This window comes from Gigantopelta aegis, chromosome 7, assembly GCF_016097555.1.
Source record: "Gigantopelta aegis isolate Gae_Host chromosome 7, Gae_host_genome, whole genome shotgun sequence".
NCBI classification, from domain to species: Eukaryota; Metazoa; Mollusca; class Gastropoda; order Neomphalida; family Peltospiridae; genus Gigantopelta; species Gigantopelta aegis.
In genome coordinates, this window is record NC_054705.1 from 13,624,808 (window position 1) to 13,733,491 (window position 108,684).

The following is a 108,684-nucleotide window of genomic DNA, read 5'->3' on the forward strand; positions in this document are numbered from 1 at the left end:
AAGGTCAAGGTCATCTGGAGTCAATACCGGGTGTGGCCTCCGCGTGTGTTGACAACTGCCTGGCACCGCCTGCCCATTGAAGCAACCAGAGTACGGATGACGTCCCGGGGGATGGTGGCCCACTCGGCCTGCAAGGCTGCTGCCAGCTCGGGCAGGGTCTGGGGCTGTGGTTGTCTGTCGGAGGCGTCGGTCCAACTCGTCCCATAGATGCTCAATTGGGTTCAAATCCGGTGATGTCGATGGCCAAGGAAGGACATTAATGTTGTTGTTCTGTAGGAAAGCCGTTGTGAGACGTGCTGTGTGAGGCCTGGCGTTGTCATGTTGGAACACTGCGTTGGCGTTGGCCATAACTGGAACGATGTGTGGCCGGAGGATCTGGTCAATGTAGCCCTGTGCATTCAGGTTGCCCTGCACGTGGACCAGGTCAGTTCTGCCAGTGTGTGAGATGGCTGCCCACACCATGACACTACCCCCGCCGAATCTGTCCACTTCCTGCACGCAGTTTGCCGCATAACGTTCACCACGACGCCTATACACGCGACATCTTCCATCATGACGTCGGAGCAGAAATCGGGACTCGTCACTGAACCACACCTGTCTCCATCGCAGTTGAGGCCATTGTCGATGAATCTGGCACCACTGCAGTCGGAGTCGACGGTGTTGTGGTGTTAAGATGACACCTCGAACTGGACGTCTGGCACGAATTCCTACCTCACGTAGGCGGTTCCGTACGGTCTGGTCGGATATCCTGCGCAAACCTGGTATTGCTGCGGCTGTGGAGGTGGCAGTAGTCAATCGTTCCCGAAGGTGGCGTACCCGGATGTAGCATCCTGCCCGGGGGTAGTGACCCGTGGTCGACCGGATCTAGGGAGGTCACGTGTTGATCCATGTTGCTGGTAACGGTCCCACAGTCTGGAGATGGTGCTTGGGGACACATGGAATGCCCTGGCAACGGCCGTTCTGGATTCGCCTGCATCTAGTCGGCATTGTTTCTCTGCGGTTCACTGAGACGTGGCATGTCCTGGATTGTCAACTGTCGGCCAGATACAGAGGCCAGGCAAGCGAACACCCTGCACTTTTATACTGTCGGTGTTCATGTTGCACGTGCAGACAACGCACGTGCAGTGGTGACATGGTTTGCACGTGGCTGCGTTTTTGCGAATATTCACATTTTGAAACTTTATTTTACAGTAGCTGCGTTTTATCGAATGTAACCGTGGGAATGTGTTTGGGACATGCAATGACCTTATATTCACAAAGCATGAACCGGTAGGAAACATAAAATCGGAGTTATAACCCATTTGTACCCTTTTGCGTTTCTTTTTTTGAAGAGTATATTTAATATCGACAATATATGTAATCGTATGGGTTACATACTGAATCTAACATTTATGAGGCGGGACGTTGTCCAGTGTAAAGGGTTCGCTCCGTGCGCGGTCGTTCTGGCATCGATACCCATCAGTGGACCCATTGGACTATTTCTCATTCCAGCCAGTGCACCACGACTGGTATAACAAAGGTATGTGTTATCCTGTCTGTGTGATGGTGCATATAAAATATCTCTTGCTACTAACTGAAACTAAATATAGCAGGTTTCCTCTCTAAGGCTACGAAATGTTTGACATCCAATAATATCCCATTCATAAATCAATGTGCTCTAGTGGTGTCGTTAAACGAAACAAACAACCTAACATTTATACACATTACTGTAGGCGCTGGAGATCAACCCACGTGACGCTTGGGCGACACACTCGATGTGTCACGTGCTGGAGACGACGGGCCGACAGGACGATGGGATTGCCTTCCTCACGGACACGGCTAAAGACTGGACAGTAAGTTCATAAAAAAACAATGATAAAAAAAACAACTATATATATATATATTTTTTTTAAATGATTACAGCAATAACAGGAGAATCCCTTTATATGGACTATCCAAAAAATAGCGTTGCACATTTTACTTGCGGCGCTGAACATGGATGCCAAATTATGCATTCCACACATTCGACGTTGGCATGCATAGAGCAAAATGACATAAAAATATAATTAAATGAGAGTGCTCTTCCTTGCACGGGTACTCGAGTCCTGTGAACGGACTCGAGTCTTGCAAGACTCGGCCCGCGCCCGAGTAGTCGAGTTCTCGTCGAGAGCCTATTAATGATTTTTCTTTTCAATTCATCAACCACCATATATCATGGGCAGGGGCGTAGGCTGAAGCAAATCGTCCAATTTCAGAACTAAAACATACAGGTTTATACATATGGAGTTTCTGGTGGTGCAAAAACAAAATAGAAAAGGTCCACTTGGTTCATATTCGAACCCCCTCCCCCCAGGTCCAGATTACGCTACGCCCCTGATGGGCGAACTAGTTTCGGCGAGCATAAGTATTCGGTTCTAAATCATATCAAAATTTGTAAACAGACAGTTATTCAAATAGCTACCTTTTTATTAGTATTTCTACGTTTCAAATGAGCACTAAACTGGCCACTACGTAGCAACATGTAGCATGCCTCACCGTGGTGCAGGGGTGTAACATTCTCTTTGAGAATGGCCAATACAGCACAAATTGAAGTTTAGAGTAAAATTCGGTGTCCGTAAAATTCGGTGATATTTGTATTTGTATTTTTGCACAGTTCTTTACACTGTTTTTGTTTAAACCTTGAATTTTTATATTGATGTTGATCATCACTTTATTTATTTGCATTACCATAGTTTGACACCCAATAGCCGATGTATTTTTCGTGCTGGGGTGTCGTTAAACATTCATTCATTCATTCATTCATTCATGTAGCATGCATCGGCCGTAAATATTGTTAACTACGTTTCCTGTTTCGGTAAGTGAAATGTTTAACGGTATAGCTTACAACCAAAACGTTCCAACACAGAACATTTCAGATGTACTTATAATAATTAAAAAAAATTATTTTAAATATTTTTAAGCAAATTACAAAATGGAGTCCTCGAGAACCAATGTTAGCAGACAACATTTTTGGAAAAGATAGAACAATTCTGATGTTTTGCAGTCGTGTTATAAGTTGAGCAAATGAATGGTTATAATGGTAAAATTGTTTTAGTTAAAACATATAAGCTGCATTCTGTGTTTTAATAAATATATAAAACGAAATCCAGAAAGATATTTATGTTAAAACATATAAGGACCAGTATGTGTAAAAAGAGTTTTGCCAGTAGCAGAGTAGGCCTACTTTGACGCCGTGACAATGACGTGACTTCAATATCCAGATAGCAGTACAGCTGAGAACAGACAAACTAGTTTTTAAAATAAAGTTTTCTTTCATATGACAGTCTTTGAAAATCATAGAAAAAGGTATTAAGAAATGTGCCGTGTTTATGAGTGGGTTAAGTTCAGTCTTGCTTTCTTTGTTGTTTTAACTTTATTGTTATGAACAGTTTTGTGAACATGACAGACATTTGTTTACTTTCCACATGCAAATGTCCACGACGTCAGAAATATTCAAATGTACGTACTGTTGCGCACAAGCGACGCAACCACCGAAACATGTCATTCACCGAAACAGGTCCCTCACCGAAACAGGTCCACAGACGATACAACACTAAATTTCCTTGAAAATGCGTCTGAGCATTTTGCTTTTATTTTCCAGGGAGCCTACCTCGAATCCCCTATAGATCTCACTCCCATTGGGAGCTCGGCTGGTTTGCTTTAGCCAAATTCAAACTTTTCCTTTTTAGAATTCTGTGACACCCCCCCCCCCCCCCCCCCCCCACACCCCTTTACAAAATCCTGGAACCGATCTTTGTGAGTTAAGCATGGAGGTTCAGTGCGTGTTCACCTACACATTGTCCAATACTTCAAAAGAAATGTATATTGTCTTTCAAAAAGTGGGTGCGCACCTTTCTCACCACTCCTTTGAATCCGCCATGTTGGTGAAAGTAAATGATAAAAGGTAAATTTAAGACAGAATATCTACGACTACATGTCAAAATTAACAAATGTGTTACATGAATAAAGGGCTGGGGCCTAATTCACTAAACTCTCGCTTTGCGATCTCGCAGTGCAATGCTAAAAGACTTGCAAAGAGGATGCTTTGTTGTCTAACAGAACCTACGAGACCTTTGTTGTCTAACAGAGCCTACGAGACCTTTGTTGTCTAACAGAACCTACGAGACCTTTGTTGTCTAACAGAGCCTACGAGACCTTTGTTGTCTAACAGAACCTACGAGACCTTTGTTGTCTAACAGAGCCTACGAGACCTTTGTTGTCTAACAGAGCCTACGAGACCTTTGTTGTCTAACAGAACCTACGAGACCTTTGTTGTCTAACAGAGCCTAAGAGACCTTTGTTGTCTAACAGAGCCTACGAGACCTTTGTTGTCTAACAGAGCCTACGAGACCTTTGTTGTCTAACAGAACCTACGAGACCTTTGTTGTCTAACAGAACCTACGAGACCTTTGTTGTCTAACAGAGCCTACGAGACCTTTGTTGTCTAACAGAGCCTACGAGACCTTTGTTGTCTAACAGAGCCTACGAGACCTTTGTTGTCTAACAGAGCCTAAGAGACCTTTGTTGTCTAACAGAGCCTACGAGACCTTTGTTGTCTAACAGAGCCTACGAGACCTTTGTTGTCTAACAGAGCCTACAAGACCTTTGTTGTCTAACAGAACCTACGAGACCTTTGTTGTCTAACAGAGCCTACAAGACCTTTGTTGTCTAACAGAACCTACGAGACCTTTGTTGTCTAACAGAGCCTAAGAGACCTTTGTTGTCTAACAGAGCCTACAAGACCTTTGTTGTCTAACAGAACCTACGAGACCTTTGTTGTCTAACAGAGCCTACGAGACCTTTGTTGTCTAACAGAACCTACGAGACCTTTGTTGTCTAACAGAGCCTACGAGACCTTTGTTGTCTAACAGAGCCTAAGAGACCTTTGTTGTCTAACAGAGCCTACGAGACCTTTGTTGTCTAACAGAGCCTACGAGACCTTTGTTGTCTAACAGAGCCTACAAGACCTTTGTTGTCTAACAGAACCTACGAGACCTTTGTTGTCTAACAGAGCCTACAAGACCTTTGTTGTCTAACAGAACCTACGAGACCTTTGTTGTCTAACAGAGCCTAAGAGACCTTTGTTGTCTAACAGAGCCTACAAGACCTTTGTTGTCTAACAGAGCCTACAAGACCTTTGTTGTCTAACAGAGCCTACGAGACCTTTGTTGTCTAACAGAACCTACGAGACCTTTGTCTAACAGAGCCTAAGATACCTGTGTTGTCTAACAGAACCTAAGAGACCTTTGTTGTCTAGCAGAGCCTAAGAGACCTTTGTTGTGTAACAGAGCCTAAGATACCTGTGTTGTCTAACAGAGCCTAAGAGACCTTTGTTGTCTAACAGAGCCTAAGAGAGCTTTGTGAATTAGCCCCCTGATGATTAATAAATTAATGTGCTCAAATAGTGTCGTTAAACAAAACAAACTTTACCTTTTTTCATTGGTTCAAGCTAAATTTATCATCAAAGTGTTTGAATGTATGGTAAAATATAACATCATCTATTCCAGACTTGCGGAATGCTCGCATGCCACAACTACTGGCACTGGTCTCTCTATTACATTGAAAAGGTAGGTAACAATTGTTTATAAATGAACCCACGTACGCACACACTCACACACACACACACACATGTACACAGACATATGCACACACATGCACACATACGCACACATATGCACACACACATACACACACACACACATATACACATGCACACACACATGCACACCAACACATACACAGTCTGTGTACACAGACACAAATACACACACACACGCATACACACACATGCACATACACACACACATATGCACACACAGACATACACAGACACAAACACAAACACACATGCACGCACACACACACTTCGTCAAATCATTTCGACTGCAGCTGGAAGTTTGTTTAATTTCTTGGTGTTCACAACATTCATGCTGTATGGGGTTTTTTAAGTAATGAGACTGGACTATTTATACAAGTTTTAGTTTGTTCTAAAAATATATGTTTTTGCTTCTAAAGGGGCCCAGTGGTAAAGCGCTCGCTTGATGTCCGGTCGGTCTGGGATCGAATCCCGTCGGTAGGCACATTGTGCCATTTCTCGTTCCAGTCAGTGCACCACAACTGGTAAATCAAAGGCCACGGTATGTGATATCCTGTCTGTGAGCTGGTGCATGTAGCCATATATATTATAAAAGATCGCTTGCTACCAATGGAAAAATGTAGTGGGTTTCATCCAGTGCACAACGACGTGTATATCAAAGGACATGGTATTTGTTATCCTGTTTGTAAGATGGTGCATAAAACGATTCCTTGTTACTAATTGAAAAATGTAGCGGGTTTTCTCTCTAAGACTATATGTCGAAATTACCAAATGTTTGGCATCCAACAGCTGATAATAATGATTAATAAATCAATGTAATTCAGTGGTGTCATTAAACAAAACAAAACTTTAACATTCCTCTCTAAGACAACCGGGCTCGGTGGCGTCGTGGTTAGGCCATCGGTCTACAGGTTGGTAGGTACTGGGTTCGGAGCCCAGTCGAGGCATGGGAGTTTTAATCCAGATACCGACTGCAAACCCTGAGTGAGTGTTCCGCAAAGCTCAATGGGTAGGTGTAAACCACTTGCACCGACCAGTGATCCATAACTGGTTCAACAAAGGCCATGGTTTGTGCTATCCTGCCTGTGGGAAGCGCAAATAAAAGATCCTTTGCTGCTAATAGGAAAGAGTAGCCCATGTAGTGGCGACAGCGGGTTTCCTCTCAAAATGTGTGTGGTCCTTAACCATATGTCTGACGCCATATAACCGTAAATAAAATGTGTTGAGTGCATCGTTAAATAAAACATTTCTTTCTTTTCTCTCTAGGACTATATATCAAAATTACCAAATGTTTGACATTCAACAACTGATGATTAATAGATCAGTGTGCTCTAGTGGTGTCGTTAAACAAAACAAACTATAACTTTGACTTTGCTTCTATACAATCACTGGTTATGCTGCTCGTAGACAATGCACCTTTGGATACATTAAAGTTAAATTTAGATGTGTGAAACAAACACGTGTTTCTCTTGGCCTGTCTTTTGCGACTTTGCAACATTAGTAAATGATACATCATTGTCTTAATATTAATATTTATTTTCATATTTCTGGCATAAATGAACAACAATTGTTTCTTAACAAAGTTAACAGGTTGGAGTTTAACAATAACACTTTTTAATTTTTATTTCCAGGCTGATTACCAGAACGCGTTGAATATATATGATAACGAGGTAAGACAATGATAATTAAAGGGACATACCCGAGTTTTTAAACACTAAGGTATTTTGTTACTATTATAGCGGTTTTTGATAACTGAACTCATACTTTACGTAGATTTTATGGCTTAGATTATCAATTTCCGTACATTCAAAGTGTCTTTGGTCTTCCTGGTGTTTTTAATATCACAAAATGCATTTCTAATATTTTTAAAAACGCACGTGCGTCTGAGAATGAACAGTTATGGAATAGAGTTTTAGTCCGTTTTCAGAGGGTATTTCACCATTTCAAAGTCACAGACTCATGTTTCACTCAATTGTAACTTTATCTAAATGTGTTTCAGGTTTGTAGATTAACTAAACTTAGTGTTAATTTTCACGGGTTGAAACTAGGGTATGTCCCTTTAATTTATATTAGTTACACGAAATAGCATTAATATATTTGAAGATGGAGACCAGCCGAATTCGCTGAAATATATAGTCGAGTTTTAACATTATTATATGGGAATGCCGGCGGCTTTAAGATACGAACTGGGACTTCACTCCGAGAAATCTCGTTTTGATATATATAGATAACTGAGTGCTACGTCAAACATTGTATACTTCAGATATCGTTTTAAGATAATTAATTTTCTTTTGTGGGTGATGGCTATTTTTATTTGCGACACGCCTCACAAAACGTTTTATCTTCTTCTTTTACATGATGAATTAAAAATCTGTTATGGCGTATATTTGACACATAATAGTAGGCGAGTACTCTGGCATTTGAGAGAGATTATAACCGTCTAAATGTCCGCAGTACTCGGGGGAGTGGCGTAGGGAGGACAAGGTGTGGGGGGGGGGGGAGGACACGGGGGCCATGGACCCCCAATCATCCTTTTGTTTTTAAACTATTAAATTTCATAAAATCATACATACAAAGTGGGTACATAGCCATGTATTATAAAAAGATCCCTTGCTACTAATGGAAATATTTAACGGGTTTCCTGTCTAAGACTATGTCATCCAATAGACGCCCATTGGACTATTTCTCGTTCCACCCAGTGCACCACGACTGGTATAAAAAAGGCCGTGGTATGTACTACCCTGTCTGTGGGATGGTGCATATAAACGATCCCTTGCTGCTAATTGAAAAAGAGTAGCCCATGAAGTGGCGACAGCGGGTTTCCTCCCTCAATAACTGCATGCTCCTTAACCATATGTCTGACGCCATATAACAGTAAACAAAATGTGCTGAGTGTGTCGTTAAATATAGCATTTCCTTCCTTCCTTCCTTCCAATAGCCGACGATTAATAAATCAATGAGCTCTAGTGGTGTTGTTGAACAAAGAAACTAACTTCCAGTCACATTTTGCTCATGTTTGTTTGTTGCTCTCTCCAGGTGAAGATTCGATCTACAAACTCGGGCACATTGTTTGGTCTGATAGACTCGTGTTCTCTTCTATTTAGACTGGAGATGGAAGGTAATGGTTTTCTTTCAGGCACATGACCGTGACGAAAATAAATTAATAATAGTAAAAAAGAATACCTTTTTTTCAATGGGGGAGGGGTGTGGGTGTGTGTGTGTGTGTGTGTGTGTGTGCATGTGCAGGATTTAGCTCAGTTGGTTAAGTGCTTGCTTGAGGTGTTTCATTTGCAGGACTGAATCACCTCGGTGGATCAATACAGCTGATTGGGGTTTTTTCTCATTCCAACCAGTGCACCACAGATGGTCAAAGGCCGTGGTATGTGCTTTCCTGTCTGTGGGACAGTGCATATAAAAAATCCCTTGCTGCATTAGAAACAAATTATCAGGCTTCCTCTGATGACTATGAAAGGAAAAAGAAAAATGTTTTATTTAATGATGCACTCAACATATTTTATTTACAGTTATATGGCTTCAGACATATGGTTAAGGACCACATAGATATATAGAGAGGAAACCTGCGGTCACCACTTTATGAGTTACTCTTTTTGATTAGCAGCAAGGGATCTTTTATATGCACCAACCCACAGACAGGATAGCACATACCACGGCCTTTGTTACACCAGTTGTAGAGCACTGGTTGGAATGAAAAATAGCCCAATAGGGGTCTGTGGGGAAAGTGCATATAGAAGACCCGTTGCTGCATTAGGAAACATGTAGCGAGCTTCCTCTGATGACTACGAGTCAGAATTACCAAATGTTTGACATCCAATAGCCGATGATTAATTAACCAATGTGCTCCAGTGGTGTCGTTAAACAAAAACAAAAATCTTGATCCGTAGAATCTGTAGCCAGTGTTATTGTGTGTTTTCAGGGGTGGATGTCGGGGACAGATGGAACAAAGTGTTCGAGAGATGTCGACCTCATATTGATGACCACATCCTTGCCTTCAATGACCTTCACCTTCTGATGGGCTGTCTGGGCGCCAAGCAGAAAGACATAACGGCGAAGATGATGGAATCCATCGAACAATTTGTGAGGTACCAGTATGATATAATGCAATGGCACTCCTCTTGATATAGGTCACCAGACAGTTTGTGAGCTACTCCTCTTATGGGTCACCAGTTTGTGAGGTACTCTTATAGGTAGTTCATTAAACATTTTGTGAGCTACCCCTCTTCTTATAGGTCATCAATCAGTTTGTGAAGTACTCTTCTTGTAGGTCTTGAAACAGTTTATGGGCTACTCCACTTATTATAGGTCAATGAACAGTTTGTGAGATACTCCTCTTAGAGGTAGGTCAATGAACAGTTTGTGATCTCCTGCTCCGCTTCTTATAGGTCAATGAACATTTTGTGAGCTACTCTACTTCTCATAGGTCAATGAACAGTTTGTGAGCTACTCCTCTTCTTATAGGTCAATGAATAGTTTGTGATCTCCTGCTCCTCTTCTTATAGGTCAATGAACATTTTGTGAGCTACTCTACTTCTCATAGGTCAATGAACAGTTTGTGAGCTACTCCTCTTCTTATAGGTCAATGAATAGTTTGTGAGATACTCCTCTTAGAGGTAGGTCAATGAACAGTTTGTGAGCTACTCCTCTTCTTATAGGTCAATGAATAGTTTGTGAGATACTCCTCTTAGAGGTAGGTCTTGAAACAGTTTGTGAGCTACTCCTCTTCTTATAGGTCAATGAATAGTTTGTGAGATACTCCTCTTAGAGGTAGGTCTTGAAACAGTTTGTGAGCTACTCCTCTTCTTATAGGTCAATGAATAGTTTGTGAGATACTCCTCTTAGAGGTAGGTCAATGAACAGTTTGTGATCTCCTGCTCCGCTTCTTATAGGTCAATGAACATTTTGTGAGCTACTCTACTTCTCATAGGTCAATGAACAGTTTGTGAGCTACTCCTCTTCTTATAGGTCAATGAATAGTTTGTGAGATACTCCTCTTAGAGGTAGGTCAATGAACAGTTTGTGAGCTACTCCTCTTCTTATAGGTCAATGAATAGTTTGTGAGATACTCCTCTTCTTATAGGTCAATGAATAGTTTGTGATCTCCTGCTCCTCTTCTTATAGGTCAATGAACATTTTGTGAGCTACTCTACTTCTCATAGGTCAATGAACAGTTTGTGAGCTACTCCTCTTTTTATAGGTCATTGAACAGTTTGTTAGCTACTCCTCATCTTATAGGTCATAGAACAGTTGCGATTCCCCACCTAAAGCCCAACGTGTAGATATATCTGTCTATTGCAAATTCACAATCGTTAAAACCGTTTTACTATTGTTACTTGTAGAGAAGGGAAGGGTACAAACCAAGAAGTTACTCGAGTGGTTGGTCAAAAACTGTGTGAGAGTTTTGTCGCCTACAGTGACGGGGATTTCGCCAAGGCTGTGGACCTTCTCCATCCCATTAGGTACAACGTCATACGAATAGGCGGCAGCCACGCCCAGGTATATGTACTAATAACTAACACACTTTCAGCAGTTTAAAGAGATACTGGGTGGGTTTGTTGTTGTGGGGTTGTTGTTTTTTTCGTTGTGGGTTTTTTCTCTTTTTTGTGTGTGTGTGGGTGGGTATTATTTTCGTGAAGAAATAGTAATAAAATAAAGTAAATACATAACAGTAGTGTAGATAATGGTATAAATAAATAAATAAATAAGTAAATAAATAAACAATAGTAATAGTGTAAATTGTAGGTAGAAGTATTACATGACTAACAATAAATAAATTAATTAAATATTTTTCTTTTCAGCGAGACGTGTTCAACTTGTTTCTGATCCAGGCAGCTATCAAATCTCCATTGAAGAAGCATCACAAACTAGCCAGGTACATTCCGACTAAAAGGAAGTGTTGGATCTAGTTCAGTCGGTGGAACACTCGCCTATTCACAGGGTTCGATCTTGGCAGTAGCCTGCGTTGTTTTGGCTAGCAAAATTCACTTCAAGCCCAGAGCCGGTTTATCCTTTTAGCACATATAGCACCTGCTACGGTCCCCGCGCTTCAGGGAGCCCCATGGCGATGTGTACATTTATTTTCCCCAGGTCATGTTTCCCCTCTCCCTGAAGAGGTTGCAAAATATATATCCTGGAATGGGGGACCTGCTGTTATTTATGCTACAGGCCCCACAGATCCTTTGACTGGCTCAGTTCAGGCCACCAGATTAACAAAGCTGGTAGCACGACTGGCTAATAAAAAATGTTTTACCTGAACTAATCTTACACAGTCATAAGAGATGCTATGTGGTAACACGAGTTGGGGCATCACTGTCAATTGCTCTCCTCAGAAAGGTTGTTTTACTGGTGATAGAATCGAATCCCACCAGTAGACCCATTTTCATGTTGGGTTTTTTTATCCATCCCAACCAGTTTGATCCATCTCAACCAGTGCCCCACGACTGGTATATCAAACGTTATAGTGTGTATTATTGGCAAGTGTGCATTAATTTTGGAAAGATGGTCGCCCGTTACCCCTTATTATAGTAATACGTGTAAGGCCTCCACGAGTACAAAATATTGGACTCGAGTACTCGAGGATCAAACTCAACACGGACCCGAGTACCCGACATTGATACTAGATGATAATGAGATTAAAGAATAAAGTAAAATAGCATTATGCATCTTAATTCCAGCGCTGAACATGGATGCCATTTCATGCCATTGTATTGCATTCCACACATTCCCATAACCCTACAGGCCTAATGTAACCGGCTGCAAACAAAATGATATAATTAAATGAGTGCTTTTCCTTGCACGGGTATTGTCCTGTGAACGGACTCGAGTCTTGCTGGACTCGGCCCGTGCCCGAGTACTCGTGGAGACACTACATACATGTATAACAAGGGAACGTCACCCTAACCCAGAAACAAACTCTGATCTAATAGTGTGTGTGTGTGTATGTCTGTGTATGTGTGTGTCGTGTGTATGCGTGTATGTCTCTGTGTGTGTATGCTGTGTGTGTGTGTGTGTGTATGCTGTGTGTGTATGTATGTATGTGTCTGTATGTATGTGTGTGTGTTTATGTGTATGTGTGTGTGTATATATATGTGTGTGTGTATATGTGCGTGTGCGTGCGTGTGTGTGTGTGTGTGTGTGTGTGAGATGGTCGGATATTTTACCTCAGGATTACCAAATGCAGGCACGGCGAAAGCAAATAGACATGGGGGTGGGGGCTGATTGAGATCGAGAGCGCAAAGCAGTGTTACTAGGGGGGTTCGGAGGGGCAATGCTCCGCCATAAAATATGAAACTAGATGTCCTGAAATACAATTTCCTGAATTCTACAATACAATACATTTCTGCCTTGAGATTTACTATCAGTACTACTATTTTTATTCAGAATTATTGCCTGAAATGCATGACATCGGACACCGATGATTAGTTAATCGGTGTGCTCTAGTGACTCCAACCCTCCCCTGTATAACGGCCTGCAGCATGTAGGCTACTTTCAAACTTCAGGTGTTAATTAAAGGGACATTCCTGTTTGCTGCATTGTAAGATGTTTTCGACTAATAAAATATTTCTACGATTAAACTTACATATTAGATATATTTTCTTGTTTAGAATATTAGTGTCTGCATATTCAATGTGTTTCTGGTCGTCTTAATATGTGTAAAAAGCCCAAACTGGATTTTGTCTTCAGATAATTTCGTACGTACGAAAAAATTACATTTTAGAAAATAAAATGAAATTTAACCTAGTACAAATATTAGAACGATCAGAAACACGTTTAACATACAGCCACTAATATTTTATGCAGAAAAATATATTTGATATGTAATTACAGTCGTCAAAACGTCTCTGTTAGTCGATAACATCTTAAAAATTGCAGCAAACTCAGGAATGTCCCTTTAATTTGTGTTTTGTGTTTACAGGATGTTGCTGCTGGAACGGAAGTCGGTCAAAGAGAGCACACCAATGACGGACAGACTTATCGAGCGAGTGATGGCGCTACACGCGGATTAATACAATAAAATAGTCAACACCACATGAGAAAAAAGAACACCAATAAACTTATAATGGGGGGTGGCGGGGGGGGGGGGGAGGCGACAGGCTGGCTTTTGCCCGAATTAAAACAAAATGCCCGTATCTGAATAACATTTATTCATATTAGCATTACTACCAAGAAGCTATATAGGGTTACGAAAAGAATCACTGCGTATTCACATTGGATATTTTGCATGGTTTCCCCCTGCAATTTTTGTTTTAGAAATTGATTTTATGTATGAAAAGAATGTGAAATTTACAATTTGAACGTTTACTCTTCCGGCAGGAATTTTTTATTTTACTTTTTATTTACAGCTAAAATTTCTCACTCACAATTTTACAGTGTAATCAGTGTGCTATGTTTACTGATGCAGCGATTGCTATAAATTACTTAAGAATTTTTCCCTTTTTCAAACAAGCTACAAACAATTCATTAGAACCTTGCGATATGGATGTTTTTTCAGATACACTTACGATTTTAGCAGCAAAAAACTATGAAAACAAACTTAAAATGAAACGTAAGTCACATTTAAGCAGTGGGCGTGGAGGAAATAATTTGACTGTTTGTGGATGTGTTGAGTCCAATCCAGGTCCAACTAGCATGAAACCATTCCCCGAAGCTTTCTATGACAATGAAACATCAGAAACTGACAAATGTCGAATGCGTAAATGCGTGACCTGTCCTAATTTCAAGCAAATCAGCCGCCAGAAATGGCTTTCTGTTACAGGAAGTTTTGCATTTGCCAGATAATCCAGATGCACTTTCTGCAACCAAAAGACTCTTTCCTATGTACAACATACATGTTCTTGCTTTTCCAACATCAGTCTGTCCATCTTGTCTAAGAAATCTGGTCAATCCAGACTCCAAACACAACTTCTCAGAAAAACGGAAGTCCCAGATTAAAGAACAGCTGGAAAGAGCATTAGATATTCGAAAAACGAGATCTGAACAAACAGATCCCAGTTTAATTAACAGTCCTTCATGCATTATCAAGAAGAAAGATGCACCTTCAAACATCAACAAACTAATATCTCCGCATCGAAGAAAACGCACTGTAATAAAAACAAAGTCTTCAGCAAGTATTAATCTTGATGATGCATTTGCAATGAGTTCTGCAATGAGGTCCACAGGAAGAAGTTTAGCCCGTGGTTTGGAATCACTTGGTCTTCGTGGTCTCAGTGTTCCATCAGGAGCGAACTATAGAAAACATAAATCAAAACTCAATCAAATTTTTGCCAGCAACTTTGAATCAGTGGACTGTAATCTTTCACCAGATGATGGTGCTGCCATAATGTGTAAACATGTTGCAGGTTTTTTGGAAAAAAGTACTGCAATTAAAGGCAAGCAAAAGAAAGACGTTGCCTTAATAAAGTTTAATGTTGATGGGGGTCGTGGTTCACTAAAATTGTGTGCCCAGGTTATCTATGCTGATGATCCTGTTCTGAGGAAAAATGCTACTGAAACAGAACGAGCTGCATATGCCAAAGAAAATGGTGGTGTATTTGATACAAGTGTTCGTCGGGTGTTCATTCTGGGACTGATCAGTGGAGCGAAGGAAACTTTTGAATCAACAAAATTCCTTTGTGATTCGCTAATTGATTTGGATAATCTGAAGTCCTACTTTGTAAATGCTGAGATTGTTGTGCCAGTAGACATAAAACAAGCTAATAAAATGGCTGGAATTGGAGAACACGGATCTCTTCGACCCTTGTCTGGTGTTCTCACCCTGGAAAAAACATTCCAAACCAGAAGTTGCTCGTACAGCACTCGCAATCATTGCTGATAATGAAGCACGAATCAAAGAGGAACAAAAATGTGGCCATGCTGATCCAAAAAACTACAACAGCGTTCATACAGCTCCTGTGAATTTTATCAGACAACATGGAGATCGTCCACTTCTTGATATATTTCCACCACCACAACTTCATTTTAATCTTGGAGTTGTAACAGCCCATGTTGAATTTTTGGAGAAGCTTGACACTGAATTGACCAACAAATGGCTTGCTGCTGTTGGTGTGAACAGAGATGTGAAACGTGGTGGAAAAACTTCTTTTGCAGGGAATGCATGTCACAAATTGGCCAAGTCTACAGACCAGCTTACAGCTCTGCTTCCAAAGCACCATCAGAACTTGTCAAGTTCAACTTCTAAACAACTATCTGTAAAATCAGAAGAATATCGGTATGAAATTATTCGGCGACTTATTGCATCACTTTCTAATCACAAATTAGTGGCATTTCCTGGTATATTAATGACGGAAACAAACCAATGAACTAAAATACTTCAAATAGCAATTAAAAACAACTCCCAGAAATGTAAACAATAATATTTTGAATTTCATAGTATTTAACATTTAGAATCCATATCTAAAAAGAAAACTGCAGGGGGAAACCATCTGAAATATCCGATGTGTATTGTTTACATGAATTCCTAATTTTGAGGGTAGAATGATTGAAATACATGGTAAAAAGGTCTCAGGTTAGCACATTTTGCCCGAATCTCTATAATTTTGCCCGAATTTGAGATGTTACTCCAGCACAAGCAACTGTCCCCTTATCTCGTACGCTTATGTTGCTACACAACAGAAAATTCTAGTTGGTAGTGCGGAACAGATGTTTAAAAGTTATAAAATACAGTATGTGTAGGCCTATGTGACATTAAAGGAATGCTAAAGCAAGGCTTTTGGCCTGGTATGCATATTCAACGATACATAATGCACATTGTTGCTTAATATCAACAAGTATAATCGTATAGTTAATTAATAAAACGGTTAAATGTGACGGCTATCATATATAACGGGCGCAGCCATTTTGTACCATCCCAGTGAATTCGCCCTCTGGCGAGCAGGGGCCGTATGCATGAGGGGCGGATAAGTCCACTATCCGGGAATAGTGCCTATCCGCCGGATAAGTGGGGAAATTTGGTATGCATAACGGCAGGATAGAGCTCCCCGAATAGCCTAAACGCGAATAACGCTATTCGCTACATTTTCTCCGTATAAAGGCCTATCCGCCGGATAAGTCTGAAAGGAAAATGGCCGCGCTGGTGTGTTGCGATTCAGAAACAGGCAAATATGTGGACAAAACTGGTTATTTCTTGATCGAACAAAGCAATTTGACACGTTTTATAATGTGGAAAAACATGAAGAATTTAAATTTGAACAACAAGATATTCTGAAGATCACAGATGAAATATCAGTCGGCTGGGCGTGTTAACATCGCTGTCAAAAATCTACAGAAGTACAAGTTTGCAACACTTTCAATATGTCTACGGTAAATCATCGGTGAGGAACTTGTTTTTATGTAATAATTATTACATATTAAATAATACATGTATGTTGTTCATGAAAACACGTCGACAACTTATCCAAAAATGGGAAGGTTATTTGGGGAACATACAAAAATGGAAATATAGAATTTAATCTGTATGTCTTTATTGGGGTGGGTATGCCTGGGAATATAAACAACGGCTTGTCAAACAACTAGCCTAAGGTAAGCAAATAAAGTTTTAGATTTTCACTAAATTGTCAGCGTAAATAATATTAAACCACCGGATGATTGAAATGGCCATGCACAGTACTGTAGTGTAGGCTACCCTTTTAGTGGAACATAGTTTTCGTAACTGAAACAAATAGTTTAATTTTATTTTTTATTGAAAACGTGCAAGATATATAATAATTATATAAGCTACTTTCATTGATTCGTTGACTCACTTATTTATGTATTGGTTCATTTTATGTTATAGACATGCATCAGTCAACATTTTGGTGAGATGGACTGACAACACTCTTCAGCAGGTGCCAAACCACAAAACGAATATGGATGTATCAAATGTCATTCTGTCAATGTGCAAACAGTGTGTGTGTGTGTGTGTGTGTGTGTGTGTGTGTGTGTGTGTGTGTGTGTGTGTGTGTGTGTGTGTGTGTAAAACTGTGTGTGTGTGTGTAAAACTGTGTGTGTATATAGATAGCAGAGAGAGAGAGAGAGAGAGAGAGAGAGAGAGAGAGAGAGAGAGAGAGAGCGCGCGAGCAGGGCGTAGGCTGGGGCGGGAGGAATTCGGGGGCTTCGGACGAACACACACCCCCCCCAAACAAATGGTCCGCTTTCAGTACTAAAACACACAGGTTTATAAATATGGAGCTTCGGGTGGTGCAAAAACAAAATAGAAAAAGGTCCACTTGGTTCATATTCGAAACCACCACCACCACCCCCCCCCCCCCCCCAGGTCCAGATCATGCTACGCCCCTGGAGAGAGAGAGACAGAGACAGAGACACACACACACACACACACACAGAGAGAGAGAACTAGCTGAAGTAATTATTTTAAAGCATAAAATATGGCGTTGGTAAGATAAATTGATCACTAAACATAAGATACAATTTTTCGCCATTATTAAAGCATAGATTTGATAAAAGTAAAACTATGTAGCTACCTAACAAGTTCTATCATTGTGCTCTATAAACATATATTGTGACATGCTGTCAAATTCTTTTCTTTCTTTTTTTACCTTAAAGCCGCACACCCTAGTTCCATCCAGCGAAAATAAATTATAATTTGGTTAATCTACAAACCTGTAACACACTTAGATCACGTTTTTATCAAATGGAGTGAAAAAGCAGGTTTTATATCGATAAATACCATGGGAATCCCCATGTCCCAATTGCTTGAAATAATTTTGAAAGTTAGTATTCTGATGTCACCGGTAGATGTCCCTCGAAGCACAACAATGCCTACGTCACGACAAATTTCACAGACTTGGGGTGCGTTCGTTTCACCTCTCCTGGACATGTTCCAACTGTTCTGTCCTGGTTGTATCCCCTCTCCAGATATCGTAAGACTTAGCAAAATTATTGGTTTTAAGGGTTTGTAACGTTTTGTATTGAGACACTTACTTGTCTGAACTTTATTGTTACTGAAAATGTTCACGAACTGCAGGGCCGTACCCTCCGGGGGGGGCAGGGGGGGCAGGGGGGGCAGCCGCCCCCCCCCCCCCCTGAGAATCTTGTCCTTTTTTTTTTTTTATATATATCTCCAGTAATAGCATAGAAATGTTTAATCTTTATAGTATGTTAAAAATTATTTATAAAATTTAGTGCCGCCCCATGGATTTTGGTCAGGGTACGGCCCTGAACTGTGAAGAAAAATCTCACAAATGAACAACAACAAATCGGATGTTGATTGCACGAACCGTGCACGAGAAAACAAACCGTATCAAAATGATAACGGTCACGTGATATACCAACGTATGTGACATTGAAATGGAAATATCCCCTCTAAAAATAGATTGGACCTCGCTTGCTTAACGGTTTTTTCTCCAGAGCACGTCTTGTGAAAAAATGCAAAAAATGCATTTCGTGGTTTTACAAACATCAGGATTACCAAAAAGCACTTCAGGTGAATGGAAATGTGTATTCTAAATAATAAAATGTAAGTAAAGTGGAATTTTATTTGTGAAAAATGGGGTTTAAAGCGAAAAACGCCGTAATGGTTAACAAATAGCCGTAACTAGGGTGTGTCCCTTTAATGAAGCAGATGATTTGTTCTTTTTCTTAAAAACAACAACCCCCCCCCCCCCCCAAAAAAAAAAAAAAAAAAAAAAAACCCACAAAAAAACAAACAACAACAACAACAAAAAAAAACAAAAAAAAACCCCACCTGTTATTACCCAGATATCTTATTATCATAAATGTCATATTTGTAACATTTTGTTCCAGGTACATAGCACATACGTTGCTGTACACTCTGGTTGTGAACCCAAGTACATCTGAAGTGAAGATATACAGCTGGACAAAGTTCAAGCAAGTTGAATGTGTGCCTTTTGGAACATTCTAAGATTCATAAAGTTATTACGGTTTGTGTAATGCTGCATAACTGCTAAAAGCCTCCATCTGATTCAGAGAAATACATTGACAGTGATCCAGGTTTGGTTTTGTTACAAGATGATAACTTTGGTATGAAAGAGATTTCAACCCAAGTGGTTCATGATGTTGATAGCAGAGCTGTTATGTACTAATATACATTTACTCTTAAAGACAGCTGTAGATGACAAAGTAATAAGTAAATGTGAACTTTCTGATTTACATGCTCTGTTAACACAAAATGATATTCATATTTTACATTTTTCATACATCTTTATTTTGAATTTTAAAATTAAATCAATACGCAACAGGAAAATAACGTTACAGTTAGATGATCATAATTGAGAAGTACAATGCAAAACGATCAATAAAGTAACGACAAATTAACAAAATAATTATGAAAATTACATGAAATTGTTTTAAAATCTGATAAAGAATAAAAAATAATTTTAAGTAATAATTTTGTTCATGTACAATATTGAGTAAGTATTTAATTGCATGTTCCCTCTGACATGTCATCCAATTTAATTAACAATTTAAGATGGGTTTATCTTAAGTTATCTACACTTGGTTTATTTACTTCTACACTATACTTGCTTCACTCTTTGCAATTTGTAAGGTGAAATAAACTATAAATATTACTTTGACTTGTTGTTTGTTGTGTATTACAGTGTATGCTCTGTTTGGCAATATGTACCGATTGAAAGAAATAAGGGATCACCCCCAACACTTACAGGAGATAGTGACTGCAACAAAAACTCTCATCTATTGTGTTAGGAAGTTAAGTGTTACTGTCACCCAGTCTCACATTACTGTCACCCAGTCTTACATTACTGTCATTCAGTAACTCCGACAGTACATCTTCGTACTTTATACAGACATTAAGACGATAATAGTATTCAATACTAAGTGTTCCCTTATTTTCTTTCTCTGTATATTTTGTATATCATGTACAAAACGTCATTTATTTTTATGGTATTTTAAGTTTCAACATGGAATAGAGTATATATACGTGTAACATGGAATTAAGTCCCTATGTATTAAAAGTGTAAAAAAAATATATACTAATAGTTAACATTACTAGTTATTTAAGATACAGTTGGTTTGACGGATTAATGTTATTACACTCGGTATAGTAATGGAAATCAAATCTTTGTAGAGCTTATTGAAAGCAATGACAAATTAATGAAAAACTGAAATTACAAGTTCCATTCTCGTGGTGTCCATAATTGAGCATTTAATGTCTTGGATATGCCTCTAAAAGTTGTTTATGTGTGTTAAAACTATTATTCCAGATTATAAATTGTATACATGTATTTGCATTTGGATTTTAAAAATATTATTTCGTTTTTTATTATTATTACTTTTATATGGCTATTAAATAATAATAACGAAACATTGCCCCTGTATTAAAAACAGTTTCCCTTTCTCTTTTGGGGGTTCTGCCAATATATTTTAGACTATGAGTGTGTGTCCCATAATTCATTTGAACAAAACCCCAAGTGAGTTTCACTGGGTGTTTATTTTCATAAATGTTAAGTCCATTTCGTATACTGAACCAAAAGAAGACTCTTGTTGCGGTGGTGGTAGGGTTGAGGGTGTGGGTAGGTGTGGGGCTCATAATCCACATGAAAAACCCCCAGTTCTTTATTTGTATAAATTCCGATAAAAAGTACATTATCGTCGTCAAAGAAAGAAATGTTTTATTTAACGTCGCACTCAACACATTTTATTTATGGTTATATAGCGTCAGACATATGGTTAAGGACCACACAGATTTTGAGAGGAAACCCGCTGTCGCCACTACATGGGCTACTCTTCCGATTAGCAGCAAGGGATTTTTTATTTGCGCTTCCCACAGGCAGGATAGCACAAACCATGGCCTTTGTTGAACCAGTTATGGATCACTGGTCGGTGCAAGTGGTTTACACATACCCATTGAGCCTTGCGGAGCACTCACTCATGGTTTGGAGTCGGTATCTGGATTAAAAATCCCATGCCTCGACTGGGATCCGAACCCAGTACCTACCAGCCTGTAGACCGATGGCCTACCACGACGCTACCGAAGCCGGTCTTATCGTCGTCAAGTGCAGGTAATCAGGTTGAGTAAAGGATTTACCTGTAGCATATTTCTTTGTTATTTCTCTCTCCCTCTCCCTCTATCCCTCCCCTCCCTCCATATCCCCCTCTCTGGGACTCTCTCTCTCTCTCTCTCTCTCTCTCTCTCTCTCTCTCTCTCTCTCTCTCTCTCTCTCTCTCTCTCTCTCTCTCTCTCTCTCTCTCTCGGACGTAACCCAGTGGTAAAGTGCTTGCGCGGTCGGTTTGGGGTCAATCCCTGTCAGTAGACCCATTGGGCTATTTCTCGCTCCAGCCAGTACACCACGACTGGTATATCAAAGGCTGTAATATGTGCTATCCTCTGTATGGAATGGTACATATAAAAGAACCTTTGCTGCTAATCGAAAAGAGTAGCCCGTGAAGTGGCGACAGTGGGTTTCCTCCCTCAATATCTTTGTGGTCCTTCCCCGTATGTCCGACGCCATATAACCGTAAATAAAATGTCTTGAGTGCGTCGTTAATAAAACAGTTCCTTCCTTCCTTTCACATGGGTTACGTTAAAAACAATACTGTCAGTAGAATGATAGAAATACATAGAGAAACGTTTTGCCCTAATGTTTATTCGTTTTTACCCGAATTTGAAGATTTCCTCCCCCCACCCCCAATCGCTCATGGTTGGTGTTCGACCTATTTTCCAGTTCTCTCCCTCTCAATCTGCATTTCTATATTTTATTAGTATGCTGGGTGTTATATCTTGGTCCCCATTATTTATTTATTTATTTATTTATTTGGCAAGACTATTTGCCTCTATTTTATTAGTATTTGTTTTTAATTTGCACCCCTTCCTAAATATATACTGCACTTTTAATGACTGTTAATAACTGGATTGCTATATATATTTTTTCTTCTTATAACTATGTATTTCATTTTATTTATTTTCATTATTATTTTTGTATTAGGCCTATTATTTTTTAATTTAATTTTATTTAATTTTATTTTATTTCATACATTTATACATTTATTTATATATTTTATTTATTTATAAATATTAAACGAAACACGTTCTTTTTGTTTACAAAAGTACATTGTAAGCTCAACGTTCGGTTCCAGAATGCCATGCGCGCGCGGCGAGGAGTTCCCCCAATCTAAAAATAACGCCGCCGGACAGCTATTCGCGACGTCATTTACGTTTATGCATACCAAAAAGCGAATAAATTTAAACGCGATTAGCAATCCGCGTTTAGCCGCTATACGCGTTTAGTTTTATCCGCTCATGCATACGGCCCCTGGTGGTTACGTAATACCTAACGTGTCACGTCAGGAATTGGTCTTCGAAATGAAGAAACAAAACACACCTGATGCATCGTAATGTTCTGTAATAATATCCATCCCAGTAACATAGCATCATGTACATGTGGTTTATCTTTCAATGCAAAATAAACCACCATTGTCAAAGTGTTGAAATAACTGCATTATGTTTTGTATATAAATATTATTAACCCACGTTATTCTGAAATAATAGTCGGAGTGTTTTCTTGGTTAATTGGTATTTTCTTTCCGTGGCCTGTATCTGTGGTTCTTGATTGGCAGGTGTATATTTAGACAGTCCCCAGACACTGTGTCTAGACACACTAAAAAGACATGCTTCTTTTATGAAGATCACAGGGTATTGTGTGATAACCTCAAATCGTAATGGACCTTACCAGCCGTCCTGCTGCTTTATTACTGTAAGTCATTCTGTAAAACCCTTGATTAAGTAGATTTCCCCATCTAAAATCACAAAACTGACCAATTACGTAGCCCTAAAAAAAGAGAGACAATTATCACTTGGGTATCGTGAGTGGTCGTTTTTGCTCGAACGTTTCCTACCAATAGGCCTAATAATATGCATTTTTTCTTTGGGTTTTTTTAAAAGAAAAAAATACTGTAACTATTTCTTTATATTGATGCAAATTGAAATATATTTAGTTAAATAGTTTATTATACTATCAAGTCATTTGTGTTGTTTTACAAGTCAGGTTGATGAAAGCGAAGCGCTTTGTCGTAAATTAGAGCGTTTGTTTACACTGTGCATAATAGAGAAGTTAGACGGAGCTGACGTCACTTCGCCCCAAGCTATACCACCGGACGTCACAAAAACGAAACAAAATGGCTGCCCCCAGTTAGCAGGAATAATCATGGGTTTTTTTTATTAAATCTAAAATTACGCGTTTTTCATTTGTTAAAGTGTCAGTATGCGCTGGTGGTCCGGGTATGCATCTTTCCAACACAAAAGGCTCTTTTTGGAGTTTAGTCTACCTTTAACACAACTACATGTATTCGTATATTGATAACCAGATTTTTCACAATGAGGTGGAGGGGGTCGGCTTCGGCCCCTTTCAAGAATATTTTTAGGTAATAACTATGTACTTATCCAAACCAATGAACCGTTGCTTCTGGGATTTATGTAGACTTGTCTGGAGTATTTAATCTGATTTTATTTTCAAGCTAATTCTGAATAATGTTCAGATACACTGTTTTGTTGCCCGAGAGTGGTGAAGTGGATACCCCATCGGACAATAGGCTGGAAGGTACTGGGTTCTCTTCTGGTAACAACTCGCACACATAGCAATTTCAAGAGCTTAATGGGTGGGTAAGTGTAAAGCAGTCGCTACGTAGACTTTTTACCTCACTAACCCAGTCCTAGTACGGTACTGATTTCCGAAGCCGTCTTAGCGCTACGATATTGTAAAACCATAGTTAATTTTTGGAGCACTTTTGGGCCATCTCCAGCACGCCTATAGCCTAAGCCATGACGTCACGATGCGTGTCGTAGCCTACTACGGTTTTACGATATCGTAGCGCTAACATTGATTTGAAAATATGGGCACTGGACAGACATCCCAGATGTGTACCCAGATCAGTGTGCTTTAACCTTTTGTCACGGATTTAAGAACCTGATTTCTCACTACAGTTCCCTTATTTCTTTCATATATTTTTTTCAGGTAATACTTTGTTGATACATTAAATAGCTCAATGGTCTGTGACAGTATACCTTTAATTGGATATAAGCACGAATATATGTATAAACATAACTATAAATGAAGTGTGTAAAACTTAGCCAAGTTGTACAACCAAATGGTTGCAAACTACCGGGTCGAAAATACACATTTACCCCTAATGTGGGCTATTTCTCGTTCCAGCCAGTACACCACGACTGGTGTATTAAAGGCCGTGGTATGTACTATCCTGTCTGTGGGATGGTGCATATAAAAGATCCCTTGCTGCTAATCGGAAAGAGTAGCCCATGAAGTGGAGAAAGCGGGTTTCCTCTCTCAATACTCCGGGTTTCCTCTCTCAATATCTACTGGCGTCGTTTTTAGGCCATCGGTCTACAGACGGGTAGGTACTGGGTTCGGATCCCAGTCGAGGCATGGGATTTTTAATCCAGATACCGACTCCAAACCCTGAGTGAGTGCTCCACAAGGTTCCATAACTGGTTCAACAAAGGCCATGGTTTGTGCTATCCTGCCTGTGGGAAGCGCAAATAAAAGATTCCTTGCTGCTAATCGGAAAGAGTAGCCCATGTAGTGGCGACAGCGGGTTTCCTCTCAAAAATCTGTTTGGTCCTTAACCATATGTTTGACGCTATATAACCATAAATAAAATGTGTCGAGTGCGTCGTTAAATAAAACATTTCTTTCTTTTTTTCTCTCAATATCCGTGTGGTCCTTAACCATATGTTTGACGAAATATAACCGTATGTGTTGAGTGTGTCGTTAAATAAAATGTGTTGAGTGCATCATTAAATAAAACATATCTTTCTTTCCCTAATGTGATGTAACAGAACCAGGGCTCCGAGAAGTGAAAATGTATGAGTTTGATCAAAAATAGATTCAGCAAATAATTTCCTAGCCTGAATAATTTCCTATCTGCATAACCCGTTATCGTCCATGTAAATTACGTCCTAAGCTTAATCTGAATAAAAAACAGGCAATGCATCTTTCAGAGACCCCGAGAACTTTACTTTGATTATTATGGATAAATGGAGTGGGACGAAGCCCAGGTGTCAAGCACCTGTTTGATAAGCACCGGCCTCGGTGGTGTAGTGGTTAAGCCATTGGTCTACAGGCTGGTAGGTACTGGGTTCGGATCCCAGTCGAGGCATGGGTTTTTTAATCCAGATACAGACTCCAAACCCTGAGCCAGTGCTCCGCAAGGCTCAATGGGTAGGTGTAAACCACTTGCACCGACCAGTGATCCATAACTTGTTCAACAAAGGCCATGGTTTGTGCTATCCTGCCTGTGGGAAGCGCAAATAACGGAGCCCTTGCTGCTAATCGGAAAGAGTAGCCCATGTAGTGGCGACAGCTGGTTTCCTCTCAAAATCTGTGTGGTCCTTAACCATATGTCCGACGCCATATAACCATAAATAAAACGTGTTGAATGCATCGTTAAATAAAACATTTCTTTCTTTTTTCGTTTGATAAGCAGTCAGTTATATAGTATCAATCCCAGTCAATGGGTCAGTTTCTCAGTCCACCATGATTGATATATCAAAGGGTGTGGTATGTGCTATCCTGTCTGTGTGAAGGTGCATATGAATTATTCATTGCCACTGATGGAAAAATAGATTCAGGCAAATCATTTCCTTTCTGCATAACCCGTTATTATCCATGTAAATTACGTTCTGTCTGTGGTAAAGTATATATAAATGAGCCATTGCTACTGATGGAAAAATGTAGCGCGTTTCCTCTCTAAGACTATTATGTCAAAATTACCAAATGTCAAATATCTGTCATGCAATAGCTGATGATTAATAAATCAATGTGCTCTAGTGGTGTTGTTAAACAAAACAAACTTTATACATTTTATACAGGCTTATTCAAAGAATAAAAATTCAAACTCATCAATATGTATTTATTTAAATTCATTATATAACAAAACACTGTACAAAATTAATTTCTTCTACTTTTTCTTCATTCTTTGTATGCACATACCATATTCTTCCAACCAAAACACAATTCCACTTTTTACATCTCATGTTTTGTTTTATCATACAAAGAGCGCCAAAACTGACAAACCAGTATCATGAAAACTATCCTTCATGATACCAGGTCTATAATGCAATATCAAAAGTTAACCAAGATACACGATGCATACGTTTTAGCTAGGATAAAAATACTTTGCTATGATGTCATTTCTAAAAGAAAATATTCAGGGTTTTCTGGGAAATACCCAATGTATTATTCATGGCTCTTGGTATAGTAATTTAATTTTTTTTTTTTTTTAATCCAAATATATTGGTATACCAATAATCATACACATCTCTACTAAACAGAAAGGGCCGAATTTACAAAGCTTGTTTATTGCTTAAATACCTGTGTTTGTGAGAAACAGGCTTCATAAATTCGTCCCCAAGTGTTTTTTTTTTTTTTAGTGTAGAATCTCAAGTTTTATCCTATCCAGGGAAGATAATATTTCACGTGAGCATTGTTCTGTTTGAGTGTCTATTACACAAGTTTTAAATTCATGCAAACTACAAACCAATTATGTTATGCACCGTTACACACTCTGAAATAAAAAATCGAAAAAGATAACTAATTCCAATGGTAGATGACTGATTAGGTTATAAAAATTTTGGGAACAATCTTCCAGTTATTTAACATTTTCAAATATTGTTCCCTGCTATCCTCACTTATCCAATGTTTTACAGGGCTTCAACCTAACGATGGCAAATGTCATCATCGACATATAAATTGCTGAAGGTAGGGAGCATCACCAACAGCATTTTTATGCTGTCAAAGCTCCTCAACAATGGCAAATTATATACACCAGGCCTGGTGCTTATAAAACATTTTTTTAAGTCTTAAGACTCGAGACTCTAATACAGTCTGTGACACTAACGTCATGACAACGCCACATACAAATTGTATGGTGTACATTATCGGCCAATATTTAACATTTGCACATTTGAAATATGTCTACATACAGCAAAATAACCTTTCATTCATGTTTATTTGCTGCAAATGTAACTTTAAAACAATTGCAATAGGCAGGATCAAAATTGCCTTTGTTGGACTATTACACCTATGACAATTCTTTAAAAAATTGAAGGGGGAGACAAATCTTTAAGTTCAAGCCCTAGTTTTAGTTATCCAATATTGTCCCCTGCCATTACGACGTATCAAATGTTTTACAAGCACAGAGCAGACCCGAGTTAGATGAGGAACACGATGTCGTCCGATAGCATCACTTGGTTGACATCCATCATACTTTCGATTGCGAGAATGATTTCATCATCGTCAAACTCCTTCTCAGGTTGTTCTTTGTTCACGAATGGTTTGATCTTGCTGAGCTGTACAGACTGAGCGTGCTCTGCTTTGAAGAGATTGAACAACGATGCTCGGAAAACTTTCAGCCTAAAAAAAAATGGAAATAAAATTTAAACAACATCTTCAAATACTTATAGTGTGTCCCATAGGTAACGCTTGTTTTCATACTATGGAATTTACTACAAGTTATTTATTTCTGAGCAGACTAATTTGTAAATTGCACACAAAACTAGAAATTTTCATTTATTTCCAAAACACTTTTACTTTTCTTTTATATCAAACCAAACTTAAATTAATTACAAAATTAGAATGATGGGATGGACTGTGAGAGTTCATTCATCACGGTCCATTATAGTTCCTAATTGTGACACATGTTATGGTTCACATATTCACTTCTAGGAAACGGTGAAGAATTAAAACAATATGTATGTTTAATGGTAAGCCTTCTGGCTGTATTTTGCCCATGTTATTTTGTATTATTGTGCATCGACCTTTTGGGACATGGGTATACAGCGCAAGATACGGTCATATAGCAAAAAACAGACAGAAATGTTCTCAATTTTGGAGTGAAAATAAATGCTTATATAATGTATGTTCGCAGTTTAACATGGGTTTCAATGGCAGATGACAACTGTGTAATGAGACCTTATACAAGAGGATGTGTGGTCTTAGTAGCGTACAGCAGCAAAAATGTAATAGTTCCGCAGCCAATATTTTAGCACTACAGTATAAAGGGCTCTCTTCAGTTTGTTGACATTAAGATGCTGCAAAATAACAGACTTTATTATGAACTGATATTACATAGTAGATATCAGGAATGGGAATTGGTGAACTGTAAAAAAAAAAGAGGAAATCTAGAGGGGTCCCAGAAATTCTTGAAATCCTAGGTTAAAATCTGTGCAATCTGACACATTTTGGAGGAAAGGACAATTAAAATGCAGGGAAACACAATGTTACATGAGAGGAAAACAGCTGATCCAAGGAGAATTCCCACCCCTGATATATATTTTGTCTGCACAAAATATCAGTGTCTGTATATTAAATGTGTTTCCAATCATTTTATTTCCTAATATATATTTTTTTTGCACATAAAAATTACCGGTTGACTATTTACAAACACTAGGACAACTGGAAATATCCTCAATTATATACAGACACTGACAAGACAGTTGAACTGTAAAGCGATTTCATTAGCTGAGAGCTTATGATTGGTAATGAGAAATGGGACACATTCTAATGGATATGACTCAAACTCTAAAACAAACTGCCAAAGAAAAGACGTCCGAACCTGACAGCGAAGAGAAAAAGAAGGAAGTTACAGTCACATTACCGGAACCACAGGGATCATAAAGTAGAAGAATTTTAGGCCATCCCATTGGCTGTTTGGATTTTCCGACCAGACCACTTGCGTGGGAAAATGTTTCAGAATTTTCCTTTCTTCCTTTTAAAAACGATCCCTTTGCTAGTAATGGAAAAAATAATGTGGGCTTCCTCTAAACACTACCTCTAAACACTACATGTCAGAATGACCAAACATTTAACATCCAGTAGTGATGTTTAATCTATGTGCTTTAGTGGCATTGTGAAACAAAGCTTTACAAATTTTGAAATAAAATCCCATTCAAAATTAGTTTTCAATATGTATGTTCACCTGTCTTCAGAAATTGATGTAGAATCTTCGGTTTCCATGGCAGCAGTTTTATCAGCAGCCTGGCGAGATGTACGCTTTGTCTTTTCTGGTTTTTCGGTGGATTCTGAATAAAAATAGGAAGGTACAAGTAATAACTAGGTATGTCATGATACTGCTGGTGACATTAAGATATATCAGGGCATAAAATTTTTCAGACCACCAGTTTGTCGTTCATGTGGTTTTAGTGTTTACAAGAACGATTTTCTTTAGTAGTTCAGATACAAATGAAAAAATTAATGGGCAAAGATATTCTGAGAATCTAAGAAGAGTGGTTTTTATAGCTTTTCTCCTTTCATAAATACAAAAATATACTTTTTGCCTACTAGGACCAAAATCTGTTTTGACCTATTGGGAATATTTTTTATTTTTATTATTTTATTATAATTTTTTAAAATTTAACATATAATTTTTGTAACATATTTTGTTTTCATCAGTTTCATTAAATTGCATCAGTATATATTTCTTACACACCTGTTGGTGAGAACACCATGCAATATTTTTGATAACACATGGTTGTTTACACATGTATGTGTGTTAACAATTTCAAGACATATAACTGGCTGCACCTAGGTGATGACCAGGGGCCTAATTCACAAAGATCTCTTAGGCTTTACTAGACAACAAAGCATCCTCTTTGCAAGTCTCTTTGCATTGCACTGCGAGATCGCAAAGTTGTGAGAGTTTAGTTAATTAGGTTCCAGGTCACCACTGCCATACATTCAATGAAAACTACATGTTGGAAATCGATTAGACTCATGTATAGTTAATCTGACAATCATGGGTCTGTGACACATAATTTAGCTACACGTGCAACAGCTCTAAATAACTTTTAGTCTAAAAAGATGTTAAAATTTGCTTAAAACCTGTTTTTTTAGGATATAGAAGAAATAGAATAATACATTTGTGTCCGTTAGATACCATTTATCTCACAACTCGTTTAAAAACATAAAACTTGCTTTCGCTGATTAGATCTGTTTTAAAACAACTAACGGCCATTCATGTATTATTCTCTATATAATTCTAAGGAACTACCCATAAAGGTTCTGTGATGTGCTTCAAACACCGAATATATTGACGTCAGGACTGAGAATTTCATCAAACTGCCATAAATTGTAAGTATGTCAGTGGCTGCTGGCTAACACAGGTTGAATTTTATAATGAAAGTAGACTGTGGTCGTGAGGGAAATAGCTGGACATCTTGAACGATGGAGGAAAAGCTGGTTAGAACATTACCATCAGATCTAGGTCAGGGATTTTCCACTGCACGCAGTTTTCCTTTTACTTCATAAAGGCAAGACAAAAAGTGCCTCCACTCCCCATTTGATTGCACCACATAATGGCATAATCCCATCCCACTGCAGTCTCTGTGTACTTCCCTGCACCCACCTGGCATCCTCGTCCTCTGCCGCTAATAAAGCTGGTCTGACCCATGGCACTAACTAATGACATCCGGTATTAGGGGAGCACGGTAGGTGGTTACAAGTGCCTCTTAACAATGCCAGAAGTAACTACTGAACACTCTACAAAGTGGTCCGACTAAGCTCACAATTAAAAGCTTATGGGGAATGACAGGTGTGTGGCACAGACAGCCACAAGAGACAAGCACCTGTTGCAGTTGGAGAAACAAGGACTGGGATGTGGACAGTGAAAGAAGTTGAAAGATAGGAGCAGCTGCCAGATCGAAAAGAAATGAGATGGAAGTCAAAGGAAAGAAAGGAAAGGGGGCAATGGTATATTGAAAAAAAACCCCACAAAAACAACAACCCACCAACCCGCCGCGTGAAGTGATTGTTTAAATTTACCTTCTTCACTCTGACTGGCCTCGTCCTCGGAGAAGTCGTACGGGTCGTAACCTTCCTCTCCTTCCTTCTTGGCCGGACGACGCTCGCGCGCTTTACGAACCTTCTTCCTGCAAACATAAAATAAGGCCCATCACCATGTTATCATTATGTACAAAAACAAAGATATACTCAAAATCTCGTGGCAATATAAGGGCAGTAAGGTCTCGCCAAAAAATGTGTGTGTTTCCAGTTTCCCAACCTACCCTAATTTTATGTAGCGACCCTGAAATTTTTTGAAGCAAAAAAAACAAAAAAAGTTCGGCTGATTACGGTTTCTCGGTTTAATTAGGTTTAAAAAAAAAAAAAATATATATTCCTACCTACCTATCCACCTTATTTTTTTCAAGGATAAAACCTGAAACACACACATTTTTCACACCGTATTATGATTTGTAGGAAACTTGGATTGTTTTCTTTTTTCATGTATACTTAACCTGACCTCAAACAAATGGTATTCCCCCCCCCCCCAATAGGTGACTGGTCTGAACAGCAAATGGAATGGCTATACAAATTTCCAACAAGTCCTCTGGGGTATAATAACAAATAAGGAGGGCAACGACAGCACTTGCTGTGTGGTGTGGTAAAATTTGAACCCTGCTACGATACACGTAACATTAAAGACAACTGTTAAACCGTCAGTAATAATAGGATATTAAACAAGCTTCCATTTCGTATCATGTTTCTATCCTGAGTGAAATAATTAGCAGTTATCACAAGCTTTAGCGAGTGACACTGAAAATTATTTCATGAGGGATGAAAATGGTAGCAAGTTTAATATCCTATTTATTACCCATAATCGATCTTAATTTATATCACTCAACTCTTTTGGTTGACATTCCTGTAAGGTTGTTGTGCACCAGTTGATGACTTCACTTGTCGTTCTAGTGGGACGTATCACTTTGATATGTACCAAGATATTTTTAACTATATGGGTAATAACTGACCTACCACATGGGTGGGTGCAGAAACGATAACACTCGGGAATGAGGGAGGAGTCAATTTAGAAAGCAGCAGACCTACCATCCAATAATAAATTATAGTGCATCATTCACCACCATCCATGATTCAATTTTGGAACAGCCCTTATTGTTAAATATTTCATTAGTAAAATCCATGTACATACGCTTTCTTCTTTGGAGATTTTTCCTCAGCCTGACTGCATCATTCACCATCCCCATGATCAACTTTGGGACATCCCTTATTGTTCCTTAATAAAAACAAATATACGTACGTTTTCTTCTTTGCCGATTTTTCCTCGGCTTCCTCCCCCTGACTACTCTCCTCACCACTGTCAACATCCTGCTTCTTTCGCTTCCGTTCCTTCTCTAGCACCTGGAACAAGCAGTAAAATACAGAGACGACTTACAACTTGGGCCTAAAACACAATGAAGCTGGGTCTGTATCAGTCGAGTCTGGCATTGTTGAAGTTTGTTTTGTTTAACGACACGACTAGAACCAGGGATGGGAATTGGTGAACTGTAAAAAAAAAAAGGAAATCTGGAGGGGTCCCAGAAATTCTTGAAATCCTAGGTTAAAATCTGTGCCATATTTTGGAGGAAAGGACGATTAAAATGCGACACGCAATGTTCCATGAGAGGAAAACACATTGATTTTTAATTATCGACTATTGGATGTCAAACATTTGGTAATTTTTACAAATAGTTTTAGAGAGGAAACTCACTACATTTTTCCATTAGTAGCAAGGAATCTTTTATATGCACCATCCCATAGACAGGATAGCATATGCCACGGCCTTTGATATACCAGCCGTGGTGCACTGGCATGAACGGGAAATAGTTCAATGGGCCCACCGACGGGGATTGATCCCAGACCAACCACGCATCAAGTAAATGCTTTAACACTGACCTACATCCCGCCCAGTTCTACACAAAATTTCAGGTCAGTATCTCAAGGCCATCTGGAAAACAGTCCGGAAAACTAATTTTTATATTTTCAAGTTCAAGGGCCATAACCCTGTCAAAAATATAACGGTACATGATAAAGGTATACACAAAATTTCAGCTCAATATATCTCAAGGTATTCTCAAAAGAAAAACTTTGGAAAACTATGTGGGACAGACGGATGGACTGACAGACAAACAGACAGATAGAAGGACGGAGATGAAACCTATAATCCCCTCCGGTTGGACTGGCAACGGATTAGTAATCAACTGAATTGACTGAAACTGAATTGTTGACAAGGTGAAGTGACCGATACTAACTTTCTTAAAGTAGGCAAACTGGATGAGCTCCACTGCAGCCTGTGCGTCCTGTAGTTCGACAGTCTTCGACAGCCTCGCCTTCGCATGGGACGTTGACAGACGGATCATGGTCTCCAGTGTTCGCGCTGTCACAGGTTGTGTCTGCAAGAAATACGTTTTAACTTGACAACACATCTTTCACTAGGAATAGTAGCACAAAACAAGAGGAATGAAGAAGGCCTTCAAAGATCCCCTGATTTCAGAGATGTGAATGAATGTTAAGACTTTGCTTTGTTTAACACCATCACTAGAACACAATGAATGTTAAGACTTTGCTTTGTTTAACACCATCACTCGATCACAATGAATGTTAAGACTTTGCTTTGTTTAACACCATCACTCCACCACAATGAATGTTAAAACGTCGCTTTGTTTAACACCATCACTCCACCACAATGAATGTTAAGACTTTGCTTTGTTTAACACCATCACTCGACCACAATGAATGTTAAGACTGCTTTGTTTAACACCATCACTCCACCACATTGAATGTTAAGACTGCTTTGTTTAACACCATCACTAGAACACAATGAATGTTAAGACTGCTTTGTTAACACCATCACTAGAACACAATGAATGTTAAGACTGCTTTGTTTAACACCATCACTCCACCACAATGAATGTTAAGACTTTGCTTTGTTTAACACCATCACTAGAACACAATGAATGTTAAGACTTTGCTTTGTTTAACACCATCACTCCACCACAATGAATGTTAAGACTGCTTTGTTTAACACCATCACTAGAACACAATGAATGTTAAGACGTTGCTTTGTTTAACACCATCACTCGACCACAATGAATGTTAAGACGTTGCTTTGTTTAACACCATCACTAGACCACAATGAATGTTAAGACTGCTTTGTTTAACACCATCACTAGAACACAATGAATGTTAAGACTGCTTTGTTTAACACCATCACTCGACCACAATGAATGTTAAGACGTTGCTTTGTTTAACACCATCACTAGACCACAATGAATGTTAAGACTGCTTTGTTTAACACCATCACTCCACCACAATGAATGTTAAGACTTTGCTTTGTTTAACACCATCACTAGAACACAATGAATGTTAAGACTGCTTTGTTTAACACCATCACTCCACCACAATGAATGTTAAGACTTTGCTTTGTTTAACACCATCACTAGAACACAATGAATGTTAAGACTGCTTTGTTTAACACCATCACTAGAACACAATGAATGTTAAGACTTTGCTTTGTTTAACACCATCACTAGACCACAATGAATGTTAAGACTGCTTTGTTTAACACCATCACTAGAACACAATGAATGTTAAGACTTTGCTTTGTTTAACACCATCACTCGACCACAATGAATGTTAAGACTGCTTTGTTTAACACCATCACTCCACCACAATGAATGTTAAGACTGCTTTGTTTAACACCATCACTCCACCACAATGAATGTTAAGACTGCTTTGTTTAACACCATCACTCGACCACAATGAATGTTAAGACTTTGCTTTGTTTAACACCATCACTCCACCACAATGAATGTTAAGACTGCTTTGTTTAACACCATCACTAGAACACAATGAATGTTAAGACTTTGCTTTGTTTGACACCATCACTCGACCACAATGAATGTTAAGACTTTGCTTTGTTTAACACCATCACTCGACCACAATGAATGTTAAGACTGCTTTGTTTAACACCATCACTCGACCACAATGAATGTTAAGACTGCTTTGTTTAACACCATCACTAGAACACAATGAATGTTAAGACGTTGCTTTGTTTAACACCATCACTCGACCACAATGAATGTTAAGACGTTGCTTTGTTTAACACCATCACTAGACCACAATGAATGTTAAGACTGCTTTGTTTAACACCATCACTAGAACACAATGAATGTTAAGACTGCTTTGTTTAACACCATCACTCGACCACAATGAATGTTAAGACGTTGCTTTGTTTAACACCATCACTAGACCACAATGAATGTTAAGACTGCTTTGTTTAACACCATCACTCCACCACAATGAATGTTAAGACTTTGCTTTGTTTAACACCATCACTAGAACACAATGAATGTTAAGACTGCTTTGTTTAACACCATCACTCCACCACAATGAATGTTAAGACTTTGCTTTGTTTAACACCATCACTAGAACACAATGAATGTTAAGACTGCTTTGTTTAACACCATCACTAGAACACAATGAATGTTAAGACTTTGCTTTGTTTAACACCATCACTCGACCACAATGAATGTTAAGACTGCTTTGTTTAACACCATCACTCCACCACAATGAATGTTAAGACTGCTTTGTTTAACACCATCACTCCACCACAATGAATGTTAAGACTGCTTTGTTTAACACCATCACTCCACCACAATGAATGTTAAGACTGCTTTGTTTAACACCATCACTCGACCACAATGAATGTTAAGACTTTGCTTTGTTTAACACCATCACTCGACCACAATGAATGTTAAGACTGCTTTGTTTAACACCATCACTCGACCACAATGAATGTTAAGACTGCTTTGTTTAACACCATCACTAGAACACAATGAATGTTAAGACGTTGCTTTGTTTAACACCATCACTCGACCACAATGAATGTTAAGACGTTGCTTTGTTTAACACCATCACTAGACCACAATGAATGTTAAGACTGCTTTGTTTAACACCATCACTAGAACACAATGAATGTTAAGACTGCTTTGTTTAACACCATCACTCGACCACAATGAATGTTAAGACGTTGCTTTGTTTAACACCATCACTAGACCACAATGAATGTTAAGACTGCTTTGTTTAACACCATCACTCCACCACAATGAATGTTAAGACTTTGCTTTGTTTAACACCATCACTAGAACACAATGAATGTTAAGACTGCTTTGTTTAACACCATCACTCCACCACAATGAATGTTAAGACTTTGCTTTGTTTAACACCATCACTAGAACACAATGAATGTTAAGACTGCTTTGTTTAACACCATCACTAGAACACAATGAATGTTAAGACTTTGCTTTGTTTAACACCATCACTCGACCACAATGAATGTTAAGACTGCTTTGTTTAACACCATCACTCCACCACAATGAATGTTAAGACTGCTTTGTTTAACACCATCACTCCACCACAATGAATGTTAAGACTGCTTTGTTTAACACCATCACTCCACCACAATGAATGTTAACACTGCTTTGTTTAACACCATCACTCGACCACAATGAATGTTAAGACTTTGCTTTGTTTAACACCATCACTCGACCACAATGAATGTTAAGACTGCTTTGTTTAACACCATCACTCCACCACAATGAATGTTAAGACTTTGCTTTGTTTAACACCATCACTCCACCACAATGAATGTTAAGACTTTGCTTTGTTTAACACCATCACCCCACCACAATGAATGTTAAGACTTTGCTTTGTTTAACACCATCACTCGACCACAATGAATGTTAAGACTGCTTTGTTTAACACCATCACTCGACCACAATGAATGTTAACACTGCTTTGTTTAACACCATCACTCCACCACAATGAATGTTAAGACTTTGCTTTGTTTAACACCATCACTCCACCACAATGAATGTTAAGACTGCTTTGTTTAACACCATCACTCGACCACAATGAATGTTAACACTGCTTTGTTTAACACCATCACTCCACCACAATGAATGTTAAGACTTTGCTTTGTTTAACACCATCACTCCACCACAATGAATGTTAAGACTGCTTTGTTTAACACCATCACTCGACCACAATGAATGTTAAGACTTTGCTTTGTTTAACACCATCACTCGACCACAATGAATGTTAAGACTTTGCTTTGTTTAACACCATCACTCCACCACAATGAATGTTAACACTGCTTTGTTTAACACCATCACTCCACCACAATGAATGTTAAGACTTTGCTTTGTTTAACACCATCACTCCACCACAATGAATGTTAAGACTGCTTTGTTTAACACCATCACTCGACCACAATGAATGTTAAGACTTTGCTTTGTTTAACACCATCACTCCACCACAATGAATGTTAAGACTTTGCTTTGTTTAACACCATCACTCGACCACAATGAATGTTAAGACTTTGCTTTGTTTAACACCATCACTCCACCACAATGAATGTTAAGACTGCTTTGTTTAACACCATCACTCCACCACAATGAATGTTAAGACTTTGCTTTGTTTAACACCATCACTCCACCACAATGAATGTTAAGACTGCTTTGTTTAACACCATCACTCGACCACAATGAATGTTAAGACTTTGCTTTGTTTAACACCATCACTCGACCACAATGAATGTTAACACTGCTTTGTTTAACACCATCACTTGACCACAATGAATGTTAAGACTTTGCTTTGTTTAACACCATCACTAGAACACAATGAATGTTAAGACTGCTTTGTTTAACACCATCACTCCACCACAATGAATGTTAAGACTTTGCTTTGTTTAACACCATCACTCCACCACAATGAATGTTAAGACTTTGCTTTGTTTAACACCATCACTCGACCACAATGAATGTTAAGACTTTGCTTTGTTTAACACCATGACTCGACCACAATGAATGTTAAGACTGCTTTGTTTGACACCATCACTCGACCACAATGAATGTTAAGACTTTGCTTTGTTTAACACCATCACTCGACCACAATGAATGTTAAGACTTTGCTTTGTTTAACACCATCACTAGAACACAATGAATGTTAAGACTTTGCTTTGTTTAACACCATCACTCGACCACAATGAATGTTAAGACTGCTTTGTTTAACACCATCACTCGACCACAATGAATGTTAAGACTTTGCTTTGTTTAACACCATCACTCCACCACAATGAATGTTAAGACTTTGCTTTGTTTAACACCATCACTCGACCACAATGAATGTTAAGACTTTGCTTTGTTTAACACCATCACTCCACCACAATGAATGTTAAGACTTTGCTTTGTTTAACACCATCACTCCACCACAATGAATGTTAAGACTTTGCTTTGTTTAACACCATCACTCGACCACAATGAATGTTAAGACTGCTTTGTTTAACACCATCACTCGACCACAATGAATGTTAACACTGCTTTGTTTAACACCATCACTCCACCACAATGAATGTTAAGACTTTGCTTTGTTTAACACCATCACTCGACCACAATGAATGTTAAGACTGCTTTGTTTAACACCATCACTCGACCACAATGAATGTTAAGACTGCTTTGTTTAACACCATCACTCCACCACAATGAATGTTAAGACTTTGCTTTGTTTAACACCATCACTAGAACACAATGAATGTTAAGACTGCTTTGTTTAACACCATCACTCCACCACAATGAATGTTAAGACTGCTTTGTTTAACACCATCACTCGACCACAATGAATGTTAAGACTTTGCTTTGTTTAACACCATCACTCCACCACAATGAATGTTAAGACTGCTTTGTTTAACACCATCACTCCACCACAATGAATGTTAAGACTTTGCTTTGTTTAACACCATCACTCCACCACAATGAATGTTAAGACTTTGCTTTGTTTAACACCATCACTCGACCACAATGAATGTTAAGACTTTGCTTTGTTTAACACCATCACTCCACCACAATGAATGTTAAGACTGCTTTGTTTAACACCATCACTCCACCACAATGAATGTTAAGACTTTGCTTTGTTTAACACCATCACTCCACCACAATGAATGTTAAGACTGCTTTGTTTAACACCATCACTCGACCACAATGAATGTTAAGACTTTGCTTTGTTTAACACCATCACTCGACCACAATGAATGTTAAGACTGCTTTGTTTAACACCATCACTCGACCACAATGAATGTTAAGACTTTGCTTTGTTTAACACCATCACTAGAACACAATGAATGTTAAGACTGCTTTGTTTAACACCATCACTCCACCACAATGAATGTTAAGACTTTGCTTTGTTTAACACCATCACTCCACCACAATGAATGTTAAGACTTTGCTTTGTTTAACACCATCACTCGACCACAATGAATGTTAAGACTTTGCTTTGTTTAACACCATCACTCCACCACAATGAATGTTAAGACTTTGCTTTGTTTAACACCATCACTCGACCACAATGAATGTTAAGACTTTGCTTTGTTTAACACCATCACTCCACCACAATGAATGTTAAGACTGCTTTGTTTAACACCATCACTCGACCACAATGAATGTTAAGACTTTGCTTTGTTTAACACCATCACTCGACCACAATGAATGTTAAGACTGCTTTGTTTAACACCATCACTCCACCACAATGAATGTTAAGACTGCTTTGTTTAACACCATCACTCCACCACAATGAATGTTAAGACTGCTTTGTTTAACACCATCACTCGACCACAATGAATGTTAAGACTTTGCTTTGTTTAACACCATCACTCGACCACAATGAATGTTATATAATTTATGTTTCCATTAGAAGACAGGGATCTTTCACATGTACCTTCACATGTACTTTCATGACAGCATATGTGAATGAACGAATGTTTAACAACTCCCCGGCATAAAAGGTAAATTGGCTCCCGGGAATCAAGCAAAGATAAGTATTAAAAAGTGTGTTTTTGTTTAACGAAACCACTAGAGCACATTGATTTACTAACCATCGGCTATTGGATGTCAAACATACGGTCATTTTTGTCAGTCATAGAGAGGAAACCTGCTACATTTATTCATTAGTAGCAAGGGATCTTTTATATGCACCATCCCACAGACAGGATAGTACCTACCACGGCCTTTGACCTTTGTTATACCAGACGTGGTGCACTGGGTGGAATAAGAAATAGTCCAATGGGCCCACCGATGGGGGTCAAACCCAAACTGACCGTGCATCAAGCGAGCGCTTTACCACTGGGGTACATCCCACCCCTAGGTAAATATATTAAAAAGATATCATACTATTAAAAAAAAAATAAAAAACCTATACCAAACTTTTTATTCGCTAGAAAAAAAAAATGCTATACCAAACTGTCTATTCGGTAGAAAAAAAAATGCTATACCAAACTGTCTATTCGGTAGAAAAAGAAAAAAAATGCTATACCAAATTGTCTATTCGGTAGGAAAAACAAAAATGGGTCATGCAAAACTAGACAGGCAAAAATATTGCTTTTGTAAATTTTCAAAGGCCTGTAGCTAATACTGGAAACTAAACACGAGGAACAAAGGTTGTGTGTCTACCCTGAACATGTTGTCCTGCTGTAAGATATCCTGACTGCGCAACTTTGCGTATTCCTCCGCCAGCACGTCGGATGCTTCACGCGTCAGGGTCGGTTTGAGAGCCTTCGCCACATGGATGTACTTCCTCATAAACTGCATACTCACGATCTTATCTCTGAAAACAACAAATACTCGTGTTGTCAACCAATGTAACTTGCATCAGAAATACAACACATAATCATGGCTCGAAATTAAGAATTTGATACCTAGCTACACCAATTTTGAAAAGTTTTTGTCATAGGTAAAATGCTCATATCTGGTAATTTTGAGTCAGCCTACAGCAATTTTAAACCAGTAATTCTGAAATATACTGAAAGTTAGAAAGCAAAAATTACCCCTTTAACTGATGGCAATCCTTCTGATCTGATGGCAACAAACTGCCATATTGCCATCTGTAAAGCCCCTGGCCTACAGCAATTCATATTGCAGTGATTGTCGTCAGTGCCACAGTTAAATTCGAACCCTGCCTGATCACATGGCAGTTGACTTATTAAAATGAGTTACACAATTCACGTCTTGAAACAAAGGCTCAATATTTTCAATTTGTGGACAGGAAGCAAATCTTTGCCTCTCAGAATTCAAGACGAAAGCAAATACTAGAAATTGAGAGGCACTAGTAGGTCTAGACCTTTTTCAATTTACTTCTCGATTTAAATAATTAAAAGAAATCTACATTTCCGGCGAGTACTTATTCTTTATGTATGATCAATGTAATTTTCTAAGTGACTACTTACTTCTCATTAAAAACCTTGAATACTTGTACATTTTGGCACATAAACATTACAAAAGTCAAACATATTATACTAGTTTTTACTTCTTGATGCTCTACGTAACATTAAAGAGACAAACTCTAAATTCAACCCGTGAAAATTAACACTAAGTTTAGTTCATCTACAAACCTGTAACACATTTGAATAAAGTTACAATTCAGTGAAACAGGAGTCTGTGACTTTGAAATGGTGAAATACCCTCTAAAACAGACTAAAACTCGACTCCATAACTGTTACTTCTCGGACAAACATGTTTTTAAAAATATAACAAAGGTACTTTGTGATGTTAAAAACACCATGATGACCAAAACCACTTCAAATGTACGAAAATTGATAATCTAAACCATAAAATAAAGTATGATTTCACTTATCTAAAATGGCTATAATAGTAAAAAATATTCCTTAGTGTTTGAAAACTAGGGTATGTCCCTTTAACAACTGATCATCTCTCTTGTAAATTGTAAAAGTAATTTTCTTAGTGATCACCCACTCATCACTCTCATTACTTAAATATTTTCAAAAATAAATGTTTTAAAAGTCAAACACTAGCTATGAAACATTAACAAATCATTATATACTACTCAAAAGAATTTAAGGGTCAAAAATTTATAACCAAATAAGTTTCAGAGTGTATTAGATTGATGATGTAAACTACACCAAAAATTGTTCCATATTTACAAAAAAAAACAAATAAACGTCACTGTATACAAGAAAGTCACATGACATGCTGTCAAAGTTCAAGGTTGTCAAACGTGGATTTTACACATTAGAACATTCGTTTAATAGTGTGTGAATCCACCCCTGGCGCGAATACACTCGACACATCGTTGCCTCATGCTGTTGATCAGACGTCTGAAGAACTCTTGGGGAATGGCCTGCCACTCTGCCATAAGAAGTTGACCCAGATCATGAAGGTTGGCCGGAGGGGCATGGTTATCCCGAACTCTCCTGCCTAATTCGTCCCAGGCATGCTCTATTGGGGCCAAGTCAGGCGAATATGCTGGCCAATCCATCCTGGCGATACCTTGTTGTCTGAGAAAGTCCGTTACCACCCTGGCGCGGTGGGGTCTGGCATTGTCATCCTGCAGAACTGCCCCACCGCCAATCTGCTGAAGGCCTGGGAGAACCAACGGCCGGATAATCTCATTCAGATAGCGGATTCCATTCCGATTGCTATCCACCACATAGAGGGGGGTCCTGTGGTGGATAGAGATGCCGCCCCACACCATGACGCTGCCACCACCGAACCGGTGACGTTGTCTAACGTTAACGTCAGCGAAGCGCTCCCCAGGACGTCTGTAGACACGAACCCGACCGTCGTTGAACTGGAGACTAAACCTGGACTCGTCAGTGAACATCACTCGACCCCACTGAACATGTTGCCACCGCAGATGAAGTGTGCACCAGTGACGTCTGGCCATTCTGTGACCTGGTAGGAGTGGTGGTCGAACAGCCTGGCCGACGGCAGCGTAGATTGTTGGCTCTCAGACGATTGCGTATGGTTTGATCAGACACTCGAGTTCCAGTCGCAGTCCGCAGATTGTCACGTAATCGGTGTGCAGTGGTTGTGCATTGACGTAGAGCCGTATTGGTGATGTAGCGGTCCTCTCTATTTGTAGTGCTTTAGGGTCTTCCCGAACGCGGACGATTTTGAACAGAATTCGTTGCTTGGTACCGTTGCCACAGTCGGCCAACGACACTCTGACTGACACCAAGTCTCAGAGCAACATTTCTTTGCGTATTGCCATCCTGAAGCCAAGCAATAGCCCTTCCTCGATCTTCGATAGTCAGTTGACGTCGTACCATTGTCGAATTTGGAGTGTGCACCGTACACGAACGCAAGCTCCAATTATACGGAAATTCAGCATTGGGAACATGGAATACACATGTAAAGCGTGCAAATGAAGCGCTTTGTGAAAAAGCAAGTTATGGGCACTTAGCAGACCTTTCTCTTTCGCCCTAATTTACGTGCAAATGTAAGCATGTTTTCGCCATTAGAACTAGTCGACAGTGTCAATGACAATGGATTTTAATTCATTTATGGGTTGCTTAGACCCACTTTCGTCAAAATGGAACAATACCATGCGTGACATTATGGTCTAGCTAATATAATTGACATTCAGAAAATAATGTCGAAAATATCGTCTGACCCTGAAATTCTTTTGAGTAGTATATATTTATCAAATATGGTAAAAAATTATTTTCTTAGAAACCGATAATTTCTTTCTTCTCATTGAGACCCCCCCCCCCCCCCCCAACCCATCCACTACTTGAATATTTTGGAAAATAAACATTTCAAAAGACAAACTTACTTTTTGCTTCTCGACGAGCCGTGCAACAAGTGGTCATATTTCTCGTACATGGGCGTCTCCTCGTTTTCATCTTGTTCTTTATCTGGGTCTTGTGTCGCCAGCATGTTAACAGAACTTCCCATTGGCAACACTGACAGAGAGGACATAACATAGATTGTTAACATTTTTCAGGGGTGACATACTACCTACTTCGAGTTAGAGCTTAGGGGACAATATTTCAAAATCTTAGGTAACCGGAAGGCAGTTCATGTGAGTTTTACTTAGGTAACTGGTGTTTGGTTATGTGAATATAGTTCTCGTAACTGATGAGTTACTGAATTCTAAAACACGATTTACGGTTCTACGCTACATTGGTGGTTCAAAAACATAAACTGATGTTTACTTTCATTACTGATATATGGTACTTTTAATTTTAATTGTACACCATGCAACCGACTGGCAATTCCCGTTATTTTCAAGTCGCGTAACCGACACGCTAACAGAACAACGGTTCTCGTGAAATATTGTGCCCTGAAGCTGGTTATATAATATTTTTAGAAATTTGAGGAACTGTTAGAAAGGTGTATACAAATTTATTTCATGTAAGCCAAACCATATACAATACCCCCAACCCCCTAAAATATATATTTTTAAAAATTACCATCTCCATCCTCCTCCTTGTTGCTGCGGTAACGGTGCATCCTCAACACATGGTCGGAAATTTGACGGTCACTGTCGGGATCAACCTGAAAAACAAAACCCCCAAACATTTCATGTATTAAATAGAATTTTCCACAATTCCATCAGATATAGGACTTCGGTGCCAAGAGTACTGGTGAGGTACATGATATGATCCTCAGGAGTTTGTTGGAAAACCATAAATATTAATGAATATGTTATGGGTATGATTCAATTCTAATTATGTGAATATTGACAAATTATTTGATTTATTTTGACCACAGTGACCTAGTAACTGTATGTGACACACTAGTGTAGTCAAATTAGCCCTAAAATAGGCTCAACCTAGAAAAAATTGGTATAAAAGGTTTTTTGGTATCAAAAGAAGCAGAATTTTGTCCTCTATAACATATCCAAAATCCGCAAAAATCGGCTTTGGGTAAAACGTTTTATATGCAAATTACCTCATTAGCATATTTTAGCATTTTTTAGGAGCAAGTCAAACTAATGCCAAACAAGCTGAACCCACCACATAATTTAATAAAAAGTTTTTCTTTGGATTTGTTGTCAGAAAGGTCTCCAGATTAACATACTAAAAGTCTAGAAAAATTACCACAGGAGAAGATAACTGGTTTTTGCATAAATCCAAGATGGCCACCCTAAAAACTTCCACTGACCATAACTACACTTTTAATTATTATTTTTTTTACTGATTTTAAAGGCTAAACTATAGTTTTCAGTATCAACAAAACCCTTCAAATATATTGTTATGGTATTGGTTGTATCTTTATATAAATAAGTTTAAAATGGCCACTAAAGTAATCCAATTGTGATAATTTTCACTTCTTAAAAACAGTTTTTGACTAGCTGATGTATTGATAACTAATTTAAATGATACCAAAAATTGTTGAACTATCTGATTTAATTACATAAATATTTTGTTAAAATAAATTTAAAATAAATAGATATGTGAAATAATGACTATGTGAATTGCCATATTTAACAACATAAAATGGGGGACAACCTCTACATGAATGTGTTTATATGGTGAAATAAATATTAATTGTATTTACATTGTGTTTTTTTAATAAATATTCATGTTAAAGATGAAGATAGATTGTGAATCATTTTCATTATGCTTATTTTATTTATATTCCAGTTTAAGGGTATTACTTTTACTTTTGTATGTGGAACTAGTTGTCTAACTAGTAGTATAGGAAATGCCAAAGCAAAACATTAAAAATGGTGCTTAAAGAAATTTCACAGCAAATAGGTAAGTAATATATTTTAATTTAACACAGTGTATTCTCACAATATTTTTCTATCAATATTACACTATTTTAGAAGTTTTAAACAACACTACGGTTATAAAATAAATGTTAAAAATGTATAATTTAAAATTGGTGCCATAAAACTTAGTTTGTTTAGATATACTATTTTCTAAGCAGTTATTTCATTAATCTATCAACTTTAGATGACTTATTTAGTAAAACCATATTTTCATACCTAGATTGACATTCAGCAAACACATTTAGAGAACATCAATTTCTATACTGAAATTGCTAATCATAGATATATCGTATGCTGTGTATGATATTATTTAAGCACAATTTATTTGAGACACTGTCAATGTCAATGGATATGTTTACCTTATATACTATACCAAATTTTATATTTTGTACTTTCAGATGATGATAGGAATCAATTATGTCTGAATCACTGACGGCCTCGGTGGCGTCGTGGCAGGCCATCGGTCTACAGGCTGGTAGGTACTGGGTTCGGATCCCAGTCGAGGCATGGGATTTTTAATCGAGATACCGACTCCAAACCCTGAGTGAGTGCTCCGCAAGGCTCAATGGGTAGGTGTAAACCATTTGCACCGACCAGTGATCCATAACTGGTTCAACAAAGGCCATGGTTTGTGCTATCCTGCCTGTGGGAAGCGCAAATAAAAGATCCCTTGCTGCCTGTCGTAAAAAGAGTAGCCTATGTGGCGACAGCGGGTTTCCTCTAAAAACAGTGTCAGAATGACCATATGTTTGACGTCCAATAGCCGATGATAAGATAAAAAATCAATGTGCTCTAGCGGCGTCGTTAAATAAAACAAACTTTACTTTACTTTACTTGAATCACTGATAAAAAGTGATGAAAGAGAATGTGTGATTTGCCAAAAAGGGTTCAGTGATATCATTCCTAACAGAAGAGGTATTTTACTCACAGAAAAAGGGTTAATGACATTGGAAAGATTTTGTTCTCAGCGTGAGGATGTGGAACTTATTGAATGCATACATAAATGCGCTGTTTCTAATTTGAGAGTTGCTGTGCACCCACAATGTCGAAGAAACTATACAGATCCGAAACGGTTAAAACGAAGTTTGTTATGTAAAACACCTGTTCCACAAAAGAAACTAAGATCTTCAGGTTCAAATGTAGGTTATATGTTCGACTGGAAAAATGCATGTTTTATGTGTGGAGTCAGTTGTTCAGTTGATGAAAAACATCCTGAGAGAAATATAATATGTGCAGTAAGAACTTTGCCATCCCGAGATTCCATAATAACTGCGTGTGATAAAAGAGATGATCAATGGAGTCATGAAATAAAACAAAGAGTGGCCAACTGCATAGATCTTGTGGCAAAAGAAGCCATTTATCATAAGTCATGCTACACCCGATTAATGCTAGGAAAGTCTGCTCCATCAGAATCAGCAATGCCTATATCAACAGCTGGTCGACATGTGGACAGTAATTTGATGGTTCACTTCAACAGTCTGTGTGGCGGGATGGAGAATGAAGCAGATGCAGAACTTTACTCTGTAAATGAATTGCATGCCAAAATGATCGAATTATCAAATGGTCATGAAGTGTACTGTAAAAAGACACTGAAAAATAAGTTGATTGAACACTATGGAGAATTTATACACATAGCAGATGTTGGTGGTAGAAGTGATATAGTGTGCTTTAGGAATATGGCAGATTTCATTTTAAATGGTAAGTGGTACACTAATAAGAAAGAAAACATCAATGATGAAAGTGAGCGTGTTATCACTGCTGCAGCTAAACTGATCATGGCAGAGATTAGAGAGTGTGAATATAGCAATGAAGAATACCCATTAAACGATGACATAAGTAAATGTAATAGTGATGTTCTTCCACGTCTCTTGCAGATTCTGTTGAAAGGGTTGATTCCTTCACAGTTAAAACAGAATAGCATTGGCCAATGTGTATTACGTGCTGCCAGGCCACGTTCTGTGATACCACCACTTCTTTTTGGTCTTGGTATAGAACTCGATCATGTATTTGGTTCTAAGTGGCTAATTAACGAACTCTACAACTTGGGATTCTCAATATCGTACAGTGAGGTTCAGAGATATAAACAGTCTGTTGTTCATAGTGACGATGATAACCTCATATCACAATACTTACCAGGACGTTTTACGCAGTGGGTTGCTGATAATGTTGATCATAACATAGCAACACTGGATGGTCGAGGTACCTTTCATGGAATGGGGATAATAGCAGCATCCACTTCAATTGATGGCAAAAATAGAATTGTTTCTCGTCAAGTTGCTGTAAAACGCCGAGATGTGATTCTTGCAAATGCACTAATCAAAGATCGTGGATTTCCAATAGTGGAGTACATACTTTCAGGAAAGCCTGGCATATCACAAATAAAATTCAGACCAATAACTGAACTACAGATGCCTTATGTTCTGCCATCAATGTATTCAGAATCATTGTGGCAGTCAGGATGGTTGTTCCGTGATTCCACAAAGCCAAGACCAAACTGGTCTGGTTTCATGCAGGCTGTAACTGTCGGTAAACATTCACCAGCTGCTGATATCTTGTTCTTACCAATTATAAATCTGAATCCGACAGATTTAACATGCATTTACTCTACTTTACTTTTTATCGAGTCCCATGCTGCAAAGTTGAATGTGGTAACACCATGTATAACGTTCGACCAAGCCTTGTGGATCAAAGCCATTCCCGGAGATTTGTGAAGGCAGCAGCTGATGTACACATTATCGAAAGTAGCACTGCACATAGTAACTGCAGCTTTTTCTCGCAAATGACAGAAATAAATCTAATTTTATTTCATTACTAAGCCAAGAACTTGAATCAGTTGGATACCATGTGGAGACAGCCAAAGACGATGCGGACACGTTAATTGTAAAACATGCACTGGATCAAGCTGTTGATGGAACTGTGACAGTTGTTGCAGATGACACAGACATCCTAGTGCTTCTGGTCTACCATTTTAAACCAGAAATGCATGATGTATACATGAGATCAGAGGCTAAGACAGGTCGGCAAAAAGGCCTCAAGCTTTGTAACATACGAGACTTAACAAAAACCTTGAAAAATATTGTTCAGCATATTCTATTTATCCATGCATGGACTGGCTGCGATACAACATCAGCCACGTATGGCCATGGAAAGACTACTATTATCAACAAGCTTAAACAGTCCAAATATGCTACGAATTTGAGCACGATTATCAGCAACACTGAATCAACTCAGGAACAAGTATCTAGAGCTGTCTGTGGAGTATTTAAGATAATGTATGCAGGAACACCAACTGACAGTCTTAACCAAATGAGATACAACATTTTTATGAAATATTCAGCTGGTGGATCTAAATTTGTACCAGAGAAGCTTCCACCAACAGAAAGTGCTGCAATTCAGCATTCACTTAGGGTCCATTTTCAAATAATACAGTAGAAAACATTAATGAATAACAGTTTATGCCCAACAGAATGGGGATGGAAGCTAGATGGTACAGCGCTGATACCCGTTATGACCGACAAAGAAGCAGGTCCACCGGATATACTGAATGTAGTTCACTGTAAATGCAAATCAACAAATAAGAACCAATGTTCATCAGCGGCATGTTCCTGTCGAAAAAATGGCTTAAAATGTGTTGCAGCTTGTGGAAATTGTCATGGCATGGACTGTTATAATTCAGAAGAAATGATTTTAGCGCACAGTGATGACGAGCATGACAACATCTTGTAATTTTGAGAGACAAATACTCATATATAAGTTCTTGGCATGTGTTGAGGTAATTATTATATATAGAAAAAACATCAAAGATACATTTTATGGATTTTGATTGATGTAGACAAGATAACATAATTATGCATTATACCAATGTTGGTTACATCCACCAATATGTAACACCATACAAACATTCATAATATATTACTTTGATGGCCATTTATTTATTTATATGAAACAACAACCAAATAACATTAGAATATGATTTAATGGCTTTGTTGATAGCGATAACTATAGTTTAGCCTTTAAAATCAGGGGAAAATATTAATTAGAAGTGAAGTTATGGTCAGAGGAACTTTTTAGGGTGGCCATCTTGGATTTATGCGAAAAACAGTTATCTTCCCCTGTAGTAATTCTTTTTTAGACTTTTAATATGTTAATCTGGAGACCTTTCTGACAACAAATCCAAAGAAAAACCTTTTATTAAAGAGTGTGGTGGGTTCAGCTGTTTTGACATTACATGGACTTGCTCCAAAAAGGCTAAAATATGCTAATGAGGTAATTTGCATATAAATTTTTTCCCCAAGGCGGATTTTTGCGGATTTTGGATATGTTATAGAGGACAAAATTCCGCTTCTTATGGTACCAAGAAACCTTTTATACCAATTTTTTCTAGGTTAAAAGCTATTTTGACTACACTACACCACCATCCCAAGGTGTTCCTACACATGAGGTTTGATGGTCCTGTATGCAAGATGTGGTCCAGACATGAAAAAGTTAACAGACAGACGTACAATGCCAAACCATAATACGACCCATCATAGAAGAGCATATAAAATATATTCTTGATAAATGCCTGCGTTTTCCACATTGCTTTTAAAACATTACACTACAAGTTTTATTTTAAGGCTAATTTGTAAACTGCTTCGCAATTGCTTGGATTTGCTTTCATTTTGAAATCTAAGAAGATTGCTTCTTACTCCTCAATGTATTTCAGGCAGGGCTTCTAGAATTTTATAAACATCCACTAGCCAAGGGATCAGTGATTTTAAAAATGTACTAGCCATGATTAAAAATTCACTAGCCCTACTTTAAATAAATACAATTTTACTAATAGTAATAATCAGATATATCACCTAAAGAGGGAGATACAGCTTAAAAATTCTTAGATTGGGGGTGGAAAGAGGGGGCAGGATATTCATATTTACAAAATGTGTAAATGCCGCATTTGACAAGGTTTTTTTTCCACTAGCCGTTGGGCTAGTTACAGTAGTTATTTACTAGCCCAACATTGAATATCACTAGCCATGGGAGTGGGGCTACCATAATCTAGCATCTCCGATTTCAGGCCTCAAGATGAATGAATGGATTGATTAGTGAATGGATGGATGGCCCAAGTGTTTACTGTGTATAGGTTGATTGAAAAAGATACACGACATTGCTTCGGCTATTGTTAACTTAAATACCACGACTTACTGTGTCTAAAACGATAAAGAGAAGATCGAAACGGGAAAGCAGGGAATCTTGTAGACCAATGTTTTCCATCGGAGTCTTGTACTGGTCATACTGTAAGAATTTTTTTTAAAGTAAATAAACAAGCAAGCAATACACAGCAGGCAATAAAACTGTAAAATTAGTTTGATCCACTGTCCTGGACAAACACACAAATAAACTGAAATGAATGAAATATTGAGTGGCCCCACCAAGAAAAGAAAAAATCTTACTGGATATGGAATTATTTAAAATGTATAGTGACTGTAACCTTTATATTTCACATCCATTATTATATGGATATTTGCAACATTCAGGGAAAAGTTTTAGGCCCATAGGTCAAATATTTTTAAAATAGGAACAGATTCCAAAATTGTAAGTAAAAAAAAAATGTGATACCAGACAGAGGGGCTGTAAGTGTAATGAGTGTGTCACTGCTTTTTCTTACAATTTTGAATCAGTTGCTATTTTAACAAACATACGAATTCACTGAAGGTGGCAAATGTCCATATAGTAATTGTTATGAAGTATAAAAGTTACAGTTCCTATACGTTTTAATACAATTCCATATTCAGTAGGGTTTATATATACTTTTAAAAATAGTAGCGGAACCTGAAATATTAATTAATGTTAATATCAACTATTAGACCGAACATACGTTTTGACCACAGACATCCTAGTAAAGAATGTTCAGGTCTGTTTATCAACACACTGAAACATATGCCATAGTTTGCACATGCATTACGCAGTTGGTCCGTACATGTGTGTGCAGTGTCATTCTCGATTTTGACAATTTCCAGGAAGGTCCATTAATCACTGTGGAACATTATTTCTGTTAATCTTTGTTTTTAGTCATTTTTATTGTTTGAATTTGTGATTTACAGATAAAAATGTTCAACTTTCAAATTTCACTTCGGACTCCAATCGTCCTTCAAGATCTTTGGCGAACATAAAACCTGCTTAATACTGAACTACCATTGTAATGTTTGCCCAATTAATTCACTATTATCATATAACCATTCCCCACAGCTAATATACCATACAATTTTGGCAACTGTAAATTCTTATTAGAATTCCCCTACTTTTTTTAAAGAGTATATTTGTTTTTGGTGTTGTGGGGGGCACCCGATATATAGGTCTTAAAACCAATTTCCATTAAATTCTAATCCCTTTTAGAATCATAGAGTTTAAAATGTCAACATTATGACAAATTGTTTAACAACATATAAGCTAAAAACTTGATATTATATACATGTGTTACATACCCGACCGTATACAGGATTGGCAGCAGCCAACACACAGCATCTGGCATTCAACTTGGCATGGATTCCCGCTTTAGCGATAGTTACCCGCCCCTGTTCCATGACCTCATGTATAGCGGTCCTGTCCATGTCAGACATCTTGTCGAACTCGTCGATACACACGATGCCGCGATCAGCCAGAACCATGGCTCCCGCTTCCAGTCTCCGTTCACCTGCAAACAGTTCAATTGTGTTACATGAATGAATGAATGAATGACTGTTTTACGGCACTCCAACATAAAAATACACATTGGCTACTGGGGGTCATAAATGGTAAGTATACGAAAATATTATTTATATATATTTATGTAAAACGAGTGTAAGGATTCAGTTAAAATAAAATGCATTTCTGTTTTGATGGTTTAAGCATGATGACCCCTCTGCAAGCCAAAACATATCACAAAACAAAACAACACTAGAGCACATTGATTTATTAATCATCGGCTACTGGATGTCAAACATTTAGTAATTTTGACTCATAGTCATAAGAGAGGAAACCCGCTATATTTTTCCATTTGTAGCAAGTGATCTTTTATATGCATTTTTCTACAGACAGGATAGCACATACCATGGCCTTTGATATACCAGTCGTGGTGCACTGGCCGGAATGAGAAATATCCCAATGGGCCCAACAACGGGGATCGATCCCAACTGACCATGCATCAAGCAATCATTTTACTACTTGGCTACGTCTCGCCCCTTTAAAGTGTAGTAATCCATGAAAAAGTAGGTCACAGTGACCTAGTAATGGTATGTGACACAACCCACATCCCAAGTTGTTCTTGCATGCATCTTTATCTACAATATGGTCTGGACAAGGCAACAGATGGATGGACAACACCATATCATAATATAACCTGTTAAAGACTCGCATATAAAACTCGTAAACAGGAAAAAAGATTTAAGAGAAAAAGATAAAGAGAGAAACAAAACAGAAAAAAGAGTTCAATATAATGACTCACAATACATCAAGCGAACCTATGCTACCAAGAGACATAGGTGAAGGTCAATACAAACCTGTTTCTTGGTCAGTTGTGACAGCCGCAGTGAGACCGACCCCAGATGACCCTCGACCGGTGGTTGCGATCGCCCTCGGCGCAGTGTGGAGAACATACCTTAAAACAATCACAAAATGTTGTTTTTGTTCACCAAGGGGCCATTCACGATTTGGTATAATATAAAATATTGTTTGTTCCCAATTACCTGACAGACCCTAATCTTAACCTGCCTATGCTAATTTTAAAAGAAACAATTCCTAAAAAATTAAACAAAGTTGGTGTAATTAATTTATAATAAAACAATTTGTTTCTGTACCTAGTAAGTTGTATAACTTGTGGCTAATCCATTTTTTTGTAAAGCAATAAAATCTTTCAAATCAAATTTTTGTAATCATACAAACTGCATTTTGGGGAGGAAGTGGGTTAATGCCAGGTTTAAAAAACAAACCCATATTAATTAATATCTCTTATAAAACTTAGTTGGGGGATGCAGTGCACAATATTTCACGAGAACCGTCGTTCTGTTTGCGTGTCAGTTATGCAACTTTAAAATCACGAGAACCGCCAATAGGTTACGTGGTGAACAATTACATTCTAAAATTAAAAGTACCATGTATTAGCAATGAAAGAGAAAATCAGTTTATGTTTTTAAATATATTTTAACCAACAATGTAGCACAGAACAATAGTTCAAATGTTTTAGGATTAGGTAGGCCTAACTCATCGGTCACGAGAACAATATTCACATGTTCGGTTATCAAAGTAAAATTCACGTGAACCGACTTCTGGTTACCTAAGATTTTGAAATATTGTCCACTGGGAATGGAGTAGCAAAAAAATAATAATTACTTACTCATAGTACACAAGTCTAAATATTGAGGGGAGCAACAAACTGATCGCCTTGCTCTAAATATTTTGATAAAGTTTATTTGAAACTTCCTGTGTTTGCTCAACTAGCGCCATTTCAGGACAGTGTATTCAGCTCATCTTCATTATGCTCATGACAAAGAGCCATAAGCGTACGAGACAGGAGGGCATGGGGCAAAACCTCAAATTCGGGCAAAACTGATAGATATTTGTGCAAAATGTGCTAACCCGAGACCTTTTTACCATGTATTTCCATCATTCTACCCTCAAAATTAAGTTGTAATTCGTGTAAAAATGTGTAGTGATTCGTTTGCAACCCTACATAGCCAACTGGCAGTAACACTAATATGAATAAATGTTGTTATCCGGATTCTGGCATTTTAGATTAATTCGGGCAAAAGTCAGCCTGACCTCTCCCTCCCCCCAATGGGAGCCTGTTCGCCTATGCAAAAAGTTAGTTCGTTTAATGACACTACTAGAGCACATTTGTTTATTAATCATTAGCTATTGGATGTCAAACATTTGGTACTTTGACATATAGTCATCTGTGAAAAACCTATATTTGACATATAGTCATCTGTGAAAAACCTATATTTTTTCATTAGTAGCAAGGGATCTTTTATATAGACGTTCCCACAGACAGGATAGCACATATAACAGCCTTTGACCAGTTGTGGTTAACTGGTTGGAACGAGAAAACAAACCCAAATCAGTTGAATGGATCGACCAAGATGGTTGAATCAAGCGATGCAAGCGTATCAGGCGAGTGCCCAGCTTGTGACAAAGACTTTCACATTTCCTTCTTTTATGTAACATCTTAACATTTTAATATGTAATATCTTACCGTAACATCTGAGACTTTGCTACTGACGGGTCTCCAATCAGCAAAATATTGATATCACTGGAAAAATAACAAAACACAAATCTTTTTGATGCCTAACAAACATCCAATTTTATATTTAATTATCCAACGGTTAGCAAATACTAAATACTTAAATTTTTGCATTAGATATACAGATATAGATCATATAAAACTATTGAATAAAAACTTAAACTTGACTTTAAGACTGAAGTTATGAGTGCATAAAGTGTTAGTAGGATGTGTTTCTTACCAAAAAGGTGGTGTATGGACACTCCACCCCTCCACAATTGTCCCTGCTAGGGGTTAACATATATTCCTATATACTATCCTAAAAAATTAGCCTCATAAAAAAACCCTAATATTTCCACTATTTTGTATTTAAATGTTTGGGTATTTACTTAATGTAGTTTGGTGAGAACATATTATATAATAGGTGTGTTGTAGAACTACATAATTTGAACACATACAGTTCAAGTTCATTGGAACTTTCAGGATTAAAAAAACAATGGTAAAAAGTTATCAGCAGTTACTGTGCAGTAAATATGCGATTGACAATTCGTTACTATGGTAGGCCTACACTGAATGTATCATAACATATACATAAAATTGCTTTTTTTTTTTTTAATAATCAGAATTTTGTTATGTTAAAACTTGTTTTTCTAAAAAAAAAACCACATTTGTAAATGTCAGTTCTCCATATACCTTTTCTCACCACTTAAAGGGACATTCCTGAGTTTGCTGCATTGTAAGACGTTTCCGACCAATAAAATATTTCTACGATTAAACTTACATATTATATGTATTTTCTTGTTTAGAATATCAGTGTCTGTATATTCAAAGTGTTTCTGGTCATCTTAATATTTGTAAGAAGTCGAAACTGAATTTTGTCTTCAAATAATTGTGTACATACGAAAAAATAATATTTTAGGAAATAAAATGAAATTTAATCTAGTACAAATATTAGAACGATCAGAAACATGTTTAATATACAGCCACTAATATTTTATGCAGAAAAATATATTTGATATGTAATTACAATTGTTAAAAAGTCTCCGTTAGTCGATAACATCTTAAAAATTGCAGCAAACTCAGGAATGTCCCTTTAATGGCAGAGTAATAGTAACCACGTGAATAAACCCACCCTCTAAGTCTGGTTCCATTCGGCAGCACCTTCTCATTGCCTCCCAGGAGCATACAGAGTATAGCTTTCTTGATGTAATGGTGGCCGTGGATAGAGGGCGCTAGTGACCGGCTCAAGGCTTCAAACACATCCTGTAACACACAAAAAACGTTTAACTCTTTCAATTTAGCATTATACAGGTTACAGTAGGCTAGTCACAATATTGTTTTCCTCATTATACAAAGTAGATTTTTGACTACATGGCTTACTCACTGCTTATTTGTACTATTTACTCACAACACAAGGATACAGGATACAGGACTTGAAATAGAGAGGCTTGTGAAAAACAAAAATCAGTGAGTCTTTTTACATCTAGCAGAAGTGGGACATAGCCCAGTCACAGCTAGCTCTGGCAGTCGCCAAATCTGCCAATTTTAAAAACATGTGGCAAATTTTATAATTGATATTACAAAATAACTGGGTTTCTGCCATTTTTACAAATTTATCACCTGACCCACAGCTAGTGGTGAAGTGTCGCTTGATAGGCAGATGGTCTGGGATCAATCCCCGTCGGTGGACCCATTGGGCCATTTCTCATTACAGCCAGTGCACCATGACTGGTATGTCAAAGACCGTGGTATGTACTATCCTGTCTATGGGATGGTGCATATAAAAAGATACCTTGCTACTAATGAAAATTTTTACTGGGTTTCTGTCTAAGACTGTCAGAATTACAAAAAATTTGACATCCACTAGCTGATGATTAATAAATCAATGTGCTCTAGTGGCATTGTTAAATAAAAAAAACTAACTTTTACATCTAGCATGTGCAACAGAAAACAAAAGCCAACCATTTATCCTCAGTATGGTTTTCATCAGTTTTACTCACTTTGTTTTTCTGTTTTCCAAAGTTCTTTATTTTGGTGATGTCATCAGCAGAAAACATGGGTGCCATTTCCTTACTCAGCAGCTGAATATTGTTTGATATCATGATTGTTCTGAGAAAAAACAAAAAGACAAATAATTGATATCTATGAGAGCGCAAGACAGACAGACAGACACACAGACAGACACACACACAGACAGACAGACACAGAGAGAGAGAGAGAGAGAGAGAGAGAGAGAGAGAGAGAGAGAGAGAGAGAGAGAGAGAGAGACACACAGAGAATGTTCTTCATTCATATACGAGATATTATGTCCTACATTAAAACATATAAACATTTCTGCTGTGTAACCATTTTACTTTATTGGGGAATCGATGAATGTTTTAACGACACCCCAGCACTACTGGGCGTCACAAAAGGTGAGTATGTGGAAATATTATGTATATAATTACGTAAACCCAGAGTGTATACCAAGGAAGGAGAACTAACATAGTCTCACCTAAACGTTCCTGTTGTGTAACCGTTTTTCTTGCCAGGCAGACACCGAAACATACCGATCACCTGAATTCTGTCACCGGGCTGGAAACAAAAAAAAAATAAAATAGATCAAGTTAATTAATCATATAACACTTTAAGACTTTTCTTTATCTTTGCTTATATCCAATTAAGGTTGAAGCACGCTGTCCTGGGCACACACCTCAGCTATCTGGGCTGTCAGTCCAAAACAGTGGGTTAGTTGTTAGTGGTTATTGAGAGAGAAGAGGGTGTAGTGATCTTACACCTACCAACTGAGCCTTTAAGAACTCACTCTGGGTTGCGAACCCTATACCTACCAGCCTGTATTCCGATGATTAAACCACTGTGCCGCCAAGACCGGTTGATACTTTAATAAATTCACTGGAATCTACATGTAGGTCATTTGGTAGTGCACTCATTTAATTCTCCCCCCCCCCCCCCCCATCTCAACCAGTGCCTCATGACTAATATATCGAAGGCTGTGGTATGTGTTGTCCTGTGTGAAGAAATGCTAAGCCTTGTAAATACCTTGCTGCCAAATGAAATCTCTCTCAGATTTATCAAATACTTGAAATCTCAAGCCTCTGGCATAAACCACTTAGGAGTTATGCAAAAACAACTTGGGTAACTTATTTTATTTTTACGTAACTTGTCATGACCATGCAAATGCTGCCCTAATTTTAATGTGGAAGAAAAAAATGGGTTGCAGAACCTTCTGTTGGAAAACCGTGCCATTGGAAAATCATATTTTATGCAACCATTTTATTAGGTATATACAGGGCCGTAGCTAGGATATTTTGTTTTGGGGACGGGGGGTGGGGGGGGGGGGGGGGGGGGGGGGGGGGGGGGGCAACTGAGTAGTTAATAGTCTAAAACGGTTAAGAGGAGAATTTTCTTTAAGTTTCTATAATATTTTCCAGATATTTTTTCTGGAACGGGGGCAACTGTCCCCCTGTCCCCGCTAGCTACGGCCCGGATATAAAAGACCATTTGCTAACCAAATCTAATAAAAATGTTAGTTTAGTGGGAAATTAATTTAGTTACAGACGTGTCAAATTTAGTTTTGTTTAATGTTGTTAATCATCGGCTACTGAATCTCAAACATTTAAGGGACGGGATGTAGCCCGATGGTAAAACGCTCGCACGATCGGGTTTGGGATCGATCCCCGTCTGTGGGCCAATTGGGTTATTTCTCGTCCCAGCCAGTGCACCACGACTGGTATATCAAAGGCTGTGGTATGTACTATCCTGTCTGTGGGATGGTGCATATAAAGATCCCTTGCCGCTAATTGAAAAGAGTACCCCATGAAGTGGCGACAGTGGGTTTCCTCTCCCATTATCTGTGTGGTCTGTAACCATATGTCTGATGCCATATAACCGTAAATAAAATGTGTTGAGTGCATTGTTAAATAAGAGATTTCTTTCTAACTTTCTCAAACATTTGTACTTCTGACACACTAACATGTTAAATGCTAACTAGTGTATAACTTTGTAGTTTGAGTTACAGACCTATAGATTTCTTGGAAATATTTTCAGTAGCATTTTCTTAGCAAAATTAGGAAACCGAAAAGACCTTTATCCATTTCGATTCGTAATGCAAGTTTCAGTGATCACTCAACAATTTTCTAAAACATTAAACAGTAGTTGCTAATAATTTTTCACTTAACTAGATATATCACTCATCAAGATTTTGTAAATAAAACTTTCTCTGTAATAGTGAAAAATTGTTTCCGATGTGATTTGATCATCACAGCACCGAAAATGTATTTCCCTGAAAATCCTGAGGCTGGAATTAAAAACAAAATGTTTTAAATTTTGCTAATTATATAAAATATATCCATTGAAAATTGAATACCCACAAACCTTGCATTTGTCCACAAGGTCGTTATCAGCGACAATATCTACAGATCGTGGAAGCTGACCAGGAGGCGCTTTCTCCGGCATTTCCTGTATAGAAAATGTCTGATGGTCTTTGTAGATGGACAGGCCGTATTCTGTTTCCAACAAGTTACCATCTTCATCCTGTAACAGAGAATAGGATTATTATTATTATGCATATATATATATATATATATATATATATATACATATACATATATACATATATACATACACAGAGAGAGAGAGAGAGAGAGAGAGAGAGAGAGAGAGAGAGAGAGAGAGAGAGAGAGAGAGAGAGAGAGAGAGAGAGAAAAGCCTTCTACAAATGGAATATTTATATATAATGTTTTGTTATTTGCAGGATTGTTGTGAAGTAGGCACGTTAAAGAATCAGAATCACAAAGTTGTACATAATTTTGTGAATATCTTGGATAGTCTATGCAAAATGAACAAATATCAACACCGATTCATCTCTGAAATGTGTTTACATACATACCAGTGGCCCAGATTTTATAAATACATAAATTAAAGTTCATATTTGAATCGGTAAGTATTATATTTGTGGGTTTTTTTTTATTTTAGACCAGTTAATATTGATTAAAATTTGAATTAATTTTTTTTAAAGTGGCATTTATTTATGGGCATTTGTGGCCAGCTATCCAGTATTTATGTCCATTATTCCTGATAACTGGTTTTCTGAACAGTATTTATGTCCATTATTCCTGATAACAGTGGTTTTCTGAACAGTATTTATGTCCATTATTCCTGATAACAGTGGTTTTCTGAACAGTATTTATGTCCATTATTCCTGATAACAGTGGTTTTCTGAACAGTATTTATGTCCATTATTCCTGATAACAGTGGTTTTCTGACACAGAATTTTGTTTTAACGAAAACTCCTATTTATATCCCAGTATTTGGTGATTTTTGTTGCTGGAAAAACTATCAAATTTATTGTCAAATTAGTTGTCACAATCAGCTATCGATCCCTGAAATTACCACAACATGCTGCCATTGTTGTCAAGCAAAAATACTTTCTGAAAACCACTTCTTAAACTCAAAATTCCACGGTATTTTCCATTGAAAATTAAAAAAAAAAACCAACCACCATCTGTTTTCTGTATTGTATTTCCATTTCCAGTGAGTGCCGTGTGCAAAATGGTGGGAAATATGAATTGGGGAATGCACTGTATAGTGTTGTCAAGCAAAAATACTTTCTGAAAACCACTTCTTAAACTCAAAATTCCACGGTATTTTCCATTGAAAATTAAAAAAAAAAACCAACCACCATCTGTTTTCTGTATTGTATTTCCATTTCCAGTGAGTGCCGTGTGCAAAATGGTGGGAAATATGAATTGGGGAATGCACTGTATAGTGTTGTCAAGCAAAAATACTTTCTGAAAACCACTTCTTAAACTCAAAATTCCAAGGTATTTTCCATTGAAAAAAACAAGAAGAAAAAAAGCCACCATCTGTTTTCTGTAGGCTATTGTATTTCCATTTCCAGTGAGTGCCGTGTGCAAAATGGCGGGAAATATGAATTGGGGAATGCACTGTATAGTGTACAGTATGTAGATCTGCATGACGTCGGGCAAGATATCTCACCTGCAGCAGTCAGAAGGTTAAGAAAAAATCTATGCATTTTCAGACTCACTTTTAAAATAAGGTCAATTTATTTTATCACACAATTAAAATCAAAAGGTATGAGCTGATCAGATGTAGGCCAACAATACAGAGTGGCATCCAAGTTAAAGTATGTGTTGTTTAACAACACCACTAGAGCACATTGATTTATTAATCATCGGCTATTGGATGTCAAACATTTGGTAATTCTGACTCGGTCATCAGAGGAAACCTGCTACATTTTTCCTCATGCAGCAAGGGATCTTTTCCACAGACAGGAAAGCACATACCACAGCCTCTAACCAGATGTGATGCAACAAGAAACAAACCAATCAGTTGTATAAATCCACCAAGGTGGTTCGCAAGCACTTCAGGTGAGCACTTAACCGACTGAGCTAAATCCTGCCCCGACCGAAATGAACGTTGGAATCACCTTTGTGGGGTACACAGCCGACGTCGGAAATGCTTCTAGTGATGTCATGTCACTGTATTTTCTCTCAATCGTCTTTTTCGTTTCTGGACAATAATGAACACTGCGAACAACTTTGGGTCGAATTAAAGAACCTAAATTAAAAGATTAAATTCCTAAATTTACACGTATAAAAAATATAATATTGGAAACAAATATGGCTTACTGATTAGTGAACACTGCAAACAACGTTTGGTCAAATCAAAGAAGCTCAAATTAAAAATTCTAAATTTACACTTACAAAAATCTAATTTTGGAAAAAAATATGGCTTATTGATAAGTGACCCTTAACGGGAAGTTATTAATAATTTCAAAACTTTAATAATTATTTTCTCTATGCGCTAGAAAGTTTTGTCATTCCGAGAGAACCAATAAATAGATTAAATTCCTAAATTTACACTTATAAAAATATAATATTGGAAACAAATATGGCTCATTGTTTAATGAACAGAGATGAAACAAGTGATCCCTTCCGGTTGGACTGGTAAAAGAATAATAACAACCATGGCAAATTAAACATAGCAATTGCCCCACCCGACCAAAACCTGAATGAATAATCAAATCCATGACTTACACTTGGTCACAATGCCTTCCACACACACCATGTTACCAAGGAAACAAGATGTCAGTGATCTTGGAGTGACATGCTTTGCTCCAAAACTGAAAACACAAGTAAACACAATGAAATTGACCAAGGCATATTATTATTATTATATATGAAACAACTGTACTTCAGCATATTTTAAATTCCGGCTATTCGGTATTAGAAATTGGGTTATTTTGAAAATCAACCTCAAGGAAGAAACGATCAATGCCCTAATTTTTGTTCAGTGTGGTCCGAAACCTTTCCATTTTCGTTTTAAAGGAAACATGTCACGTAAACCATATTTGGCACCAACCATGTACAATTAATTATAAATTGAATCACCTAAAAAAAATTTTTATAAAAAAATTAATTACTTAAAATATCTCCATAAAAGAACCCCAGATACGAGCTCTTAGCGGAAATTGCCGATCTTTAATGAGCAGGGCAATCACGAGGTCCGTGACATCAGAGATGCGTCGCTTGATCTGACGCCTTACACTTAAAAGCATTAGTCCGTACCACGCATAAAGAATCAAAGACTTGCACAGCTTACCAAAACAATGAGTGTTCGTTCGCAAAACGTTTTGCCGTATCAATATGAGCTGTTAGTAAATGAAGAAAGACACACATTTACTTACAACAGTGATACTGAAGAAAAAACGGATAGCGAGTCGGAGGGTGGAGAAACTGATGGTGCCAGACCAGACCGGTCGACCAATTTACAGCCCGGAGCCCGAAAGTAACCCGGAGACAAAACCAAAACTCGGATGCTAATGCCGAGGTGTATACTGTTCATATTTAGCATAAAGATACACCTCGATATGATGTATTTAAATATGTTAAAAATATAAATGTAGGACAAACATTTTTGGGTGGGTTTTTTTTTAGAAAATATCGCATTTTTTATGTTCGGGCTGTACATAATGAAATCTGTATGCACAGTGTAAACAAACGCTGTAATTTACGACAAGGCGCTTCACTTTAATTAACCTGGCTTGTAAAACAACATAAATGACTTGAGAGTATAATCAACTTTTAAACTAAATATATTTCTATTTGCATCAATAGAACGAAATGGGGTTATAGTATTTTTCTCTCATAAAAAAAAGTAGCATATTATTAGGCCTATTGGTTGGGTGCGTTAGAGTAAAAACGACCACTCACGATACCCAAGTGATAATTTTCTTTTCTTTGGTACTACGTAAATGGTCAATTTTGTAATTTTAGATGGGAAAGTCTACTTAATCAAGGGTTTTACAGCATTATTTACAGTAATGAAGCAGGGCGGCTGATAATGTCCATTAACATTGTACTATAGTCGCGACAGGTTACGCCACAATACCCTGTGATCTTAAAAAAACTGGCACGTATGTCTAGACCGTGGTAATCACTTACCTGGTCGATACCCTGCAATATACACCTGCCAATCAGGAATCACATGTGCAGGCCACGGAAAGAAAGGACCAATTAACTAAAACAACACTCCGATTCTCAAGTCAGCCCGTGGATGAAACATAATAGTTATTTCGACACCGACAGTAGTGGTTTATTTTGTATTGAACTTCGTGTTGCTTTGGGGCTTCGGGCGATGAGGAACGTTTTTGTGACGTATTCTGCCCGAAGATTAAAAACATTATTTAAAATTATTATTGTTTTCTACACGTTTTTTAAAAACATATTTAAATACATCGTACTGAGATGTATCCTCATGCCAAATCCCATGTTTGTATATGCCATATTTAATTACTTATTGACGTTTCCTTCTTCGGACGGTGAATACAGATTTTGTTATGTAGGCCTACAGCCCTAACATGAAAAATCTGTTTTTTTCCAAAAAAATAAATAAATAAAAAATTCTACATTTTTGTTTTAACATATATAAATACATCATGCTGAGGTGTATCTTTGTGCCAAATATGTACAATGTACACCTCGGCATTCGCAACCGAGTACTATATTTGTCTCCGGGTAACGTTCGGGCTCCGGGCTGTAAATAGGCTGACACCAAAGTACTATGCGGTGTTTGTGTCCAATCTTTTCTTTTGCGATAAAATACACGCGTCTTTCTTCGGATACAATCCTTTGGAAAACCATAAAAAGACAATCCCGATCGTTTAAAGTGTTTATTTTTACACCCAAAGGCCGCGCAGTACGGCACTGTTGGACTGAAAAGATCGTAAGCCCCTTACTCCATATATAAACAGTTAACAACAATGGAAGAGTACAGCGGCTCTGACGTCACTTCCCTTTTTTTCCGAACGCTCACGAAGAAATATGCATAAATCGTACTTTGATACTGATTAGCGTAATTTCTTCATTTTAAGTTAACTACACATATTTTATTGTTATAAAGTTATTTGTATATTATTTTTTATATCATTTTTCTTTTAAAATGAGCTATAATATGGTCTCGTGTCATGTTTCCTTTAAGCTTATACCCAATTATGGTTCAAACGTCCAAATAAGGTGTAATCACATAGCCCATGGCATATATCTCATTCAAGAGGCAGGATGTAACTCGGTGATTCTGATGTGCATCTATGATCAATACCCTCGCCAGAGCTAGCTCTGGGTAAGCAAAACATTTCACAACATTGTCTATTAAACTTCAAAAATTGCAGAATTCAAGTTATTTTCTAAAAAATGTCAATTATTGTATTATTTTTTTTTTTACCAAATTAAAATAAAATTCGCAATTGACAAATGCCAGAGTTAGCCATGCTTCCCCCTCCTCACACACACACACACACCCACCCCCACCCACACACAAACAAACACCCATCGGTTGGCCCACTGCAGTGATAGAAATAAGCAGAAATTATCACCAGTTCACCGGACAAGTACATTTAGAAATCTACTTGTCTGCCAATATTTTCACTTGTCCAAATTAGTGGTTTGTTTTATTCAAGTACAAGGATGATGCTTTTGATTGCTCAAAATAAAACTGCATTGAACATTTTGATGTGTTTACTGGCCATCCATTCACATGTTGCTAGTCCAAACAGATTTTCACTTGTCAGGACCAACGGACAAGAGCTTATTTCTAACACTGCATTGAGCTATTTTTTTTTTTAGCCAGTGATCCACAACTGATGTTACAAAGGCTGTGGTACATGCACAGTGTTCTCGCTGCTCCATTTAAAGGGGGCAGCGCACCCCGCTATTGCATTTTGCCACTTTCCTTTATTTCTGTGCCCCCCTTTGTTTTCCCACACCCTACTATATTTTCAGCACCCATCCAATGGCTGATTAGGCGGGGGGGGGAAATTAAAATTGTGTTTCCGGTTTCCCGACCGACCCTAATTTTACGCTGTGACCCTAAAAAAATTTGACTACCAAAAAAAGAACCCCCCCCCCCCCCCCAAAAAAAAAGAAACCCCAACATCTACCGCAATTTTTGCAGTACGCAAACTAGGTTCGTAACACTTCGGTTTATATATATAAAAAAAATATATATAAAAAAAAAAGGTTCTACCTACCTACCCTATTTTTTCCAGAGATGAAACCTGAAACACACATATTATTTTTTTGGGCCTTATTAATTAATCAATGTGCTCCTGTGTATTTAAAATGTATTGAGTGTGTCATTAAATAAAACATTTCTTTCTGGCATATCTCAGTTATCTGGACTGTCTGTCCACGATTTGGGGTTAATACTTAGTTGCCAGTAGCCTCATATTTGAAATAAAATATTTACGCACCTTCCTTCGAAGCCAACAAAGAAATCTTCATGTTGTTTACAGTAAACTGGATCTGCAGACGCGACCAGTTCCTTCAGTGCCCGCTGTAACGCCACCAGCTCTTCGAACGAGTCATTCAGCAATCTGCACAACATAAATGGAAAACAAATATACATATATAATAATTAATTATATGTAAACTGTACTTGATACAATGCAGTTCATCTGGTGGATTTTAATTAACCTCAGAACTGGGAGTTGACTTGATTATTACCGTACTATATACAAAAATCTTGCAATTCAAAAAATTGCCTCAGAACAAGCACAAAATGCTGAGGAAAAGTAATTTCCTACACCTAAAATACATTTTGCTGTTGTCTTCTAACAGACCTTGGGGAGACAGGGGCACAGTGGGCCACGGGGAACAGTGGGCCTTTTGCAGTTTACTACTTCCTAATTAAAGAGAATTCCAAGATGACATCATCATGGAATTCCCCTAGGTATTCCCCAAGTTTGCCTGCACACAGCATGGCTTTGTTTTAATTTTCTTTCTTTTTATCAGCAGAAACGTATTTTCAACAGTCCAAAGTAAAAATCAGGTAGGCCTAAGTTGCATAAAATCGTTTTGTGTCCAAACACTCAAAGATGTACAAGATTGGTTATTTACATGTATAAGTGTAATAAATAAACTACCTTTAAACATAATTGTCATAAGTAATCTTCTTGTTCTTTGGAGGCCATATTGGATTTGCTGTTTCAAGTCTAATCGGGGCACAGTGGGCCACCAGCCATAGGGCATAGTGGACCAGTGGACCACTGCCCCAATGCTTAATTTTTTTTTTAAACATATGGACTCGAGAATAGAGTATCAATAAAAGACATTAATGACTCAGTAGGCAATATTATATGGTAGGATTCTTCAAACTCAAAATGTTTGTTTTAATTTCAGGGTTGTAGCAGCCACCATCATAAGAAAACTGGTAGCCATTCAGCTGAAATTAAAATGGTTCGCTTCAGACCAACAGGCCGTAAGATTGGGACGACGCCAGAAGATGAAATGAGAGCTGCTGTACACAAAGTCGTCATGGAGGGTCACAGCCTGCGTTCCGTGGCAAAGGACTTTTAACATTAAGAGGACAACACTCCAACGTTACGTGAATAAAGCAAAAGATTCTCTTCTAACTATGCAGTGAACAGAGTTCTCACTGAAGAACAAGAAGCCATGATGGAAGAATACTTAGTTAAAGCCTCAGTCATGTGCTATGGTTTGGAACCTGTACAGACGAGGTGTCTTGCGTACGAATTTGCTGTGGCAAATACAATCAAAGTCCCAGAGTCTTGGAAAGTTAACAAGTGTGCGGGTGTAGACTGGTTCTCCCTCTTCATGAAACACCATTTAAGACTTCATTGCTGTCGGCCGGAAGCCACTAGCCTGTCCCGTGCTACGAGTTTTAATAAACACAACGTTGGCTTATTCTTTGATAATCTTGATTCGGTTATGAAAAAGTTCTAGTTTGCGGCTCCTGACATATAACCTAGATGAGACAGGTGTCAAAACTGTACAGGACATGGGGAAAATTAAAGTTATTGCTCAGAAAAAGGAAAAACAAGTGGGAAAGGTGACATCTGCCGAATGCGGAACACTCGTAACCATGCTGGCAGCTATTAATGCCTTTGGTAATTCTATTCCGCCCATACTCGTTTCCCCCCCCGAGTGCATTTCAAGGATGTCATGTTGAAAGGTGCTCCTCCAGGAACTATTGGAGTCACTCACCCAGTCTGGATGGATGACTACAGAAATTTTTTTAACCTTTCTGAAGTACTTCATCAGATTTACACGATGCTCGAAGGAACACTCTGTGCTCCTTCTGATGGACAATCACTATAGCCATATATCAGTCGAAATCATTGACCTTGCAAGGGAAAATGGAATAGTATTACTAATCTTCCCACCACACTGCAGCCACAAGCTGTAACCATTAGACTGCACGGTTTATGGGCCATTTAAGCATTATTTCAGCCAAGCAGCTAACGCATTTATGAACAACAACCCTGGAAAGACCATTACAATTCATGATATAGCAGGACTGGTTGGTGAAGCGTTTCCTCCTCAGAATATAACAGCAGGGTTTCGGGTGGCAGGCATCAGTCCATTCAATCGACATGTATTTCGTGATGATGAGTTTGCACCATCCAACGTCACTGATTGTGAAGAAGTGCTTCCTGCTGATGAGGTAGGCACCATCGGACCAGATGATGTTCCAGGATCTTTGCATGAACATTTGGTAGATGAAGCTGGACCTGGTAATGCACCAATACCTCGACCTGGGCTGTCCAGTCCAGCTGTCCCTGATGCTGAACTTATACCTTCGAGTTCCTCTTCTGATGTAGATGCAAGTCTGCATACATGTGCAGCCCAAACTGATTCATCCAGAGATGGTTTCACCTCTCCCAAAGGCACCACCTCTTAAAACTAAAGGAGGAAGAAAACGAGGTCAGACTCTTATCCTAACAGCAACTCCAGTCAAAGAAAAGATGTTGGAGGAACAAAACAAGAGGTTGGCCACTGAAAAGGGCAAAGGTAAGCCCAGAGGAAAAGCCAAGGCGAAAAGAAAGATCATCGATGACATTTCTGATGATGAAGAAGCTGTCAACTCGAAACGAAAAGTATGTGACATTAATGAAAAAACACCTACCTCAGACCAAGGAAGCGAAGTGGAACCGTGTGAGAAACTAGTCCTGGGAAATATCGCTAGTCTCAGGAAAGATGATGTTGCATTGGCTAGGTTTACGACAGCGAAGAAAAGAGAGATATGGTATGTTGGACAAATGCAGGACATAATTATCGTAGATGACGAAACTGAGTATGAGATGATGTTTCTCAGGCGGGCCTCACAGAAGTCCTATGCTTTCAGGTTTCCTCCTGTGGATGATATATCTGATGTGAAGTCAAAGGACATGGTGGCAAAGCTGCCAAATCCAACTGAGCAGGGAGGACGTTACTTACTATTTCCTGTTGATCTTTCCCCATATGGAAACATCCTGAGCTAGATTCACTTCAGAGATGTCAAGTTCCAACTTACGATTTACTGTGTGCTGGTCTTTTTTAATAAATTCAGAAACGTATGTTGCCTTTTTATTCATTTAATGCCTGACCCACTGTACCCCGCCATCTGGCCCATTGTACCCCGCACCTGGGGCACAGTGGGCCAATATTTTTATTATTTTTATTTGTCATTTGCCAAGAACTGGATTATACAAAATTAACCTCTTTCATGTTACACCTGACTCTGTAAACTGAGATAGAGACAATGGGTGAATGTTGCACCAGTCAGGTGTAATTGGCAAAACAACTAAAAATGGCCCACTATGCCCCTGTCTCCCCTACTTTTTAAGACGTGCAGGTGCGATCGCGCTCATACAGTGCACATAATTTCAATCTGATGAGTGTGAAAAACAGCGCATGATACACTTAACAAACATTGCACGTAAAATAGATGGGTATATTTATTTCCACCGTTTACAAAAATCAACAGTTTTCATAGCTCATTTTGCTGATAAGAAGGTCCTTTTATTAAAACAATAAACAATAAAAACATGGTAGTGATGCAGTTGTTAAACTGGTATTTCTCTTTGTTGAACAAATCAGGAAATATTGTTTTAATAGACCAGTCAAAATCCAATCGGAGCTACATTGCCTATTTTATTTATTTTGGAGAGTGATTTTTCACTCGCCATAGCATACTGAGGTGTGCAATTTTCCACTTGCCTATAATTTTCAAAAACCAAGAACTGTTCTAAAGATGAATAATTAAATAAAAAGTAAATATTAAGCTTTCATACACATTTACCTCAAACCTTCCACGTTGTTGCTAAAGTAGGCCTACATGTAGTTATGTTAAATATTACGATATCAGTTTGAGCAGTTAATTTTAAACTGCTTCTCAATTTCTAACACAGGCTTCGGAAACTGAAAGCATGATATCTTCATTTGTGAGTGACAAGTTTTGTAAAACCCATGAATCATACACGCATTAAATTAAACCCAGGGCTTGAACGTAAGAATTTCTCTCCCACGGCAATGTAAAAACAAATTTGCCGTGGGTGAAACTGTTCACCAATGGCATTTTAAAGACTACCCATGGTAATATTTGTAAAAATTATGTTTGCAACAAATAAACACAGCTGCAAGGTTATTTTGCTGTATGTAGACATATTTTAAATGCACTAATGTTATATATACTGGCAGATAATGCACACCAGATGTAAACATTTTACCATAATTGAGGAGCTTTACCGACGGCACTGTTGTGCCATCGATAATGCTCATGACCGATGGCAATTTATATCTCAATGACGGCAATTGCTGTCGATAAGTTCGAACTCTGTAAACATATTTCTTGAAGGTCTGCAACATTTTTCTTCTGGAATAAATTAACAGAAGCAAAGATGGTTTGAACGTAAGAATATGCCAACCATGACATATTAAATGGTCCACCAACTCCAATTCTGAACCTCCACTGAGGATCTTCACCGAAGGCATCAAAGTGACCAGGGTTTGAAACAGCCTGTGACCGAGTTGCCAAATGTGACCAATATCTCATTTGAGCGACTTAAATAAAAAATAAAAAATAAAGGTGTTATTCGCCCAAATAATATTATGTGGGTGATCTTCTTTAGAGCTATAACATATAAGCCACTATTAGTATTTGTATTCCACATTAAAATCATGCTCGTGATTCTCTTACCATGATTTGCCAACATCTATTATTATTTTTGGGGCCAGCATCTTTTTTTGCAAGTTTCGAGCCCTGAGTGACCCCGGTGATGCCCCTGACCTAAGGCAAATTACATGACAATAACAACAACTGATACATGTCAGTGTCATCATTAAGGCTCGAGCCCTGTAAAGATTGCATGAACCTGTTCCACAGTGGATTTTGAAACATGTGCAGGCCTTGACCCTTTTAGTGAAATCTGGTAGCCCTCAGTAAAAATTGGTATCCTCATAATTTCTATGAATGTTTTTTTACAAGACAGAAAAAAAAGCAAAATTGTTTAGTTTTATTAAAACATGTTGTTTTAGGTTTAGGTGTTTAAGCATCTTGTTGATTGCGTAGTAACTGGATGTGCCAAAAAATGTTTAGTATCCCATAGGAATAGTGTGTTTAGACATCTTGGGCCCAATTCACTAAACTCTTGCAACTTTGTGATCTCACAGTGCAATGCTAAAAGACATGCAATGAGGATGCTTTGTTGTCTAGCAGAGCCTAAGAGAGCTATGTGAATTAGGCCCCTGGTAGCCTAAGTGAGAAATTGGTAGCTAAAACAACCCAGGCTACCGCTAAGGTCAAGCCCTGGTGTGTACATGTATGATGTATGCATGATCACAATTTATTGAAAACATTCCAAGTTAATTATTATTCTTACGCCTGTGACCGCTTCAGATTCTTCCTCCGGAGGTCATTGATGTTCACTATGAGACGGATTTCATTGTTTGTTATCATGTCCCGCACTTTCTGCTGATAGATTCCCTGATCTTGCTGAAATTAATAAACAAGAAATATAATGTCAGATTGGGGAGATTCGGGTAATTGCTGACATAGGGAATCTTGACCATACTGCTGCTACATTCCATATTTGTACATTAAACTTTCCATTTTATTGTCTGCAAATTGCTAATGAGACCACAGATAGTTATTGGAAATCCATGTTTCAATTTTTATCCCTCCAATCCACCCTCTCTCGATCTTCCAAGTAAATCAGAAGAAAAAAAAATCCACTAAAAATATTTGAAAGCTTGGTTACTGTATATTGTTGTGTGTTAGTTGACTAGCGGCCTACTCCTTATTTAGCCCCTCAGTATCTGGTACAAAAGGATTGGTATGAATGTATTTTATGTAACTGAACAGGAGATAATGTTAGTCTGTCATTCACAGGCATTCATTTTGGTGAACCAATTAGTTTTTATATTATATTTTAATAAAAATTCCAAGTTATCTCAAACATCTAAAAAAAATGTTTAATGTTTTTAATATGATTTCCATATACATGTAGGATAATACTGTTCTGACCTTTTTATTTCTATTTTGTTCAAATGAATCGTTTGCTTTGGTAGCATAAAAGTTGTTTTGTTTTTATAAAGGGGTTGTAAATATTATTTGGCACCCAAGATATATAATTGTACTGCTAAACACAACTTTCTAATGTTTTTATTTTTTAAGCAGTCACATCCCCAACAAAGGTGTAAAACTTGCACCGTTGATCTAATGGTTTATGCTATCCTGCATGTACTGAAAGAAACGGAAAGACAGTAAGTAGCCAAATAATCAGTTACTGCAAATTAACTCTATAAATGACAAAATATCACGCGACAGTGAATGGGCGCAAAAGACAGAACGACCATATTCGCCAAAGTCTGTTTCCTTTGATGACATACACAGATCAATGTTTTCAGTGTGCGTGTTTTGGGAAGGTGGTGTCAGGACAGAAACGGTTGATTGACAACTTATTGCACTTTAAAAAAGTGCTACACAGATCGTTTATTCAGTTAAATAGTACAGATTATTCTTTCATTTGGCATCTTCTTTGATCAGTCTTGAAGTTGAACCTTGATTGTTCAGTAAGGGAATCCTGTTACGCTTAAGTGCCTTCCTGGAGGATTACAGGTCCCAGTAGATGTCTGGGAAAATTACCAAACACCAATTAACACAAGAATACGAGCTAAAGACTGGTCCATTGTTAGGCATTGATGAAGAGTTTTACCGATTATGGCGATTAGGTGTACTTTAGATACTGTTACACAGGTTGTTTGCAAGAACTAATTGACTGCCACACTTGTGGTAATTGTTTTCTAAAGCACTTGAAATCAAGGCATAGCACTATTACCAGCAATTGATTTAAAGTGCTTACTTTACGGACCAAGGCACGTCAGCCTGCTGCATGTTACGGCCCTGGGAAAATCCCCGTCTACCCAATGGCAGATTATGATATATAGTGACAAAAAAAACAAGAAGCCAATGAAGTACATTTAAATTTTAGGCAGGCGTCATCGTGTATAGCATTCTATTTCCATGTGGCAAATACAATGGAAGCTAGTGTGTCTGCAATTACCCGAATATCCCCTACCTTCAGGGCAAGACTTCTGAACATTCCAGCATTCAGGCTTCAGTTTAGGGTTAGTGATAGTATTAGCATGCATGCTGGAATGTTCGGGAGTCTCTCCCTTTTTTTTTTTTACATTGTATTTTAAATAATTAATTTGCTGGAGCACAAACTGACCCCACCCCATTAAAATGTTGTTCGTCAGTCATGACCACACCAACCCTCTGACCTTGTCACGCTTGTATAGCAAATGTAATTTCAATCTGGCGACTGTGGAAAAATAACCCACTTACATAACAAACAGCCCACATAATATAATTTTGCATGATTTACGTCGGTCACCCGAAATATGCCAAAAACCGGGTTTTTGGCATATTTACAATCAAAAAACCTTTTCGCAATAAAAAAACCTCACAAAAACCATAATTATTCCTAAATCGTATCCAATGAGGGTTTTTTATATACTTTATTGACAGTTTATCAATATTATATGATTTACAATTTACATGAAGCACAAATATTGTTGTCAGACCTAAACATATGCATACGTCCGTTTCCGCCTCGTTTGTAAAATGCGGAACAGGGCTGATTTTAGGGTCCGACTATTTACTCCCAAGATACCCAAAAATACACCCAAGACATCACAATTATTACACATATTGGATGAGCAGCTTTCGGGATTGTACTATACGAAATAATTAACACGTGTGTTTCGAACAATAGCTATTGCTTTAGTGACGTTTTTTCTTTGGATAAAGGTTTTTTGAGTGTAAATATACCAAAAACCCGCTTTACAATATTTACAATAAAAACCCCATTTCCCAATCAAAAAACCTCACAAATGCGGGACAGAACAGATTTTAGAGTTTATGAAGCTCCAATCACAATTAACACGTGTGTTTCGAACAATAGGTATTGCTTTAGTGATTTTTTTTCTTTGGGAAAAGGTTTTTTGAGTGTAAATATACCAAAAACCCGCTTTGCAATATTTACAATAAAAAAAATACATTTCCCAATCAAAAAACCTCCCAAAAGCGGGACAGAACAGATTTTAGAGTTTATGAAGCTCCAATCATAATTAACATGTGTGTTTCGAACAATAGCTATTGCTTTAGTGAGGTTTTTTCCTTGGGAAAAGGTTTTTTGAGTGTAAATATTGTAAAGCGGGTTTTTGGTATAATATAATATGTATCAATTACTTCATAAATTAGTATGCCTAATGGCATGTAATGCTTGGTTTTCACTCGCCGTAGCATTTTCATGATTGTGATTTTTCACTCCTAAAGCCTATAAGTAGGTTTTGTGGTGTGCAATTTTTCGTCATGAAGGACCCCCCCCCCCCCCACACACACACACACACACTGCACGCGTTTGAACAGTGTCAGTAAATGTATGCTCAGAATAACGAACATTTCTGAAACATTGCAGACACAATTTTCATATATATATATATATATATATATATATAAAAATTGTGTCTGCATTAGGTTTATAGGAGGAGAGATATGGCGAAATGAATAGTGATTAGGCAGACAATCACAAAAGTGTTACTCCGCTGCCTGGGCTTACAGTGACTAAGTACAGTCAAAATCGGGATGAAATAATCCAGAACAAACGTATATCTTAACTCACGTCATCATCGAGAAAATCGAGATATTCTCTCTGAATATCTCTTAGTCGTTGATCAATGTCTGTCGTCATTTTAAACAAAAATATAAAATCAATCAAGACACAACAGCAACAACAAAGATATTTCCCGCGAAAAATGCCATGTGATTTATTTCCCGCGGTTATATGATCACGTGACCTATAGATTTCCTCTAAAATGCGGACTATATTTTGAAGCATATTACCGTCCTCGGTGGTGTAGTGGCTAAACTATCGAACACAAGGGTGGTAGGCACTGGGCTCGCCTCCCAGTACCGGTTCCCACTCACACCCAGTTTAACGATTTCTCTTTTACTAACCACGAACCCTCTGTCCTGGACAGAGAGTCCAGATAGCTGAGGTGCGTATGCCCAGGACAGCATGAAAATGAACTGCAAATGCATACCGGCCTCGGTTGTGTCGTCGTAAAGCCATCGGGCATAAGGCTCGTAGGTACTGGGTTCGCAGCTCGGTACCGGCTCCCACCCAGAGCGAGTTTTGACAACTCAATGGGCAGGTGCAAGACCATTACACCTTCTTCTCTCTCACTAATCTCTAACAACTAACGCACTGTCCTGGACAGACAGCTCAGATAGCTGAGGTGTGTGCCCAGGACAGCGTGCTTTAACTTTAATAATAAGCACGAAAATAAGTTGAAATGAATGAATGAATGCAAATGAGTGAATGATTAAGCATATGCAATAGTCCCAACCTTAGTGTAGTGGTTAAGGCAGCGGATTTAGGGTGGGTAGACCTGTTGCATGGGTTCGCATCCCAGTAGGCCTATAGGCTCACACATGTATGTAGCGAGTTTTATCGACTCGGTGAGGAGGTGAACGGAGACAATTTTGGAATTATACTTGGTGGCTGGTTGATTAATTGCAGTGGAATGGCCAATCAGATTTCTTTGAATCGATTTATCATATGCGCAGTCGTACCATATAGTATTGGTAGTTGATTTGTAAAATGTTTAGGAACTTGTAAAAACATTTTTAAATAAAAGTCAAAATAGAAATTAAGTATGCAAAATTGGGGACTGATTATGTTTAACGACATCACTAGGCAATATTGATTGATTAATTAATTAACTAGTAGCTATATTGAATGTCAAACATTTGGTCATTCTGACACATCTAGTCTTCATAGGTAACCCACAATATTTTCCCATTAGCATTACCGACCCTGGTTGGGCTGCTTGTGTTCTCTTGCACATGCCAGCGCGGGCGACGCCCTCTCACACCCACCACCGCCAACCCTTCTCTTGTCCTGGACGGAGGAACCGGCCGAGGTCGACACAAGTTTGCGCCCATTAGGCCTACAGGCGTGTGCTACAACAGCTTGTTCTGAATGTACACGTTAAAAGCTTTGACCCGATTTGACCCATTAGCATCACAGACAGGACAACATATACCACATGCAAATTGCAATGATTTACCTGGTAATACCAGTTGTGGGTATAACTGGGTTGTGTGTGTGTGGGGGGGGGGGGGTCAAATAATGGGTCCATCGAGGGGATTCGATCCTCCGACCCAAACACTCCAGGCGAGTAGCAAGAAGAAAACATGGGTGTTCGCCTCCTGGTTGATCGCTGCATGGGTGCTGCATCAACTGGTACTTAATTAATTATCTTACACGGGTCTAGAACCTCCAACCAGGACCCAAAAACCCGTGGAAGAAAACACCACTGACAAAATAATTGTATTTTAGAAGATCCTTTTCGTTGTAGATCATGTGACTTTGTTACAAAATGGCAACCGCCTTACCCAAATTAGCTTTAGTTGAGCAGATTTCACAAAGGGTTATGAGAGTACTCGGCTGTAATCCCGGTGGTTTGAGACTGCAAGGAACAAACACATATTTAGTTGGCACAGGGAAACGGTAGCTGGCAGGGTCAACTTTTAGTGACTTTAAAGTATTACCTTGTTATGTTATGTTGTGTGTCATCAGTTATGAACTAGACCAGACAACTCGGACCGGAGGACAACTCGGCCCAGACATCTCGGCCCTGTGGCCGAGTTATTAGACTGATAGACGGGGCATGCTGTGACACATTATATGCGTGTTAAGTATAATAGTTGGCCATGTCGTAGTGTCGAAGTATTGTACTATAGTAATAATAATGCATTATACTGATAGATACCGCTAACTATATGGTCACCATTAACAATGACAATTGTGTATGTCGTAGGCGCATATCGTAGTGTCGGATGGGTTTCTAGAAGTATTGTACTATAGAAATAACGCAAAAAACATCATTTGTTAAATTCCCACATGTATTACATTAGATACATACACACATATGTACACAAAAAAACCAACAGAACACATATATATACATAAATAGTTATAATAAAGAAATAAAACACCAATCACCAAAAGAACATAGAAATCAAATGTCCAAAGTGATGTCCAATAATTCGGACGGTTATATACATTATTTGCTGAAAATGTCATCATGCTCACCAATTGGAATTACTTCTTAAAAGCAGGAAGTCAGGAGGCTATATCCGCGAGTGTTGTTACAACGATAAATAACTTTTGCATGTTTTTTCTGGGATCATCTCCAATGCTTAGGTCACCGACTGTAGAACAAAAACAAATTATTCGAACAGCGGAAACTATCATCAAAGATAAATGGATCAGCAATTTATCAATTTAACAAAAAACACATTCTTTTATTTCTGAGAGAATACTTTAATTTAAAAAACAACACTTGTTCAACAATATTGTTTAACAATAGACAAGATTGTCCATGTGCCGAGTTGTCTCTGGACTCCGGGCCGAGTTGTCTCATGGTGGGCCGGGTTGTCTCAGAACTCTGGGCCGAGCTGTCTCGACATGGACCGAGTTGTCTGGGCCGAGTTGTCCTCCAGGCCGAGTTGTCTGGCATTCATCAGTTATCCCAAATTTGTTTGTATTCTAATTTCGTGATGTTGATATATTTTTACATAAATTTATTTAAGACAATTTTTTTTTTTTAATTGTCAAATCACTTGATTATTGACTGTTGTTTAAACTCAATACAGCCTCAATATCTTTTCTGATTACCTTATATCACCATGTAATAGTCGACTTCTCAAGTCTTAGAAATGATTCCGTACCAGTATTCCCCAACCTTTTTGAGTATTGTATTAACATTATTAACTCAATGTTGCATTAAGCACTACAAACAATATAGTGCTAAGGACTAGTAAGGCATATACATGTAACATTAAATTTTGATTACATACATTACAATTTAACATCATCCCATTGGTCTAGTCTTAGCAATGCATGTTTGTTCATTTCTCTATAAACATGCATTAAACTAATGTTGTTGGGGAACATCATATCTGATTACGTCATTTTATGTTGGTTCTTTGTTTACTAATCATATTGTTTCAGAACTAAACAAAATAATTAAAAAAAAACACCCACATTATAAACTTTTAGTGTTATTATTAGTAAGTTTGATTCAAATTTAATTATAAGCATTAACTACCTTCTATTATTTCTTTTACGTTCATCTGGGTATGAAAACAAAAATCTGCAAACTTATGTGAGAATGACTTCACCAATTCACACAGTTTGCAGATTATTTTGTTCTGTTTTGTTCATACCCAGTTGAATGTTAAAGAAATAACAAACAAACCTTAAATGTAACTACATGCAACTCTAGCCTAATCCTAACAAATATTGTTTTAATTTGTTGGGGTTTGGTCGGGTGTATGATAAGGACGCTTTGTCCAAGTCTCTAATTACAGTCCTGGGAAGAGAGGATGGGCAGTACATATGGTCAATAAGCAAGTTGTAAGAATATATCATAATTTTTAGGCATGTACATGTATAGGAATCTGGATGATAGGTACCACAAGACTGTCAAAAAATAATATACACATATGTATGTTTACATTTATAATTAGTAGCAAGCGATCTTTTATATGCACCATCCCATAGACAAGATAACACATACCATAGCCTTTTATATACCAGTTCTGGTGCACTGGCTAGAACGGGAAATATTGTAATGTAAGGCTGATATTAAAGTTAGTAGGTAGAGTTCTATGTACTTAGGATATGAACTCACAGGTTTTGTTTTCACCCATTCCAAACATATTTGTTTTATTATTTATTGTTTACGTTTATAATTACTAGTATCCAAGCACATGTTCCATTATTTGAATTTTAGTAAAATTCTTATTGACACTGGCGATCCTGAGATTCCAGAGTACACACAGCTGTTGAAGACTGTCCTCGACTCCCACAATGCATCGGTACAAGAAATCATCATCACACATTTCCATGTGGACCATGTTGGAGGAGTTCCAAGTGTTTGCAGGGACGTCTTGAAAAGTAATTCATTAATGGGTTTCAATCTTATGTAATTTCTGCTCCCGTCTGTCTCTCTGTCCATCTCTGTGTATCCATGTACAGGACCATAGCGGGCAAGGGGGCAGTTGCTCCATCCCACCCACCCCCACTCCCTCATTCGTGTTTCAAGAATTCATCTTCCCCCTCCCCCACCACAAAAACAATTCCTAGCTATGGCCCTGGTCGAAATTATCGCCATTAGTGGTCTATCCATCCTTCACTGGCAATAGTATCTGTGTGTCTGTGTCTAACTATTTGTCTCTGTCTTTCTGTGCATATATTACTAGTATTATATATAGATTTTACACTTAGAACTGACAGCGACAACCAGTTTTGCATTTAGCTTTATTAAGATTTCAAAGTCAGCTCCATAGTGTAACAGGACAGAACAACAACACCTCAGCACATTTTAAAATACATCTGGTTTATGACATATGATTCAGTGCTTCTGGATTATGGTATTCCCACTCCCATGGCTAGTGATATTCAATGTTGAGCTAGTAAATAATTACTCTTGCTATGCCCGACAGCTAGTGAAAGTATTTGGTCAAATGTTACAGTTAAGTCTTAACTTGTAAATATGAATATCCTGTCCCCACCCCCACCCACCACCTCCAGTGTTAGTGTTTTTAAGCCCTATCTCCCTCTGTAGGTGACATATCCGATTATTACTGTTATTTAGTAAATTTTATCAACTTAAAGTAAAGATGGGCTAGCAAATTTTTAATCATGTCTAGTAAATTAAAAAAATCACTGATCCCATGGCTAGAGAATTTAATTAACATTCTAGAAGCCCTGCATGGTTATTTCAACACTTGGGCACTTAAGAGATGATGGACACCTGCTGGGCATCATATAGTGAACACCAGCTGAAAAGCAATGAGTGGTCGTTTATATGGAGTGCTCGCATTAAAATTTGTTTTGACATAGCAGGCCCGATTCTAGCAGGCGAAATGGAGGCTTTGTTCGCCGAAAGTCGACAAGTTATTAGAAGTAGTGAGATGTCGAAGTTGCCAGAATATTCAGAAGCTAATTATCCAATTTCAAAAACAGAATCTCACAACAGATGTCAAGACACCCGCTTGTTAAAGTGGGCGGGACATAGCCCATTGGTGCAGCACTTGCTTGATGAGTGGTCGGTTTACGATCGGTCCCCGTCCCTATTTCTCGTTCCTGCCAGTACTCCACAACTGGTGTAACAAAGGTCATGGTATACAAGTACTATCCTGTCTGTGGGATGGTGCATATAAAAGATCCCTTGCTGCTGATCAAAAAGAGTAGCCCATGAAGTGGCGACAGAAGGTTTCCTCTGTCAATATCTGTGTAGTCCTTAACAATATGTCTGACACCATATAATCTTTAATAATGTGTTGAGTGTTAAATTAATAAATGTAACAGCACACATAACACCTGGTCAGTCAGTTGTTTTACTTTGGTACCAGACTGTACATCAACATGTGTCACATCGTTTGCAGTGACCAGTCAAGCTTTGTTTAGTTCTTGGCCAAATTGATTTCAGTAATGCCCGATAATATTCATTAATACTTTAATTTTAACGTAATAATGACAAATAAATTATCATTTATATATTATCGAGTTTTAATGAAAATATTTTGTTGTTTGTTTAAATTTTATTACCGTAAGTAGTGGTATTTAATAACAAAATATACAGACCCCCTACCCCCCCCCCCCCAGCCGAATTTCCGACACACATACCTGTTGGGTTTGTTCCAAGAATATACATGTATATATGTCAGAATTATCAAATATTTGACATTCAGTAGCTGACAATTAATAAATTAATGTGCTCTAGTGATGTCATTAAACAAAAACAAACATTTTTAATTGTGCAAAATTCTTGTTTTATATTTTAGCCACATCTCTACCAGTGTCAAAAATGCATCGCGTGGAGGGACCAGAATTTGATTTGAGAGATATCAAGTACAGTTTTGTAGATCACCATCATACATTTAAAACAGATGGTGTGACACTTAGGTAATGCAGAACACTGGATTTTTTTAATAAATCTTCTTTCTTCTTGGAAAATACTGTAAACCGGGAACAAAAATGTGTGCGTTTAAATTTTCGGTCATTCGTATATGTAAGAATGAAGGTAAAATTTTAAAGGTGCAGACCCTAGTTTCAGTCTATGAAAATGTACACTAAGTTTGGTTATCTACAAACCTCTGACACATCTGGATAAACATCTGTGATGTTCAAACAGGGGAAATAATGTTTACAACTAAACTAACTGCTTCCTCGATTATTGGTACATGCGTTTCCGAATTATAAAAAAATGTACACTAAGTTTGGTTATGTACAAACCTCTGACACATCTGGATAAACATCTGTGATGTTCAAACAGGGGAAATACTGTTTACAACTAAACTAACTGCTTGCTCGATTATCGGTACATGCGTTTCCGAATTATAAAAAAAATGTATTTCAGAGGATTACATGAACCAGGTTGAGTAGAAACATTTCAAATGCACGGAAATGAATATTCTTAACAACAAAATCGAAGTAACTTCTAATTTAAATTATTAAAAAAAACACAGCATCTGCTCTGATAGTAACAAATATGTTGTAGTGTTAAAAAACTAGGATCCGTCACTTTAAAAAGTTGTACAGTAAAACCCCTCTAAACCAGACACCCTCGGGTGCAAGAAAAATGTCCGGTGTTAAGAGATATCCGGTTTTGGGGGAATTCCGGTTTTCATAGGGTCTAGTTTTGAGAGGTTTCACTGTATAATAATAACTTGAAAATCAACGCTTTCAGACATATATGCATTTTACATTTTGTACAGTCACCAATTTTGAAATATAGTGAACCCTATGTCCCAATAAAACTGGAAGGGCGGGACGTAGCCCAGTGGTAAAGGCTTCAATTTGAAGGGCAGTCTGTCTACGATGTATCCTTGTCTTTTTTTTTGTTCCAGCCAGTGCACCATAACTGGTATATATCAAAAGCTGTGGTATGTGCTATCCTGTCTGAGGTAGGGTGATTCTTTGCTAGTAATGGAAAAATGTTGGAGGATTTCCTATGACCACGTCATAATAACCAAATGGATGGCATCCAATAACCAATGATTAACATATGAATGTGCTCTAGTAATGCGATTATTCCCGTCAAACAGAATACTGGTGGGTTGAACTCGATCTCAGACCCGAGTACTCGAAACTTACTAGATGATAATGAGACTAATGAATGAAGTAAAATAGCATTATACATCATAATTCCAGTGCTGAACATGGATGCCAAATCATACCACTGTATTGCATTCCACACATTCAAGTTTGTTTTCTCTCCATGTCTCACAGCCCTATAATGTAACCAGCGGTAAGCATGTGACAAAGTGATGTAAGAAAATATAATTAAATGAGTGTGCTCTTCCTTGCATGGAAACTCGAGTTCTGTGAATGGACTCAAGTCTTGCTAGACTCGTCCCGTGCCCAAGTACTCGAGTACTCATGTCAACTCTACATCCAATAGCCAATGATTAATACATAATACATCAAAACAAACCAAACTTTAAATATTAACTGTGAAACCAGTGGGTTTTATTTATTCCCTTTTATATGATTGTTCACATGGTCTATCTTCCAGGGCTCATTTCAACCCTGGCCACTCGGACGACCACATGATTCTGTATATGGAGGAAGAAAACGCGGTGTTCTCAGGGGACACTATACTCGGAGGCCGAACAACAGTAAGATAATACATGTATGTCACCAGTGCACCACGACTGGTATATCAAAGGCCGTGGTATGTGCTATCCTGTCTGTGGGATGGTGCATATAAAAGATCCCTTGCTGCTAATCGGAAAGAGTAGCCCATGAAGTGGTGACAGTGGGTTTCCTCTCTCAATATCTGTGTAGTCCTTAACCATATGTGTGACGCCATATAACTGTAAATAAAATGTGTTGAGTGCATCATTAAATAAAACATGTCTTTCTTTCTTTCTTTCTTTCTAGAATTTTTTTGAAAATTCACTAGCCATGGGATCAGTAATTAAACAAACTTACTAGCCACGATTAAAAATTCATTAGCCCTACTATACTTTAAGTAAATACAATTTTACTTAGAACTGACAGCGACAACCAGTTTTACAATCAGATATGTCACCTAAAGTGGGAGATGAGCTTAAAAACCCTTAGATTGGGGTAGGATAGTCATATTTACAAAATATACTTAAATGCAGCAGCATTTGATAACCTTTTTTTCACTAGCCGTCAGGCATGGCAATAGTAGTTATTTACTAGCCCATCATTGAATATCACTAGCCACAGGAGTAGGGCTACCATAGTCTAGAAGCCCTGATGTCACACACAAAACTCACTAGAACTATTGTAACTTAATGTTTCATACTAGTGGCAGAATATAGCCCAGTGGTTGAGCTGTTGCATGAGGGACAGTGGACTGCAGGATCGGTAACTTTAAGTGGACTCTAGTTATTTTCTGTCTGTCCAATCGAGTCCTCCACAGCTGGTATACATACATCTTCATAAATCAAGGCTAATATTCGTTCCTCGTATTCAGCCTTGATACATGTCGTCAAGAAATCGTGCCACAAAATGCTTAAATTTCATTGGATGCGATGAGATCTGATTGCAACGAACCACAACGCTCCTTATAGATTCCCTTTTTATTGTAAACAAAGATGTCAGCGTCCGGCGGTTAATTTTTGATATTGCTTTCAAGATTGTCACATGTTACCGATGCTGTGATTGGTCAGCGATATCATCGTGTAAGGAACATAATCGGTGTTACAAATTTTCTTCCAATAGAGGGCGCTAGTAGTGGATATCAGTAATCTTGACTCCATGTATCAAGGCTGAATATGAGGAACGAATATTAGCCTTGATTTATGAAGATGGTATACATAATACAAAGGCTGTTTATGTACTTTCCTCTCTCCAGATTGATACAACAGACATTTGGCAGAGGTAGAGATCAGGATGGATGTGCCTGAACCTTCAATGGATATAGACACACGTAAATAGAGTTTTGGTTGGTTGGATGTACTTTCCTTTGACTGACCTCGGTGGTGTCGTGGTTAAGCCATTGGACATAAGGCTGGTAGACACAGGGTTTGCAGCCCGGTACCGGCTCCCTCCCAGAGCGAGTTTTAACAACTCAATGGATAGATGTATGACCACTACACCCTCTTCTCGCACACTAACCACTAACCACTAACAACTAACTCACTGTCCTGGACAGACAGCCCGGATAGCTGAGGTGTGTGCCCAGGACAGTGTGCTTGAACCTTAATTGGATATAAGCACGAAAATAAGTTGAAATGAAATGTACTTTCCCACCTGCATGTATAGAAAAGTACAACGAAATTCTGTGGAACACGTTACACATCATGAGGGAGGAAAGTCATTTTCATACGCCCGTCTATGATGGGTCGTATTATGGTGTGGCATTGTCTGTACATATGTCTGTCTGTTAACCTTTTCTTGTCCGGACCATATCTTGCTTACAGATGCATACAGGACCATCAAATCTCACATGTAGGAACAAATTGGGATGACAGTGTGTCACGTACTATTACTAGGTCACTGTGACCTACTATTCACGGTCTACTGCACATAACAGTAAATCCTTGTCCAGACCAAAACTTGCATACAGCTGCATACAGGACCATGAAACCTCACATGTAGGAACAACTTGGGATGGCGGTGTCGCATACTGTTACTAGGTCACTATGACCTACAATTCATGGTCTGTTGCACATAACAGTAAATCCTTGTCCGGACCATGTCTGGCATACAGATGCATACAGGACCATCAAACCTCAAATGTAGGAACAACTTGGGATGACGGTGTGTTTCGCCATACTATTGCTAGGTCATTGTGACCTACAGAGTACCCATGCTAAACAAAATTTCTCTTTCTAATAAAGAACAATAATTTGTTAATCAGACAGCACCTTCTCCAGTGGATACAGTATCATCAGTAGTTGGTCCAAAACAAACTGTTCATCCATCCCATTGCAAAAATTTCACATGATTAGAATTGAATCATACCCGTAACATATTAGTTAATTAATATCTATAGTTTTCCATCAAACTCCTGATGGGTATATCATGTACCTAGCTAGGGCCTCCACAAGTTCAAAATATTGGACTCGAATATGCGGGGGTCAAACTGAACCCGGACCCGAGTACCTGACACTTACACTAGATGATAATGAGATTAAGGAATAAAGTAAAATAGCATTATGCATCTTAATTCCAGCTCTGAACATGGAAGCCAAATCATGCCATTGTATTGCATTTAGAAACTGGTTGATATGTTCATTGTTGTGACGGACGGACAGCCAGTTTAAGAGAAACTAGCGCATGATTATATAATTATTGTGTAACTTACATCGTTGATTATCTACTGCTGAAATTATTGTCCTACATTGTCCAGTGTATTATAGTTGATCAATGTATTCCACCTTGTACGGGTACTTGAGTCCTGTGAACGGAATCGAATCTTGCTAGACTCGCCCCGTGCCCGAGTACTCGCGTACTTGTGGAGACCCTATACCTCACTGGTACTCTTGTTCTATTACAGATGTGGGGTGTTTTTGAGGTTTGTTTAATCAAGAGACAATAAAAAATATAAATAGAGAACAAATAATGGAGGAACTCCAAGAGTGTGTTTGTAATTGAAGAATGATGAATGTTCTGAGCATGCAGAATGGGGTGGGGGTGGGGATAGAATCTTTACAATAATGGCCTGCTAAAGCAGGGTCGTAGCTAGCAGTTGCCTCCCCCCCCCAATTTTTTTTTTTTAATTATAGAAATTTAAAGAAAATTATCTTCTTAACCATTTAAGGAGTTTTAGACTATTCAGTCGTGCCTCCACCCCCCAAACAAAAAATCCTAGCTACGGCCCTGTAAAGTTTGGGTGAATGAATATACAGGTACACATGTATCTATGCCACAATTTCATGTTTTATTTTCAGACTGTTGAAAATCTGTCTCAATACATGAAGTCACTGCAGGATATCCTAGATTTAAAACCCGCAGTTATCTACCCTGCACACGGAGCTGTGATAAATGACCCAGCTAGTACGATCAACTATTACATCACACACAGGCAGGAACGGGAAAAACAGATCACCCAGTTCCTAACAGACAGGAAGACAGAGGCACATGCTGTGATGACTATTGTTAAGCACATATATGTGGTAAGTTGGACGCATATGAAGAAAGGAAGGAAATGTTTTATTTAACGACACACTCAACACATTTTATTTATGTTTATTTGGCATCGGACATATGGTTAAGGACTACACAGATATTGAGAGAGAAAACCCGCTGTTGCCACTTCATGGGCTACTCTTTTTGATTAGCAGCAAGGGATCTTTTATATGCACCATCCCACAGACAGGATAGTACATACCACAGCCTCTATTACACCAGTTGTGGAGCACTGACTGGAACGAAAAATAGCCCAATGGGGCCACCGACAGGGATCGATCCTAAACCATCAAGCATGAAGCGAGTGCTTTACAACTGGGCTAAGTTCCGCCCCTCGGACACACATGAATGCTGAAAACCCCAGCACATTACTTAACCATTGGTGGTTAGAAAGAAAAGGAATGTTTGATAAATGAAAAGTTTGTTTTGTTTAAAGACACTACTGGAACACATTGATTTATTAATCATCGGCTATTGGATGTCAAACATTTGGTAATTGTGACATAGTCAAAGAGTGGAAACCCGCTACATTTTTCCATTAGTAGCAAGGGGTCTTTTATATGCACAATCCCACAGACAGGATATCACATACCACAGTCTTTGATATACCTGTTACGGTACACTGGCTGAAACGAGAATTAGCCCAATTGGCTCACAGGCGGGAATCGATCCAAGACAGCAAGTGTTTTACCCCACTGGGCTATGTCCCTCTCTTGGTGAATGACAGCCCACTGATTGAATTGTGAAAAATAGTCTTCTGAAGGTAGTCAGTTCTCCAACCAGTGAGCTACATTGTCTTACCTCCTCCACACCCACGCATTGACAGCCCACTGATTGAATTGTGAAAAATAGTCTTCTGAAGGTAGTCAGTTCTCCAACCAGTGAGCTACATTGTCTTACCTCCTCCACACCCACGCATTGACAGCCCACTGATTGAATTGTGAAAAATAGTCTTCTGAAGGTAGTCAGTTCTCCAACCAGTGAGCTACATTGTCTTACCTCCTCCACACCCACGCATTGACAGCCCACTGATTGAATTGTGAAAAATAGTCTTCTGAAGGTAGTCAGTTCTCCAAACAGTGAGCTACATTGTCTTACCTCCTCCACACCCACGCATTGACAGCCCACTGATTGAATTGTGAAAAATAGTCTTCTGAAGGTAGTCAGTTCTCCAACCAGTGAGCTACATTGTCTTACCTCCTCCACACCCACGCATTGACAGCCCACTGATTGAATTGTGAAAAATAGTCTTCTGAAGGTAGTCAGTTCTCCAACCAGTGAGCTACATTGTCTTACTTCCTCCACACCCAAGCATTGACAGAATGTTAAAAATGTCAAATTTATAAACATTTGTATTTATTTTAATGTTTTATTTATTCATTCATTCATTCATTCATTCATTCATTCTTTCATTCATATTCATCAGGGCTTCTAGATTATGGTAGCCCCACTCCCGTGGCTAGTGATATTCAATGTTGGGATAGTAAATAATTACTATTACCATGCCTAACGGCTAGTGAAAAAAAAGAGTTGTCAAATGCTGCAGTTAAGTCTATTTTGTAAATATGAATCTCCTAGCCCACCCCTAACTCACAATCTTAGTATTTTTAAACTCTATCTCCCTCTTTGGGTGACATATCTGATTTAAAAAAAAAGAAAGAAATATTTGATTTACCGATGCACTCAACACATTTTATTTACGGTTATATGGCATCAGACATTTTATTTACGGTTATATGGCATCAGACATATGCTTACTGCCACACATATATTGAGAGAGGAAACCCGCTGTCGCCACTTCATGGGCTACTCTTTTCGATTAGCAGCAAGGGATCTTTTATATGCACCATCCCACAGACAGGGTGGTACATACCATGGCCTTTTATATACCAGTCGTGGTGCACTGGCTGGAACATATCTGATTATTACCATTAGTAAAATTGTATTTACTTTAAAGTAAAGTAGGGCTAGTGGATTTTTAATCGTGGCTGGTAATTGTTTTAAATTGCTGATCCCATGGCTAGTGGATTTTTTAAACATTCTAGAAGCCTTGATTCATATTCATTCACATTCATTCGTTCATTTGTTCATTCATTCATACATACATTCATTCATTCATTCATACATTCATTCATACATACATTCATACATTCATTCATACATTCATTCATACATACATTCATTCATACATACATTCATACATTCATTCATACATTCATTCATTCATACATTCATTCATTCATTCATTCATACATTCATACATTCATTCATACATTCATTCATACATTCATTCATTCATACATTCATTCATACATTCATTCATACATTCATTCATTCATTCATACATTCATTCATACATTCATTCATTCATACATTCATTCATACATTCATACATTCATTCATTCATTCATTCATACATTCATTCATATTCATTCATTCATACATTCATTCATACATTCATTCATCATTCATTCATTCATTCATTCATTCATACATTCATTCATACATTCATACATTCATTCATACATTCATTCATACATTCATTCATTCATTCATTCATTCATTCATTCATACATACATTCATTCATATTCATTCATTCATTTGTACATTCATTCATACATACATTCATACATTCATTCATTCATACATTCATTCATTCATACATTCATACATTCATTCATATTCATTCATTCATTTGTACATTCATTCATACATTCATTCATACATTCATACATTCATTCATACATTCATTCATACATTCATACATTCATACATTCATTCATTCATTCATATATACATATATTCATTCATATTCATTCATTTAATTAACATTGTTTTTCAGGATGTACCCGAGGATCTACATAAGTCTGCTGCTAAGAACGTCCACCAACATCTACTTAAACTCAAAGACGAAGACATTGTCGGTAAGAACTTCATTACAGCCTCTTATAAGGGCTTGGGGTGGTGATGATAACACGAGTATGAATATATTTGTTTTGTTTGGATTCAGTTGCGTAGCCAGGTTAGGCCAAAGGGGTCATGCTGCTGTTCCCCGACCAATCGGTAAAGTGTTTGATCGATGCACGGTTGGTTTGGGATCGATCCCTGTCAATGGGGCCCATTGGGCTATTTCTCACTCCAGTCAGTGCACCACGACTGGTATATCATAGGCCGTGGTATGTGTTATCCTGTCTGTGGGATGGTGACTATAAAAGATACCTTGCTGCTAATCGAAAAGAGTAGCCCATGAAGTGTCAACAGCAGGTTTCCTCTCTCTATATCTGTGTGGTCCTTAACCATATGTCAGACACCATATAACCGTAATTAAAATGTGTTGAGTGCGTCGTTAAATAAACCATTTCCTTCCTTCCTTATAACGGTTTGGGTTTTGGGGTGGTGATAATAACACGAGTACCAATATATTTGTTTGAATTCAGTTGCGTAGTCAGGTTGGGCCACAGGGGCCATGCTGCCTCCTCCCACCCCCACCCCCCACCCACCCAATCAAACCTTTTAAAAAAAAATCCTGTATTAAATTATATAAAATCATACATACATACATAATGTAGATTGGCCACCCAGTATGCATTGCCCCCCCCCCCCCCCCAATATAAAATCCGTCTATACCCGATGTTTGGATTGCCGATCTTTTCACACACAAATACATTTCAATGCATATATATATATATATATATATATATATATAATATATATATAATGTGATAAAGCATTTGCCTGATGTGCAATTGGTCTACAATCTCGCTCTCTGTCGGGTGTCCTATTGGGCTGTTTCTTATTCCAGCCAGTGCTCCACAAATTGTGTAAAAAAGGCTGTGATATGTGCTATCCTGTCTGTGGGATGGTGCATATAAAAGATCCCTTGCTGCTAATCGAAAAGAGTAGCCCATGGTGTAGTGGTGGTGGGTTTACTCTCTAATTATCTCTGTGGTCGTTATCCATATTTATGAGGGGAGGGACGTCGAAATTCATGGGGGGTGGGGGGTGCATGCCCCCAGCACCCTCTCACTGGACCCATGCCTGTTTCATTTGTTTATTTTTCCATAAAACCTCATATAACACTTTGTGCATTCCTCCTTATGCAAGACCAGCCTTGGTGGCGTTGTGGTTAGGCCATCAGTCTACAGGCTGGTAGGTACTGGGTTCGGATCCCAGTCAAGGCATGGGATTTTTAATCCAGATACCGACTCCAAACCTTGAGTGAATGCTCCTCACGGCTCAATGGGTAGGTGTAAATTACTTGCACCAACCAGTGTTCCATAACTGGTTCAACAAAGGCCATGGTTTGTGCTATCCTGCCTGTGGGAAGCACAAATAAAAATATCCCTTGCTGCCTGTCGTAAAAGAGTAGCATATGTGGCAACAGCGGGTTTCCTCTGAAAAACAGTGTCAGAATGACCATATGTTTGACGTCCAGTAGCTGATGATAAGATAAAAAAATCAGTGTGCTCTTGATGCATCGTTAAATAAAACAAATTTTACTTTTCTTCCTTATGCAAATTCAGTGGGTACTGTTAACCTGTCGTTGGGCCCATTGTCTATTTCCTGTTCTAGCCAGTGCACCATGACTGGTATATCAAAGGTTGTGGTGTGTGCTATCCTGTCTGTGTGATGGTGTATATAAAAGATCCCTTGTTACTAGTTGAAAACTGAAGTGGGTTTCCTCTCTATGACTGGGTCAAAATAGCCATATGTTTGACATTCAATAGCCGATGATTAATAAGCAATCAATGTGCTCTAGTGGTGTCGTTAAACACAACAAACTTTTCCATATATATGATACCATTGTTGAATGCATTGTTAAACTGAGGGGCGGGATTTAGCTCAGTTGGTTGAGTGCTCGCTTGAAGTGCTTGTGTCACAGGATCGAACCATCTCGGTGGATCCATTCAGCTGACTGGGGTTTTTCTCGTTCCGACCAGTGCACCACAACTGGACAAAGGCCGTGGTATGTGCTTTCCTGTCTATGAGGAAGTGCATATAAAAGATCCCTTGCTGTATTAGGAAAAATGTAGCAGGTTTCCTTTGATGTGTGTAGCAGAATTACCAAATGTTTGACATCCAATAGCCGATGATTAATTAATCAATGAGTTTAATAAAATTGCAGTTTGTTTGTATTTTTCACTGGCAAATGATGCTATAATATAGTGAGATGGGATTGGGATTTTCATAAAGCCGTAGTGTGTTGTTAAATTTTGCATTAGTAAATGATCCTATAACATAGTGAGGCAAGATTTGTTTTTTGTTGTTTTTTTTTTTTTAAACTAGTGTTTGTATTTTGCCTTAGTAAAGGATGCTGTAATATGGTTAGGCAAGATCACGAGTTGTTTTAAAACTATAGTGTTTATATTTTACATTTAATTAGTAAATGATGTTGTTATATGATGAGTTAAGAGTTTAACTTTAATGCTGTTTTAATTTGTTTTCTTTTCCACAGAATGTTTCGACAACAAATGGAAGCTGAGAGAAGCCTCATAATCAAGATATCCTTTCTAGTTCACAATTACTCTTTTTAAAGGCATATTGTCACAGACCACTGACCAATTTAATGGTCTAACAAAGTATTACCTGAACAAAAATAATTTGATTTGTTCCTAAATGTACTTTATTCAACCATCATCATAACCACCATACTCCATTTATTAATGACATTTTGTAAAATTAATTGAATTATGGCAATGGTCCATAATTCAAAAACTAAAATTGCCGAGACGGATGACATGGATTTCACTCCATCGTGGTTCAGTTAAGGTGATGTGATAGCTAGATTTGGTTTCCAACAATTAATGTAAATTTGATTTATTATCCATTTTTAGAGAAATAAGATCCTTAAATCCGTGACAGTATGCCTTTAAAGTGCCATGTTCACAGTTGCCATAAATGCTTCCATAGTGTTAACAGACTTGTAGCCAAATACAATGTTGATGATGAAACCATCCCAGCAATGAAGAAAATGGCTACAGCAAAATATGTGATGTGAATTTTTTTTTTTTTTCACTGCAGTTAATGTGTAAACGATGAGTTTAATTAACTGAGGAAGGTGACAAAGACAATTGAAAAAAAAAGTTAATGGTTGCTTTGCTTTAATAACGATACCACTAAAGCACATTTCCGGAAGAACGTGACGCGACCCCGACCTAGAAACTTTGCTCGCCATAGTCTTGACCCACCCTACATAAATGTCTCTAAATTTTCCGGAGAGCATACCGCCAAACCCCCTACAGATCTCGATCCCTTTGGGAGTTTGACTCAGTTGCCTTGGAGGCCGACCAGTAGTAAGATAAATAGAGGTTATTACCAGAGTGTTATTCGGTATTGTCGATATCATATATTAGGAATAAAAATTGTATTATGCGAGCATAATACATTATTTTTATTCCTAATATGTGATATTGACGATACCGAAACACACGAGGGTAATAATCTCTATCATATAATCTCAAGCTTAATACGTGTTTTTGTAAACTGTACACGCAACTTTAATTCCAGTCCGCCATTACTAGATATTCAGATGACGTAAGAATATGTGGCGCGGTGTATTTTTGAATGGAAAAGACGTCAAACTCGAATGACGTCATTTTGGATGTCCTTACATCAAAATAAAGTTATGCCTAACGTTTTTTTTGTATTCTGAACGCTGGACAGCTTTCAGTGTCAAATTACCATTGAAATGTTTTTATTTGATGACTTTGAATGCATACGTCAATCATGGAGTGTCACCCAAGTACGTTTGCTTAAACGTCGATAAACCTAGTGCCGAGACCTCGACTAATTTACATCTAATTTGCAAAGTTATCAAATTCTTAAAGTATGTCATTTGAAAAATATCACATACTTTGATTGCACTTAAAATGTAAGATATTATATGATAAATACATTTATCATCCATTAAAAGGTTTTTGTACGAGATATCGCTGGCACTAAGAGATTATTATACGAGCTTGTGTGTCGTAGGCCTACAGATGTTTTACGAAATGAGTGTCAAGACTTTTGTATTAGCAGCAAGGGATCTTTTATATGCACCATCCCACAGACAGAATAATACATACCACGGCCTTTGTTACATCAGTTGTGGAGCACTGGCTGGAACGAGAAATAGCCCAATGGGTCCACTGACGGGGATCGATCCTAGACCGACCGCGCATCAAGCGAACGCCTTACCACTGAGCTTCGTCAAATAGTGATATTCAGCACACATTACTGACATTGTTTACAATTGTCGCTAATGAAAAGAATGATAATGAATGATAAAAAGAATACCCCCTCGTGTCTTGTGATATCATAATTTATCAGCACTCGTTGATAAAAGTATAAAAAATAGTTGGCAAGCCTCGGATTTCATAATTTTATCAACTCGTGCTGATAAATATAGATCGAGGGTACTCACCAAGTATCTTGTGATGTCATAATTTATCAGCACAGGCAGCTCAAATAGCTGAGGTGTTTGCCCAGGACATCATGCTTGAACCGTAATTGGATATACAGTTTTCATTAAGAATATTAGTGTCTTTAATATTATTAGTTTTTGTTTTGTTTATTTAGTTTTTGTTTGTTTTTTTGGAGGGGATGGGGCGGGGATATAATTGCCTTAGTTTATAATAGCTCATTGTTTCTCTCATTTCCAAATATATATTGTTTTCCTATCTACAAAATATAGACACGGTCAATGAAATATATCTCAGAAAGCATCAGCTGTCATCTTCAGGGTCAGCATGTTTCCAGCCACCGAAGTCTTTTATTAATACCCTACCGGTCCAAGGGGCGAGACGTAGCTCAGTGGTAAAGCGCTCGCTTGGTGCGTGGTCGGTTTGGGTTCGATCCCCGTCAGTGGGCCCATTAGGATATTACTCGTTCCAGCCAGTGCACCCGACTGGTACATCAAAGGCCGTGGTATGTGCTATCCTGTCTACGGGATGGTGCATATAAAAGATCCCTTGCTGCTAATCGAAAAGAGTAGCCCATGAAGTGGCGACAGCGGGTTTCCTTTCTCAATATCTGTGTGGTTGTTAACCATATGTCCGACGCCATGTAACCGTAAATAAAATGTGTTGAGTGCGTCATTAAATAAACCATTTCCTTTCTTCCCCTGCCAGTCCAACTGGAGGGGACTATAGGTTTCATCTCCGTCCTTCTGTCTGTCCCACATATAGTCTGTCCCACATATAGTTTTTTCCACAATGCCTTGAGGTTTTGACCTGACATTTTGTGTATAGCATTATTATGTATTGTTACATAGAGAATAATACACGATGGCCGTTTAATACCATTTATCTCAAAACGAGTTGTTTTAAAATGTATCTAAGGAGCGAAAGCGAGTTTGATACGTTTTAAAACAACGAGTAGTATGTAACGGACACGAATTTATTATTCTATTTCTTACATATCCTCAAAAACCAGGTTTAAAGCAACTTTTAACATATTTTTCTAGTAAAAGATATTTACAACTCTTAGCACTTGTAGCTGACTTACGCGTCACAGACACATGCTTGTCAGGTTAACTATACGTCACAAGGTAATCGATTTCCACCGTGTTATTTTTCAACAGGGTATCTGTTGTCATAAATAACGCAAGGTGTTCTTACCAACGGGTGTGTAAGTAAGATCAAGTTTGACTTTCCCCGACACTTTATTTATTTTTCACAGAGTTATGGCCCTTGAATTTAGGATTACTGATTTGTTGGGTGTCGTGGTTACGCCGTCGGACATATGGCTGGTAGGTACAGGGTTAGCAGCTGGGTACCGGCTCCCACCCCAGAGCGAGTTTAACGATTCAATGGGTAGGTGTAAGACCGCCACACCCTCTAACCTCTCACTAACAACTAACCACTATTCCACTGTCCTTGACAGACGTGTGCCCAGGACAGCGTGCTTGAACCTCAATTGGATTATAAGGACGGAAATAAGTTGAAATGCAGTGTTGGGTACAGTAGGAGACACGTATTGCTTTAGCAGTACTCTCAGAATGTTTGTTTTTAATGTGAATCATTTATAAATATTCCACCCAGTCCAATCCAGGCCGTAGGAATATCTGGAGTGTGTGTGTGTGGCTGTGTAGGCCTATGTGTGTTTGTGGCTGTGTAGGCCTATGTGTGTTTGTGGCTGTGTATGTGTGCCATAGTGTATGTATGTGCATGTTGGGCGTGGCAACACACACACACGATATTTTTAGCTTTATTTATACAGAGTAGGACCAAAAAACATACATTTTCAAGCTTGCGCATTACACGAAAATCTTGATTTAATTTATCTCGAATTGGGGTCTGTGCCATTATCCGCCCCCCCCCCCCCTCCCCCTCCCAAATTACCCATGGGCCTGTTTTCTCCGTTGGGTTAGTAAAATAGATGGTTGTATATTATTTAATTATCATTTTGTATCATGGATAATTATTTAGCTGTTTTTAATAATAAATGATTGAGTTACATTTGTTTTGTTGTTGTTTGTTGGGGGGGGGGGGGATAAGGGGGTTGGGGTTGTTTTTGGTGGCGGGGTGGGTGGGGCAAAAATGATGTGCACAAAAAATTAAATTATTATAATTTTTTAAGAAAAAAAAAATCCAGTCTCTTTGCAAAGGCCAGTAAGAGAAAAAAAGAAAGGAATGTTTTATTTAACGACGCACTCAACACATTTTATTTACGGTTATATGGCGTCAGACATATGGTTAAGGACCACACAGATTTTGAGAGGAAACACGCTGTCGCCACTATATGGGCTACTCTTCCGATTAGCAGCAAGGGATCTTTTATTTGCGCTTCCGACAGGCAGGATAGCACAAACCATGGCCTTTGTTGAACTAGTTATGGATCGCTGGTCAGTGCAAGTGGTTTACACCTACCCATTGAGCCTTGCGGAGCACTCACTCAGGGTTTGGAGTCGGTATCTGGATTAAAAATCCCATGCCTCGACTGGGATCCGAACCCAGTACCAACCAGCCTGTAGACCGATGGCCTACCACGACGCCACCGAGGCCGGTAGGCCAGTAAGAGAGACCAACAGGTTAATGTGCGATGCCACAGTTTGACTTGCATCACCATAGTAACCAAGAACTGACTGCTATTTTAATGGATGTCCAATGAATATTTTATATGTAAGCTTACTATATACATAGTGGCAACGCATTACAATATTGATATTCCAACAGTGAATTATTCAAAGATTGCATTTAAGATCGATTAATGTGTACAAGTGTACTTGCGACAAAATATGTGGTAAACAAATATGCCAACTTTGAATAATACAAACAAAAAACCTGTCGCATTGTATAAATATACATTCAGATTAAACCTTACAAATATTCATCCTATATCATTTCGTGCATGATTTTCCATATATATAAAACCATTCCTCACACACCGACGAGCGCAAGTGTTCACAAACGCGCACAAATTTACTGACATTCACGAAAAGCCACCTAAACCAAATGTAAGTTGTTTTGTGATTTTTTATGTTGTCATCAAAATATTTTGTTTATGGGTTTTTTTTTTTTTTCGAGTTTGTTTTATCTTGAAGAATGACGATTCCAGACGCGGATGCAGGATTTTGTAGGGGCGGGCCATAAGCGTACGAGGCAGGGGGCAACCCACCCCCACCCCCCATTCCCTCCAGTCCTGGAGAAAATCCTCAAACTCGGACAAAACCAACAGAGAAATTCACGCAAAATGAGCTGGCCTGAATACCTTTTACCATATTGTTTTTCACGCCACACGAAGAAACCCGACGCTCCCTATGCCAGTCGAAGCCAAACTGTTTTCGTGACATAGGAGAAAGCTTGTAACTCGGGGGTTTCTTCGTGAGACGTAGGTACTCGTGAACAACATGTAAGTTTAATGACTTGACTGGACTCCGGAGAATGATCAAACTAGAGGTCTGTGGTATGAGAGTTAGGGTGGGGGAAAAATATATTTTAGACACAGTAGCTGGCTAAAATTTGGTCGTCGACGATTGCCGAATTATTACACAGTCATCTCCAGCTCTCCCCTACAACATATAAACAAACGGGAGGGCTAGATGTTACTCGAGCTAGCAAAAGGAGTGAAATCTGTAGGTGGGTTTGATGGCATGTAGAGGCGGATCTGGGGGTGGGGGGTGGCGGGGCCCGCTCCCTAAACTTTGCGATAGTTATAATTTTATTATATATTAATTTAATTTTTTTTACGATCCCCCTTCAAACTTCCCTTAGCATTCCACCTCATACTCCCCCCCCCCCCCATAAATTTGATTTTCTGGATCCGCCACTGGCATGTTCCTCTGAACATTATGAGACGCGTGTTTGGTGGAATTTAATGTTGTGTATTGAGTATGATTGTCAATTTTAAGTCATTAGAAACAGGGCACTTCAAACGGGGAGGGGAAGGGGACACGGACCTCCCGAGACTCCGACTAGATCCGCCAGTGGATTCTAGTAAGTTTTCCGTGCATCTAGGATAAAGTCGGTTGTATCCACGAATGAATTCAAGCGCTGAAAACAAAAAGCAAGGGGAAAAAAAGCTGGTCCCACAAGGGCGGACCCAGGAAATATTTTAAGAGGGGACCCAGGTCACAAAGGTACATGGAACAACTTCCTGAAATCTCAGGGTACGTCAGTACAATTTGTAAACAAAGTGTTGAAAAAGGGGGTAATTTGGTTTTAGGGGGACGTGTCCTCCTGGTCCGCTCACTTTGATCCGTCCTTGACACCCCCCCCCCCCCTTCCCTTCACCACACAATCACATCTCTCCATTATCAGTCATGTCTTCGATACATACGTCTTTCACAATCCCTTCACAATCTTACTAGCAAACCTGGAATTTGGCCTCCTATCCTGTTCGTACCGTTTCTGCTGGCTAGCGTGTCGTGAAAAGTGAAAACCCTGTCCCCTACCAGTACCGTGTGGAACCCGTCCTTCCCCTGATACGTGGCCGACCCTTTGATCGACACCACCAGCGTGTACAGAACCGACGGTTGCAGCGTCACGGGAGTCGGGAACGGTATTTCGTAATAGACGTCTTCCGGATCTACATTCACTCGCACGCCGAACGTCGACGTGGGGACCACCTTCCCGCTGTTGTCCACCAGAATGGCCCGCACGACGTAATGACCCGAGTCCGGGTCTATGGGAGAGAACAGCACGAAGCCCGTCAGAGTTGTCACCTCGTTGCACTTGAAGGCGATGGCGTCATCCATGTTGCCGGGACACTTCCAGCCATAGAACTCATCCCTGCTGGGAAACCGGAGGACCAAAGTGTCTCTCTCAACCTCCTCCTCCTCTTCTTCCTTCCCGTCCTTGTTTTGTTTGGGCGGTTTCGGTTTCGGTCCGGTTTTCGCGACTGGATGTTTCAGGAGATCCGCTTTGGTTGGGTATCTCTGGCGGTGGAGAACTTTAAGAGGTTTCGGTTCTTCCTTTTTCGGTGTCTCCTTTGGAGTCTCTCCGCGTTTTGATGACGACGATCCTTCGCGTATAGCCGGTAAAACCGGTTTACGTTTTATAGCGTTGGGATCCGGCGGGTCCTGACCAATCCTTGGACGGGAGGAAAAGGGATCGGCGCCCTTTTCGGGACAAATGTAATACTCGAGGATTATATTAGTCTCCACGTCGTTAAGAATTCCAACGGGACTGACGTTCAACACGAAAAATCTCCTATCAAGCAACGGGAATCTAATATACTTTATAGACTCTCCCAGCACCTCTCTCTGATCGGCCGGAGTAATTTCCCTTTCTTCGCGTCTGCATTCGCTCTCGGACCAGAAGAGCGCGGCCATAAGAACTCGCTCCTCCGAGGCGTTCAGGTCGTCTGCCATGATGATCTTGTTGAAGCAGTCGTGACACAGCTCCTGGATGCCCTTGGACTTGAGCACGACCTCTCCGTTCCGCTTGACGAAATTGAGACAGCTCTCGTGCAGTGCGATCTCCTGAAAGCGGTGCGCCCTCTCCATGATGGGACACACGGTCTCCGGGGTTATGTTGGCCTGGAGGAAGCGCAGACACCGCTTCCGGAGGTTGCTCACTCGGTACCGCTTGGCGAGATGCAGCAGGCTGGACACGTTGTCGAACGTACAATCGATCATGTCCGTGTAGAGGAATCTGAAAGAGAAAACATTAATAGGTATATCGTGAGTCTTTTTAAATCGGATAAACAAATAAATAGATAGATATAGGTAGCAGCTTGGAGGTCTTAAAAACATGTTATAACATCAAAACACACACACACACACACACACAGACACACCACAGAACAGCTAGAGGACACATGAACCTATGCTCACATAGGCCTATAAACAACTGGGTTAGAGCAGGTCCGTAGGAACCGATGGGGAGGGGGAGGATTGACCGGGGTGGCACACACACACACACAGTGACACACACTTTAGAACGAAAATAATTAAACATTAAAATCTGGCTAGTTCCCCCCCCCCCCCCCCCCCCCCCCACAACACACACACGACGACTCTGGCCCCTCTACTAGAGATTGTGCCCCCACCCTATTCCAGATACCGTTCCTACAGGTCTGTAGAGGAAAGGAACTAATCTCACATACTAGTATTATGTCTGCAGAACAGAGCTATCTCAGGACATTGGATGCTGCTTTTCATTGGAAAACGTATCTGTTAAATATTCTCGACTCACTTTCGTGTCTCCAAGTTTTACGAAATATGGTGATACGAAAGTGTGTCTTTTTATATTGTATTTTGTAATGAAAAGGCAGATTCTGCTGCCAAGTGTGCTTTGGATTTGCCTCATGCCGGGGTTGGTGTGCCGTATACTGATTTTAAACATAGTATCAGCCAATTTATCTTTTCAACTTGGCAACATGATTGGGACGGTGCGGTTGCGAACAAGCTTCATGCTCTCAAGCCAGTCTTGCGAGAGTAGCAGTCCTTCTATAGGCAGTGCAAGAAGGATGCAATTGGCTCGTATCGTGCTCGCATCGGTCATACTTACTTGACCCATTCATTTATCTTGAAGAAAGATCCTCCACCTCAGTTTGAGCACTGTCAGTGTCTTCTGACGGTGCGCCACATTTTGGTGGAGTGTAAGCATCTCAAGGAAACTCGAAAAGATATATCTGGACAACGAACTTTTATTACAATTTTTACGTGATACTCACTTTTATTCTAAATTTTTATTTTATTTATCTGTGATATTTCTATTTTTTCACAGTTCTTTACACTGTGTTTTTATTTGACTCATCCCCTGCGTGTGCTGTAACCTCACCGTGGTGCAGGGGTGTAACATTCTCTTTGAGAATGGCCAATACAGCACAAATGGAAGTTTAGAGTAAAATTCGGTGTCCGTAAAATTCTGTGATATTTGTATTTGTATTTTTGGCACAGTTCTTTACACTGTTTTTGTTTAAACATTGAATTTTTATATTGATGTTGATCATCACTTTATTTATTTGAATTATCATAGTTTGACACCCAATAGCCGATGTATTTTTCGTGCTGGGGTGTCGTTAAACATTCATTCATTCATTCATTTATTTGACTCATATTGATGTTGATCATCACTTCATGTTTTGACTTTACCATAGTTTGACACCCAATAGCCGATGTATTTTTTTGTGCTGGGGTGTCGTTAAACATTCATTAATTCATTCATTCATTAGGGGGCGGGACGTAGCCCAATGGTACAGCGTTCGCATGATGCACGGTCGGTTTGGGATCGATCTCCGTCAGTGGGCCCATTGGCCTATTTCTCGTTCTAGCCAGTGCACCACGACTGGTACATCAAAGGGTAACGACGCACTCAACTCATTTTATTTACGGTTATATGGCGTCAGACATATGGTTAAGGACCACACAGATATCGAGAGAGGAAACCCGCTGTCGCCACTTCATTGGCTACTCTTTCGATTAGCAACAAGGGATCTTTTATATGCACCATCCCACAGACAGGATAGTACATACCACGGCCTTTGTTACACCAGTTGTGGAGCACTGGCTGGAACGAGAAATAGCCCAATAGGTCCACCGACAGGGATCGATCCTGGACCGACCGATAGTCTCAGAGAGAAAAGCAGCTACATGTTCTCATTGTATAATTAGTAGCATCCAACAGACAAGATATCACATACCACGGCTTTTGACACACCAGTCGTGGCGCACTGGCTACAGTATCAACAAAGCCTTATATCACCATCTGTGTAGTTGGAATCGTGATAGTCACAAAATGCAAGACAGCCAGGATAGAGGCTTTTAACACAAAAACATGGGTGGGTTTTTTTTTACTCACCTTAGAAATAGCTTGAATATTTGTATTTCGACATCGTGTATCTCGAAGTCTGTGATCTCTTCGTTACTGAAGATGTGGTAGAAGACGCAACTTCGGCTTATCAGAACATACTTGTGGGCGGGAATTGCCTCCGATGATTCGTCGAACCTAAATGTGACGTCACAGGCGATCTGGTTGACCAGCATGTGCATATTGCAGTCGGCTAACCACTTCCCAGACTGCCAGTCGTCATACTGCACAGGCGCAGACGATTCTTCGTCTGTTTCCGGTTCAGTGCTCCTACGTGACGTCATCTAAATGGATATTGGTTAAAGAACCATTCAGTTGAGATATATCTAGTGGTAACCACTAGTATTTAGTAATATACCAGGGATTCTAGAATATTTATAAAATCCACTAGCCATGGGATCAGTGATGTTTAATATTTACTTGCCACGATTAAAAATTCACTAGCCCTACTTTACTTTAAGTTAATACAATTTTACTAATAGTAATATTGTCACCTAAAGAGGGAGCTAGAGCTTAAACAGACTAAGATCGAGGAATGGGGGTGGGGGCAGGATATTCATTTTACAAAATATACTTAAATGCAGCATTTATTTCACTAGCCGTCGGGCATGGCAATAGTAGTTATTTACTAACACAACATTGAATGTCACTAGCCATGGGAGTGGGGCTTCCATAATCTAGAAGCCCCGAATACACGTAACAGAAGTGTGCGTGCGTGCGTGTGTGTGTGTGGTAGGCCTATGTATGTATCTGTGTATAGATGTATGAATATCTATATATTGTATGCATGTAAATGTATGTATGTCGGGTTTGACTATTACATACAAATAATTATATAAACGCACTGTCTTAGGGGATAAAAATCTTTGTTTGGCCTCAAAAATTGTTTCTTATGCCGTTGCTGGGACTCGAACCTTAGTCCCGTAGTCCCAAGACCATCACTAACCATTCGGCCATGTATATACATGTATGTTTGTGTGTGTACGTGCGTATGTACATATCTCTCTCTCTCTCTCTCTCTCTCTCTCTCTCTCTCTCTCTCTCTCTCTCTCTCTCTCTCTCTCTCTCTCTCTCTCTCTCTCTCTCTCTCTCTCTCTCTCTCTCTCTGTCTCGTGTGTGTGTGTGTGTGTGAGTGTGTGTGTGTGCTTGTGTGTATATATATGGTTGTGTGCTTGTGTGTATATATATGGCTGTGTGCGTGTGTGTATATATATGGCTGTGTGCGTTTGTGTGCAGAATTTACGTATGTCCGTGTAAAAGAATTTAAATCACATTATAAAACACATAACTATATATGTTGTCCTCCTTAATGTTGATCGAATACTTCCGCTCTTAAAACAAGATCTGATTATGAAATTACTTACAGTTTTTAATCTTCTTATGTACAAATACACTGAACACTCTAGGAAAACACCGCGTCTTGTTTACCGGGTGTTGTGTTATGAACAGCCAGATAATAACAGATCACCGATCTATTTTGTAAACCAAGCCGTTTTCCTTTCTTACTCATTGAATGGACATTTGTTTGGGCGATAAAGCGCTCTCCGTTTTCTCTTTGACAATACTGTTTGTTTGTGTATGGTATCTTAGCGGGTATAGAATTAAAGAAAGGTTTATTGACGGATTCGCTTAGCGGCGGGTCCAGAGGGGTAGGGGGTAGGCCTACATGGTATGCACCTCCTATTGTGTTCTACGAAGGAAGGAAGGAAATATTGTATTTAACGACGCACTCAACACATTTTATTTACGGTTATATGGCGACAGACATGGTTAAGTACTACACAGATATTGAGAAAGGAAACCCGCTGTCGCCATTTCATGGCCTACACTATTTCGATTAGCAGCAAGGGATCTTTTATATGCACCATCCTATAGACAGGGTAGTACATACCACGGCCTTTGATTTGCCAGTCGTGGTGCACTGGCTGGGACGAGAAATAGCCAATGGGCCCCACCGACGGGGATCGATCCCAGACCGACCGCGCATGGAGCGAGCGCTTTACCTCTGGGCTATGTACTGCCCCCTTGTGTTCTACGAGTGTCCTATAATAAAACCCTCGTGGGTTCTTGGATCTTTATATTATATGGCTTAAGTTCAACACGCACAAAAATCCCAAACAAAACAATCGTTGAAAATATAACATTTGAACAGGGAACTTCCTCCGCTGTAATTGTGCGCGCGAGACGTACAGTAGCCCAGTGGTAAAGCGTTCGCTTGATGCGTGGTCGGTTTGGGATCGATCCCTGTTAGTGGGTCCATTGAGCTATTTCTCGCTCCAGCCAGTGCACCATGACTAATATGTCAAAGGCCGTTGTATGTGCTATCATGTTTATCGGGATGGTGCATATTATAAAAGATCCCTTGCTGCTAATCGAAAAGAGTAGCCCATGAAGTGGCGTCAACGGGTTTCCTCTCTCAATATCTGTGTGGTCCTTAACCATTTGTCCGACGCCATATAACCGTAAATAAAATGTGTTGAGTGCGTCGTTAACTAAAACATTCCCTTTCTTCCGTTATTGTGAGCAATTCTGGATGCGTTTAAAAGTTTTGGAGGGGTAGATACGCAGTTTTACCAGGGAAATACTGTGTAAGATTAACATTTATCGATATTTGTGCTTTATCAATATTACCCCAAAAACCTATTTATATTATTGTTTAGTATTTCTAACTTTATATAAACAAACGTTTCATTTAAAGGGGTTATATCACTGGCATAGCCAAGATTTTATATTGGGGGCCACCTAAACTGTCTTTTACCTGTGTTGTGGGAGGATAGGCAAATATGAAAGGTGTAACGGAAAAATGAGATATAATTTTGGTGGGGTTGGCTGTTGTACTATGTCATCCCGCATACGTACCAACCCACCCGTCTATCCCAGTGATTATTATTAATTTATAGCCATTGAAATATGTCTCCGATCCAAGTCATTTTTTTCAATTACAATTCAATACAGATTTCTGCTTACAATATGTTCCTACTTATTACACATGATGTAAAGTAATTGGGTTAAAAGTTATTTCCGAACGCAATTCTCTAAGTAAAGCAGCTAGAGGTGATTAAAAATCGATCATAGATTTTAGCTTCGTGAAATCCTTCTTTAATACCACCTGCAAGGCCACCAGGCAACCAATCGATCCCTTGAAACTGCATTGAACAGTGTCTATAACAGATATATCCAAAATAGGCCTACTATGATTTGTGAATAATAATTGCTTTGTTAGTTTAATATTTGTATTAAAGAAAGAAAGAAATGGTTTATTTAACGACGCACTCAGCACATTGCATTTACGGTTATATGGCGTCAGACATATGGTTAAGGACCACACAGATATTGAGAGGGGAAACCCGCTGTCGGCACTTCATGGACTACTCTTTTTCGATTAGCAGCAAGGGATCTTCTATATGCACCATTCCACAGACATGGTAGTACATACCACGGCCTTTGATGTACTAGTCGTGGTGCACTAGTTGGAACGAGAAATAGCCCAATGGGCCCACCGACGGGCATCGATCCCAGACCGACTGCATTGAAGAGTGTCTATAACTGATATATCCAAAATACTATGATTTGTGAATGAGAATTGATCAGCTAGTTGTATTAAAGCGACATTCCTGAGTTTGCTGCAATTTTTAAGATGTTATCGACTAACAAAGACTTTTTAACGATTGTAATTATATATCAAATATATGTCCTCGTAAAATATCAGTGGATGTATATTAAACGTATTTCTGATCGTTCTAATATTTGTACTAGGTTAAATTTCATTTTGTTTCCTAATGTTTTATTTTGTTTTCGTACGTACGAAATTATTGGAAGACAAAATCCAGTTTGGCCTTCTTACAAATATTAAAACGACCATAAACACATTGAATATACAGACACTAATATTCTAAACAACAAAATATACATTAAAATATTTTATTAGTCGGACACATCTTACAATGCAGTAAACTCATGAATGCCCCTTTAATATTTGTATTATCTGAACCAAACATAGACATTTAAAGATAATTAATTACAAACGAATTATCTTGAGTTTGTTTCCATTGTAACAAAAACGACTAAAGCCCAAAACACACCTAAGCCGTATCGGGGTCTGGATCTGGCAAGTATGGCAAAGTCTGGTGTGTTTTGACGTCTGAGTCTGTATCTGTAACAGGCCCGTACGTAGAGGGGTGGGGGTGGGGTGGGGTGGGGTGGGGTGGGGGGGTGGGGGTGAGGGGCTGATGAGGGTAGGGGTGGACGACGGGCTGGGGGTGCGAAGGGTCCGTACGCACCCCGCCCCAAGTCTGCCGAGGTCCGTCCGTGGATGTGTAAAAAAATAAAAATAGTCAAGACGATGTGAACTGTATGAAGAAACATTTCAAATTTACTTCCCAGAATGCAGGAAAATGCATCTCCTGCATTCTAGATTTAAAAATGTTTCGGGGGGCAAGCCCCTGGACTCCCCTAGCAACTCCGGCGAATATCAGTGTTTGTACAAACAAGGGATCGAATTTACAGTCTGTTTATGTCTAGCTCTAAAATTCGTGGACGTGCCTGTTATTGACAACATGGCGAAATATATAGCCTATAGGCCTATGCTATAGCCTATTTAATGATCCTGTCGCAGGTAATATGTAAAACAAAAATATTGGCACATGTGCATTTGTCTTTGAATTCCGTTTGTCACTGAAACTTTAAAATGCAAAAATAGAACTTCGAACAACACTTCGATCGTTTTCATATATTACGGACGTTGACGGAAACATAACGATGACGTCAACAATACGATGATGTTTCAATATGGTCATGGGCGCCAAAGTTTCCATACGTACATTCTTCTAAATTTCAGCTTAAATTAAAAAAAATATGTGATCAGTATCGCGATTTGACGTCTATGAGCATATTTAACGTGTAGAGGCAAACATCAAATTACTTGGTTTGGGATGAATCCCTGTCGGTGGGACCATTATTTCCCATTCCATCCAGTGCACCAGACTGCAGAGTTTCTGCCAGAGGGTAAAACGGGTATGGCGCCATACCCATTTGTTTTGTAGATTTTTGTCTCTTTTTTTTAGTGAACCTTTTTGACAAAATTAATTACTCTTATCAATAATGCATGATTTTCTTTATCCTAACCCTAAATTTAACCCATACTGTTGACTGTGGTTGCATTCAATTCCATAGCGCCATACCCAAAAATTTCTTTCCGGCATAAACAAAGGTCGTGGTATGCGCTAACCTGTCTGTGAGATAGTGCATATAAAAGATCTCTTGCTACTAATGGTTTGTTTGTTTGTTTTGTTTAACGACACCACTAGAGCACATTGATTTATTAATCATCGGCTATTGGATGGTAAACATTTGGTCTCAGAGAGGAAACTCCTCTATGTTTCCATTAGTAGCATTGCGGGGCCTGTCCATAGCACCACCTGTCGATGTTTGCGTTGCTAAATATAGTATCATTGCAGGGCCTGTCCACAGCACCAAATGTCGATATTTGTGTTGCTAAATATAGTATCATTACAGGGTCTGTCCACATCGGCAAATGTCGATGTTTGCATTACTACATATAGTATCATTACAGGGTCTGTCAACAGCACCAAATGTCGATATTTGTGTTACTAAATATAGTATCATTACAGGGTCTGTCCACATCGGCAAATGTCGATGTTTGCATTACTACATATAGTATCATTACAGGGCCTGCCCACATCGACAAATGTCGATATTTGTTGCTAAATATAGTATCATTACAGGGTCTGTCCACATCGGCAAATGTCGAGCTTTGCATTACTAAATATAGTATCATTATAGGGCCTGTCCACAGCGCCAAATGGCGATATTTGTGTTGCTAAATATAGTATCATTACAGGGCCTGCCCACATCGACAAATGTCGATATTTGTGTTGCTAAATATAGTATTATTACAGGGCCTGCCCACATCGACAAATATCGATATTTGTGTTGCTAAATATAGTATCATCACACTGGGGCGGGACGTAGCCCAGTGATACAGCGCTCGCTTGATGCGCGGTCAGTTTGGGATCGATTCCCGTCAGTGGGCCCATTGGGTTACTTCTCGTTCCAGCCAGTTCGCCATGACTTGTATATCAAAGGCCGTGGTATGTGCTATCCTGCCTGGGATGGTGCATATAAAAGATATCTTGCTAATAATGGAACAATGTAGCAGGCTTCCTCTATGACTGTCAAAATTACTAAATGTTTGACATCCAATAGCCGATGATTAATAAATCAATGTGCTCTAATGGTGTCATTAAACAAAACAAACTCTGTTTTTTTTTTATCTCGAAAATGAATACATGTAACAGTTTTGTAAATTAATGTGCACTTGTGGTGTTGTTCGAAAAAAACATATGTTAACTTTGACAACACATGGACGTAAGTGTGATTGGCGGGATGTAGCTCAATCGATGGAACACTCCATTGGGGTGAGTTGGGTCGCAGGATCGATCGTCCTTTACGGAATAAATGTTTCCTCCATCCCAAGCAGTACACCGTGGAACATCAAAGTCCCTGGTATGTACTGTCCTGTCTGTGGGAGCGTGAATATGAAAATCTTACTGCCTGGATTGGTAATAGCCTATATGGCTGAAACTAATTTTCCCCCCCCTCTCTCTCTTCTCTCTTTTCTCCTCCCTCTCTCTATTTCCCTCCCCCTCTCTTTCCCTCCCCTTCTCTCTCTTTTCCCCCCCCCCTCTCTTTTCCTCCCCCCCCTCTCTCTCTCTCTCTCTCTCTCTCTCTCTCTCTCTCTCTCTCTCTCTCTCTCTCTCTCTCTCTCTCTCTCTCTCTCTCTCTCCCTCCAGTGACAGCGTACTTGAACCATGGTTGGATACAATAACAACAAAATACATATTTATTCTATATACACTACTTTATTTACGAGAGAAACATACAATCTGTAGGCATTACAAAAATATGTACACAATTATATTAGCCGAACAATGAATCGAAAACGAGGGCGAATCCACATCTTCAGCCATGGGTGGGGGAGATGTATGTCAATATATGTCACCAATGCCTGTATCCAACCAGAGACATCTTACAATGGCTGCAAAATCAGGACAGTCACTTTAAGCACGCACTTTATTTGTTAAATCTTACAATGAATACAATGAGAGATCTGCACCAGTATAATGATTAACTAGACTTTGTTCCCTGTTTGAGAATCTCGGGGGGGGGGGGGGGGGGGGGGGGG

At 38.6% G+C, this 108,684-nt stretch overlaps 5 protein-coding genes across 5 annotated transcripts in view; 3 read left to right on the forward strand and 2 right to left on the reverse strand.

Moving 5' to 3' along the window:
• LOC121377333 (tetratricopeptide repeat protein 38-like) overlaps positions 1 to 13,657 on the forward strand; it is a 27,167-nt gene extending 13,510 nt beyond the window's left edge. The window contains exons 7-14 of the mRNA XM_041505279.1: positions 1,713 to 1,832; positions 5,526 to 5,585; positions 7,246 to 7,284; positions 8,651 to 8,732; positions 9,549 to 9,714; positions 10,969 to 11,125; positions 11,428 to 11,501; positions 13,545 to 13,657. Coding sequence (XP_041361213.1) covers positions 1,713 to 1,832; positions 5,526 to 5,585; positions 7,246 to 7,284; positions 8,651 to 8,732; positions 9,549 to 9,714; positions 10,969 to 11,125; positions 11,428 to 11,501; positions 13,545 to 13,635 — 789 coding nt within the window. The 3' untranslated portion in view covers positions 13,636 to 13,657. The remainder of the gene's footprint in view (positions 1 to 1,712; positions 1,833 to 5,525; positions 5,586 to 7,245; positions 7,285 to 8,650; positions 8,733 to 9,548; positions 9,715 to 10,968; positions 11,126 to 11,427; positions 11,502 to 13,544) is intronic.
• Positions 13,658 to 13,693: 36 nt separating this feature from the next.
• Positions 13,694 to 20,154, forward strand: LOC121377334. Its single transcript, XM_041505281.1, has 2 exons — positions 13,694 to 17,451; positions 19,370 to 20,154. The coding sequence occupies exon 1, from the start codon at positions 14,445 to 14,447 to the stop codon at positions 15,438 to 15,440; it is 996 nt and encodes a 331-aa protein (XP_041361215.1). The 5' UTR covers positions 13,694 to 14,444; the 3' UTR covers positions 15,441 to 17,451; positions 19,370 to 20,154.
• Positions 20,155 to 27,470: 7,316 nt separating this feature from the next.
• LOC121377043 (zygotic DNA replication licensing factor mcm3-like) lies at positions 27,471 to 74,809 on the reverse strand. Its single transcript, XM_041504894.1, has 21 exons — positions 74,679 to 74,809; positions 71,373 to 71,485; positions 65,964 to 66,086; positions 62,251 to 62,336; positions 61,641 to 61,771; positions 59,567 to 59,725; positions 57,687 to 57,766; positions 57,193 to 57,301; positions 56,325 to 56,455; positions 55,166 to 55,222; positions 53,475 to 53,572; positions 52,422 to 52,630; positions 51,142 to 51,231; positions 44,651 to 44,735; positions 44,011 to 44,140; positions 40,890 to 41,043; positions 33,639 to 33,779; positions 32,648 to 32,748; positions 31,378 to 31,484; positions 29,537 to 29,639; positions 27,471 to 27,972 (listed from the first exon to the last, which is right to left on the reverse strand). The coding sequence occupies exons 1-21, from the start codon at positions 74,745 to 74,747 to the stop codon at positions 27,771 to 27,773; spliced, it is 2,478 nt and encodes an 825-aa protein (XP_041360828.1). The 5' UTR covers positions 74,748 to 74,809; the 3' UTR covers positions 27,471 to 27,770.
• Positions 74,810 to 76,434: 1,625 nt separating this feature from the next.
• LOC121376750 (endoribonuclease LACTB2-like) lies at positions 76,435 to 91,893 on the forward strand. The gene is made up of 7 exons (XM_041504518.1): positions 76,435 to 76,571; positions 78,862 to 79,025; positions 80,918 to 81,038; positions 82,651 to 82,753; positions 86,006 to 86,230; positions 89,087 to 89,168; positions 91,700 to 91,893. Exons 1-7 carry the CDS (start codon positions 76,441 to 76,443, stop codon positions 91,738 to 91,740), a joined length of 867 nt encoding a protein of 288 aa, XP_041360452.1. The 5' UTR covers positions 76,435 to 76,440; the 3' UTR covers positions 91,741 to 91,893.
• A 4,296-nt stretch (positions 91,894 to 96,189) lies between these two features.
• On the reverse strand, positions 96,190 to 101,718 carry LOC121377548 (BTB/POZ domain-containing protein 6-like). Its single transcript, XM_041505591.1, has 2 exons — positions 101,472 to 101,718; positions 96,190 to 99,320 (listed from the first exon to the last, which is right to left on the reverse strand). The coding sequence occupies exons 1-2, from the start codon at positions 101,660 to 101,662 to the stop codon at positions 98,021 to 98,023; spliced, it is 1,491 nt and encodes a 496-aa protein (XP_041361525.1). The 5' UTR covers positions 101,663 to 101,718; the 3' UTR covers positions 96,190 to 98,020.
• Positions 101,719 to 108,684: the final 6,966 nt, after the last annotated feature.

Excerpts from the sequence above, each read along its gene's own strand:
- LOC121377043 (XM_041504894.1), bottom strand. The coding sequence starts at position 74,747 with ATGACGACAGACATTGATCAACGACTAAGAGATATTCAGAGAGAATAT. Across the intron at positions 59,726-61,640 it reads CGGCTGTGTACCCCACAAAG|GATGAAGATGGTAACTTGTT; the intron begins GTGATTCCAACG and ends TCTCTGTTACAG. Across the intron at positions 56,456-57,192 it reads TTGGAAAACAGAAAAACAAA|GATGTGTTTGAAGCCTTGAG; the intron begins GTGAGTAAAACT and ends TGTGTGTTACAG.
- LOC121377334 (XM_041505281.1), top strand. The coding sequence starts at position 14,445 with ATGTACAACATACATGTTCTTGCTTTTCCAACATCAGTCTGTCCATCT.
- LOC121377548 (XM_041505591.1), bottom strand. The coding sequence starts at position 101,662 with ATGCACATGCTGGTCAACCAGATCGCCTGTGACGTCACATTTAGGTTC. Across the intron at positions 99,321-101,471 it reads ATATTCAAGCTATTTCTAAG|ATTCCTCTACACGGACATGA; the intron begins GTGAGTAAAAAA and ends TTTCTCTTTCAG.
- LOC121376750 (XM_041504518.1), top strand. The coding sequence starts at position 76,441 with ATGGCAACCGCCTTACCCAAATTAGCTTTAGTTGAGCAGATTTCACAA. Across the intron at positions 79,026-80,917 it reads TTGCAGGGACGTCTTGAAAA|CCACATCTCTACCAGTGTCA; the intron begins GTAATTCATTAA and ends TTTATATTTTAG. Across the intron at positions 86,231-89,086 it reads TTGTTAAGCACATATATGTG|GATGTACCCGAGGATCTACA; the intron begins GTAAGTTGGACG and ends ATTGTTTTTCAG.